This window comes from Phoenix dactylifera, chromosome 7, assembly GCF_009389715.1.
Source record: "Phoenix dactylifera cultivar Barhee BC4 chromosome 7, palm_55x_up_171113_PBpolish2nd_filt_p, whole genome shotgun sequence".
Lineage (NCBI taxonomy): Eukaryota > Viridiplantae > Streptophyta > Magnoliopsida > Arecales > Arecaceae > Phoenix > Phoenix dactylifera.
Window position 1 is genome coordinate 6,363,862 of NC_052398.1, and position 143,525 is coordinate 6,507,386.

General features: G+C 40.1%; 8 protein-coding genes and 1 long non-coding RNA gene across 14 annotated transcripts; 5 read left to right on the forward strand and 4 right to left on the reverse strand.

Annotated features, from left to right (window-relative positions):
* The first annotated feature begins 5,980 nt into the window (after window positions 1-5,980).
* LOC103710051 (probable alpha,alpha-trehalose-phosphate synthase [UDP-forming] 9) lies at window positions 5,981-13,380 on the forward strand. Of its 2 annotated transcripts, XM_008795635.4 has the most exons (4): window positions 5,981-6,240; window positions 10,111-12,193; window positions 12,290-12,563; window positions 12,673-13,380. In XM_008795635.4, the coding sequence occupies exons 2-4, from the start codon at window positions 10,203-10,205 to the stop codon at window positions 12,979-12,981; spliced, it is 2,574 nt and encodes an 857-aa protein (XP_008793857.2). In that variant the 5' UTR covers window positions 5,981-6,240; window positions 10,111-10,202; the 3' UTR covers window positions 12,982-13,380. The 2 variants fall into 2 exon arrangements, with proteins under 2 accessions (XP_008793857.2, XP_038984038.1); XM_039128110.1 differs by lacking the exon at window positions 5,981-6,240 and having other exon boundaries at window positions 9,093-12,193.
* Window positions 13,381-19,581: 6,201 nt separating this feature from the next.
* LOC103710050 lies at window positions 19,582-26,727 on the forward strand. The gene is made up of 7 exons (XM_026805793.2): window positions 19,582-19,965; window positions 20,060-20,140; window positions 20,233-20,409; window positions 21,353-21,523; window positions 24,461-24,670; window positions 24,883-24,971; window positions 25,778-26,727. Exons 1-7 carry the CDS (start codon window positions 19,875-19,877, stop codon window positions 26,462-26,464), a joined length of 1,506 nt encoding a protein of 501 aa, XP_026661594.1. The 5' UTR covers window positions 19,582-19,874; the 3' UTR covers window positions 26,465-26,727.
* Window positions 26,728-28,651: 1,924 nt separating this feature from the next.
* On the forward strand, window positions 28,652-72,665 carry LOC103710049 (AP-1 complex subunit gamma-2). 2 transcript variants are annotated; one of them, XM_039128112.1, is made up of 19 exons: window positions 28,652-28,988; window positions 32,772-33,074; window positions 33,218-33,359; window positions 35,250-35,423; window positions 42,763-42,942; window positions 44,605-44,759; window positions 46,517-46,607; window positions 48,295-48,458; window positions 52,050-52,104; window positions 54,915-55,037; window positions 55,124-55,219; window positions 63,044-63,171; window positions 64,379-64,483; window positions 64,596-64,867; window positions 65,842-65,949; window positions 66,039-66,104; window positions 66,198-66,373; window positions 70,036-70,140; window positions 70,270-70,541. In XM_039128112.1, exons 1-19 carry the CDS (start codon window positions 28,957-28,959, stop codon window positions 70,303-70,305), a joined length of 2,511 nt encoding a protein of 836 aa, XP_038984040.1. In that variant the 5' UTR covers window positions 28,652-28,956; the 3' UTR covers window positions 70,306-70,541. The 2 variants fall into 2 exon arrangements, with proteins under 2 accessions (XP_038984040.1, XP_038984039.1); XM_039128111.1 differs by lacking the exon at window positions 70,270-70,541 and adding an exon at window positions 72,217-72,665 and having other exon boundaries at window positions 28,654-28,988.
* LOC120111317 lies at window positions 36,909-37,149 on the reverse strand. Its single transcript, XR_005512499.1, has 2 exons — window positions 37,089-37,149; window positions 36,909-37,000 (listed from the first exon to the last, which is right to left on the reverse strand). It is a non-coding gene; the product is annotated as an uncharacterized LOC120111317 (long non-coding RNA).
* A 1,354-nt stretch (window positions 72,666-74,019) lies between the features above and the next one.
* Window positions 74,020-75,910, forward strand: LOC103710047. Its single transcript, XM_008795632.4, has one exon. It carries the CDS (start codon window positions 74,976-74,978, stop codon window positions 75,492-75,494), a length of 519 nt encoding a protein of 172 aa, XP_008793854.2. The 5' UTR covers window positions 74,020-74,975; the 3' UTR covers window positions 75,495-75,910.
* Window positions 75,911-82,736: 6,826 nt separating this feature from the next.
* Window positions 82,737-84,881, reverse strand: LOC103710046 (RING-H2 finger protein ATL46-like). The gene is made up of 2 exons (XM_039128114.1): window positions 84,581-84,881; window positions 82,737-84,153 (listed from the first exon to the last, which is right to left on the reverse strand). The coding sequence occupies exon 2, from the start codon at window positions 84,094-84,096 to the stop codon at window positions 82,891-82,893; it is 1,206 nt and encodes a 401-aa protein (XP_038984042.1). The 5' UTR covers window positions 84,097-84,153; window positions 84,581-84,881; the 3' UTR covers window positions 82,737-82,890.
* A 12,380-nt stretch (window positions 84,882-97,261) lies between these two features.
* LOC103710045 lies at window positions 97,262-101,130 on the reverse strand. 3 transcript variants are annotated; one of them, XM_008795629.4, is made up of 4 exons: window positions 100,920-101,130; window positions 100,759-100,792; window positions 99,988-100,486; window positions 97,262-97,835 (listed from the first exon to the last, which is right to left on the reverse strand). In XM_008795629.4, the coding sequence occupies exons 3-4, from the start codon at window positions 100,439-100,441 to the stop codon at window positions 97,786-97,788; spliced, it is 504 nt and encodes a 167-aa protein (XP_008793851.1). In that variant the 5' UTR covers window positions 100,442-100,486; window positions 100,759-100,792; window positions 100,920-101,130; the 3' UTR covers window positions 97,262-97,785. The 3 variants fall into 3 exon arrangements, with proteins under 3 accessions (XP_008793851.1, XP_008793852.1, XP_038984043.1); XM_008795630.4 differs by lacking the exon at window positions 100,759-100,792 and having other exon boundaries at window positions 100,920-101,128; XM_039128115.1 differs by having other exon boundaries at window positions 99,988-101,130.
* Window positions 101,131-106,398: 5,268 nt separating this feature from the next.
* Window positions 106,399-112,314, forward strand: LOC103700842 (kinesin-like protein KIN-4C). Of its 2 annotated transcripts, XR_005512500.1 has the most exons (6): window positions 106,399-106,511; window positions 106,713-106,902; window positions 107,770-107,900; window positions 109,344-109,441; window positions 109,948-110,556; window positions 111,670-112,314. XR_005512500.1 is itself a non-coding variant. In XM_039128116.1 (2 exons), exons 1-2 carry the CDS (start codon window positions 110,515-110,517, stop codon window positions 112,030-112,032), a joined length of 405 nt encoding a protein of 134 aa, XP_038984044.1. In that variant the 5' UTR covers window positions 109,454-110,514; the 3' UTR covers window positions 112,033-112,314. The 2 variants fall into 2 exon arrangements, 1 of the variants encoding a protein (XP_038984044.1); XM_039128116.1 differs by lacking the exons at window positions 106,399-106,511; window positions 106,713-106,902; window positions 107,770-107,900; window positions 109,344-109,441 and having other exon boundaries at window positions 109,454-110,556.
* An 18,017-nt stretch (window positions 112,315-130,331) lies between these two features.
* On the reverse strand, window positions 130,332-132,508 carry LOC103700839 (protein RICE SALT SENSITIVE 3). Its single transcript, XM_008782717.4, has 7 exons — window positions 132,300-132,508; window positions 132,137-132,190; window positions 131,873-132,031; window positions 131,610-131,715; window positions 131,431-131,472; window positions 131,295-131,351; window positions 130,332-130,967 (listed from the first exon to the last, which is right to left on the reverse strand). The coding sequence occupies exons 1-7, from the start codon at window positions 132,434-132,436 to the stop codon at window positions 130,497-130,499; spliced, it is 1,026 nt and encodes a 341-aa protein (XP_008780939.2). The 5' UTR covers window positions 132,437-132,508; the 3' UTR covers window positions 130,332-130,496.
* Window positions 132,509-143,525: the final 11,017 nt, after the last annotated feature.

A 143,525-nucleotide genomic window follows, 5' to 3' on the forward strand; every position in this document is an offset into this window, starting at 1 on the left:
CAAGATTTTGCGTCGTGCCAAAAAAAAGCTCAACAAATTAAGCATTATAGATCATTTCATAAAAAAATCTAAAAAGTTCATCAAAATAATTAAAATAATCTAGGTAAAAAAAAAAAGTTTTTCCAGAGGACTTGAGATATGTCCCATGTTCAAACCTAACAAGTGACAATTCCTGTTTTTCACAAAAATTTTTAAGAAGTTATCTGACTAATATACCATGAGGTAAAATTCTATAATAGTACATTGTTCTTAAAAAAGGCAAATATTTTAATCTAAGATTGGAAATCAATGTATAACGTTGTACACATTAGGACCAATTTATGGTATTTATAGAAAATAAACAGGGAGAGAGAGGGGCCGTTCGTGGTTGCGTGCGTTGATAAGGCTACGAGACGTGAAACGTGAATACGTGATAAGCGGAGAGCACGAAGGGTGTGGGGCCCACCAGTTCGACTTATGGATAGGAAGGAGCCCACCAACCGCTATGAACGCAACAACCGAGATGCCGGGAAACGCGGCGACTCGGACAAAGCGGGGCCCACCTCACCCTTTGGTCCCCCAAATCCACGGCCGTCCCCTGGCCCGCCGCGCAGCGTGCATCACAAGCCACCGGTGGCCGGTGACCGGTGACGTGTCTAGTCCCCTCACGTGGGTTTGGTGGGCCTCACCTGCGGAGGTAGCGGATCCGCGTCATCCTCGTCGGACAGAGCACTCGGCAATATGCTCTTCTAGTTCTATTTAATTACGGTGATGCCCTTGCTCTCGTTCTATTTCTTTTCTTGAAAGAAAATCTTATGCATCGAGGTGTGGTTGCGGCGAAGTCAAATTTTCATGGAAAACGGAATGTATGTTTCGACAGCGTCGAGAGAACGAAAGCAATAGGATATGGACAGGGTTTTTCTGAGGCTATTCAGCGACAAGCGGCAAGTCACTCCTTTCCTCATGCGTGGACTAAGAATATATTTGGTTTACGGTTGGAATTGGCAATCGAAATAGGATTTCAATAAGTCAATGACTAGAATATAATTAAAATCGGAATAGAATTTGAATAGAGAGTTGGGATTTAATTTTGAAGAATTAGAGATAGAACTCCATCCAAGCAAACATTCGAATGGGAGACTCATTTCTATTCCTATTCCAAAGTCTAACTTCTTTCAACCAAATATAATCTAGAAGTATAGTACAATTTTTGTCTTGCAACACATAAATATAAGTTTTTTCTTTTCTAGAAAGAAATATATTTTCATTATCTTCTCTTTTTTTAATGTGTATGTTGGATTTCAACATTTTGCCATCCTTTTTTTCTTCCTTCTCCAATATTAATATTAGATATAGAGCAATAATTAAAGCATGAACTATTCATGAGATCTGGATTCGGCCTTGCATTGACTCGTTCAACCTCTATACATCTAAAGATAGGCCAAGTTTGAATGTTTTCTAAATCTCAACACTTAGACAAACAAAAATTGAATATTTGAAGTTTGCATGGTGAAACAAAAGGTCTAAGATATTACAACGCATAGATATGCAATATTGAAAAGCTATCGCTTTATCTTTGTGAGACCACGAGGAGTCTGAATCCTCACAAATTCAGAATCAAGCTTGCGAGTCAAGTTCGCTCTCAAACTTAAGGAAGATCCAGACTCCACTGTAAGAGCTTAAAACCACCAAATCAAGCAAGAATAATGATTAATTTGTATTTGTTGGCACTACCAAATATGCTCATCAGCAAATTGAAGACTCTTGGGTCCACTTTGAGGGGGAATAGTGAAATATTTTATCGTTGCTCGTGGTGATGATTTGATATTGATATACCGTGATATGCCCATATTTAAAACCAAACCAATTGAATTTTGGGTGCAATATAGCTTTCACCGGCTTACATGGAATAATTAATCTCATGTAAAGAGGGCAATGTCAAGTTAAATCGAATGTGACTTTTGTTAAAGAAATTTATGATGTTTGAAGCTTTGATTTGTCTACCATCAAAACATTGGCAACACATAATCTGTGAGGAACAATATGTATGCTTAAGAGTAGGTGATTGTAGATAGTGGAGGTAAAAGAAATCATACACAATCACATTATAATTAGGGGTGCAAATAGGTCGGTCAGATCAGACCATAAATGATCCCAATCTAATCTGGTTTCTTATTCAGTTCTAATATTAGACCTAGAGCCAACCCAATGAAAGATCAGGTCGGATAGGATAGGGTCCAGGGGCTAAAATTTTTGACTCAATGGGTCATTTGGGTTGGATCCGATCCACATATAACCCGATCCCAACCCGAAAGATTCAGATCCAAATTGAGACCGGATCGCACATATGAAGTTATAAAGTAAAGGAGTTAAATTTAGATAAAAGACAAGCATGTTATGACATATTTAGCATGATATATATTTTTTTTAACAAAACTAAGAAAATAATTGAAAAGAGTTCCAAAAGTTGAGCATTCTCTATAGATTATATAAATTATTATGTTTAAAGATATCTAATAGATATAATATCAATCTACAATATATAAAAAAAAACTTTCCATCCAAGTATATGACTCACCTATCTAGTTTGCCACAAACATCCCCTAAATCATGCGAATAAAATCAAATAAAAAAACTTAGATCGGTGGAAGGATGACATCATTTATTTCAAAACCAATTAGTTAATGATAGATGCAACCATTATATGAGATTAATTTCTAATTGAAACTTCGGGAGAGCAGACCGTAGACGATAGATCAGCTTAACAGTACTCCTCATCATCTCGGGTTAACGAATATATCAGATTCAGGTCTGGTAATAGGTCTGAAGACCTAAATTAGATCCACATAACAACTGAGTTGGGTTAGGTCATAATTCAATAAACCCAAACCCAACCTAAAATGTGGAACATATTCAAATTTGAAACCCGATCCGGCCTCACAGGTCCTTAAATCGAGTTCGGATCCGATCTAAACAGATTGGCTCGGATCATGGGTCCACCCGATTGATTTACAACCTCAATTATAATATATATTTTTAAATTTATTGACTTCATATATTGATTTGTGACATATTCCTTTTTTTTTTCACTAAGTCGTTGCCTAATAGATTTAGTAATTCATAGGCTACTTAAAAATCTTGTATATCACGATCAATATACAAGTGGTCATAGCTTATAGACAAATTTTGTATGCATATCAACGTAATGCTATTAATTTCAACAAAATCTATGTTTATCTTCTTTCAATCCATGTCATTTCATAATGTTCAACCTGTGATTATTAAAACATGCTTAAAACGATCATGGCGTTGGCCATGACATTAATCATCAGGATAATTGCATGCTAGCGAATGGTTATGGTTTTCCATCTGGGTGTGACGTCCACAAGGATTTTTCCACGGTGCTCTTAAATGAGATGCGGTGGGCGGGCGACACGAATCTCCCATAGCTTAATGGTGTTGTTGGTATCAGGTTGGTAGGATGCGGAAAGGAGGCCCGACGGTCTCCCATCTCCCTTCCATTTCGACAAACAAATCGTCCTTATCTCCCCATCATTTTATGAATGACGAGTCCATGCACCCTCCTCCTCCTCCTCCTCCTCCTCCTCCTCCTTCTTCTTTAATTTCTTACATAAATACTATTTTAAATATTAAATTTTGCATGAATACTTTACAAAATTGATATTTGCATATATACTTCGTAAAACACTTGTTTTGCTATTCTGCCATTTTTTTATCCTTGTTTTTGTATGTATACGCACACGATCTGATACTGTTAAAAAATTAACGGTTTTAAATTAAAATAACTAAAATACTCTTAATGGGTAAATATAAAAAATATTGATAAGGCGATCGCGGTAGAAAACAAAAAAATAATTTTAAAATTTTTATTTTATATTTAATTAAAATAAATAAGGTTTTTATTAACTGTGTTGGAAGAACTATTATATTAGGGTTATTTGTACAAAAATAATATATTACGAGGGTACATAAATAAATATAAAATTTAAAAAGTATTCACATAAATTTGAGTTTTTTAAAAAATATTCATGCAATTTTTTTTTAATTTTAACTCATCAACTAAGATATCTTCTTTTATATATATAGGCTCCATCATTACTTTTTCTAATTTTTAATTAATACCATAAAATTACAAAATCCCGGTTATTGATCAGGAGAACGAATCGAGATCCAATAGGCGCCGTTTGTCGCCAACTAATGTCGGCTGGGGAGGGGGAAAAAAGTATGGAGGTAAGGGCATGCCGGTAAATAAAGCGAAAATAGAGGGGAAAAAGTGAGGGAAACCTTATCCGGAGCAACGCCAGCAAGGTTTCGCGAGGTCGGGCAGCGGCGTGCAGTCGCGGTCACGCTCGGCCCGGCAAAAAGAAGAAGCGTGTTCCAGCTGTCATAACGGAAGCCAAACAATATTAATATCCGGGCAAAAGGAAAGGCGGCAGGCGAACTAACGTACCACCTCCGAAAACACCATCTCCATCCACTTCCCTGCCTGCCATCTGCCCCTGGCTGCTGGACTTATTTACGGAAACGCCCTCAGAGGGGATACTGATGGCTGGCTCCATTCCTACCTATTTGGCAGCCGGCGGTTGTGCATGGACTAGACTATGCAAAGTTGAGAGTTATCTAATATTCTCATGTTTTCAAATATAATTTTTTATATATACATATGCATCCTTAAAACAGTTGCATCACTGTAGAAATCTTGTGCCTTTACAAATTTTTTGAACAAGTTATTCATAAATAGCTTGCTAACACCCACAATATCTAGTATGTGCACTCTTTCTCTTTTTAGTCCACTACCTTAAACTCTTATGTATTCTTCCTTGTCAACTTTATTCAATATTTTTTTTTGATAATACAGATGCTTTATACAAGCCTAATCTAAATATTTAATATTTCATACCTAAAAAACATCGAGATCAAAGAAGAAAGATTAGATATTCCTGCTATTGGAATACCTAATTGAGGGAAGGAATGGTTATTCTTTCTATGAAAAGCAAAAAAGTCAAATGTGTCTACAGGATCGATTACATTGATTGTTTAAAAAATATAAAAAGAAAAAAAAAAACATTGGTTTAAAAGTTCAAGTGGGTGGATATATTCCATCTTGTTCATCTTATTATAATCTACTCTCTCCATAGGACCTTTGGGATGGATGGGATACCATGTAACCTCTTTGACCAACAAAAAAGAAACTCTATTTTACATGCACATACTTTTTTCCCCAGACTAGCCTTTAATATTAGTAAGACTCACCTTATTTTTTATTTTAGTTATGTCATACAAACCCTTTCAACATAGCAAATGGGTCTATATATTAGAGTGAATCATCATCCAAGCACGAGCTTGCTGAATATTAAATTGTACGCAATCTCTAAATTATGGTAAATTGAGTAAATACAATAATAATTTTGAATTTATGGCATTAAACCATTTGTTCCAATACGAGCCATGTTTAATGAATTCAAATCCTTTTCTCCTTCTCTTGCTTCTTAGATGTTATGGTGCTCTTTCTTGTTTGTCACTTGATTGATGACAAATAGGAGACATATATCTTGGGCAGCTACTCATCTGGATTATGTGAATACAATCATGTATTGCTGGTTGATGTTTTACTAGTCTCTAATTAAACTTATCCTCTCTTTTTATAAAAAATAAGAAAATTATTTATTTTCTTGCATAACACTTTGATAAATGATAAATTAGAAAAGAAATTACGAAGCATCAGTTTTCCAGGAGATATTTGTCATCTAATTTATACTTTTATTATATTTTCCGTTTGGATTTGTAAATTTATCCTGTTCCATTTTGCATATATTTGCTCATTTCAGGAAAAAGGTAAAACCCAATCCTAGCCATGAACACATCAAATCCATAGAAGAGGGGCATTTTCGTGAATAGAAAGAATTCCGTGGGCTTTCGCGCAGCGGGGGAACCCAGATTTTAACCCAAGTAAACCGCGATGAAAGGTTAACATCCAAACCCAGCGGAGCGGAAAACTAAACGTCTTCTCGTTTATACCTTTCTCTCTCTTCTCTTTCCCACTGACGTTTCTCTCCCTCTCTCTTAAATTCAAGCATAGAACGAAAGAATTCAAAAACCCCACAACAACAGACGATTTCCCAACGAGATAGAGTGCTCGATACGTTCCTCGGTTCCTCCAGAGAACCCCTTGAAATCTCTTCCACAAGCTTTTCTTCTCCCTCCTCTGCTCTTAGTCCACGGCGATCGCCGCGCTTTCAGGTACGTGCCTCTGCTACTTCGTTTCGACTTCCGTGATCGATTCCAGGGCTCCTTTCTTCTGTTTTTGCCATCCATTTGCTCTTGAAGATACCATCTTTTCTCGATCGGATGTTGCTTCTCCCTCTGGGGAAGTTTTTTTTTTGGGAAGCCGACGATCGTTAATGGAAATCTCAGGATTGTATCCTGCTGTGATGTCGTTGTTTTTTTCTATTTCTAGGACGGTTTGAAGATTTTCCTACATTTTTTTTCCATTTTCTGATATTATATAAAAGACGAATTGGTGGAACTGTTTTCATTTGTTGAGTTTCTAATCTGGGAAATATTGGGCCTCTTTGCTTTTCTATGTATAGGAAAAGTAGGGTTGAGCCGAAGGGTTACATCGGCGTTTTTGGTACAACTCCCAATCGGAAAATGTGAATTATAAATATTTACTCTGATCTTTCTTCCTTGAAATAAAATTCCCGTGCTTCCTGTTTTCGTCATAGATTTTTCGCTTTCCTATATACTACAAAACTGACTGCAAAGGTAATGCTAGCGTAAGTCCTGAGAAAAAATAAGGGGGCTTTACTTTTAGGATTAGAGGGGAATGTGATGTGTTGATCCTATAGGCGTTTGGCTTTATAGCTGGATTTCTTCTTCAAATTTGCTGTAAATGTCCGTGGCTTGCTATATGTTGGTGATGGCTTCTATGATGTGTATCAAGAAGAGGAAGCCCTGTGATCATCACTTAAAGAGGAGGTAAACTGAACTAGAAGAGGGTACTGACCACACATGAGAGAGAATGGTTTCATATATGGCTGTGAGTTTGTCATGAATGGTGGGGCCTGGGAACTCTTGTAGCTGGTGTCATAATACAAGATAGGGGAAGCATTCTTGTGATCCCACAGGAAAAGGGTTGGGTTTGGGAGGGGGTGGGGTTGGTCGAAGGGGTAGGTTTTGTATTCACTTGAGATCGGTTGTAGTTACTTTATCCAATCGGGCCATGTGTTTGATCACCGATTCCCTTGTACAAGGTAAATATTGCCATGAGAAGAAAATGATGATCAATCACCTCAGCTCCGCATGTTGCCTGCTCAGAGATGATAGCTCTTTATTCAGAATCTCATGCCAATTAAACTCCGAAGGCTTTTGGCCAGTATATGACAGAGGTGTAAGTAGTTATTTTTTTATACTTTTATGAATATAATTGGCATACCCCATACGTTTAATGTTCTGAGATAAGATTTCTTTTTCCTTGACCATGCCAAGTTCAACCATGCCATGCGGCATAAGGTGATTAGTGTGATGTGCGGAAATAAGTGCAATACATGACGGATGGTTGAATGCTAAGTTGCCAAGCTAGCAATATGTGGGTCCATGGAACTTTTCTATGCACTAATGGGTGTCCCAAACATTTTTCTTTTGTCATATGGATGGACGCTCCCATGACATGTATCCCCATGCCAATAATTGTTAGACAATTTGGATGCATATTCAGGAGCTTCCTTTTATGCCTCTGACTTCAGTTCAGAATCTTCAGAAAAACAACCATTCTTATATTCAAAAATTTAAATCTGAACAAAAAGAATAAAAGTCAAAGATGAGGATGAAGTAAATTAGTAAAAAAATTCCCAATGCTTCTTAAAAGAGATGGAGGATGGCTATGCATGGAGGAATTGGTCATAATGGTGGTGCTAGTGCAGTAAAAATGGGAGGTAGGCTTCCTTCACTTGCATTTTACTTCTTCTGATCCCCCTCTCTTGATGAATAATGCTAGCAAAGATCATTCAACAGTTGTGGCAGTTTCCTGTTACTCCATAACTGGCACTGTACAGGGAGGTGTACATAGGACATGGGGGAGACTGCCAGATGTTGGCTGATTTTAAGGAGGAGGGTTTAGGGGATAGTTGTGTTTTTGTGTGACATGGCTGGTCGATTGTTGTATACATGAAAGAAAATGTTGTAAAATCTAATGGTGTACGTGTGAGCATGATAAGGCTGGTAGGTTTAATTGTTAGAAACTTTCTTCGTTTCCATGAAGGAGAGTGCTGGTGGGTTTGTATGTTTGTTCTTCCATTCTTTTTTCCCCCTTCCAAAAGTTAGGTTTTTTGCTAGCATATGCAGTTGTGTTCTACATGGTAGAGATCTAAATAATTCTTGTATATTATCATCGAGTCAAACTCTGTGCATGCATAGCTGGTATAGCATCTCTTATTAAGACTCCGAGGGCTCTAGAGTGATGGTAAAGGAAATTGTATTTGATTAGAATCACTGATTTTAGATGTTCTGCTCATAATTTCTTTATAACCCTAAGTAACTCTGGTTTATATTTCACACACTCTCTCCAAATACGTATAGTATATATACATGAGTGCATGCTCGTGCACATCTCTTATGCTGTTTCTTTAAATCTGTATCTGCTTGTTCTCGATCCCATAGAGCCCACTATTCTTGGTGCCCTCTTTTCTGTATGGTGCCTGTATTTTTGGATCCTGCTACCCCCTCTTACCAACATCCTGGAACAATTTCTTAACAAGTGTCAGCTCCCTCAAAATAACTTTATTTTAGGAAATTTGTTCTTATTGATTGTGATCAGCTTTTGATTTCCAAAGATAAGTACAACTAAAGAAACTATCCAGATCTTTTTAGATATTAAAGTAATTTGATTTTCTATGTCTACATGGCTTGGGGCCTTGCGTTTTAATATCTTCATGGAGTCTTCCCAAATTGATCTCTCTCTCTCTCTCTCTCTCTCAAATCGAGAACTTTCTCTCGATTCTTTTCTCGGTGGCTGACCTTCGAACTTCCAGAGTTAACACTTTTTCACTCTTAAGTCTATATTTTTACTTTGAGTCACTTTGTTCTCAATGCATCACAATCTTTTAATAGAAATTATGACATGGACCTATGTGATTTTAATTAGATTGCTTCTGGATTAAATAATGCAACATTTTATTGTAAAAAATAATAGAAAGGATGGTAATGTTACTTTTAATCCCAATCTAAATTTGCTATGCATCTAAACTACCATCTTCAACTTGAATATCAGCAGTACATATATCAGCAATTATTTTTTTTTAAATAAAATTTGCAGGTAAAATTTGTAGTCTCTAGGTAAATAGAATATTCCCCCTTCCCCACCCCCAGGGAAAAATGAACACATGAGCCAGTCCTGGCTCTGTGTACCCATTTTTTTCTGAGAAGGGTTAAACCAGGTGTTTTGTGCAATTTACAACAGTTGGGCATATTTTGGGCCAGAAGGCCTATTTTGCCCTCAGCAGTCCACCCAGAACCCAGAAGCTCCATTTGAACCGTTTTCAATTATGTTTTGGGGTACATACAGTTTTTTCCATTTAAGAATTTAACGAAACAGACACTGATAGCAATGTTGTAGGATATCTATTTATGGTACAGTATTAACCTATGCTTCCGGGGCTATCTTCTCCTAAACACATAATGGAGATCTTGGATATAGATTGGTGTGGCATAGTTAAATATTTGATGATGTATAGATTTTTGTATAATGTGTTTGCTAGATGAGAAGGCCCAGATCATTTTTACTTGTCATTCTTCGCATTCTGCCTGACTGAACCTTGTATGATTGGTTCACAACAATTACAAAAATATTAGTAAGTATATGTCAACATTTGAAAATAATTGTCATTTAAACATTCATTAATGTGCGCTATATGATATTGATGTGGATGCTACGGTATCTTATGTCATGCTGATGTAATTCTTGTATAGTTTTATAGCCTTAAAGGTTACATGTCTCATATTTTTAACTGCCCAAAAAAATGTTGATTATTAGTTTTCTCAGATATCAATTATGCCTGCTTTCCAAGGTGAGAAAATACTAGGGACGTAACTGGGTTAATTTTTCTCGTGCAGATATACGAGCTTCAGGATTTGAGATTCAAGTCTGTTTTTTCAATAAGAATCTTACTTTTATTACCTGTTATTGAGACCTCAATTTTTGGGCAATGATGGTATCTAAATCATGCGCAAACCTTTTTGATATGGGATCTGATGATGCAGTTGACTTCCATCAGACTATTAAATCACTTCCTAGGGTGATGACAGCTCCTGGTATTGTTACCGATGCAGATGGGATTACAGGCAGTGATGAGGATTCTAAAACTTCCACCTCTGTATTCCGGGATCGGAAAATAATAGTAGCAAACTTCCTTCCACTTCATTCTTCAAAGGATCAAATGAACGGAAAATGGTGCTTCATGTGGGATGAGGACTCACTTCTGCTGCAACTAAAAGATGGCTTTTCTTCTGATACCGAAGTTCTCCACGTAGGTAGTTTAAAGGTTGATGTAGATGTTAGTGAGCAAGAAGAGGTTGCTCAAAAGCTCCTCGAGGATTACAAGTGCATACCCACTTTCCTTTCTCCGGACCTCCAAAAGAAGTTCTATCATGGCTTCTGTAAGCAGCAACTGTGGCCTCTTTTCCATTACATGCTTCCCATCTGCCTTGTCAAGGGTGACCTTTTCAACCGTTCCCTTTTTCAGGCTTATGTTTCTGCCAATAAAATATTTGCAGACAAAGTTGTGGAGGTTATCAATTCAGATGATGACTGTGTATGGGTTCATGACTATCACCTCATGCTTGTCCCCACTTTCTTAAGGAGACGTCTGAATCGAGTGAGGCTTGGTTTCTTTCTCCACAGCCCATTTCCTTCCTCAGAGATCTACAGGACACTGCCAGTAAGAGATGAAATCCTTAGGGCATTGCTTAACGCTGACCTTATTGGTTTTCAGACATTTGATTATGCTCGGCATTTCCTTTCGTGTTGTAGCAGGATGTTAGGTCTGAACTATGAATCTAAGCGTGGTTATATTGGATTGGAATATTTCGGTCGTACAGTTAGCATCAGGATTCTCTCTGTGGGTGTTCACATAGGCCGTCTCCAATCTGTGTTAAATTTTCCTGATACAATTTCCAAAGTTCAAGAGATCGAGCAGAGATTCAAGGGGAAAAAATTGCTATTAGGTGTAGATGACATGGATATCTTTAAAGGCATCAGTCTGAAATTGCTAGGATTGGAGCTTTTACTGGAGAGGCATCCCAAACTAAGAGGAGAGATAGTCCTTGTACAAATTGTCAATCCTGCAAGAAGCATGGGAAAAGACGTGAAGGAAGCAAGAGAGGAAGCAATATGTATAGCTGAAAGGATCAATCTTTCCTATGGTGCTCCTGGCTATGATCCAGTTGTCCTTATTGACAACCCTTTACCTTTTTATGAAAGAATTGCCTTCTATGTGGCAGCAGAATGTTGCATTGTAAATGCTTTTAGAGATGGCATGAACTTAGTCCCCTATGAGTATATAGTCTGCAGACAGGGAACTGAGGAGATGGATAAATGTAGGGGTGTCGGTTTGGAGTTACCTCACACAAGCACACTTATTGTCTCTGAGTTTGTAGGTTGCTCTCCATCTCTTAGTGGAGCTTTCAGGGTCAACCCTTGGAGTGTTGAAGATGTGGCTGATGCTTTATATAAAGCAACTGACTTGTCAGAATCTGAGAAGCAATTGCGTCATGAAAAACATTACCGTTATGTCAGCTCCCATCATGTTGCTTATTGGGCCTGCAGCTTTGCCCAGGATCTGGAGAGAGCATGCAAGGATCACTACAATAGAAGGTGCTGGGCCATTGGATTTGGTTTAGGTTTCAGAGTTATTGCCCTTTCTCCTAGTTTTAGAAAGTTGTCCTTTAATCATATTATTTCCTCGTACAAGAAAACCCATAGGAGGGCAATATTTTTGGATTATGATGGCACCATTATGCCTGAAGCATCCATCAATAAAACTCCAAGTGCAGATATCATTTCTGTCCTGAACAACTTGTGCAGCGATCCAAACAATACTGTCTTTATCGTCAGTGGAAGGGGACGGACATCTCTTGGTGAATGGTTTGCACCTTGTGAGGCCCTTGGTATTGCTGCTGAACATGGCTATTTCATCAGGTATGTCAAGTAAACTCCTTATTTTGTCTGGCCGACCATATTATGATATCATCTTAACTGCTACATGAGCTTTTGCTTATTCTTTTCCCTTTCTAGATGGACTAAAGCCACTGAATGGGAATCTAGTTCAAATGTTGCTGACGCTTACTGGAAGAAGATCACAGAACCTGTTATGAGATTGTATACTGAGACAACGGATGGTTCCTGTGTAGAATCAAAGGAGAGTGCATTGGTATGGCATCATCAGTATGCAGATCCTGACTTTGGTTCTTGCCAAGCCAAGGAACTACTGGATCATCTTGAGAATGTGCTAGCAAATGAGCCAGTGGTTGTCAAAAGGGGTCAGCATATCGTGGAAGTTAAACCTCAGGTAGATATTTTCTGCTTTGGAACCTTTGCCACGTTGCTTTTGTTTCCTGATCTTGTCTATTGCTGTTGCCTGAAACTTGTTAGAACTAACAATAAATGATTGCATGCAGGGAGTGAGTAAAGGGCTGGTTGTGAAGAAGCTCGTGGGAACATTAGTCAATAGTGGGAAGCCACCAGATTTTGTTATGTGTGTTGGCGATGATCGATCCGATGAGGATATGTTTGAAAGCATCAATATTATGTCTTCCAGTAATCTATTTCCTGCAGTTCCTGAAGTCTTTGCATGCACAGTTGGACAAAAGCCGAGCAAGGCCAAGTATTATCTTGAAGATACTGGTGAAGTGATAAGATTACTGCAAAGCATTGCTACTGTTTCAACTCAAAAACATAAGATCACCCACAATCAAGTTTCCTTTTAAGGGCCGCATGAAGCGAATGATTAAGCCTATTTGCCCTTTGGTTACTGGTGACAACCTGTACATCTGATGGTTTACAGTTTCCCATATGCATGTCTTAGCATATTCTAGTGTTTGGAGAGTTTTATCTTTGGGGTCTTGACTCTGATCCTTTCAGCTATACCTGTCATCACATTCATATACGGGCATGCTTTTCAACAGAAGAGGTAATGACTGACTTGGATAGGATTGAAGGTGACGCCATCATTGGCAGTTTTGAAAATAGGATAAACCTTGGAGATTTTTTTTTTTTGGTGATATTTCTAGAAGTCTGAGAGGCAGGCTGACACCATTATTTTGTATAGGTATTGGCATATATAACCAATTAGACAAGCATTCAGGTTTGAATGAAATGCGTTCTAACTTTAAGAGATTTTGTTCGGTTGCTTGTATCTGTTTTAGATGCGATATATACTTTTTCTTTTTTTAATATAATCATTCTCAATATATTTTCGTCCTCTTCTGGTCAACCTTTTTAATCTGAAGATTTAAAAATCCTGCCAAATTTTGGACTGTTAAGAATGCAAGAAACTTGTGTTGCCATTCTGTGGGATACTGCAGATTGTCGGGGTCAAGGTTGTGTTGGCCTTAGTATCTCATGAGGTACAAGTGGATTAGTTACAATAAAATTGGTGCAGCTTATCATCAAGGACTCACTCAACTTCATTTGATGGTACCTGGGGTAGGAGCCAGATATGTAGTGCAAAAGATTTCATCTCTCATAGATTGATTTGGTGTTAGAGGTGTGATAACTGGGTTTTGCTGGGCAGAAAATGTATGGCTACACTCTGATGTTAATCTACAGGGCAATGTTAGCTGAAGTGGAAGGTATGTGACTCTCACCTGGCAATTGAGCAAGCCAGTCTCTTGTTTTGTACAGCAGCATTATTACTCGAATCTGTTTTGCCGGGCTGTGAATGGGTGGTGAACTACCTTTGGTTTTACAAGCAACATGTCTTCTTGTAAAAACCCTTGGGTTTTGATGCCATCAATTGCTATCTCTGAAAGCTGATAATTGTGCAGGATTTGATGCTTCAGTCCCAATGCAGGGTTGGGCAGTGCTATTTTAGATGATGTAAGCTACAATTGGAACAAATTAAGGAACATGTCTATGAGGATTGCAGCTCAGAGTGTCCAGGCTGGGCCCTCCCAATTTCCCCTTAAATGTTTTGCAGGGTCTGCTGCTTGCGATATGAATTGGCGTCCAGCGTGCTCTTTACTGTAAGATCTAGAGGTAATGCCCTTTGGACCGTTGGGCTAAAACTAAACTGATGTGATGACAAGGATTTCTAGGTTCTTTAGCATTGCTTTGTCTCCTGTTGGTTTCCTTCTTCTCTATCCCGTAGATTACGGGCATTGAAACAGTTGGTATGGAAGCCTGCTTTTAAGGGTTGGGCGAGCTAATTTATTCAGTGATAAGTTTTTTTCTAATTGGCTGGTTGACATCTGGGGAAATTGGATACGGTCGTTTTATCTCCAGACAATTGAATATCTGTGAAGTAGATTATTATCTATCTGTATATAACATAAGAGGATTTCTGTTTGGATGCTTGAAGATCTTATTGGCTCGATAGATCTCCCAACAAGGAATTTCATGACGTGTGTGGTATTGTTTAAAAGAACTTCTCTGTTTTTTTTTTTGTGAAATTGCAGAAGTATTGCCTGAAAAGATAAAGTAGTTCATAGTATTACATGAAAAATGAAAAAAATGAAACCAGCTGCTGGCTTCTTCTCCACTTTTTGTAAAGAAAACATAACATCTAGAGGAGAGTAATTATAGAATCCGCTAGAGGGATGATTTATCTTTCCTAGAAACAGAGAGATCGCAGGTCCTTAATAGGTTTGCAGTCCATAGCTCGTGGAGGAAGCAGAGAGGAAAATAACTTTCAAGAATAATTAAAAAAGAGTACCAACCAAATAATAAAACAACACGTTCCAGTTAAAAAAGACAAAACTAAAGCATCACAGCGACCGTAGTGGAAGCGAGTTGCTTGCTGTGCAACCGGAAATTTACACGGAATGTTGTATTCGGTCCAAGGAGCATCACCATTTGGTTAAAAAGGATTAGTCCTAAGAACGTTGAACTGGAAATTCTTTTCCTATCAATCTCATGTTGTATTGTCCAACCGTGCATGCCCCTGTGCACTTGGAAGCCAGAACATAATCTGAATCCCCAGAATCTGAACTCTTAGTGGACCTGGGTTTTAGATTCTGGTCTAATTACCATCATGTAGGGTAGGGGCTTATCATGGCTCCAGTCAAGAATGATCCAGGTCAAGTTGGGTTTGGGTTAGGTTGAGTTGTAGCTATCGGAAAAAAAACTCTCAACCAGAACCCAACTCGTCTATTGAATGGGTTAAAATTAAATACAACATGTGTATTAAACAGGTAATACGATCTGACACGTATAACTCATTTAGCAAACAGATGAAGTTGGGTTGGGCTTGTGATGGCTTGTTAAATTAGAGTATGTAAAATAGATTTCTAATGGATTAATGCTTGAATGTGTATTATAAAAAAAAAGGGGTATAATCATATCAATCCAATTCAATTATCAAATGAATTAGGTTAATTGGATCAGAACTCTAAACTTGAATTCAGCTCATTAGGGACCTGTTTGGATGCCAAAAAATCATGTAGGCGGGATAAGATCCTTGTTCCAAAGTGTCTCTACGTTGAAAACATGGTGGTCAATCACTATTTCTAGAGATAAAGATAAATCACATGAAAAATAAAATCTACTATTCTTGAAAAAAGCTGGGATTACATAGGATCCTCCTCCTCCTCAGATTCCTCGAGCCATCACATAGGATCCTCGCCGGATAAGATCTCCTAGCATTCAAACAGTCACTAAATGAATAAATTAATCGTGTCAGCTTGTTTACCATACAAATCCGAATATTTCAAATTTAGACTCGCTTCTTTTGATTTGGTTATTTGTTGAATTGATGGATAAGATCATGGATTACGACCCCTAGCTTTATTTACATCATACTAGGGATTAAAATAATCCAAATGACCCCAAGATTGCACCTTCTCTTTTGCAAATATCCGAATGGTTTTCTTCTCCAGCACCGAAGATGAGGATCTTTCCGTCCGTATTGGAGAGTTAATCCATTCAATATAGCTGCTTGTGCACAGGAGTACCACATGAACCCGACACAATTAATGAAAAAGAAACCCAAAACATTTTTTAAAAAGAAAAACAAAAAGTTGTGCTGGTCCAGCTTCCATCCCTTTGCTTCCTCCTTTATTTGAAAGACTATAGGCATATAAATTAGCAACTTTTTGGCAAGGGTCCACCAATTCCCAGCACACAGGTTAGCGAGGTCCAATTAGGCATACTATAACATTAAATTAATTCAAGTGAACTCACTATGATGCATTTGCAGTACAACTCAGCAATAATCCAAGCCAAGTATAGCCAATCTATAGTGAACTATGCATTGCCTCCCTTTGCCTAGCCAACATTTTTTCTGAATTTTTGTGTAAAAAAATGGGAAAAAATATCTGTTTGTGCCACTCAAGCTAACTTAGGTTCCATGCAAAAGAAAAGGAGGAAAAAAAAAGCGCACTAAATTATACTTTGAAGCAATATGGTACATAGAAGATTCGTACTAGAAGTATATCACGAATTATAGTTACATACAAAAGCAATATGTCACTACTGCTCTGCAAGGAGAAATTATATTCTACACGGCTGCACCACAGGCTACCAATCATGGCCGCTTGCTTCTATGGCAGTGCATCGAGACGAGCACTCTTTGAATAAAGCTTACGAGAACGAGCAGTGCCCAACATGACCCAGCACATGCTGTTCCTGGACCGCATTGGTACATTAATCAGATATACAAGTATTACCAAGATCCAAAAAAACTTTACTCTATTGGGTCCCAACATCTAACCTTGCTAATGTATGCCCCATTTTAATCAACCTAAAGACCACGTTTTAATCAATCTAAAGGCCTGCCTAGTTGTCCATAATTGGATCTGAACTCAGATAGCTTCCGCTTAGGAGGAGCCCAAGCCACTACCGAAGTAGGTCCTGCTCAGCCCATTTACACCACCAAATGACCCCAAAGCTAATTCCATAGGCAGCCATGGAAACGCTGGGTTAGAATGGCTCCCAGTTGAGTCACATACTCTTAGGCTCTTTTCTAAATTTTGAAAATAAATTCTAAAACTAGAATAAATATAAAACTTCTTTCGCAATGAACCAACAACCGAAAAAAACATCATTTCAAGTAAGCTAAGAAAATTCTGAACGAAAATTTCACTTGATTTTCATTTTTTATGAAAACATTTCATTTTTTTCTCCAAAAATATCTCTAGGTTTTAGAGGCCATCTCATGTTAAATTGCCTTTGGGACGCGCGCGGAGTCCCACAAGCATGCAGGACTCCACGGCTTTTCCATTGTAGATATGGTAGGATATGTGCATGGGCATGTAAATTTGCATGGATTTGAGGATGAACCATAACATTTCTATAAAATTTAAAATATTGTTTTTTGTGTGCATAAATCATACCTTTTTCTGCAAAATAAAGATTTTTTTTCTTCCACAAAATACCCGTAATCTAAATGTATTAGGTTTCCCTACCAGCAACTAAAGTTGTATATAAATTGATTATGTCTTTAATGAGAAAAACCAAGTTTTAAAATAAGAACTACTATAACAATTCAAAGCAAGGTTTAACTAACAGCTATTATAACAAATTCAAGGGGGTTCATTATAATGAAAATAACAACCATTATTTAATGTATGCAATGTTTGCTTGAATAAATTTATGCTTTTAAAATATGAATCATTAGAGAAATTAACTTTTGTTCAATAACAGGTGATTGGCACAAGACATATCATCTTTCTATTTTTTGATAAATATCATTTTATTTCTGAATTATCATGATTGAAAAATGTATAGACAAATAGCAGCCACTAAATCATCATAATGTTCAGAAATGATTTATATAACATACCATTATTAACTATGGAGACCTAAACGAATAAAAATCCTCTTGTGTGTGCATAAGAGAAAATCATATGAAGCAGACTTCCTTCTTTTTTGCTACTGTCTCCTACAAGCATGTTTGGGTTTGTTATAAACAGATCTAGGTCATAAAACGGTCAACCTATTTAAACTTGTTTATTAAATAGGTAGGATTTAGATTTAAACCTTTATTCCGTTTAACTTATTTAATAACTGGGTCGGGTTGACTTATTTAACTGTTTAAAATCTATTTAACCTATTTGAAATATGCTTAACATGTTTCCGATCTGTTTAACCCGATCCACTTAATCTGTTTAAATCCATTTAATCGATTAAAAATCCGTCTAACCCGTTTAATCTATTTTGACATATTTAATAGATGGGTTACGTGGATCGGATTGAGGTTACCGGCTTAATAAGCAGGTCGGGCTCGGATATAAAATTTTGATTAGTTTAATAAATAGATCGAATTGGGCTGATAAATTTTGGACCTTACGCACATCCGATTTAATTGGTATCCAACCTGGCTGCCACCCGGGCTCGCGAGCTGCATCAACACGGCACTGCTCGTTGGGCCCCGGGCTGATGCAGCCCAAGGGGAGAGCGCCCCAATCGCGCGCGGCCATTGGGGATCCGGACTAAGCCCAGCAGGCGGGAGATATTTCATCTCCACTCGGGCCACTCGCTGCCGGCACTTCAACCGAGGCTCCTTCCTGGCCCTCCATCTCACCTGGTGGAGAACACTCCGCTGTGGGCCACTGGTGGGCCGTAGGCCAGTTATCCCTACACCTCCTCCCACCGAGCTATTCGTTTATCATGGTGACCAGTCTTAACCCCACACCTCCAACCAAATTTTTATCTGTGGTAACTTAAATTTTACAATAATCATAATGAAGTTTGTTTAACAATAGTTCTATATAACACAGATAAAGCCGGAACGTGGTACGATACCATAATTTATAAAAGCCTATATATATATATATAAATCACTAACGGCTAACTAGCATTAAAACATTAAATTTAATTAAAGTGTCAGTTAGCCTAGAGGTCGAGCGGATTAACACACTAAAGACACTTAGCTCCGAGCATCTGGTCCTAGTGGAAGGACAGAAGCAAAGAAGCTGGACGCATGGCCATCCCTCCCTCCATTGCCGACACCAAAACAAAAACCACATGCATTGCAGCTTGTGGAGAAAGAGAAAAAGAAGGCCTTCAGGAATATATCTACAGCAACCCACAGGAAAGAACGAAGAAAGAATGGCGGATACCGAAAGAAACCAAGAGAGAGAAGCGCAAAAGCAACAGAGCCCCCACCTTGAAACTTGTGACAACAAGTAGCCAAATGGTAGATAATATCGAAGAAAAAGATAAATTAATTAAAGTATAGAAGAAATTGCACCCATTCCTCTGCACTAAGCTGCTTTAGGCTGCTAATTTTGCAACAGTCTTCTAAACTAAATCATTTGATTAAACTATATAACCCCCTCCTCAAGCTCTCTTGATGCGCTCTCTCTCTATCCCTAAAATATTACATCGAGAGAGAGAGAGAGAGAGAGAGAGAGAGAGAGAGGAGGGGAAGCAAGAACTGCGTGAGCCAAGCTCGGCTCTACTCTCTCTCTTGTCTCTTTCACTTTGCCTTTCCCCTTGGGCGGGTCCACTAAGAAGTGCCACAAGAATAAGAAGAAAAAAAGAAACTAAGGACAAAGGTGACAGATTTGATGAGCTTGCTCTTCCTCTTCTTGCTTCCCATCATCATAAGGGCCCTCTCAAAGGACTTCGCTCAGATGGCTTGCACCCTCTGAGCTCTCTCTACTCCTCTTTGATTCCCCTTTTTTGTAGTCATTAGTCCTCTGGAGAGCAGGAGGAGGGAATGGAAGAGAAGAAGAGAGGAATTGCCGTGCTCTTTCTCCTGGTGGTTTTTCTCGATGGGTCTTCCCCTGTTTCGGCTGCTTCTCCAGCAAGTGAGGATCCCTGTTTCACCCGCCATCCTTGTTCTTGCTCTGTTTTCGGCCACATTTTTTTTCTCTCTCAAATCCTCGTTTGCTTCTTTTGCAGAGATGGTGAGTGGGGTTATCTCCAATGCGGCGTCTGCTCTCTTGAAGCGGCTGTGGTCGCTTAAGTCCACCACCAGAACTGGTATGCTTCTTTGATTTCTTGGAGTTCTTTTTCGTTTTTCGCTTTCTTTGATGCAGTGTGAGGGTTGGGGTTGATTTGGTCGGATCATTCAGCGATTGCTGTCCGCCCGACGATGAAGTTCGAGAGTGGCTACACCGTCGAGACGGTGTTCGACGGGAGCAAGCTTGGGATCGAGCCCTACTCTGTGGAGGTGACCCAGACTGGGGAGCTTCTTGTTCTCGATTCTGTGAACAGTAATATCTACAGGATTTCATTGCCGCTGTCAAGATGTGAGTGGGTCTCAAATCGTCTTGAATGCTGTCCTGATCTGTGTGATTTCGGTTGGAGTGTTTGTTATATTGGGGAATTTTGGTCCTGAACGCAGTCTTTTTAGCTTAATGTAGTGATGTTGATTTGTTGGTGACGTTTGGAGTCAACATGGCGTCATTCTGTCTTCTAGTGGCATGTAATATGTTTCTGAGAAAACCCCATTGGATTTGGCTGAGATTTTCCAGTCCTTTTTTGTTATTTTTCCCCCTTTGCCGTATGCTTTTTTCCCCCCCTCTATGGATCTTAATTCCAATTTAACGCCCGAAATGACCTAATAAAATGCTTCAATCTCACTTTCTCATTGTATTCTACTTAAGTTTGTTATTAGAAATTCAAAAATTTCAGAGATAGTTGCTTTTTTTTTTCCCATTGTTCATTTTTTAAATGGTCTATCTTTTCATCTGCTGAATGGTCAAGATTGTAAGTATGTTATCTGTTGTTTATGTTTCCTTTTTCATTGAATTTTTTTTTCTCACGCACTTCTGGATGCATTTTATGGTTTTTCATCTTCTGTAGCTAATAATGTGGATTTTCCTTTTCTGATAGGCCCTCTGTTGTTTATTTTTTTTTGACTATTTCAAAGCTCAAATTGGATGACATGTAATGATACATAGTGTTGCAATGAACATTGTCTACCTACTGAGCTATGGGTTGGAACCTCGGTCAAATTAAACATCTTCAAATAAATGTTTTTATCTTAAAACTTTTCTTCGAATATGGTGCTTCTTAATGTATAGTTTTATGCTGGAAAGAAGTCCCTCTGAGTTTCACATTCTTGTTTGACTCCAATTCTTTCTCAAGTTTCTAACTTCTTGATTTTTTTTTTTTTTTTTATGATTTCTCGTTTACAAGTTTCTGTTGTGACCCTACTAATTTCCTGTTTAATAATTTGGGGAACCGCAGACAGCAGGCCAAAACTTGTTGCTGGTTCACCGGAAGGGTATGCTGGTCATGTTGATGGGAAGCCACGAGAAGCAAAGATGAACCATCCAATGGGATTTACAGTGGATTATAGAGGGAATATATATGTTGCAGACACCATGAACATGGCAATCAGGAAAATTAGTGATGCAGGTGGGTTGAAGCACTTGAAAGTTAAATTATGTATGCAAGGTACGCCATTTTAGTACCGGACTTTGTACTAGTGCCACACTATCACTATATCCGGATGGTACGGTATGAAGCTGGTTCGGCGTACCGAGTGTCGGTACATGCTCCATACCATATACCAGTATCAAACCAATATAGTACGGTACGTTCCGTACTGTCCAGTTCAGTCCAGCATGGCGAACCTTGCATGTACCATTACAATTGTTTTTAGTTTTTACAGCTTCCATTTTCTTTTTTGTTCCTAAAATCCAGCTTGTATTATGAGTTATGAATATCTGTAAGTATGCATTCATTTGCTGCTTCTATCTTCTAAAAAAAAACAATCTCAAGCTAAAAGTGTTGATTAGCTAACAGCTTTATCCATAGCTTTACCATTATAGGTTTTGGTTCAGGCATAGAGTGGGCATGAGGCTTGGAATAAGCCTTATGCTTGCCAAGCAGTATTTGGGAAGGAGGCATAACCAAGGAATCATTATGCCGGTCAAACTTGCTTATGACTCATAACTTTTCCAAGAGAGAGCTATCATAAGCTATTCATTGGCACAAAGGCACCTTTTATGCCTACTTTTTACTTTTTATGGATGCAAAATCATCATTCAAAAGTTGTTCTAGAAAGGTGCCTTTGGCTATTCAAAAGTGGAGCCAAAAAAAAAATGGCACAATTCATGTCATAACTATTCTCATAGGCATGACTTTTACTATTCCTGTTTTTCCTATTCTCCAACAAAATGCAGCCTATGTTTCTGTATCTATGGGATATTCCCCATTTATTAGGGTAAGATAGTTGCACAAGTACACCTTGCTGCATGCTAGCACTAACAGCTGTGCTAATATAAGGGAGTTTGGGTATGCGTGCACATGCATATCACCAACAGGGAACCCCTTTTGAGAAATTCTATTGATTTATCTTGTTAGCAACTCTGTGACCTGTCTAGTGATCTGTCGTAATCACATTAGGTATTCTTAACATTCTTCTCAAATGAGAGAGTTGGGGTTAATAAAAATGCTTGCCCAGCATATGGAATAGGGCATGGTATGTACACTGTAGTGCCTTACCAGCACACACGTTAGCATGGGATCGGCTGTGTGATAATGGCATGCAGCCATGCCAGTGCATGTCAAGTATGCCGAGAAATGGCAAGGTATGATGTGGTACATAGTACATACCATGGCAATGCTAGGCTGGCATGCTATAGTTATACGATATCTTGATTCTTGATGTTGAGACATAGCATTATAGAATCAAACTACACCGAACCAATTTTCTCTTCGTATGTTATGGATAGAATTGAAAAGGCTCCTCCTGAGAGGCATCCTTTGCTATAACGATAGAGGATTATGCAGATAATTCATTAAGGAGAGCTTGTTTTCACTCAACTTATCATGAAAGGACCAAAAGATTCCAAATAAGATTACCTGATTTGAAGCACTGAGGGAATCATAAACTTGTGCATAAGAACCATAATCCTTTCTAAATCAGGCTCTTTTGTGATCAACTGTCTTATAAAATTCTAAAAAAGGGTTGGGAGACTAATTTGAAAAATAAGCATGTAGCATAGATAATGAATTACGTAACATGTATGATTGGGCAAACGTAAGGCCGGTCTTATCTCATTTTTCTGTGTTTTTTTTTTCGTATTGCTTATTGTGGACTTCCTGAATTGCAAATGCTACTAACTCATATTAAAGAATAAGATTGGCTCACTATATGAGGCGAACAAGTAGATGCTTTGCCTCGATATATTCTCCTAGGATAACTAAGATTCTAGTTTGATACATTAGTTTAAGCTCAACGGATTCCACCATGGTATTAATGGACAGAGACACACTTTAGCAAGTCACCAATAGAACAAAGCATGGTGGCCATAAGGGGAAATCACCCATGCAGCATTTAGCAGCATCAAGTAAAATTAAGATGTACAGGAAGTTATAAGAGACAGAGAAGTGGCTCTGACTTTCCATCAAAATTCTTGATAATAAAGAGGGCAAATTAGCTGACCAAATTGTGATAGTGGTGACAATATTCACATGGATATGTGCTAAACGGGGGAAGTACAAAGTTTTAAGAGCAATCTTCTAAGATGACCTAGTGAAAGGGTATGGTGGATTTAGTTTGAAATTACAGTCTGTACATATATACATGTATGAATGGAGAAATTTACATTTTTGCAGATTTGGCCTCAGATAGGAAGTAATTGAAGTAGGTTCCATGAAGCTGAACTAAAACAATGGGATAAAGTTTGCATATATTTATGTTTATCATAAACACTTAAGATTTGCAATTACAGTGTGGTTGTTGAAAATGTATTGACTGGTTCCCATGGTCTGTCGTACCGTACTAAGGTCATTTGGATATTGTTGTGATGACATTTGCAAGATCTCTATCAAGAAAATTCATTTGCAAGATTTTTGTTGTTTTCCCTCGGTCTTATAAAAACCATAAGAAGTTTCACAGCTAGGATGAAGTTTAGTGCTTGTACTTTGCCATGACTGACATTTCATACGATCAACTCCTTTTGAATGTACCATTGCTTTGTTTTTATGTATACATGCATGCTCGCTCGCATGTCTATGTCTGTTTGATATGGGTACCTGAATCACATTACATGCACATAATGCATTGAAATACAGCATGCTTTTAAATCAAGGCGACCTGGTATTTCAAGTTTTTCTTTAATAGGCGTGTCCATTTTCTTGATATTCAAGTACTCATTAAGGTGCATGTATTATTCATCTAGTCCTTTTTTTTATTTTTCTATGTTATAATAATTTTGTTTGGTAAATGGTACTACGTGCTTCCATTCACTTCATTGAAACTATTTCCTAAATTGAACATCACTTGGTTTCTAGCAATCAAAAAAATCACATTCTAACTATGGGTTGTATTTTCGTTATCGTTAGGTGTTACAACCATTGCCGGGGGCAAGTGGAATAGAGGAGGGCATATTGATGGGCCAAGTGAAGATGCAAAATTTTCTACTGATTTTGAAGTGGTCTATGTTGGTAGTAGCTGCTCTCTTCTGGTCATAGACAGGGGAAACCAGGCAATTCGGGAGATACAGCTCAATTTTGATGACTGTGCCTACCAATATGAAACTGGCTTTCCTCTAGGTACATGATATGATCATATTATCGGTTTTTTTTTTATTTTTGTTCTACTTTCTTCAGAGTATAGAAAGTTCAGTAAATATAATAGCTGCCACATCCATGAGACCTTGATACATCGAGCTCTAGCATGCAGACTTCTGAGCCTTCTATTTATTTACTTATTATTTTGTTTACTAAACTGGATCTTGAATACTAGATCTGAATTTCCATTGCAGGAATTGCTGTCCTTCTCGCTGCTGGTTTCTTTGGTTACATGCTTGCCTTGCTTCAACGTCAAGTAGGAGCTATTGTCTCTTCCAAACATGTGAGTACATGATAATGATTCACCCTGTACTGGGAAAGACTATTTGATACAAAACTTAGAGTAAATCTGTGTAGTTAGTCTTTCTAATAGGAAAAACTACATAGTTATTTAAAGCCAAAGCCAGTACCTTCCTTGCAGCCAGTTTGCTTCATCTTGAAAACAGCCCAATCTTGACTAAAGCAAAGACCTACCTATTGGACCACATAACATTAATTATCGACTCTACTGCTGTTTTTTCATGATGGTTTTCAAATACTGAGCTAAACAAATGTTTGCAGTAAAAAAGAATTCTCAACATAAAACTGTTCAAATTCTCAATTTTGTTCTTTTTCTTGTTGCTTCCTTCTTGTTATTCCCCTTGTTCATATTTATTTGCAATATTCCTGTGGGCTGTTTTGCTGAAAATATCTATTATACATATTTCCATGGGAAACTTATCATGGAAAATGAAATGTAAAACATTGTTCAGAGCTATACTTGTATGTTGAAGAGTGGTTGTATGATTGACCTTTGCGTAACTGATAGAATATAATCAAAGACAGCTTGGGAGCCATCTTATATGCTTAAACCAAAGAAGGTGATTCATTTAATGTTCTCTTGGGCAAGCTAGTCCTGGAACTTTCAACAATCTTGTGGTTATTTTCTAAATGTCCATCTCAATTTCTAGTGAGGTGGCGGATCACTCATTCTGGATCAATAATACTAGGCTAAAACACCTCATTTTGGTCTCAATTTATCTATTACCAAGTCTTTTTGCTGTTCCTGCAATAGTTTTTGTCTTGCTGAAAGTATGATTTATCTTCCAGGAACCTCAAATGCCTATGAAGAAAGCAATGATGCCTCCATACCAGAAGCCATTTAAACCATCAGTCAGGTCACCACTGATCCCACCTGAGGACGAATCAGAGAAGCAAGAAGATGCGGAAGAAGGCCTCTTCACCTCAGTTGGAAAGCTCTTCTCTGGAGCCAGGTCATCTATAACATTGATCTTTGGTGCAATGTTCTCGATTTTCAGAAGAAAAAAACCAGCGAACCGATATCAAGAGCAGCAGCAGCAGCAGTGGAGGCCAAACAGTTGGCCGGTGCAGGAGAGCTTTGTGATCCGAGGTGAAGATGAGCCGCCTCCACCAGTGGAGACAAGGACACCCACCCCACGTAAGACCTATGCCTTCATGTCAAAAGAACCAGAAAAGCTCCACCACATCCGGCAGGGAAGAGCTTATTTTAGCGGCTGGGATGGGGAGCTCCAAAAACAGCAGCAGATGCAGCACCAGCAGCACCTCCAACAGCACAGGCAATACTCTTTGGGCCCACAAACTTACTATGAGCAGAGCTGTGAAACAACCAATGAAATTGTGTTTGGAGCTGTCCAGGAGTCAGATAGCAAGCGCAGGACGGTGGAGATTAAGTCTCTGAATTATGGGGATTCTATCTATGATCAGTCTGGCATGCACTGCCGGAATAATTACATGGGTTACAGCAATTACTATTAGATGTTTTAGAGACTCTTTTCCCCTTCTCTTCTTTACATGGTAAATTTTCTCTACCTGTGGGATCATTGGTCTTGCCTACCATATTTCATTTCTATAAAAGTGCATAGGACTAAGATTTGTGTAATGAATGGTCAAATGGAAGTTAGGAAGAACTTTATGCTGTGGTTGTTAAGGGAACTAAAGTCCTTAATATATCTTGTCTATATTCGTTGTTCAAGACTCCTCTCTTTCTAATCATATTAGTTGTACTTTGGGTTCTGTCTCTATGATTTGCACAAATTGTTGACAATTGTCAATATCTATGCAATCTCCGTTATTAAATTTTGATATACATGATTGTTGTGTGCAGGGTTGTTGCATTCTGTATTTGATAGTCTTTGTTCGGGGGTTTTGGGGCCGGTGGAGATGCCCTCTGGTGTTGAAAACTTTAAATGTGCATTGTGAACATCGGATGACACAAGCATAAGGTTTTCTTTACAGTTAGTGTGTATGACCCTTGCTTACTAGTATCATTACTTCATTAGTAATATATTGACTAATAAAAGAGATGCCACATAGGTTTTTGATACAGTGGCTGCCAGAGACGCATTGCCGTTCAGTACTGTACTGCCCAGTTAAGAACTGAGCCTTTTGATCTCTAACTGGTTCAGTAATGCTCCTATGTCCTGTTGATACAATGTCTGCTGGAGACTTCCTGTCTCGAGATTTCAGGCTGCAATTTTTAATGCATTGGCTGTAATTATTTAAATATAAAGAGTGACACATTGCAGGTGAAGAATGGCCGAGTTATAAACCCAAGATCTGAGCCTAAGAGTGCACACAAGCAATCACACATACAGAGGTCACTCCCAGCCCTAAAAATTAAGGATTATGGGCATTAACTGCTTCAGTTAAGAATTAAGGATTCCGAAGGATAGTCATCATTAGAGAAGCATGTAGTCATGTGCATCCTGTAATTAAGTAGCATTATCATGACATCTCACCATAGTATCACAGAAATATTAGCATGGTACATTTTCATTTGTTGAAATCAATGATGGTAAAAGAAGCATAAGAAACAATAAATCTCAGACTTCATACTTAATCAGCATAGGTTCTGTTGGTAACAGCCAAAGCTTCACTAAGGAACATTAGACAGACTGGAGCCAAAGTTTAAGAAGAATGCTCATCTGTTTGGGATTCATGTACACAATCCTCTGGTTTTAAATCCATTTATCGAACCACCCTATTTCCTTGATCAGAATCAGCTAGGCACATACTTTGGGAGCATCCACCAACTCAAGATCATTCGAAAAAGATGCATTCTGAGCAGGACCATCAGTATGCCCTGTTTTATCTTGAGTAGCCTCCAGCAATTATGGTGGTCAAGCCTAAATTGGTACCATTATGAGAAGAAGCTCTGTATCAAGAATTTAGCATAACAGAAAAAGAGACAACTATGTGAACTAGATAGACTTTCTTTCATTTCAAATAGATCTTCTGTTTTATTTACAGCAGAAGCTGCTTTTCAAATTGTCTTGATCTATCTCCGCAAGATCCATACCCCTTCAATATCACAGGGTCAACCACAAGATTTTTGGGGCATTAAAGTTCTAAATAAACCATCTACCCTGTGGGAGATAAAATCTGATTTGGCACCCATTTCAGATACCGAAAGCAATGGGCGAGTCAAGTTAAATTCAGGTCGGACCAAACCCAAGTTCAAGTCAAAGCAAAAAAAAAAAACCTTTCAACTCATACTCAATCTATTTACTCATCCCATTTATTTTATACAAACTTATACCTATCCATCAATTATTTAAATATCTGTATATAAATAAAAAATAATATTCAAATGTCAACGAGAAGATCAAATTTAACTTCAAATATATTATCACAATTCGTATATAATTTATAAACTAATTAAATATATAATTAGTTAAAATTTAACTGATAAGATACTATAAGACCCACGCCCAATACCAACACAAGCCTCCAAGTAAAGGCTTGGGCCTGGTCCAAGTTTCGACGGTCTGAGATGAACGACAGATCTGAGATCGCATATAAAACTCTATGCGATCATCTGCAAGATAGGTCTCTCCAAGGGCGCGTGCACGGCTGCATCCGGCCGTGCCAACTTTTCCAATTGGCCTACTTACTTATAACACTTACATTGGCCCCTATCTCTATTCCCAGGGATCTACCCGCGGATTTTGCCCTCGTGTCGGCGAATGGGTGCGTTTAGCTGCTTCAAGAACCGGCGTATCAAAGTATCTCTCCTCCATTCGTGGCATTCCGTTCGGAGGACCCACAAGTTCCAGCACCGCACTCTCGCTCAGATCCAATAATCGTTGCATCCCCCCTTCCTTCACTCTCTCCCCGGTCTCAGATCCCTCGACTCCGCTCGGCTTTCGATCCCTCGCCTCGCGCCCCCTCTCGAGACTTAGGTCTTCTGCCGCCCTTTCGATCGAGAACCGAGGGGACTCGCAGGAGACTTCAAGACGGACCTCGCCATGAATCCCTTCTCTTCCGGGACTCGGCTCAGGTAACCTCCGATCCTCCGCTCCGCTTCGATCGAACCTTTAGAAGTTATTCTATTCGTGCTCTTTTTCTTGATTTCTTGGTTTCTTTCTTGATTTCTTGATTTCTTGGTTTCTTGATTTCTTGATTCTGCTTCGTTTGAAAGCAATCGCTTCCAGTCGGATCACCTGTCTTTCGTTCCAGGCAGCTGAATTCTATCTGTTTATACGGAGAATCAATAAATTTGTTTGGGTATAAAATTCTGACCAGGTGATCTGGATCTTGCTGCCACATTAGTACAATCTTTGTGCTTCGCTATTGGCGACTTTGTGAAGTTGGTTTTTGACGTTAGGTTAGATTTGTTCTTTGAGTCAAGAACGAGGTAGCGGTCCAAGAACTGCTCTTAACTATGACCGAGGATCTGTTTAGTTCATATTTTAGGACCAGACTGCAAAATATCAAGAAACGTGTATGGAATCGTGACTGTTTGACCTGGTTCTTGCTGCCACATTGGTAAGATTGGTGATCTTGCGAAGTAACTTTTTAACGTTAGGTTAGTCCGGTCCTTTGAAGTAAGCACAAGGTATTAAACCAAGAATTGCTTTTGACTATAATTCAAGGACTGATTTTAGTATATTAGGAGGGAACCATAAAATACCAAGACAAGTTACTATCTGCAATTGTGACCATGTGATCTGGTTCTTGCTGCCATATTCGTACAATCTTTCTTCTTTGAAGCTGGTGACCTTTTAAAGCAGCTTTCTGTCATTAGCTTAGATTTGGTCTTCAAATCAAGAACAAGGTATTAATCCAAGAAATGCTTTTGCCTACAGTTTAAGGACTGATTCTAATGTATATATCGGGAGAGGACCACAAAATATCAAGGAAAGTCGTTGCTGCATTGAATAGTGATAGTTTGATCTACTTTTTGCTGCCACATTGTTACAACCTTTCTTTTTTGTAATTTATGATCTTGTGAAGTAGTATTTCAGGTTTAGATTGGTTTTGTTCTCTAAATCAAGAATGATATATACGTCCAAGAATTGCAGTTACATACTATTTAAGGACTGCTTTTAGCATATGTATTAGAAAGGGTCCATAAAATATCAAGAAAATTTGTCAGTGTATGGAACTCGGACTGTTTGATCTGGTTCTTGCTGCCACATCAGTACCATGTTTCTTTTTTGTGACTGGTAATCTTGTAAAGTGGCTTTTTAATCTTTGGTTAAATTTGTTCTTTGAATAAAGAACTAGGTATTAATCCATGGATTGCCCTTAACCAGTATCTAAGGACTGATTTTACGAAATATATTAGGAGGCGACTATGAAATATTAAGGAAAAGTGATTACTATCATGTACTATTCTAAAGATTTTGTCTTTTTTTTTGTTAGAACTTTTAAATATTCGGTTTGCTACCACATATTTTCTGAAGATCTCAACGGTCAACCATTTGTACATCATTTAAAGGACATCAGCTAATTTCTAAATAAAAGTATGATAGTTAGATAAAGAACATTTGATGTTAAATGTTTGCATGTTAGGTTATCTCAACTTTTTTGTTGATGAAACTAGGATTTTAGGAGGGGCTACGCATGGTTCTTTCTTTTTTTCTTCTTTTCTTTTTCAATTTACTTTTAGGGCTGTTTGTATACGAAGTCTTAGAAGAGTTAAGTAGGTTGCTTTGGGCTGAAGTGAAAACCTGCAAGCCTATCTACTTAGGAAAATTATATTGTCCTTGCCTTTTGTTTATTAAAGGATTATCCTAGCATCAGTCGATTGCAGTTAGGTTTCTCTGTTGTGAAACTAACAGATAATGATCTTAATAAAGAAAGGATATGAATCACCTTGGTTGGTTGTGGTGCCTTTCATAAAACTAAGAGATAAAGGCTATTTTTTGCTGTACTTTGAAGATTTAAATATTGAACTAAAGCTTTTAAGTTGAAGGCCATTTTTCGCCGTGATTTTAAATTTTAAGATTTTAAGTGGTTCCATGTGAATATAGTCATTGTTTTCATCGTGGACTCTGCCAGAACTTTTTCTCTCTTTTTTCTCTCCTTTGTTAAGCCCATTTTAAAAATCAGATTTGTTTTTCAAATAAATAAGTCAAGCTTCTGTAGATGTTACTAATCATCACATAGTCTTAGTTGAGTTAGTTTTGAACTTGGTAACAGGTAAGGTCTGCAATTTCGATATCGGGTACCGTATCGGTATTTTATCAGTTCAGTATAGTAGGGTACACTTCTGTGCTGAAATAGCTCTCTAACCATTTTTCTCGATTTTCATCTCGATATGCATCGGTATGGACCGGTACGCCTCGGTACGGACGGTACGAGGCTTGTACCGACTTAAAAGTATGTTTTGTACTGGTTTTCTCTCGGTACAATATGGTACGCCCCGTACCGGGCAGTACGGTAGACCTCGGTAGCAGGACTCTTCCTTTAGGGTGGCACACCCGCTTCTTGAATCTCTTTAGAAACTTGTCCCTGCGCCCTCTACGTAAATATTTTCTTACTAATTCTTTTAAGGGACCCACTTCCGTGTAACCTCATGTAACACGTTTCTGGTAACCAAGATTCTAATTGATATTCCTTGAATTTAATATGTGAAATATATTTAAGAACCAAAATGCACAAGTTGGCAGGGTAATTGATGAAGATATGATTCTAAGTTCAAACCTGACTGTTTTGACTTGTGATACATTATTGAAAGAACAATAGCTTAGACTGCTTAGTTGTAGAATATTGTTTACAAGATCACATAAAGAATGCTTTAACTATTGGATCATTGAAGATGATCAAGTCATCCTTTTGCCTTAAGGTTTGTTAAAAGAAACTGTCACTTGAAACCTTCTGGCAAATTCAAGTATCATAACTCTCTATTTAGAGATGTACAATCACTAAGGGTGAATAGAACTCTCATACTCGATTATTCATTGATAACATTTTCTGTATAACGATTTTTCTTACTACAAATTTATTATTGGCTTCTAGTACAGGTGGTCTGTACAGCCATCCTTAGTTCCCCCTTCATTTTGGTTGCCAACCTTCACAACCATTTGTTTTCTTCTTGTCTGTAGAAATTCACACACATATGCAGAGGAATGTGTGAAAAATGGGAGTATGTTTATAAATTCACATCATGGGGAAAACAATCCTAATTTAGATAACTTTATAGTTATCTATCTCTCTGATTGATACGATCATGAGTTCATGACCACTCATGTAGTTCTTCTCCTTGTTAGGTCAATCATGTGCATCACATGTGCCAATTTCTAGGACTATCATGATGTAGACTCCTTGGCATGAATGACCAACTTGGCAACTGCGCATTTTTTCACCACATTTACACTCTCCTCAAATTATAAATATTCTCATCTTCGTTTATCACATCTCTTAGTCTTCTTTCTTGCTCTCTTAGAGGGAAGAAAACAGAAGAATTGCACCAGCCAAACAATGGGGATGTAATTATTAAATTACATAATGAATAGAAACGTCTTTATTTCGGTGGGGAGTCACAGCTTACATGCTTACTCTCACGCCCATTTCCTGTGCTCTGCATAGTGCAACAAAGTGAGCCTTATTTTTTTCAGTATTCCTGAGGTTTAGTAAATATCTAAAAATTATTTTGAGTTGAATCTCTCTGATGTTTCTTGATTTCTTTACCCTTGGTGATAAATCTATGGATGAAACTTTAACGTCCTTAGTCATTTACCCCTGATTTATTTAGTATAACCAGACAAGTATATTGATTCTCAGCTGAGTTTTATCAACGTCTTCGGTTCTATTCATTCTGACCCTTACATTGCAGGGACATGATTCGAGCTATACGTGCTTGCAAAACTGCTGCAGAAGAGCGTGCTGTTGTGAGAAAAGAATGTGCTTCTATACGTGCTGCTATTAGTGAAAATGATCAAGATTATAGTCATCGTAATCTTGCAAAACTCATGTTTATTCACATGCTTGGTTATCCCACTCATTTTGGTCAAATGGAATGTCTCAAATTGATAGCTTCTTCTGGGTTTCCTGAAAAGAGAATTGGTTATCTTGGTCTAATGCTGCTTCTTGATGAAAGGCAGGAAGTTCTTATGCTTGTTACAAATTCCTTGAAACAGTATCCATTAATATGGTATCATTTAGCACACTTCATATAGCTAGTATTTCATTAAATTTTAACATATGTATTCTGAAATGGTATCATAGTTTAGACATTGGAATGGCATACTTTTTCACTCTTCATATCCTTGACGCAAGCAGAGATCTCAATCATTCAAATCAGTATATTGTGGGTCTTGCACTTTGTGCTCTGGGGAATATATGTTCTGCAGAAATGGCACGGGATCTTACACCGGAAGTAGAAAGGTTATTACAAACTAGAGACCCAAACATTAAAAAAAAGGTACAGCTTTTCTCTGTAAAAATGTATTTCTCAGCTATTATAAGGAGCTTCTTGAAATGAATTCTTTCAATAGGATTGCAAGGATGAACAGTCATTTATGTTCTTGGATTTGCACACTAAACTGCAATCTGTTATTTATGCTATTTTCTGAATTCGATATATGGAACCGTCATTTTGGTAATGGACTGTGCTGCATAGATTGTGAGTTCAAGTTGGCTGCTTTTTGTTAGTGTCTAATGTGATTTACTTGTTAAGATACATTTTGAAGAAGTAATCGTTTTTTTACAGCTAAGTATCCTCAACTTGTTACACTTGCAGAAATTTACATGCTACTTGCTTCTGGTTGGTTGTGTTAGGTGCAGGTGTTTAGCCAACAAGAAAACCGGTTCTAATAGTTCTATAAAAGATCCAAGGAAGAATAATATCAGTTAAAGCTATTCCTCCTATGGCCTCATGTGACTTTGATCAATGAGCTCCTAAAAATACCTCTTATATACATAGCGCGACCCATTTCTATCTTTTTTTCTTGCATGGCCATTTGATTTATGTTCTGATAGGCGTGATGTAAAGAGTATGCTATCTGCCCAGGATAATCCAGTCATAGAGAAATGCTATACATCCTTTCAAACTTGGAAACTTTGATGATTGTCTTTACCAATCTTTATCCTTTTGTGGATATGCATGTGCTCTGGTGCTTTACATTTGGACTTTTGTATTCTCAGTCTGTTCCATGATCCCTGTATGGAATATGCCCACATTATACTTTTGTTCCTATGTAGTTTGTGGTAAGGTTGGACACTAGAGCTGTAGAGTTCTTCATGCAATACTTGGTCAACCATGAAGCTTTATGTCCTTGTCCAAAAACTTATTGGGGGTTGGTCACGTGATATTGATAAAGGGATAGGAAAGTGGTTGCAATTGGTTACTCATAATGGGTTGAAGTTAAACTTGGAAGTCGAAAAGTAAATTGATGATATTGAAGATTGAGGTTTTGAGAAATTGTATTGTTAACTGATTCTTTGATATGTGCAATGTTCTTTTTAATTTTCATGGTTTTTTTTTAAAATTAATATCTTATTATTAATACTAAATACTTAGTGTTTGGTTGTATTTGTTTAGACGAAGAATTAGTACAACTGACTATTCTGCAGTATGTACTGGATTCTGTACTACTTGTGTTGGCCACATCACAGTACGTACTGTGCCTGTATGTTTGTGACTGGTACTCCCATACCGCTGTTCTTCAAACCTTTCTTGACGCAACACATTTTTAACATTTATTCTTTTACTGTTAGTGCACATGCATGTGTGCTTGCACGTGTAAACACTAATGCTTGGGATGGAGAAAGCAGGGGCATGTCAAACTCAATGGACAACCCAGGTTTGATAGAAGTTAATGAAGGAAGTTAAGCAGAAAATTGATGTTGTCAAAATCAAATCTCTTGAATATGCTTGCAGTTTCTAGTGTACTGACTACTGACAGAGATTCTGTCTCAAAATTAATGAAGTATGAATTTAATTGTGCTGTTATAGTCAGCAATTTGAAAGCAAATAAGTATCCTGTATAGTTATAGGGTGTTCCTGTTGTATAACTCTTTTAATTTATGATTCAATTTTTTCCTTTATTCCTCTGCTTTATTCTAGAAAATTCTTTCATGCTATGCCAGATAAAAAATGTCATTATCTCAAAATTTGTTGATCACTACATTGTTTCTTTTAGCCATGAAATATACTGTAAGTTGATAAAATTTGATGTAGCCTCGTTCACTTTTGAATGAGTTTATCCTGCACAACTGCACTTTATATTGATGCAGTATAACTTATCTAATCCTTTGTTAGATTAAACAGAGTTCATTGTTCAGTGACTGAAGGAGGTTTCTTGTTTTTCAGGCTGCTTTGTGCTCTATAAGGATAATAAGAAAAGTTCCAGACTTAGCAGAAAACTTTATGGGCCCTGCTTCTTCTTTGCTGAAGGAAAAGCATCATGGAGTTTTAATAGCTGGAGTTCAGCTCTGCATAGATCTTTGTAAAGCTAGTACCAACGCCCTAGAATATTTGAGAAAGGTACGGTGCACAGCAAGGTCCGCGGTACCGGTCCGGTCCGGCGTACCGGTCGCCGGCCGGACCGGTACGGTACCGGTCCGGACCGGTACCGTACCGGTCCGGACCGGTACGGTACCGGCCGGGCTCCACGAGTCAGACTTTTTTTTTTTTTTTAAATGTTGTCTCTGTTGGATCTTAAATTAAATGAAAATTGATGTTTTTTTATTACTTTTTTCATGATTTTTGATATTTTCATATTTAAATTTAGGGTTGAAATTTGAAACATATATGATGCATGATTGCATGTTACGTTTTCCTCCCGTTCGAAATGATAAAATCATACACATAAAATATCTTCGAATTAAGATACAATCATTTACATACATTTAAAGTACTCTAGGATATCTAAAATCGGGACGAGTGCCGATGGCTCTCGTAGATATCTGGATCATAAGTATAATCAGGAGGAGGCAAATCAACCCAATCAGAAGGAACACGCGCCAGGTTATAAGAACTGTCGGATCTCTCGCTCACGCTCTGGCTCTGAGAGGTGTCCTCTGATTGTGTAGGGGCCCATCCAAATATGGCGGAAGCAAAATCCAATGCACCATATCCGTATTCGTCAGGCTGAGGCTGTGGATAATAGAATCCGTATCCGTATGTCCTCGGATCTGCAGTCGTATCCTGTCTTCCTGAACGACCTCGAGGAGCCCGTCTTCTATATCCAATAATATCCTCACGATCTCTATCAGGTGGTCGACCGTGGTCCGTATCCTGTGTAGCACCCATAAATTGGGACTCACCGGTGAAATAAAGACCACCCTCCGGCTGTGTCTCATGAGTACCATACTGTCCTCCGCTCCCTCCATGGCTAGAAGATCCATCACCACCAGAACCTTCATCGCTACTAGTCCAAGTCTCTTCCTCGACACTCTCCATTGGGATTCTTTGTTTTTCTTTCCTGGCCCTCTCTGTCTGGCTCCCCTGTGCCTGCGGCTGATCAGCTCTGGGAGTGCGTGGAATATTGCGCTCAGCCCATTGCTCTGGATCGACCCCAGCTTCGGTGGCTATGAAGGTAGCTGGTCGTGGAGGCGATCCTGGCTCGTCAAGCTCGGGCTCCTGCTGCTGGCCTACAAGCCAGCCGAGTAGTGGATCATCGTCATCAGCGGTGAAGGACCCGTAAATCGGATCTGTATACTTGAGCTCCACTTCCTCCTGGATGCACTTTAGCCTCAACCGCAAATTGTAATGCACATAAACAAGGTCGTTGAGGCGCTTTTGCGTCAAACGGTTTCTTTGTTTGCTGTGGATAAGGGCGAAGGTGGACCAATTGCGCTCACATCCACTAGAGGAGACTGTTTGGGAGAGGATCCGGATAGCTATCCGCTTTAGATTTCTCGCGGATCCGCCAAAATGCACCCACCATTCAGCTGCAAAAATATTTATGAAGATTACATATATGATAGTTCCATAATAGTAACTAAGTAACACCAGGTGAATGTTTTGCTGATGTGTCACGTACCTGGATTCATATTGTGTTTGCTGACGACAGCCGCTCGTTGGCCAAAACTGTAGCTGCCCTCTCTAAATAATTTGCTCTGTGAAAAATAAGCATAAGAAAACCATGTTAATAATTGAAGATGCTGATATACTTACACATGCTAGTAATTACTAAATCATAATTACCTCTTCAAGACATAGGGCCGCTTTTTCTGGATCTGCCTCCATCTTGTAAATCACATTACGCAAAGCATCCAGAAGTGTTTCATCCATACCAATTCCATCTATGCTGTACTGAAACCGGGGGTTTAGGTAGTATGCTGCACATATACGAGACTATCTTAGCATAATTATATAATTATATCCATCACTATAATTGTCACTATAATTATATCTTAGTTTACCTGCTAGATGTAATTCCGTACCCATTTGCGCTCCCCACCGTTGCTCAATGATGTTGATGTATGACCGGCCATGTGCTGGATCTGCCTCCATAATCTGATCCTTTGCCTTGACCATCATGTGATACAAAAATCCCATCTGGGGGTAGATCTCGCTATCTACGGCCCGCAGCACTTCATATAATGGTTTGATAGCCTTGACTATTGTAGTAGCCCGCTGCCAGAATGGTTGTCTCGTCACCAAGTCTTCTATCTTGCTCCCTTCAGAGCCGGCATAAGAATATCTACTATCATACCACTCCGGACTGGCAAACATCTGACGTAAGGCTCCTCTCTTCTCGAGTATGCTATCAAGTGCGATGAAGTTGGTAGCAAACCGTGTGACTCCTGGTCTCAGAATCTCTCCCCCTGCATACTTTCTCATCAATGAAAGAACCCAGTTATGGTTATAAATATACCTCGTAATGCGTTGGGCTGTCTCCACCGTTTGTTGCACCCTACGGATCTTTCCAATGTCCATCAACATAAGATCGATACAATGTGCAGCACATGGGGTCCAGAAAATATGTGGCCGCCGCTCCATCAAGACTTGCCCGGCAGCCTTATATTGCGGCCCATTATCAGTGACGACCTGCACGACATTCTCCTCTCCTACCAGATCAATCACATCCTCCATAAGTTTCAGCATGTACGAGGTGTTGTGCACAGAAGCCGAAGCATCAATCGACTTGTGGAAGAAGGTCTTAGCATCACAGTATGTCAGGAAGTTGATGATGCTCCGCCTGGTCGGACCGGTCCAACCATCGCACATGATGGTTAGTCCATATATGGGCCACTTGCTCTTGTAGGAGTCAATCCAATTCTCCAGCTCCTCCTTATTGTTGTCAAGAAGCTCACCGTATATATCCTTCGGGCCTGGAGGAGCTACACCGGGACCGGCAGCTTGTATGGCGGCAATGGCAGACCTGTAGTATGTATTGTCTGCCACATTCGCTGGGATGTGGCTGAAGTGAAACCAGGATCCAATAGCTCGCCACATAGTTTTCTTCTTATCCTTCATCCACATTGTGTCTACCCTCTGCTGCCTTGAATCTCTACTGGGGAGAGCATGCGGATCTACATCATGAATTGTCGCTCCTTCTGCAACTCCTCTAGATGACTTCTTTCGGCTACCAAAACCACCCAGCATAGATGCAATCCGGCCACGTTCTTTGCCGACGCCCTCCCTTACTGAAGTTGTCCTCAAGAACTCTGGATCTTGTCTAGTGCTTCGAGAACCCCCGCCCGACTCGTATGCAGAGGGCCCAAATCGAGCTCTATGCCTGGCCACCTCCTCCTGCTGCCACTGATCATCCAGGCTTGCATGCATGGCCGCCTGAATATCTGCCTCCTCCTCATCTAGATCCTCGACCTCCTCTGGCTCCCTAGAGTGATAGGAAGGTGGCTCTGCCGCTTGGCGATCGACCTCCGCCCTCTTCTTGGAAGCCACCTCCTTCGCTTCTTTGGCCTCAGCAAGATTCTGCCTCATCAGCACACGAATCTCGTTAGGACAATTTCGGCACGTAGCAACCTCACCGGAATTTCCGGCTAAGTGTTGCTTCAACCTGGTTACCCCTCCTCCCTTGAAAATCTTGTCGCAAAACTTGCATTGAAACTGGTGTCGTTGCCCCTCACTTCCAAGTCTTCGCCCATAAGACCAGCCAATATCACGCTTTGCAGGGTTCGTTTTTCTTGATGGCTCCATTTCTATCATAAAAGGACAACTTATCAAAAAATTAAGCTAATAAAGTAAATTTTTGCATTATCTTATTATTTAAGTAATTTATAAACTATTTTTTTTAAATTAATGAAATAATATAGGATAAAAAAACCGCACCTTAAATAGTCTCCGCTGGATTTTTTGGGCAGGACCTCCTCCTCGCTATCTCTCAAATCTTTCCGTCTCCGCACCTTAAATAGAATCCATTTCTATCATAAAAGGACAACTTATCAAAAAATTAAGCTAATAAAGTAAATTTTTGCATTATCTTATTATTTAAGTAATTTATAAACTATTTTTTTAAATAAATTATTAACAAAATTAATGAAATAATATAGGATAAAAAAACCGCACCTTAAATAGTCTCCGCTGGATTTTTTGGGCAGGACCTCCTCCTCGCTATCTCTCAAATCTTTCCGTCTCCGCACCTTAAATAGAACCCATTTCTATCATAAAAGGACAACTTATCAAAAAATTAAGCTAATAAAGTAAATTTTTGCATTATCTTATTATTTAAGTAATTTATAAACTATTTTTTTTAAATAAATTATTAACAAAATTAATGAAATAATATAGGATAAAAAAACCGCACCTTAAATAGTCTCCGCTGGATTTTTTGGGCAGGACCTCCTCCTCGCTATCTCTCAAATCTTTCCGTCTCCGCACCTTAACTAGAACCTCTCAAGTCTCAACCTCAAATTGTGTGGGAAAGAAGTGAGCCTCGTTCGGTTTTTATAACCGAACGAGAGGCTTAAGTTAATCCCAGATTAACAGAAAATCCCAGCTTAGTAATGTTAAATTCGTACGGAAAGAAGTGGCCGGTCGGCTGCTTCTTGGTTTTTAATGGGAAGGAGTGGCCTCCGGCCACTCCTTTTCCTATTAAAAAAAGGGAGAAAGCTGTGGCCTGTCGGCCACAGCAATTTTTTATTTTTTATTTTTCATTGAAAGAAGTGGCCGGTTGGCCACTTCCTTCACAAAACCACGCGCGGCGCGTGGTTTTTGAAACCACGCGCCGCGGTGGTTTTGGGAACCACAGCGCCTCGCTGTGGTTCCCCGAAAAAAAAAAAAAAAAATTGAAAGAAGTGGCCCCGTGGGCCACTTCTCCCTAAAACCACGCGCGGCGCGTGGTTTTTGAAACCACGCGCGCGCGTGGTTTTTGAAACCACAGCGCGAAGCTGTGGTTTCGTAAAAAAAAAAAAAAAAACCACCCGTATACGAGTCCCGTACCGGCCGGTACGGGGTCCGTACCGGCCGGTACACAGATGAAAACCGGATATACCGGTTTTCATCGCTCTCCGGTACCGGTCAAGCACCGGACCGGTTCGTACCGGCCCGTACCGGCCGGTACGGACCGGTACGGCTTTCCTTGGTGCACAGCATTACTATATCTGTTTTCTAGATTTTTTTGCCATATTGATTATACAATTGTTATTTTTGTCTAACTTTTGACTTTGACCAAACTCTCCTGCTACATTCTTGTTTCCTGTATTAGGTGACTCTTTCAATCCTGCAACTCTTTCAGAGTTTGTAAAAGAAACTATGCAACTGGCACACAACTGATATTGCAGTTAAGGACTTTTAGAAAATTCAAGACTTTGAACAAACTCTTCTGTTACATTCTTGTTTCTTCTATTAGGCTAGATTCTTTCAGATTTTGTAAAAGAAACTATGCAACTGGCAATCAGTTAAGGAATTTTAGAAAATCCACTGTTTCCTGATGCTTGAATTTGTTTAGTTTCATTGTGTGGATGTTCTATATAGGTCCTTGTTTGATATATTTAGTAATCTATCCAACTTGAATTTGATTTTGAAGTTCTATATCTGGCTTTATATATTGGTTTCTTTTAATTCTTTTTTCTTTTGCTGTACTGCTGCTTCCTTCCATTTTTTAGATGATCACATAATTAATGCCCAAGTTGATGTTTAATTGAATTAAGTGTAACATGGTACTATTAGAAATTGTGGAAATCAAAAGTTTACTTAATTGGTGTTCATAACGAGAATGGGGTGGAAATAATGAGAGGGGAAGAACCCTGTGATCTCCATGGTGGAGCGGACTTGCATTGTATTTAGACCAATGAAATGGCAGAAAACCTACTAGAAGATCAAGGAAAGAGTCAATGCAAGGGACTGGGGTGGCTTAACATGAAATTGCTGACAAAGAGTCTTAGAAAAGGTGAGAGACTCCGAGTGGTGCTCTGTTGAATCATTCGAGATTCTTGAGTTTTTTATATGTTCTAGGTTTGGTTGGGAGGATGATTAAGGTACAAAATTTGGTAGCAGCGCTGGTCTCTGGCAAATCTTTGCCGTGCAGAAACAGAGAAAAGAGTTTTCTGCTGTAAAAGAAATGCAATAAAACATGTTTTTATTTGGTTTCACCTTGAAGCACCAAATGGAATTTCAGGACTAAAACAGGATTTGTAGGCAGCCTTGATGAGTGTTGCTAAGGCTTGGAAAAGAAATATGCTTGGTTTGGATGCTTATACTGAGATATTGGTCAGAGGCAACTTTTGCGTAATATTTACTGAACATAGATTTAGAGAAATGCTGAGGTGTAGAAGACTCTAATTTACCCAATTTTTCATTTTACAAAATTAGTATTTTCCTTTTCAATTATGGAATAATTGAACATCATATTAGTGATTTCAAGGTAGAGGGCATGACTAGAGCCATTTTGGTTGCTTATGGGCAAGGAAGGAACTGGTGAGTGGAAGTGCCGCAGAGGCTAAAGGTATGGATATGGCCTATTGCAGTGGCTTTGAGGTGCTACTGGGGTTTGTGGCTTAGTTGGAAATACGTAAGCTATTAAGATTGGGACTTCTATCACGAACTTATTAAACAACTTATGAAAAGACTTTTTACATTTTGTTTGGCATAAAGTCTCCTGGAGCCATGACTTTTTATATTTCTAACATTTTAAGATTTTATGAATCTCATTACCATGGTGAGGCTTGTCCCGCTGCCTTTGAAGTAATTTGTAATCAAATTGTTTTTCATCCATACTTATCTCTTTATCTGCTTCAGATCAGTCAGTAATTTATATGAGGTAGTAATAGAAAACTACAAACCAGGTACTTTTGTTGCAGCGCCCATTTTTCCTTTGTGGAAGACTATGGAGTATGGACACTTTTTATTACCTAATAGTTTTGTAACCTACATCAAGGGGATTATGCGTGCCACATTTAAGCTTTTAAAATTTCATTCTTTGACCTTTACCTTACCCTAGTTCTTTTTAACTATTGTTGTCTATCATGGAGCTGGATACACTACTATCATGAACAATGTGGAAGATAAGTGCCTCAGACTAGTGTTTAAGTTTGAAAATCTTGTAGATTCTCTCTCTCTCTCTCTCACTCTCTCTCTCTCTCTCACACACACACACACACACACGCATGCACACAAAATTTCAGAAGTCTTGTTGACTGCAATTCCTGCAAAACGTGCTTTTGTCAAGTAGTTGGACCATTTTTCACCAACTAATTTGTTTAGCCATCCTTTTGCCCTCAAGGCCAGGTATTTAAGTTGGTTGGACAGTATGGTGTATGTTAGGTTTTCTTATTTCTTTTTTCTTCTGCTTGAAGATTATGTGATTTCTTGTCTTGTATGTAGGTAGTCATGTTACATTTCATGTATACTTGCTGCCTTAGTGGTTGTGCTTTTTAGATTTCATGACATGGATTAGTTTTCATCCTGATCATAGAACTGCACAGAGGGACTGGTTCGAATATTGAGAGATGTCTCAAATAGTCCATATGCACCCGAGTATGACATTGCTGGGATTACAGACCCTTTTTTGCATATCCGAGTGCTTAGGCTCATGCGTATGCTGGGCCAAGGAGATGCAGATTCCAGTGAATATATGAATGACATTCTTGCTCAGGTAAATTTCCTTTCCTTATATATTTCTCCCTTTTCATGAATCTAAAACAGAATTACTTGAATAATAATTCTGATTCAAGAGATATGCAATTTATTTATTGGATATGTGTGCACATGTATGTGTACCAAAATCTTCAGATACATATTATGGCATCTGACTTGGAAAGTACAAAGCTAAGCTGATAACCCTGTCATGCCCTGTCAGGTCTGGTAGATGAGCCTGGAAAGATCCACAGCACTATAAGCTGCATGCACTATATATATACTAGGAACTTTTTCCTATCATTTCAATGACTTTCTGGTGTACATTGTACATATTTTAAATGTTTAATCATGTTTTTCAAATTTGGTTCTTTCGCTGGCCTTGCAGTGTACGGTAATCATGTTTTGAATTTCTCAGTGAAGAAATTCAGTGTCTGGCCTAGTCTAAATGTACATTTGGTAGTTTCAGTGGTTTCCATGGGAAAATGTTGTAGTTTGGTGGTTTTATCTGAAACTATTTAGAAAAGAAGTTAAAAAATGTTAATAGTAAAAAAGCTTAGAAAAGTATTAATAGTAAAAACTAAGAAAAAATAAGAAACTTCAGACAAGTTTCTGTTAAGTATATTAGACTTCGTTACAGTATGATATACTGTTTGGTGATAATTATATATAGATGGTCGTAATTTAAATAGCTGTCTGTATACTAAAATTCCATGCAAAATGAGAAAAGCGTAAAAGTAGCAAGGACCATTACTTGAATAGGAAGGAGCAAGAAGCAGCACAAAATGCGATAGCATCACACTGTGACTAAATTTATGAAAATAGAGTCTAATTCATGTGATGTCTTGCTATCATCAATATGTGTCCTGTGAATCTTGTAGTTAACTTTGTTACAGTCATTTTATCTACCACTTTGTGCTCACCATTCTCATGCATGACAAAATCCATGAATTGGAGGACTTGAAGTCCCCAATTTGTGACATATGGCTTTTTCCATACTCAAAACATTGCACCATGGGGCATAGAACCAGGAAATTGATGATATACCACTTGATTCATAGCCTAATCACCACAAGTTGGAATGTGACTCATGTCATCCCAATACCTGTTAAACGTTTCATTGCACTTATTTGTCTCCCTTGCCACAAGATCAAGATAGATTTTGCAGATCCTTATAGCTACTTGATATTCGTACAATTAAGCCCATTTCTTTAGGGGCATCACCTGTGCTGTTTTGACTTCAAAGACATTGAAAAGACTATGATTACATATAAAAAAACTTCAGCAAGCGCCGAGTGAATGAACTATACATCCTCAATTCCTTCAGTCAATCTTTAGCCTTTTGTACTTCTGCAAATATGAGTCTATTAGACAATTGTAGGTAGCAAGGAGCCTGTTGCACTACTAGACTGAAACAAAAACTTCCAGATAAGGCTTGATCACCATGCCACTGGCCATCTTATATCTTGAAGGGCATGGTAAGCCACCGCCATCTGGATCCTGTGCTTCCACCTATATCTGCACTTGGTTGAATTAAATGTTTGCTTGCTTATTCTTGATGCTATTCTAATTGCTCTATGCTCTTTGGAGCTCGTATTTGTTCTAATTAGGCCTCAAATTTTGGACCCTAATGTTTCTTTAAAAAGTCATTCTTTGATACATGCTATATATTTTTTTTTAGGTTGCGACAAAAACTGAGTCGAACAAAAATGCTGGAAATGCTATTCTGTATGAATGTGTTGAAACTATAATGGGCATTGAAGCTACTAGTGGTCTTCGTGTGCTTGCTATCAATATTTTGGGAAGATTCTTGTCAAATCGTGACAACAATATCAGGTTATTATTTTGTGTTTTCTTTTTAGTAATTTCAATGGCTCAATTGTGAGAAATGTCCATTTTATCATTATAAGCGACATTTTGCTTGCATTTTTTGCTGAAATGTAGTAATAGATGCTGCAATATGTAACAGACTGATGTATTCAGGTTGGTTAATTCTGAAATTCATGTGCAACATCTTTCTTCATTCATGCATTTTCTTTGTAAATTGAAACAAATTGAATCAGTGCTGTATGCAGTTTAGTCTAGGCTTGGTACTCTTGTATTAGATAGCAGTGGCAAAGAAATATGCTTAAAGCCAATATCAAAAAGTTGGAAATTTGAACAAGGTTCTGTACTATGTTAATATTTATTTGAATATGTAAAAAAGTTGGTTTTCAGATGGTTAATGCCGATTTTCATGGCATTGCATTCCATATTTTAGAATACGTGCTGATTATTTATTCTTTCCATTGTGCAGCACTTGCTTTGACCATTGGAATAATGTTGAGCTTTCTGCTATTTCTTTAATGTTATCTCCAAGGTCTGCTGTATTGGAATCGGTACCCATGTCGGTAGCCTGATGGTACAGTATGGTACGGTATCATTTCGTGCCGTTTTGGCACGTACCGAGAAAGGAAAACCAAAGAGGGAGGGGGAGAGGGAGAAGGAGAGAGAGGGGATGGAGGGGGGGAGAGAGATGCTGGGATAGGGGGAAAGAGGGGGCTCAGAAGCCCTCCTCTCCTCCGCTCATCCATAGGCCCCTATAGGCGGAGCCCTTATTTCGAACAAAACAGGGGCTCAACCAGAAAAGGGAGAGAGAGCGAGGGAGGCAGAGAGAGGGAGAGGGAGGGGGAGAGAGAAAGAGGCCGTGAGAGGGAGAGAGAGAGAGAGGGGGCTCGAAAGCCCTCCTCTCCTCCTTTGCTCGTCCGTAGGCCCCGTTGGGTGGAGCCTTTGTTTTGAATGAAACAAGGGTTCGGCCCTAATTGTTTCCGTTCTTTAAGTGAAGTCAGCAGACTGTGCTCTTATTTTGTTCGAAACATGGGTTCCACCTAGTGGGGCCTTGTGGACGAGCGTAGGAGGAGAGGAGGAGAGGAGAGCTTCAGAGTTCCCTCTCTCTCCCCTTCCCTCTCCCAACCTCTCCCTCCTTCCCTCTCTCTCTCTCTCTCTTACTCTGTTTCCTTCTCCCTCTCCCCTTGTCGATTTCTCGAATTGAGGGGTGGAATCGTGCCGGTTCGCCCCCGGTATGGCTCAGTATGCCTCGAATCGGCGGTTTGGAGCAGTATGGCGAACCATGGTTATCGCTCTCTCTCACACATTCTCTCCTCTCTCTCTCTCTCTTGCTCGCTCTCTCTGCGCACATGGGCATGCACATGTCCAATATCAAATAGTTAGAATAAGTCTTTTCTTTATGTTTATGCACGTTAAAATAAGGAATGATGAGTATGTGATTCTTTTGTTGTTTTTGGATTGTTAGTGTTGATTTCTATGGTATCATTGCCTATCAGATTTTGCATGTCTTGATATCTGTTATACATTGTTCTTGTTCTTGCTATTTTGATAATCTTAAACTTCCTATCAACATCTTTAATGCAATCACTCTCTCTATGCCTCTCCTTCTCTCTGCGTATACCCGATCCTCTTATGGATATGATTGTCATTCGATTTTATATCTTTACGTGGTCCTTGCACTAATGAAATGGAAAAAAAATCAGAACAGGATCTCTATTCTGAATAATTTGGTTTTCACTTTTTTATTTAGTCTTTTTTCCCTTCAGATATGTTGCCCTTAATATGCTCATGAAGGCTGTCACAGTTGATTCTCAAGCAGTGCAAAGGCACAGAACAACGATTCTAGAGTGTGTCAAGGTACCATATTTTCATGTTTTCTTACTAAGATGGTATATTTTGCAAAGTAGAGAATAATAAGTATATAGTTGGTATTCTTCACCCTGCAGAAATGTCTGCCTGACAGGCATATTGAAAATTTGAATCTGATGTCTCGCTTTCTTTGTTTTTACTACACCTTTTCCAGTTTAAATGGTAACGGTATTGAGAGATGCCTTTTTGTCCCTTTTCTTCTTTTAAAATTCATAGTGCTAGCTGAACCATTTTAGCTCTCATTTTAAACCAGACCTTCAGGAGTTTTTGTTTGTACCATGAAGACTACATGATTTGTTTACATTTTACTGTTTTTGTATATATCATATTAAAAGAGAATAAAGTAAAGATATCAATCCATCAGAGTTGGATCCTAGATCTAGTAGTTCTTAACTATATGTACTCAGTGTGTAGCAAACTCAATGCAAGGTCATGCCATAATTTTCAAATGGAGACCATAGCTTTTGAAGCTGTAGTTTTAGGCTTTCTTTCATAAGTAGTAAGTGGATAGAGGCACCAATATTGGACAAACAGGTGTCAGACCGGAAAGTTGGCTAATGTGATGTTCAGGCATTTGTCATAGTTTAATACTTAAATGATATGTCTGGGACATATTAAGTTTTTTTATTTTTAGGTTGTAATTCAGGAGTTGATTGCTGTGCTTTTTGGCCAGCACCCGCACTTGAGATGACTTTTTGATGCTTCCTTTTAAAAAAGTTCCGAACATTAATAACAATCCAAGAACCTGAGATGACATTGTAAGAGTGACTAAAAGGATGGCTTCATGACCACAGAATTTCATATGAATACTCTTAGAAGCGAACTTCAAAAATTGCTGCATAAAGTAGCTTAATATGTCTATGCTTATTAACTATTGAGCCACTTCTGGCATGCGGAGAAGAATGTGTTAACACATGTTACCGCATAGTTGATAACCTGAATAAGTAGACACATGAGAAGGTTATGCTGTGTGATAGGTGGATACATGAACAACACTATAAAAGGAACATGACGAGTGATTGATGTTAAAATGTTGGTTTCCTTGTATATGAAAGTAGGCCATGTAGTGCAACCTTGAGAAGGGTTTAAGGGGATTTGTGCAGAAGAAGCTGACTTTCTAATGTCGCAAAGATATGTGATAGATGATGTCAATGTCAACAAAGTGCTATTTTGTGATAAGGGTAGATATACAGGCTTAATGGCTTAAAGTCCCATTGAAAAATAACCACGTTATACACTTCATGGTTAAAGTGCTAAACTGCTTCTCCCAATTTTTTCCCTTACTGTAATTGTTTTATCATTCTATACATACTCCAATCTTTTTTAAATACAACCTTTTTCTATTAGTTTAATTTGCAATTTCTACGAGGGAGGGAAACAAATGAAGTACACCATGCAAAGTGGGAGTATATTATCAAGTTAAATGAAAGATGAATACTTTAATCAGGTGGGAGATGAAAGCCATCAATGTAGCATATAGTTTCCATAGTGGTTATTTGTTGTCTTCTTTTTTCCCAAAAAATATTATGCTTCCATAGGCTGCTGCTAAAGCTCTGTCTATGCTTATCGTTGATATTTGCTGGGAATGATAGACTATGTTGTTCTGCCTGTTGATGTCTATCGTCTCTGCTGTACTTGCAATGAAGGCTTACAGATATGCGTATGTAATTTTCAGGATTCTGATGCCTCAATTAGGAAAAGAGCCCTCGAACTTGTTTTTCTCTTAGTTAATGACACCAATGTGAAGTCTTTGACAAAAGAACTTATTGATTACCTAGAAGCAAGTGATCAAGAATTCAAGGGAGATCTGACTGCCAAAATTTGCTCAATTGTTGAAAAGTAAGTGAAAATTTTCACTAATTTCAACTTATGTGAAGTTAAAATATCAATCAAAATGTTTTTTTATACTACTTAAGCATGTTATGTAAATGAAGTTACTGGCTATTTCTCTTGTTATGACTGACTTAAAAAAAATTATTTTTCTGATTCATTTTATTGGCTGAATTAGTGGAAATTTTATTTATATGGTTTGGAAGAATCCCTTTTTTCGCAGATTTACCTTTCAAAAAGTCAAAAGAGCACATGTGCTTTTCCTAAATTTTAAAATTTGCATTGTACTTTCTGTACACTGTTGCATTAGCTGTCATTGTTCGAAGCTTAAACTGAATGAGTTAAAACTTAAGAGGTAAATTTGCATTTACTATTTTTCCCTTTTCATGTAAAATGTTTAAAAATTTTAAGAGGCACTTCTCATTTTTTATTGGATAAATAAACAACTAAACACCTTTTGTTGGGTTTATACGCAAAAATTCTTCAAGGGACAAAAGAGTTAGTTAATATAGTTATGGCAGGGGATTTCATTGAATCCTAGGGGCATATTTTCAAGTTTCAGATTTTTTGAGGGGCATATATGCAAACTTCAGATTCTTGGATGGGTGTATATGCAAGTTACAGATTTTTGCAGGGGATATATATGTGCATTCCACTCTTTGAGAAGAAAAAGGCACTTTTTGACAGCTATACATGTATAAATCCCATTTATTATTTACATTTTGGTACACATTTTCATAAAATGTCCTCATTCCTCATTGTAATGCAGCCATTGATTGGAAAAATCATATGCCATATGGGTTGAGATCCATGTTGGAAGAGTTCTGAACGTCAGTGTAGGGCTTGTCTATGAATGTGGATTGGGATTTATGAATTCAGCTTAGAAATTGGGTTCGGGTTTGGTGACTCCAACTTCTTGGGCCTTCATCACATTTCTTGATAAACTTACATCTTTCCTTGGTTCCATAATAAGCAAGCAAAAGGCAAGAACATTCAGTTCTTGTTATTGAGGATTTGTGACTAGCATTCTCACATCAACTGACTAAATCACAACTTTCCTCAAAACCCGTTTAGTCTATGCTGACCGGACCTAAGAGAAAATTGAGTAAAAAAAATGGAAAGTCGATTTTGCTAATACCTTTTGTTAATTTGTTCCTTTGGGGTGTGGAAGAGTCACGTAAGTGTCATAAGTAGCAACTTGTTGTTTTTTGATCATGTCTCCTTTTGTATTTCCTTTTAAGGATAAGAAATATTATGCATCAGAAGGTTTAGTTCTTTTAGCCTGTCCAACTTAGCGCCCATATGTCAGTTCAATGTTAGGGTGACTTTCTTGACTGAAGAACAGAAAGCATATGGATATCCCCAACCTTACCCACCACCTAAGAAGCCTCCAACAAAGCGAATTAGTGCAGGAAAAATAGGTGGGATTGGAAAAAAATGGAACTAGGGAAAAATGGGAAGAAAAGAAAAGGAAAGAGAAGGAAGAAAAGTAGTAGTGAGCTAGCCCATGAGCCATCCAGCCGTCCTCCCCCCTCTCAGTTGGAACGCTTCAAACTTTTCCATTCTTTTAATTGTGTTTGTTCATTGAATTAAGGGTGGATGCTGCCTTTGGGGTTCAGTTTGGAGCCTTGCAGGGTTTAAATGGAGGATAGCATAGTGTAGCAGCATACTAAGTGATAATGAAAATTCAATTGTTTTGTTCTTCTACTCTTCTATTCTTTTTTAATTTTCTATGATTTGCAGTAATATTAGCTGACTCTTCACCAAACTAGCAATTTGTTCCATTTCATTGAATTTCAACCATAAGCACAGACATATATAAATCTAGACCTTTTTTTCTTTGTGATTTGATCTGAAACATGGACTTAGATCAAAGTTTTGATGGGGATCAATGTGAAGGTTTCTGCACATCTTATCTTCTTACGATATATATTTTTTAACATATGTAACTTGCTTCTTATTCTTTTTTTTTTTTTGATTTTTTCACTTCTTCTACCAGTTGTTCTTTTATATCTACTGCCAAATAACAGCTTTTTGAAGGAATTTTTTAGAGAGTTCAATTTTGATCACTTTGGTGGGCATTCCAAGCCTCATCCTCTATATGCACTGCAAATTGTCAAAAACTTAATTGTGATCCTCAAAGAAAATGCTTGAAATATGTCATTCTCTCCTTAGAAAAGCAAGTTAGTATATGAATATGTACAATTTTATCAATAATCACAGTGGTAAGAAGGCCACATGCCGAGATTTCAGAGGAATGATATGTATATTGTATATCAATAGAATGCTGTTACAAAGGAATATAGGACATGTATGAATAGTTAGGGGTGGAAATCGGGTTGGGTTGGACCAATTATGGGTTAGGTCAGATGTAGGATAGGTCAAAAATCTGTCAACTTGAACCCGACTTTTTTTATTAAGCAGTTCAAAAATCCAAACCCGAACTTGATCATGTTATTAAACAGACACCCTAACCTAATCAACAATGGGTTGAATCAAGTTAAATGGGTTAAGCATTGCCACCCCTACAAATAATATGCACATTGGAAGGAACCTGAATATTGTAAATGCATCAATACTAATTATTTATCTATAGTGAATATTAGCAATAATGCCAAACCTTGAACTTTTGCATTCCTCTGATCTTGTGGAGTAACGGTCCAATTCTCAGTACTGGGCCTTGTCTTGGTTTGCTTTTGGGATGTACAGTGTCAGGATGGGATGGTAGGCATTGAAACATATCGAAATTGGTAATAACAACAAGGAGGAAAAAGAAAAGAAATAATAAAAAAAAATACATCCTTGTCCGTCTGGATGCATCCTGACACTCGGGATGGATTAGGATATTGAAGTTCAAGAGAATGGGTGCCCCAACTCCCAGTCTCCTCTTGGAACTGTATAGTGTGGAAGGAACCGTCCCATTTGGGACTTAAGTCCTTGATGTGGAGTATTTTGTAGTCGAATGTTCGGTGATACAATGGTTGATTGCACCACCTACGATTATTCACAAGTCATTAAAAATATGTATATTTTCAATATAATAAATTGCACGAAATTGACAATATGCAACTTATGACCCAGTCAAGTAAGTTTCAGTAGTTACAACTATTGTAAAGTAAATATCTTTTTGCAGTATAAACAAGGTTTAATATTATTCTATGCAAAAGCATCTAAAATAATGTTGCTTCCAATAAATTTCTAGAACAGTTTAGTTTTCATCTCAAACTTATATTCATTCAAGGGACCTATGTTAGATTGATATTGACATGTATTAAAGGAGGCACAGAGGCTATGTTTACGCTGTTATCACTTCTTGAGAAATTCTTCTGATTAATGACTCAACCCCACGTTCTATGTTTTATTTCATTGTAATATTATGCAATGATGACACTGCTTTTAATGAAGGTTTTATGTGGTTGCTGTTACATACTTACCATGTGGAGAAAGCTAGTGATTATGCTTACTGGATGAGACAGTTGGCATAATTGGTTAAATGCAGTACTGGCCTTCTATGTCTGTATATTTGCAAAGGGCTTATAAAGTAGAAGTGGTTGCCACAAATTAATAATACTTCGTGCTCTCTCTTTTTTTTCCCTGTAGGTTTTCTCAAGAGAAGCTATGGTATATTGATCAGATGTTCAAGGTTTTATCTCTGGTAGGTCACAAGAGTAGTTGGAGGGTGTTTCATGTTTTACAGATGCAAGATATTGGGATATCAATTATTGATTCATTTGTCTTATTGTGGCATAAAAATTGCATTTCAAATGATACATAATTTCATGGTTCTTCCTACTGCATTATTCCAAAAGAAGTACACTAATCTTTTCCACATCCTTGTATCATCTTTGCTGGTGTAGAAATTTTGAAATCAAATTTCATGTGAGATGTAGTTACATGGTTTTCATCTAAGTCGCAACCATGGTTTCTCTGAGTCTTAGGTACTTGCTGATTGATATGCACCTGTGTTGGTTTTTATTTCTTACAGCCACTATTACTTTAGTCCAAGGCTTTAGGTGCTGGATTGTTCCGGGCCAGTACTACCATTGAACAATGCACTGTACTAGGTAGCAGATGTGCCGAGTGCCGACCTTTATTGACTCATTCCTGTGATCGATACCTAGCCAAAAGTTATTTTTTTAGTTTGGGCAAGGCAAGTAACATGCCGTGCCATTTGTTAGCTGGCATACACCATGCTCATGGCTAGGGCTGAGATCGGATCGGATACTAGTATATTCGTATCTATATTTATTTTGTTTGACAAATATGGATACAGATACAGATATTAGTCGGATGCAAAAATTCATATCCATATTTGTTTTAAATGGATACGGATGCAAATCGGATACTAGAAGTATGAATATAAATACGGATATGAGTTGGATAATTAAACTTTATGATCACAGAATCAAAGATATTACTAAGTGGATAGTAAATCAAGTTAATAGCATGTTAATGTGGTCATTTATTTTTCTGAAAAGTTCATGAATGCTATATAAAATTAAATAGGGTTACAAATATAATATAATATTTGGATGTGGATCTGATTGTTGTCTATCCATATCTATATCTCCCCCCCCTTTTTTTACGGATATGGATATAGATCTGGATATTAGCCAGATGCTCAAATTGATGTCCATATCCGGATAGATTTGGAAACGAAAATGGATCTGGACGGATATTATCTGATCCACTTTCACCCCAACTAATGGCTCTTAAATTCATGTTTTCATCCTTGGCATGTTGATATGATTATTAAAGAATGGCATGGGTATAATTAAGTATGTTTGTTTTGTTCTACAAGCTTGAGTTTGGCCTCAAACAAAGCTATACAGGTAAATGCCTGTTGGTGATGACATGCTAGCCTAATCTTCATTCAATTATCTTCAAATATTTTGCTTAGAAAATCAAACCAATACACAAGCCATAGTTTTGTTGGCATATATGACTTTGACCCTGAGAAGACTGAGTCAGAAAATCTGCTTAGCTTAACAACTATTCCTTAAAAGAGCTTAAGAACTCATCATATAAGGGAGCTTCCTTTTCAGACCAGACCATATCTTTCACAAATCCCTAGATGAGCTGGTCATACTAATAAAATCTCTGAACGAGAGCAAATGTTAACCCATTCCCATTTTCTGCATGCTGTTGCCATGCAGTTCTTGGCCATTGAAAATATATTCTTAACAAGGAGGGACTCTCATTGAAACTTTGTCAGGGCTTACATGCAATAGCCTGCTTCAGATTTTGGAGCTTCATGATCTCATACTTTCATCCTTGCAAGATTGCTATATGCAGTTGTATAGATTTTTACATATGCAGTAAACTGATTGACAAAAAAGAGTAATCACAGAATATAATGTTAACACACTGTCAACTCTTTGTTGCTTTGAATTGTCAAGCAATGTCTTTGTTGCTAATTTGATTTACTATGCTATTGAACTTTAGTAATATATAATGTGTGGGGTGCAATATATATATATATATATATATATATATATATATATATATGTATATTATTTATTTACTGTATTATTTTCTTTCAACTTATATGTGTAATGGGATTGCACTCGTTTATCCTTTAATTAGTGGAGCTCACCACTTACATAACCTCGCTATTTAAAGCATACATTGTCAAATGTCTAAAGATCAAGCTATTAGATGGCACACAATTATCCATTTTCAGATGACAAAAACTTGCTTGTCAAAATAATGGTTAATAGATGGATATGTATTGTGGAGATGTTTTTGAAACTAAACACCTTTATTGCATGTTATTGTTTGTGGGAGGTTTCCCTACTTTCCTTTCTTTCCCTCTTGTTTTCGTCACATTTGAATTTACTATTCTTTATCAACAAAAATGTATTTTCTGACCCGTATGTGGTTATTGATTTTGAACATGGTTCCAGCCTTGGCTGGATAACATAGATCTCTGGAAGTACATCCTGTTCTCAATGATTTATATTCCTTGTAGATGTACGATGCTTGAGATGACCTTATGAGTCATGTTTCTTAACTCATCTCTCATGCAACTAAGTGTACCCCTGCTGGAAGTATTTGTGTATTTGCACTTAATTCATGTGTTACATTCTTCACATATTCCCCCGTATTGTTAAGGACGCTGCTGATGCATATTGAATTGCAGACACAATTTTGTGGCATTATTTTCACAACCCTATCCACCGCCATGTTTGGTATCTAATTTCCTTCATAGGTGCAACTTTTTTTGAATGTTGAAAACTTGTATCGAGGGATTTGTATTTCATTGTTGGCCACCTGGGAGTTATTTAATCTCGAATAGAATTATTCAAAAATTCTGGTGATTTAGTTGATAAATCTCCAATAATCTTAAGATCTCATTTTGTGACTAGTTCATCTAATTCTGGAGAAGATGCTAACTTTCTTCTCTTTTCCTTTTTGTATCAAAGATAATATGTCTGGTTACACTTTTTTTAATGATACTTTTAGGCAGGGAACTATGTAAAAGATGATGAGTGGCATGCGCTAATAGTCATGATAAGCAATGCACCTGATCTTCAAGGTTACTCTGTAAGGTCATTATACAAGGCATTTCAAACTTCAAATGAACAGGTAAAAATTACTTTCAGAGCTGATGCGAAGGATACTTGCTATGTTGTGTTTACATTGCTTACTAGTTGTCTAACTTCATTGTGCAGGAGAGTTTAGTGCGAGTAACAGTATGGTGCATTGGTGAATATGGCGAGATGCTGGTCAATAATGTTGGAGTGCTGGAAATGGAGGAACCAATAACAGTGAGGGCATTCTTCGTGATATTAGATTTATTTCCTATCCTAGCTTTTCTTATATTATTTGGACAATATTCTTTCTACCAAAGAAACTCAATAATGTTAAAAATAGGGTTGACAATAATGCTTTGTGATTCAAAACCGTCATTTAGGCTACGTTGGCATTACAAGTTAAATCAGCCAAGCTTGAAAGGAAAAGTTTATTATATTTATATAAATATTTTTTGATTTTAAGGTTTGCGTTGTTAATCTAGGGTGCCTTTTGAAAGTTTAATTATTATTTTTTTTGAAAAATATAAACTAAACTTTTGTTAGTTCTGACATATTTTTTCTAATGTTGCCATTTGCAACCTAACTTAATATATGAGCCATGTGTATAATTTGATGTCATCAGAATGGTGATTGTATGTAGCTATGCCAAGTTGATTATTGGAAAACATAGTTCATGTGCTGATTTATGTTCTGATGCTATGAAATCACAGAAGTGGGAAGAAGTACTTCGGTTTATTGATCTTCTCATGGAAGAGCACAAATGTAGAATTGATTTTTGAGTTCTAATATTTTACCAAATCAACTCACTCTGCCAAATGATGAAGAGAACCAAGGGTGTTCCTACGAAATACAAAGAACTACCCTTTATTTAGGATTTTGCACATAGTATTTCCCCTCTATCTCCAGATATCTAATATCAGGTAGCACTTCTGTTCAAACTGAAAAAGCTAGCCTCGTGAACAATTTTATTCAGCTTCACTTACATATAGACCTGTTTTCATTTCTTGAGTCTACCTGATTTTTAGGTTCGATAAGTTTTTCCCTTGTCCTCACTTAGTCAATTGAATTTGTTACATCATATTGCATCACTGTTGTTGCTGTTGTTGCAGTCTTAAAACGTGTGAAATCTAGATTTCTCCATAGGTTGGTTTCACAGCCAACTGTTTGACTATCTCCCTTTTAAGTTACTGTTATACTACTTGCATGGCATCATATACCACATATCATATCATGGACTAATCAGTATCATATTTTACAAGGTTTAGAGATTTTGAGATCATTGTATCAACTGGTATCAGTCTAATACCCTAGAATACACAATGTCATGAGTGAAAACAATCTGATATTGTTCATATGTATTTCCTTAAACCTTAAGGACTCGCTTAATTTGTTTGCTAGAGATTGTAATGACCCATTTTTCCATGAATTCCCATACATTAATATCACCAGCTGAGTCAAATTACCTCAATGTGGAGAATGATGAACTTTGAAGGATAAATTGTACTTTCATGCTGCAGAAAAAAATACTGGTCTGATTAATTTGTCCTGATCTTCTAGATATATGTTGGCCTAATTGCTCTGGCTGCTTATTCTCTAGCATTCCTATTGAAATATAATGTCGGTTTAGGCCCTATTCTTACCAGGACTTTTTCTTTTTTTTAGAGGAAAGGGGGGGGGGGGGGGATGTAGCTCATTTAGTTGGCTCTTTTCAGTTATGCTTGATGATGGACATTCTAAATTGGGAATCCTCACCATTGATTATGATCTACATTATAAAATCTATCAAGAAATCAAGAAGCTTGTGCTTTGGAAGCCTCCTACCTGTGCATCAAATACCACAAACATCAGTGATTCTAATATTGTTATTGAGTATATCATATGGCATCTAAATTAAAAATCCACACCATTGACCATGTGATCTACACTTCAACATGTATGTACCAAATTAAAATTGATTTGGATACCTTCAAATCATCAATCATGCTACATATCATATCAAGCATTTAAAAGTTAAAACGTATTTTTGGACTACTTGATGCATAGGTCAATGACCTCAAAAGACATGATTTTTAATTTCAAAGTAGTTTTTTTGTAAAGTAGATTATAATCAATGGTGTGGATCCTCCATATGGAATCTCCATCATTGATTTTGGATTGGTTGAATTGACGCCTCAATGAAGAAGAGTAGACCAATATATATGTATATGTATGTATATATGTACATATATCAATATATACATTTATACAATATAAATATATGCACATATATATGTATGTATGTATGTATATACATGTATGTATATACGTTGTTTATGCATATACACACACACACACACACACACACACATGCAAGGTTTGCCGAACCAGGCCGAACCATCCGGTTCGGGCAGTATCGAGCTGACCCTGATCGAGCAAGACCTGGTTGGTTTGCCTTTAATTTTCGGTTCCGACCTCGAACTGACCGGAACCGGTCCCGAACCGACCAGTGAGGGTCCATAGTGGCTGGAACTGGTGCGAACCGGCCGGTTCGCACCTAGTTGACTCGGTTCTAAACCGGGCCCCGCCTTTTGAGTTGTTTAAAGTGGTTATTTGTTATATTGTGAAGGCTCGAGAAGGCCTTCCCGACAATAGGTAAAAGTGGCGGAGAGGTTTTCGCTGCTCAAAAATTTAAAAATTTCACTGATTCAACAGTTCAGAAGAAAGATCAAAGCTTAAATAACGTATGTTTTTTTCTCTTCTATATTATTTCCTCTTTTTTTTTGGAGCTTCGAAATATAGCTCAAAAATTACAAAATAAGGAAAGATTATGCCAAAATTTTTGTTTTGGGTTTGATTTTATTATATGTTGTAGATCTATAGACGATTTACACGATGACATAAAAATTTTTAAATTTTGAATTATATATAATTTTTAAAAATTAGAAATATATTTTTGGATTAAAAATGAAAGAATTTTTTAAAATATATAAAAATTTAAAAATTTGTAAAAATAGAAACGTATTTAGGGGCATGCAAGTTGCTCTTCATAAAAATTTGGTGTCCATTCATTCAAGTTTTGATGCGATCATGCACATAGTAGCCTAAGCCTAAATTTGAAAAAAATTTAGAAATAAGTAGCCTTTGATGCATGGCCAAGGGCCTAGAAAAATATATGTAGCATTCATTGTTAGGTTCTACATGAATCTGAGCTGAAATTAATTTTTAAAATATTAATATTTAAAAATTATTTTTAAATTTTAAAAAATAATTAAAAAATATATAAATATTTTTAAAAATTATGAAAAATTAGTAGTACGTATTACATAATTTAGAAGTAATTTTTGAGCTATATATCATTTTTTTGAATTTATGTAATTTAAACATATTTTTAAATTTAAAAATTATTATATATAAATAAATAAATCTGAAAAATTAATATTATGTATTAGATAAATCAGATGTATTTTATAAGGTAAAAAAAATTATGTTCGTTGTAACAAAATTTTGATATTTTTAAATAATTGATAAAATAAAATACATGATAAACCTGTAGGAATGGAGCCATCAAGGAAAAAGAAGCCAGAGCGTGACATTGGCTAGGATCATGGGCAAAAATGGGTCGGCACTATTAGAAGTGCAACTGGTGCAATACAGAGTTCAAGAGAGGAGGTAACTAGGTTGAAGTAGCACTTAGCTGATGGTTATTCCGATGTATTTATGTGCCGGAATTACTCAGTAGGTTCGGCAGCTGATGAAGTACTTCGCTGATTTTAGAGTAGCAAAAGAGGGTTTTCAAGAAGGCAGAGGTGGACCGCCAAGCGGCAGAGTCATCTTCATATCACTCCAAAGAGTCAGAAGAGGTGGCGTCAGCTCCAGATGACGAGGAGGCATAGATTTAAGTTGCCATGCAGGCGAACCTGGATGATCAGTGGCAGCATGATGAGGCGGTGAGGCATAGAGCTCATTTTGGCCTCGTACTATGAGGGGCTTCAGTTCTACGAGCAGTAGGTCAGATTTAGAGTTCAGGAGGACCTCAGTCAGGAAGGCCGTCACCAGAGGCGGTGGCTAGATTGGATCTATGCTAGAGGCTTCTGGTAGCAAAAAGAAGTCATCCAGAGAGATTCCACCAGGAGCAGCAATCCATGATTTAGATTCACATGCCTTTTTCAGTAGAGATTGGGCTGACTCAATACTGAAAAAGAATAAGAAGGATATGTGGCGAGTTATTGGATTCTAGTTCTACTTCAGCCACATTTCACCGAATGTGGCGGACAATACATACTAGAGATCTGTCATTTTTGCCATATAGGTTGCAAGTCTCAGTGTAGGTCCTCCAGGCCCCAAGGACATCTATGATGAACTTCCTGATAGTAATAAGGAGCTAGAGAAATGGATTGCCTCCTACAAGAGTAAGTGGCCCACATATGGAGTGATAGTGATGTGTGATGGCTGGACTGGTCCTACCAGACGGAGCATCAACTTTCTGATATATTGTGATACAGAGACTTTCTTCTATAAGTCGGTTGATGCTTCTGATCGGGTGCACGATGCTGCGTACATTTTCAAACTGATGGAGGTGATTGATCAGGTAGGAGAGGAGAATGGTCGTGCAGGTCATCACTGAAATCTGCCACAATATAAGACTGCCGAAAAGATTTTGATTGAGCGGCAGCTACATTTATGGACCCCATATGCTACATATTGTATTGACCTCATGTTGAATATTGCGAAGATTCGTAAGGTGCAGTGGACAGTGGAGACAACCCAAACCATCATCAGATATATTTATAACCGTACGTGAATTCTTTTACTGATGAGAAGGTATGCAGGGGAAGAGATCTTGAGATCAAGAGTCACACGGTTTGCTACCAACTATGATGTATTTGATAGCCTTTTTGAGAAAAAAGCAATTCTACGTCCGATGTTCATCAGTCCCGAGGGGCAGAAAAGTAGATATACGCGGATTGGCACTGAAAGGAGCAGTGTCGAGGACTTAGTAACCAGATAGACATTTTGACAGCGGGCCACTGCGATAGTGAAGGCTATCAGACCATTGTATGAAATGCTTCGAGCTGTGGACAACGAGAGATACCCTAGATGGGCTTCTTGTATCACATAGAGAGGGCAAAGACTCAGATGCATGCCCATGAGTACATCGATATCATTAAGCAGCGGTGGACTATCAGATGGGTAGGAACTTATATCTAGCAGGTAGGCAAGAATATTGAAAATTAGTCTGCTCTTGTACTAGTACAATTTTACTAAGATATTAATAAACTATGTGCATCATACTATCTGAATCCTCGATTTTAGTGTAGCGTACCTGAAATCGATATAGATGACAATCTTTTGGTCACTTTGCATAATGTGATTTAAAAGATGGAGCCATATCCAAAAGTCACGACTCTATGTCTAGAAGAGGTAAGTTAACTTAAGTGACATGTGTAAGTTAACTGGTATCTTCTATTATTAACATAGTACAACATAGTTCTTTTTCACAGATCAAAATATTTAGAAAGGGCAGCGACAACTTTAGAGTCTCGACAGCTGTCGTAAGAAAAGTATGAATCCAGGTATGTTACACATCAGGAGGATATTTACCTGGCGTTAGATCGTTACTAATTTAGTACTATCTTATATGTAATTTTCTTTAATGTTTTTGCAGCTGAATAGTAGATTCATTTTGGGTTGTCCGCGAAAAATGTTAAGCAGCTAGCTATCCGGATTCTCTTCCAGACGGTCTTCTCGAATAGATGTAAGCGCAACTGGTCCACCTTCGTCCTTAACCACAGCAAGTAGAGGAACCATTTGACACAGAAGTGCCTCAACGATCTTGTATATGTTTACTACAATCTGAGGTTGAGGTTGAGGTTGAAGTGCATTCAGAATAAAGTGGAACTCAAGTACACGGATTTGATCCATAGTGCTTTCATTAATGAGGATAATGCTATGATTGGATGGCTTGTGGGCCAGCAGCAGAAGCCGGAGCTTGATGAGCGAGGATTGCCTCCACAACTGGCCAGTTTTGTAGCCAACGAGGCTAGAGTTGATGCAGGACAATGGGCTGAGAGCAATATTTCACGCATCCTTCCAACTGATCAGCCATAACTACAGGAGAGTCGGTCACCACGACTTCTTATCCGAGACATTCTCTCAGAGATATGACCGAGAGATACTTGGACGAGTCCACTATGCTACCCGGTCGACTCGGTCAGGAGAGCGACACATCCTCCTAGCATGGCCAGACAGAGGGGCACGAAGAGTAAGAAGACGGCTGCTCAGCACAAAAAAAAAACAAAAAGCACCTGCATCCCTAGTAGAGAGTATCGAGGAGTCAGTTCACTTAGATTCAGAGAACAGAAGTAGCAGTTCTGGTGGTCATGAATCTGCTGACCAGGAAGAAAGTAGAGGACATGACCATCATTTATAAGACAGTCGCAGGGTGATCTTTGATTCACTGGTGATTTTCAGTTTACGTATGCTACACAGGATAGGGATCACGGTGCATGATCTAGTAAAGTCCGCAAGAATACGATTGCATATAGGACACGAGCTTCTCAAGATCATTCAGGACACGATGCAGCTGCAGATGATCTCGCACATGAAGTAGGATACATAGACGTATCAGGTTCTGAGTTATATACTGGATCCTATTATCTGTACCCACATAGAACCTATGACCCATACAGATATGATGTGTTTGAGATATCTTCCTGTGGCTACTATTCTACGCAGTCCGGAGCATCTTATGGGTCGGATTTTGCTGCCGGGATATTCGGATGGGCTCCTCCACAGCGTATTATCAGCTAGAGGACATCTCTCAGAATCAGAGCTTCAGCGAGAGATTCGAGAGCTTATAACCCAGCGCGCATTCCTTATGGGATGAGCATACAAGACTAGAATACCGCTTGGTTAGAGGGGTAGGCTGATGTGCCTCCTAACTATACTGATGATCCAGATATCTATGAGATCCTGACTGTTGCCACTCGATCCGATTTTAGATGTCGGCATGAATGTTATACTTTGAATATAATTAATTGTATTATTTTAAATTTTCACATCACTACTTAATTTGAGGATATTTTATGTTTATCGTAGTATGCGACATTTTACTAATTATTTTATGATTTGTATCATTTTAAAACAATAAGATGCATCATTTAGGTTAAACTGGAATCATAAAAACATAAAAAAAACAAAAAACATCAAGAAAACATCAAATTAGACTTAAAATCATTGAAAAATTCAAAAAGAGTGATTACTAATTAAAAAATTTTGAAAAATTTCAAAAAAAATGGGTGTGCTGGTACGGAACCGGCACACCCTACCCGTACTGACACGATACGGTACCGAACCATACCGGACGCCAACTGGTAACAGTTCGATGAACTTTGGTCGGTACTGTACCGGTTCAGTACCATACCGACCTGTCCGCGGACCGGTACAAGTCTCGGTACCCGTTCGGCGGACCTTGCCTTTTGCATCCTTGCTATCATTTTTCTTTTCTTTTAATCATCCTTGAAAGTCTTTGATGCTATAGCTTCTTTCTTGATGGTCTCTTGGACAAGTATCTTTCCACCACCATTTTTTTTTAAAAAAAATAGTGTTACTTACCTGTAGTTTCTCCAGGAAGTCATTTAGCTAGACTCTGGAATCTGCCATTTCACATGACATTGTATTAGTTAAATTCTCGAGTTCTAATGCCCTCCCTATGATACTTTTTTTTGCTACACCCTCCCTTTGATACTTCATCTCTCAAGATTTTATGCTAATGTACTTTAAACTCAAATACACTATTCTTGGGCATGATCTCATTTCCTTCTCTTCTTGGTCCTCATCTCTGCATCCATATTTTCAAGCCTATTAATCAAAAAATTTTCCTGATGCCATCTTTCAATTTTTCCATGCTTGAGATCTCTTGCTTTTCTAAACATTCTACTTATGACATCTTGCAATCCTAAAAGCAGTTGAACGTTTACCAAAAAAATAAACAGTTGAATGTTATTATCTCTTTTTGAGATATGAATTTGTTCTGTAAAGTGCTGATACCTTTATGACAAGCAGAAATCTCTGGTGCAGGTGACAGAATCCGATGCTGTGGATGTTGTAGAGGTTGCTTTAAAATGTCATTCTTCAGATATCACAACTCGAGCAATGTCCTTGGTTGCTCTTTTGAAGCTCTCCTCACGTTTTCCTCCCACCTCGGAGTATGTTCTCAACCCATTTAATTACATAAAATTGCTTTAATGCTTATTATTATCTCCACTTTCACAAGTTTGACTCCATCTCTGAGTGCTTGATTGTCTTTAATTAGTACCACTTCACTGTATCTGATAAGTTTAACAGGGTGCATTCAGAGTTCTGCAAACCACATGTTCATTACCGTTCATAAGTTTAACAGGACTAATTCAGAGTTAGGAAAGCTACATGTACTATTCGCATCCAAATATGCATTGTCTTTGATAAAGTGTTTAGTCATAAAAACTTCAATCTAGTTATTTTTGTCTTTTTCTTTTCTTTATTTTAACCTACTAATTTGTATGTATGCATATAAATATGCATATGTATATGCTCAATCTGTAATGAGTTCTAAATGTAAGATCTGTTTTATGTTAGGCTTGCAAATCTTTTTTTGATTGAACTCAACTCAACTCATTCAAGACTTAATCCCAAACTAAATGGGGTCCGCATGAATCTTTTTCCTCCATTCCGTTTTGTCTAGGGCTACACTTTTTGAAAGATGTAGTGATATCAAGTTCTTCCTTATTACTTCATCCCATGTGATTTTCAATCCATCTCTATCCCTCTTTCCTTCTACATGTATCAAGTTACTCCTATGTATTGGTGCATTTTTTGGCCTATATTATATATATCCAAACCATCTAAGTTGCCCTGCTCTCAATTTGTCCGCAATTAGTGCTGCCTCTATCTTTCTATGAATTACTTTATTCTTATTCTATCTTTTTTTGTATTATCACACATCCATCTCAACATTTTCATTTTGGCTACACTCTATCTTATGCACATGTTATTTTCTATCTTTTCTTGTTTTAATGCTGGTTGTCAATCGAATGCAACCATTCTCCTTCATCCAGCCTTGAGACTGGGTATGTACGAAACCTACGCTGAGTTTGAATCTCCTTTTTATTGACTTATCCGAATTGTTTCCAATCTCGACATGTCTTAATGTTTTACCAAAAAATAATTTGCTACACTGTTTTCTTGGAAATAATCCACAAATCTCTATGCTGACACTAAATAGTTGGTAAAAGGATGGATTGTTATAGTTGTGGTTTATCTTCTCTATTCAACATTCATTTTTTATTTGAATTATGATACTTTCTACTTTATATGCTGTGATACATAATATCATCATTATCATCATCGCTGTCATTATTTTTATTATCTGATCAGGAGGATAAGAGAGATTGTTATGCATCATAAAGGAAACGTTGAACTGGAGTTACAGCAGAGATCAATTGAATTCAATTCTATCATCCAAAGACATCAGAACATTAAGTGGGTAACTGATTCATTAGTTGCTATCAATTTAGAAAAACTATGATTCTTTTTGAAAGTTGTTGTGCTTGGGCTTATTATATTTGATTTGAGTGTTATGGTGCATATATAGGTCTTCTTTGGTTGAAAGGATGCCTGTTCTGGATGAGTCGGCTTATATTGGAAAGAGAGCAGGCTCCTCACAAGCGACCCTTTCAGCAGATAAATCTAGCCAACCAACCTCCTCTGGAGCTTCCTCACTGAAGCTTCCGAATGGTGTAACCAAACCACCAGCATCTCCCCTGGTGGATCTACTGGATTTAAGTTCAGATGATGCACCAGTTTCTACTTCATCCACTACTGAGTTTCTGCATGACTTGTTGGGTGGTGATTTGATAAGTCCAGGTTTTATATTTTTCCTTTTTGATAATCTTTTTCCTGCCAGTTGATTTGACTGATGTATTTGGTCATTTGATTTTCCTCTCATTGTGCATTTGTTCAATTGTTCTTTTATTATACATGTCCTGCATTGTGATGCATAATAACCAATGTCTCAGCCAAAATTTTCCCTAAATTCTGGATTTATAGTTTTGAATACTAAATAGCTCGATCAATGACTTGAGAAGCTGAACTTGGGTTTGGACCTGGGTTCAATCCTCTCAGTTGAGCATAACTGCCTATAGCCCAAGCCATCCTACTCAAAGTGCACCGCGCAATGAACTTCTAGGACAGGGTACACCCTTTAAAGTTTAATCGCCTTTTTGCCAACCTTCTTTTTGTCCTTAATGTTTGTTACAGGAAGTGGTAAAGAAGCTTTCATTGTGAATTATTGTCAAGATAGTGTTGAAATGACATTTATTATCTTATGGACTGGGTGATGATTGTCAAGGATGAAGCAGATGCATGATCCTTGCTTTCTAAGTTGCTATATAGGCGTGGAAGTAACTTTTCTTCTGTTAAATATTTATTCTATGGGGAGATACAATAGAAAGGTCTTCAGAGTGAAGTTTTACAAATCCATCATCAAATGGATCCTTATAGTAGTGGCTCCAAAAAATTTCCCTAAAAATTTTTTTTCTCTGTTGGTCTTGCATGGTAACCTATGATGAATCTGGACTGTGGTTGGTTATCGCTACCTCGGTTTAGTGATACTATAGGTGAAACAATGACCTGCAGCTTAAAATTCCAAGGAACATATATATATTCCTTGGAATTTTAAACTGCAGGTCGTTGTTTCACCTATAATACAGGTTACATATAATCTAAGTGCTCTTTAATCATTATCTGCTGACTTTCGAATTTTGATTCTTGATAATTGGAATATTATCAAAATGGAGCCATATTAATTGGTTTGTTTTGTGTTGTATCTCCATGTTTAGCTCCATCAGGGGGTGGAGGTACAGATATTCTGATGGATCTTCTATCAATTGGATCACCTTCCGCATCAACTGATATACCAGTGCCTAATACTATTTCCTCCAAGCAAGGTAACAAATATTCTGTTGAGGAGATTGTTGTCACCTTTATTTACATCTTAATCCCTGGATTCTCAAGTATCAGTGCTGGATTATTGTAGGGAATGCACGAGAGCCTAAAATTGCTCCGGCTCCAGTAATGGATTTGTTGGATGGCTTACCATCAAGTACATCTTTTCCACATAAGATCTTTTGGTGCTTATGTTCTTAAGATGGCGGAGTAATGAACAGTATAATTACATTTTTTTTGCTATAAACAGGAAATGAGAATCCAGTTTATCCATCTATCATGGCTTTCGAGAGCAGCACCTTGAAGATTACATTCAGCTTCACAAAGCAGCCTGGAAATCCACAAGTTACAGTGATCCAGGCTACTTTCACAAATTTGTCATCTAGTGCTTACACAGATTTCATTTTTCAAGCAGCTGTTCCAAAGGTATTGTAATGTGTACTAGATGGACTTTTTTCTAAAGCATCATTAGTTTCTTATTTTGCAGTGTTTATTGTTTCTTCCCCCTTGAAGATATCTTGTCATGAGATAATATGTTTGTTATATTTTAAGCATATTATATACTTACTGGTTTTTTCTTTAAAAACAAGTTGTCGACTGTACTGTGGAGCTTCCATATTACTACGAGACATGATACTCCTTGGAAGGTAGCCTAAAGGGTGCAAATTGTGTTACAGTAGTACTAGTCTAGGGAAAAAAGTCTAATTAATTTAAGCTGCATAAGTGCAGCTATCTGTTATTTGAACATTCTGACATCTTGGGAAACCCCAGTGCACATGCAGGTTACTGTTTTGTACATGCTGATTTCCCTCAAGTCAAGCAGGTAATGGTTCTTCATGAACAGCTTAATGTTGTGCTTGCCATGTGAAGTGTGTCTGTGAGGCTTCTCCATTTCTTTCTTTTCTGTTTTGGGAAAAGGCAGTGAATTTTTGGAAAAGGCAGGGAAACCCACCCAAAGAATTACTGAGAATTACTGTGTCAAATACATAGGGAATGACCTTCCAAGAGTCAAACATAGAACATCCTCCATTTTGAGGAGAGTTGCAACTTGTGTCTGCCAGATTTTTCACCCATTGAAAAAATGTTGATGTGTCAAACATAATAAGTACTTGATTCCAAACATGTCATTCAAGCCCTTTGCAATTTGTGTGGTGAAAAGTGTTATCTTAGATTATCTTTCTCCTTCCGTGGCCAATCATATTAGTCATCAATATGCAAATATGGACATTTTTTCTGCTGCATATCTACTTATTAGAAGGATGCTACTTTGATGGATTAATAATTTTATTACGTTTTATTTTTGTTTAGCAAGTTATTGGCTTCATAGGAAGAGCACTGATTGAAGACTGATTAATAAATAAAGACTAATGTTGCACAACCAGAGGGTGTCTGTTTCTTTCTCCATTCTGCAGATTACCATTCCACTTTCTAAACAAGGTTAATCATTTGGATTGTGAGATGCTGAGGCAGTCTTATAACTTTGACCATATAAAGTGGCTTCCTTGATGTTGAGAAAATCATACCCTTAAGCTTTGGCTGTGATCATCCATTGCCTTGATTTAGGGAGATAAATTATGAGTGAAATTTATGTGAGCCAATTCTTCCCTACCTTTTGTTGAATTAAGATGACTATCATAAATACAATCAAAGCCTTTATCTTTATTCCACATCAACCTAGAGCAGAAACTTTCACTTTGTTCTCCTATTCCTGCCCAATGGCTGAACTTGGATAGAAGGATGGTCAATGGTATGGTCGTCACAATAATGACTACTAGATTTTGATATGTGATAAATATATGCATATTCATTCACGATCATGAACTGCACATGTTCCCAATTATCGAGTCCACGTTTCTGTCGGTGGGATGCGCGGACCAAGGGGAGGGGTGTCGTTCACTCCACTTACAGGCAAGGTCTGCCGTACCGGTATCGGTCGGCGTACTGGTGGCGGCCCGGACCTGTACCGTACTGGTCCGGTACCGGTCCCGTACTGGTTTTGGATTCAATGCTGATCTACGCTGATCCCGTACCGGTCTCGTACCGGTCTCGTACCGGTCCCGTACCGGTTCTTCCATGATAAGCTACTGGTACCGGATTCCACGCTGATCCGATACCGGTTCGAGGCCAGACCGGTACGCATAGGTACGACAGACCATGCTTACAGGTGTTATTCACCCAAATGGACTTGCTGATTTAGCATGCCTTCGAGTTATCTTATTTTCCATGCATTAGATAATTATTATGTTTATAAATTATAATGTCATTAATCCTTCCAAGTTGTAATTGGCACCCTCATCTAATCTCAATTTAACTATTTAATAACCACTGAAGGGTTCCTGGATGCGTAACCAAGGTATCTGTGAGACATCGCATATATGGAGGGTAGATGCAATTGGAATGGTTTGTTGGAGTCTTGAGTTGCGCTTATATGAGAGATATGTTGATATGCTTATAGTAGAGCTCATCAAAATCCGGGCCGGGCTCGGGCCGGGCTCTACAACAGAAATTAGGCCCGATGGCTATGTTCAGGCCCGGCCCGGCCCGACTGTCGGGCTTAAATTTTTGTTCAGGCCCGATCCGACTTTATAAATCTGGTTCTAGGCCCGTCTAGCCCGGCCCGACCCGATAGGCCCGATCCGACAGGCCCGATTTTTTCTTTGTTTGGAATATGGAAATGGGCCAGAATGGCCCGACCAGGCCCGGCCCGATTTTTTTGGTCGGGCCGTTTTTCTTGCCCAGGCCCGACCCATGGGTCTTTTCTTAATGCCCAAGCCCGAAAAATTTCGGGCCGGGTTGGGCGGGCTGGGCGGGCTAGAAGGCCCGTGATCAGCTCTAGCTTATTGGGTAGTTTCTGGTACTTAGAGAATATCTGGATGGAGAGATCAATAATTTCTTCAGTCCTTTCAATTGGAAGCATCGGTTCATGTTTCTCGCCCATGTAGGGTAGTTAGTTAGGCAGGCAAACATCTACATGAATTGGATTTACATGCATAAAAATAGCTGTTTTAAGGAGATTCTATTCATTACTATTGGCACTTGCATATCTTCTTATTCATTTTGAGTTCGAGGTCGAACATAAATAATACTAGGTTAACTTCAACTTTTTAAATCCTTGAATTTATCAATTTTTCCATTATGTTGTCTTGTTGTACGGTATCTTATGTAACCCTCGTTGGAGCCTTACTGTTTGAGGCCGAGGATGCTTTGTTGTGCTTGCTTCCTAAGTCATTGGTTCTTGCCTTTCTCATGTTCAAGTTCATGTGCAGATACTGTCATCGTACAACTGTTTCAATGCCCTTGACCTTATTATTCTTTTTTTCAAGTGTAGTAGAGGATCCTTATGAATAATGGGACCAGTATGGTTGCTTCTTGTTGCATGAGATTAAACTATGAAATGTAGATCTCTTTACTGGTCAACTAGCCATATAGGTTTCGTGGCAATTCCCCTTTCCTATGTATGCCTTCCTATGATTTCAGCACCAGTTTTAGAAGGCTAAAGTCAGATTGATATCCAATTGAAATAGCTGCTCGATCCTTCCATAGAGCCTTTTAATTTTGAGTTGTCTTCTGTAGTCAACTACATATTTGATGGGCAAAGGGTTGGGTGATTATGATGATGACTGTATTAGATTACTTTATAGCAAGTAATGCCCTTTGGGGAATATAAAAATTTTTGATACTAAAACATCTGAAACTGCAGCAATAAAATGCGTTCAGAATTACCTATTGCACAAGGCTCCTGAAATTTTAGATATATTTATAGGTTTTTGTACAAATATGGATGATCATTTGAATCTCTGATTGTCAGAACACAAATAACAACATTTGTTCATATGTTTTGTGATTGCCTGTGATGGGGTGTGATATTAATGTATATAAATTGCACTTCTTCATGGATATTAATTTAAATTCCAGTTGTACTTTCTTGTTTAAGCTTTCCAAGAGATGTGTTAATAGATTCTTGGATGTGGATTGGCTGATAGGATAAGATATTTAAGTTATCAATTTTTTTCCGTTATAGTTTACAATTTTTAGTTGGAGACTTAAAAAGCATTTCACTTATGTACTTAAATGCATGTATTCCCCAGTTCATCCAGTTGCAATTAGACCCTGCTAGCAGCAGCACTCTTCCAGCCGGTGGCAGTGGAACTATTACACAAATGCTAACTGTCACTAATAGCCAGCATGGGCAGGTACTTAAGTTTTGAATTCCATACAACTTTCATATGTTTGGTTTTACACTATTACCACCAAGATATTCCTGCTTTTTGTTTGCTTATATAAACTACGGTTTATTTATATTCTCCATCATCCTTAAGCAGTTATGTTTAGCTTCAAAGTCAACATTAGGGCCATAGTACGTGCAAGTTAATGGGGAATCAGAAGGTGTTGGCAATTGGACTTGGGGAAAAATAGGAAAGAAGAAATGTAAATGACATGTAGAAGGATTTAAGGAATAACAAACTTGAATACTTGAGTAATCTAAACTATTTCTCCATATTACTAACAGATGCCTTCTCCACAATCTATTGTAAATGGAACAAAATCCAAAGTTTGTGAATTGTTAAGTTTATTCAAATTGAACATTTAATGAGAACTATAGTCAAATGCACCTCAATTGGCATTAATGATTACTTTATATATGAAATCTGTGATCTTATAGTCAAGTTGACTTGACCAACACTACCAGATTATTGGTAATTTTGGAGAACTGGATGACGTTGCAGTGCTGCACTTATCTGCAATTGATTTTGCCATATCAAGTGCATGCTTAATCTGTGGGATTGTTCGAACCCTATGGTTATGTATTCATTTTTTATTCACTGTTGGTCAAAGTCTGATATTCACTTGTTGTGAGTTGATGAATTAAAGCATTGTCTGGCTGTTGGAAATTGCCCAAAGGCCAGTTTATCTGGTCTCTCAGAAGTGGATTCATCAAAAGATGATACTATTTTTTATTACAGATATGAACAATGCATAATTTGGTCCAACTCCCTGGCAGTTGAGTCTATGGATATTATGACAGCCAAGGAATTATGGGAATTTGAGAGCAGTGACTGCATTAGCATACTAAATGCTGATCAAAGCTTAGCTGGTTCTCAGGCATTATTCCCAACCAGAGTGTACATGGATGTGTGCATTTGTGCAAGCAGATGTTGGTGGGGTGCATCTCTTAATGTGTGCATGGGTATGGGTGCATGGGGGTGCATTTATATGTGCTCATGTCTGCTTGCATATTGTGTGTAATCTCAAGGGCATGGATAGTTATTTAAATATGTCAAGCAGTATCAGGGCTGAGTTCTTGGTTTGGTGGGGACTCCCTAAACATACAAAACCAATTCTGATAGTGGCTTTACTGGAATTTGAGTGGAGTGATGATTCGGGACCTTTTAGCCATGCTGATATTTTGAGTTCCTGTAATCTAGGTGTCATTGACAGCATGGCTGCTGAAGTTATTACTGATGAGGCTGTTAAGTAACCTGAGGAAATTAACCTTGTCAACATCTGGGTAATTGTAATGCAGCTTTTTGCACTCATATTAACTGGTACATGATTCGAGACCTTTTAGCCATGCCTTACTCAAGAAGCAGCCTTCTGCTTTTTCTGTTTTTATTAGAGGGGTGGCCAAGACCAGAAGTCTAGAACGCTAAAGATTAAAATCTGAAGAAAGAACAACCCACTCCAGCAGCAGTTACAAGTAGAGATAAGTCATTAGGTAAGTCAGTCTCAGCTTCAAACTCCTCGGTCATGGACAGAATCCTTTTGACCTGCCAATCTGCTGGCTGATTTCTTTTCCTGAAGTTGTGGCTTATCCTGGATGCCAGCATCCAATATAAAGGCATCCTACTGCTCTAGTTTCGCATTTTGGTAAAGCATCAATCAGCCCATTGGCTGGGAATTGAGGAATGGAGATCCCGCTCCTTGACCTTGTGATAAGTTGATAAAAAAATAACATTTTCAGTGTTTTACTACTGCATAATTAAAGAATGGTGGGTATTTCTGTTACATTGAAACTCCTTCTGTGTTACATTTCACCGTGGACTCTTGTATTTACATTCCAAGCCCTTGGACCTCCTCTAAATTCATTTCAACTTATGACCTTTGTTTCATCTGCTATGACAATTATTACCCAGAACAGTTAAAAGTAGCATTATGCTCTCGAAGAATACCTGTTATTATGCATCTGTTAACGTGGATGTATCCTGGTTCAGTTTTTGCCTTCGTAATGTTACTTCACAGAGTTAATGGTGCATATTTTGCTGTTTCAGAAAGCCCTTGCCATGCGTGTAAGGATGGCTTACAAAGTGAATAACCAAGAAAAGTTGGAACAAGGACAGATCGACAATTTTCCTCCTGGTTTATGAGCCTGCTGTTTGGTGCCCAATCGTGTGCTAGAGTTTTTCCTTTAATTATTTATTTCATGGAGGGTTGCCCCCTTTTTTCCTTTTTTGCTTCAGAGGAGCCTTGGACGATCTAGGCATTTTTTCGATTGTTCCCATATAATGTATAGAAATTGGCATTAATACAGCATTCTCAAGTTCTGGTAGGTATGAAGTACACTTACTGTTAATATACACCATGCATTTCCTTTATAGGGATGCAGAACTGATTCATTTTCCTGGGCAGGGAAGAGTTTGTTGTACGGATGTAATGTTCAATTTATACTTTGTGAAAGTAATTCATCATTCATCAATGCTAGCGTTTTTTCCCCCTGAAATTATGTGTCTACTCTTCTCTCCCTCTATATATATATATACACCTGAAATTGAACTTTGCCGGAGAGTTTTGGGCGGCATGAGTCAAATTATCTGCAGTGAAATGTATCATGGCCTCTTTCCACTGCGTTCAATCTCACTCTATGTGACACGTACTCTAGTTCTCCATGTTCCTGCTAATTGTATGACCGTACCGGCCCGTCTCTTTTAATGCGTGCGCGCACCAACCAACCTACCTGCGTGTGTGTGACCGGCCATCGAAGTGCTTTCTCGGAAAACATGTTCCATGCTCCACGAAGTCCCAGCGGAGAAGGGTTCCTTCTTGTTGGGTTCCAAACAAAAAACTCGGTTTATGTTTCTATCGTCTCTGTCTGGGGAGGCTAATTAAGGACGTGAATACGGGCACTAGGGGTCCTATTCCTACTTTGCCGATAAATATTTGGAAAAGAGTGTTTTGCGTTCTGTTCATTAATCACCTCAATCGATTTGTCGAATCGCACGGACTTGTTTACGAGATTCATCAGTCAGAATATATAAACAATTGAACTAACTAAAATGCGCAAGAGACGGTGCCTATTTGGCCATTCAATGGATGCACATGCATGGACAGAATTTTGCGTGTTTGACATGATTCGTGCTTTTGATGAGAAAGGGAGAAGAGGGAAATAATGCAGGTCTTGCCGAGTAAAGAAGTGCAAAAATATCAAATATAGGGGACATATCATGTCTTTTTCTTTAAAATTATAAATACAAGGCATATCGTGGAATGGATTTTTAAGATAATGGGAACTTGTGGAGAAGGATCACCGGATAATTCTAGCGGTAATGCTGAAGGGTGCTTGTCCAGTCACCGAATCATTGGATGTGAGGATTGATGTTATTCATACAAATCGATGTAATACATGAGAGTTGGTTTGAATGGCGAGTTAACGTGCTATCATCATGTTAGCCCAGGATTTTCTTTGCAACCTTCTGGCACGCCAAACTACTCTCCTTTCTACCATGTATCCACCATCTATCTAGACTTTCTTGTTTCTTGTGGGGATACCCCGCTTCACGGTGAAGGTATTTGGGAACTTGTGGAATCAAGAAAGAAGCAACAGAATCATCACCTGTGCAACATTAGGAGGAAACTTTTCCTCTTATCAGTTGCTTGGAAGGAGCCGCAGAAAGCAGCCCAAAAGGAAAAAAGGTCTCTGACCAGTAATGAAACATTTGACGCAGATAGTATACAAATTGTGCACCAAAGCTGACCAAGGCTAATCTCACAGAAGGATCCGATCATCAACTTGAATGCCTACCAAGACCGATTTATAAGCAAACCCAGTGGATCCTGAAATTTCCAACCTGCTTAGATTATGAGAATCTCTATTACACCACCACCCTCCTAAAAAAAAAGTCATTCACTATGACAACAAGGAGCATATAATTGCATATCTATATAAAAAAAATACCTCCATTATTCTGCTCCATCAACTGCTTAGTTCTTTGCAGCAATCAAAAGATTAGTACGATATACATAAAGTAGAACAAGTCTAGTTGCAGCGCAGCCATCTCCCAAGCCCTTTATCAACGCTCCACTTGGGAGTAAAGAATAAAGCAGAACCAATAGCATTGAGTGATGCTAGGGGCCAAATCATAAAAAGAATTCGTTTTTCTTCACACAAAATCACAACAAGATCATCCACCACACGCAAATCTCAAATCACTCTAAATTTTTTAGTCATTCATCCGCATAAATTTCAAAGTGACCCTCCAGATGATCCAACAGCTTCATGCAAATTGCACCCTGTGAATTGAGAACGGATTCAGTATGCGTATCATCTAAGGTATAAAGAGCACGATAATTTGACGTCATCGTCAGTTAACTTCAGTTCCAAATTCAACGGTGGAAATCAAAAGCTACGGTTGTGCTCGTTGCACTTAACCCAACACCTTCTTCCTCGGAATATTCCATTGTCCTCCTCTGGACCTAAAAAAGTAGTGATGGCTGATTTGATTTGATGCGGGACGGTCAGATGGGTCCCATCTCCGACGCTCCCTCTTCCCAGTTCCCACCCAGGCGTGCCAAGCGCCACATCAGCACAGTCTCCCCGATTTGACCGGTCCACTCCAAGATATCAAACCCATCCCGTTCCTCTTCCCCATTTCTTCAGGCTCTCCAATTGGTTCTCTCTCTCGGGAGAGGGAGGACGGCGACGACGACCTAAGGGAGAACAATTAGCGCCGGAATTAGGATCAGGGTTAGGGTTTCGGTTTCATCTTCTGGACTTCTCTTGCTCCGTCTTCTTCTCCCAATTCCAATTGGAGCGATGGAGGCGGAGACCCACTCAGCGCCGCTTGAATTTGATGGGACGTCGACGGCCGATGCGGTATTCGCGCGAAGATGCTGCTGCTTCTGGATCCCCTGGTCCGGCGGGCGCTCTTCGTCGGGGCCGTCTTCCGTCGAGTGGTGGCAGCAGGTGCGGGTGTCGGAGAGGGGCGATGAGCGAGGCGGGTGGTGGAGAAGGGGGCGGAGCGCCGTTATGAAGGTTCGTGAGTGGTCGGAGCTCGTGGCCGGGCCCCGGTGGAAGACCTTCATCCGGCGGTTCAAGCGTAACCCTCGGCATGGTGGCGGCGTCGTGCGGATGGGGTCGTCGAGGTTCCAGTACGACCCCTTGAGCTACACCCTCAACTTCGACGAGGGCCACGGCGGCAGCCCCGAGGGGGACTACACCGGCTTCCGCGACTTCTCCGCCCGCTTCGCCGTCCCGCCGGCTCCCGCCACGTCGTCCGCGAACCTTGCCGTCCGGGACGCCCCGCCGGTCTTCTCCACGGCCGGCGGTCGTTGAGGTCGGAGATGGCGTGCGCCGGAGGGGTTTCTAGAAGCGACAGGAGGGGAGAGTTTTACGGCCGCACGTTGCTGGATTTTTTTTATTGTTTGTTTTGTTCTATTTTGCTCCTTTAATTTATATATATATATATATATATATATAGTAAAAATGCAGTCGTTTTTTTTTCTTAGCTTTGGTTGCGTTTGCTGGTTGGAGAAATTATTAGTGGTACTTTGAAAATTTGTTGTAAAAGTGTAATAAGTGGGAATTATTCGTGGCTTTTGTTTTTCTCCCCTCTCTCCCTGTTTGTCATGTTATGCTGACTTCTTGAAATTGGCATCAATTTACAGCTAATGTAATGATTGGATATCACTGTCATCCTTAATGAATACAAAATCCTTAGAGGAGCCTGCTGGGACACCTCTATTACAACTAATCTGTCTGCTGTTGGGTTCAATGTCTTGCTTTCTTTTTGTAAATAAATGTTGAGCAAACGGCTAATAAGGAATTTTGTTGACCCAAATGCCCAAAGGATTTTTCGAATTTTCAATGAATGGGTATAATTACCATCTTAACTCGTATTATTTTGTTTTGTTATTGCCCACAACGCTTTGCTTTGAGCTGGCACTCCCTGTTATTGTTCCCGTGAATTACACACTCAAAAGCATGTTCGAGCCTGATAATCCGTCCAATCTGTCTTATACAAACCCATTGAAGCCCCAACTTTGATTTGTAGGAACAAAAAAATGACTCATAAAGATTGGGTTTTTTTTTTTTTGGGTTAACACAAGATTCGAGCTAGAAGGTGTTGGGTTAATATATACCGTGCTCAAATGGATTTTCGAGCCTACAAATTCAGTAAAAAATTCAGTCCAAATCTTACTGAATTACCAGAATAAGCCCTATAATACTTCAAATCTAAAGGCATGAGATATTTTAAGTTTTTGCATAAGCAGCTCCAGTTAATTCCCATAAAAATTTGGACGCGGTCCTGACACCCAGTTCCTTTAACCCCGAAAGTCGTCCTGTAGATAGGTTTTTTGCAGAAAATATTTCATCCCCAAACTCGTCCTCGCGCCAAACTGGATCTGGAAAAAAGCCCGATCTATATAACTTGCATGGGACTGAAAGCAGTCCACGTTGCCTCTTATATTGCACGTCATGCTGGAGAGTTTCTATGGACGTCCACAGTAGAGCTCCCGCCTCTATTATACTTTTTACTTTTTTCTGACTTGGCAGAATGTACTCACGTTAGAGCTATATTCATCGTCATTTTAACCAAAAAAATAAAAAACAGACTATGTTGTCGTTCACCGAGAAAAAATGTTAATATGGTATTATTAAATAGAGACTATAGAAAGCTAGAGAGGATGAGTTCCATCCCTAAAGACAGCGCTGTGCACATTCTCAAAATAATATGACCAATGCATGGCATTTTACTCCATTAAGGTTCAATTCACAACCCAAGCTAGAAATTTTTTTTTTCCGTATTAAACACTAGGAAATGCGGAAAATTCATGATGTAAAACAGTTCCATAAATACGAACAAGGACTAAAGAAGGAACACATATTAACCAATTTTTGCATACAAATATACATATATTAACTTGAAACTCCTAACCAGAATCAAAGTCATATATGAATATAGCTAATTGGGCATTAAATGGAAGCATTCACCTGCAACAGAGTAGCATCCGATCCCCGAACGTGACCTCCAGCTTGTAGAGTTGTATCTCTCCCTGCCATCCTCCAGAAAAAAAACTCAAATTTTTCCCTCTCGGGCACGATCACGGCCCTCACGCGATCCCACAAGCCGAACGCCTCCATGAACCGCTCCGCAACCAGAACCCTGCGTCGAGCACAGCCCTCCCGACGCGGTTCCGGGTCTCGGCGGTCCCGACGATGATGTCGTCGTCATTGGAGCGGAGGACGGCGCGCTAGAACTCCGGGGAAGGCCGTACGTATTCGCTGAGGAGGCAGGCCCTGTCGGCGGCGACAAGGAAGTCGAGCTGGAGGCGGCCAAACCCCCGGCACTTTCGGTTGCGGCGGGTGGTGGCGATCTCGCCGGCCAAGACGAAGCCCCACGGCGCCCGTGAAGAACTCGAAGAACTCCCGCGCAACGGCCGTCGGCGGGGTGTTGGGTTCAATTGGTTTACGTGACATGAGCCTTGCTAAGTTCATCCCACCACAACCCTGATGGCCGAAAGAGGTGTAAAACCAGTTTTTGATGCAATTCATTAGGGGTTGAGGGATTAGTGTGTAAATCTGGGGTCCAAATATTTTGTCCGGCAATTATCGGAAAACCAGAGCTTATAGCCTCTTTTTTTTCCCCCTAGATCTTTCGCTAAATACCCAGTATTTTCCTAGCCATAATCATTCAACCTATTTAAAACCAATAGGTTTCTCATGCAATGTAAGTATCTCAAGATTTTTTCTAATCTTCGAAAAAAAAAAATACAGAGTCTTTACAATGCAACTGCACTTTGAGATCACGAAGTTTAGGTTCCAATAGCATGTCATTTAAAAAAAAGAAACACCAATTTTAGCTTGCTTATTGTGTAGCATACCGATCACAAGAAAAGGGAAGAAAGGAAATATTTCCATTTAATGATTCAGCCACTGGTTCAGCTAGACTTGATATCCTAATAGAACTGACAACAAATGATGGAGAATAGAATCCTCTCAAAAAAAGATGGAGGATAGATTTCAAATTCGAGACAACTTACTCGTGCATGCCTCATCAATGAATAATAACTAATTAATACATGATAATACATGATGTCCCAATCTCAAGGCTACTAGTGGAATCAAAACAGACAAATTAGTGATCCAATTCAATCTCTTCTTAGAACCCTAAAGATAATGCAAGTATTCAGATTCTGTACTCCCATCTTTTCTTCTGTTTCTTAGTGAAAGCTTACAAGATTGGCACTTATTCTGCAGCTATTCCAATAAAGAGCTCGCCAATACGAGTCTCATCTCGTTCCTTGTAGGTCCTCACCCTTGGATCCACGAGCAATGAAGCTCCTATCATCAAAGGATATAACAACGGTGAAGATTTTTACAAAAGCTTTAAGTCATTTTGGAAATTCCTAATTGAATTTATTAAATGCTGCTTATAGTTAACAATAATATTATAGGACATGGGTAGGTCCTTACCCTTCAATATTCGAAAGTTTACTTCAAGTGATTAATTTCTGAAGATTATCATACTTGTCATGGTAAGTTTTAGCAGTAGCGACGCAATATTGATGAATAGGTGAACATAATCTTGAAAGAAGAGCACTTCGGCTTCCTATAAGCATGATGCAAAAAGTACTAACAAGTGATTTTAGTTGGTATTTACAGCAGAATTGGAGGAGAATCCAGTCGATTTGTTTTAGTCTAAGTTCATCCTTTATTTCCTGAGAAACTAAAACTAGATGTCGATTAGGCTGCTGGCATGCCAAATTGATTAGATCAATCAATAGAATTAGGTCGCTAGGAGACTAGGTTCGACTTTGCATTAATAACAGAATTTAAATTTTTTAATATGATGAGAATATGCAAAGAAATAAAACAAATAAGGTTGTAGTAACTTACATGTAGAGAAACAGATAAATAAAGGTTGATTACATTAAAAAAAAAAGCAATTGAGTACAAGACATCCAAGGTGGAATGGTCATCATGTTGGAGAATTTGATGTGCCGGCAAGGGCCAAGGATGCATAACCTTCTCGATGCTCTATCGATCTTGTCCAAGATGGGATGAGATTTTATATTAAATGTTAAATCAAAGTTCTTGATGCAAAATTCTCTCAAGGTTCTCAAATGGAGCCTTCTTCATGTAAATTGGTAGTTATTTCCCATTTTCTAGGTGGATTCTTATCTTGGTAACTCCCTTCCTGTTGATTCCTAGTGGTTGCCAGCACCAATAACTTTTTGTTATCCCAATAACTCCCTCTTTGTCAGTTGATTCCATAAATCACCTATCCAAATGTAACCTTTTGTACAAGTGAGAAGAAGCCACCCATGATCTCTCCAAGCATCAAGACTTAAGTTATTAATTAAAATTTGTCCGATAAAATTATGTAATTTTATCGACCACTTTGTTATAGCTGGTAGATCAACAATTAATTTTTGTATGCACAGTAGTTCATCATGGAAAATTATCATTGGGTTTTTGATTGTCCACTATTCTTTTCCTTTAAATCATGCGAAAGAAAAACTGAAGATTCTACAAACAAACTTAAGAAAGATGAAAAAAGAGAAAAGAATATCAGATTGAAAAGATTTGTCCTCAAAGCACAAACTTTCGGGAAAAGGTGGAAGATGAAAGAAGCAAAGACATAAAAAAGAATCCAGTAGAAATTGAATGCAAACAACGTTAGTACTTGGCATTGGAAGGAACGGTTACTATTTCTTTTGTTTCTGTCTGAACTAAGGTTTCTGTCGTAAGAATTTGTCCAACAATTCGGTTAGCATTGGACTCCAGAATCTTTTTTTTCCTGTCTGTCTTAGAGTGGAGCCATGGCTTTAAGAACGGAATATGGAGCAAGCGTCAGTGAACCAAAGTGCCATTATTAGTCAGGCACCTAGAAGAAGATAATGGACAGAAAAGGACTTGGCACCCAAGCCGGATGGATTCTTTATTGAGTGCAAGAACGAGTCCCACAGAGTACCCTTTCCCCAAAACCACGTTGGGTTGTCCTCCAAATTGCCTTGAACTTTCTTTGGACAGAAGTCCGCAAGAAACCCAAAGGCCTTGCGTTGAATGAGGTTGTTGACACAAGGGGGTGGGGCTACCTTGCCACTGTGGTTTCCCAAACCATGAAAGTGAAACCTAAAGATGCACATAAAACTACTGAGCTGCCTCACTATGATAATTGTGATGGAAAAAGATACATTTAAGTGGTATGTTGGATAGGCTCTTCATGTAGTGACTGATCAGGATCTGGAGTAATTGCATATATATTTTTTGTCCAACTACATCCATAATATGCATGCATTATCACACATAAAATGTCCACCGGTTATCAAAGAAACCAACTATCCACAAAACTATCTAATCCAAACTATTCCGTGGCTTCCAAATTTCCTTACCGGCCTAAGGGTAAAATGTATCGAGCAATCATGGCCAAATGACATCATTTGAGCTTCGAAATAGGCCAATCAATATAAAATTTTCTTTTTGAAAAAGATTTTGACTAGACATATTTTCTAATATGAAAAGAATAGATAAAGCGGTTGAAGATAAAATTGATGTAAAAATCGAGATCTACTTCTCGTAGGATTTTAACTTTTCATGATTATTCCTATTAGTTATATTAATTTTAGAAAAGTTGTATACTCTTTTAACTAGAAAAAGTATCTGTCTCGAATTTTAGAGGTTTTATAACTTGGTTTTGTTATCCATGATCCTACTTTTATTCATTTTTCCATTTTCTGAATTTTTTCTTAAAAAAATTGAGCTGGATGAGTGGAAAAGATTAATTACTTCTTTCTTCCTGAGCGGTTCAACAAAGCAACAAATAGTATAGTGATATTTGAAGTTGCTTTAAAGCTAATAGTTGTTATAACTCCTACCAGCTGACATTAGTTCTGATGAGATCTAGTGCATTAGTTCTGCCAAGACATTAATTCTCGTCAAGATACATCCCCTGTTCCTACTCATAGCATTTGCATACTATCGTTTCACCACAAACGTTATACTTCTAAATCGAACTTTAAAATGAGATTTAATGGTATTTCTTGTCACCTAACACCATGGAATCTCTTGCCCTGTCCTCCCACCCAAAGGTAAAGCTGTAACTTGGAACATCTAGAACAACATATCCATGATAAAGTGATCTTTCAGTGGCCAATGCACTATCTTCGATTGGCAAGATCATCAATAGAATCTGTAGGGCTCGGAGTCTGCCTGAACCAATTATACCAACGAAAGGGACGTTGTTAATAGTTGATCCACCATAAGCTGCGCTCACTGCTTCCTGCCTAAAGTCAGAGAAAACTCTTGTATTCTTTACAATTGTTTATCTGATATTTGCCATAACATATATTCTATTCCCACAAAACTTCTCTTACGTGCAACGCTTCCATGCTGACGTGGCCTGCTAATCTGTCATGCCGTGTCATCAACCTTTTAAGGGGAAATAGTGGCAACCGGATCCTACCTGCCCTCTCATCTTCTATTCCTATTTATCTCTCTCTATCTATCCATGCTATGTTCTATCTACTCACCATTATCAAACAAAGCAGGGATTAAAGGATAGGTTCAGAGAAAAGAGATCGATGATTATAACTAACACAGGTTTTGAATATCTGAAATCGTCGATTTATAGGATTAAATTCTTGCATTTATGCAAATTTCCGAAACCCTCCAGATAATATGGAGCATAAATCTGTAACTCTTATACCTCCATGATCCAGAAGTGTAGATCAAAAGGAGTAAATCTCAAAATAATTTATATAAACAAGGGATGAAATCTATCTAAGAACCGATTTCTTCTCAAGATATATAGGAGCCTTATGTACATGTGGAGAATCTAAAGGTGGGGTTAAGAACTAGGTAATGGGAAGGAATAAGCAAGAAAATTTAGCGGCTTTAGGTAGCCGGCAGCAAGATATGGTTTTGCTCAACCTAAGAAAGCATGAACTGGTAATCCTATCTTTACAAAAATTACTGAAGGCTGGTTCTGGACCTTCTGGTGCTTTCACTGTTTTTCTGGGGTAAGGGGGAGGGAATTGATGCCACTCAAATGGATGTTCAAGAATTGGCAATAGCAATGAGAAGGAAAAGAACTCTTATATCAGACATCATATCAAGGGCTTTCATCACAAGATTGCACCGTAAATTTTTCACATATTTCCATTATCTCATGGAAGAAAGAGAAACAACAAACACAAGGGGAAATAAAAAAAATAACAAAAAAAAAAAGCTGATATAGCGAGGCGCATTGACAGATGTTTTAAATCTTCAATCAGTGATGGAGCTGCAGCTCTGAGATCAGAACAAGGAGAAGGCTACAAACATCAGGGCAGTCTGAGCTCTGCATCACCGGTCTCTGAGTACCCAGAAGCAAAAGGGAACTAATAAACGCCAAAGGTGGTCTGGATTCTAGAAGGTAGATATATATCCGTGGATGGCTTGTAATTAAACTTAAGGATCACCACAAAATAATTAAGCCCTGGGTAATCCAAATTATCAGACTGCAGAACCATCTTCTGGTCACCAACTAGCTGTTCTCTGAAAAATCCATCTAACAATACTACAACTGTAACATGCAAAGAAATATAAATAAATCAAAGCAAAGAGAAGGGATAAATATGAATTTTGATGCTGAGGTTGAATAACCACAACTGAGACTTCAAAAAAAAAAAAAAGGAAAAGAGAAGAGAAGAGAAGACAACAACAATAATCACAGTACATGCATGTTTCATGTATCGCCAACACCTCTCCTAGCCAATGGCAATCCCCCGTTCACAGAGGAAGCAAATGAAGAGATTGGGAGCTTCCCCTCCTTCTTGTTAGACCACTGCCAGATCTTTGACACTGAAAAGCTTTCACCTTTGCTAGCTATCCCTAGCCTCTTCCCCTCCCAAACCTCATGGCTTGTTGAATTTCCACAAGCTCCCCTTCCCCGGACCCCTTTACCATTTCCAATCCTAGAAGAGCCAGTGCAGAGAGACACTTGGAGATTTGCCTCCCCGAGAACATACTGATAAGAGCACATGGAGTAGCATCTCCTTGCATCCAAACTACTGCTGCTGCTCTCTCCTTCCTCTCTTCTCACATTACCTCTAACATTGCCATTACCATCGACATCATCACCACCAGCACCACCATCTCTATCGCCCGGGTTCTTAAATTTCCCAAGCCTCACTGGGAACACTCTCATCTCAGCAGCAATCTCCTCCACCTCCGCCGGCTTCTGACCTCCAGGCACCGAGAAGCCATCCTCCCGGTCCCCTACAAAGCCGCCCTCCTCTCTTGACTCCTCAAAATCGAAAATTGGGTTCTCCATCGACAGGCCCTGCACGAAGAGCGCCCCCCGGCAGAGAGGGCAGGTGGAATTGGAGAGCAGCCAGGTGTCAATGCAGATGATGTGGAAGGCGTGGCCGCAGAAGGGGAGGAGGCGGAGCTTATCATTGGCCGCAAACTCGGAGAGGCAGACGGCGCAGTCGAAAGGCTCCTTGGCGCCGACGATCTCCTTGTAGAGGAAGACGGGCAGCGCGTCGATGTAGGCCTGGTCGAGGCCGGAGTCGTGAAGGTGGAAGAGCTGCTGGAGCTGCCGCTGGAGGGCCTCCGAGCCCGAGAGCTCCGCCGCCGCCTGGTGCCCATTAGAGTGGCTGGAAGAGGAAGCAGATGGGTGCTTCTTGATGAGGAATCTCACCAGAAGGTGGAGGAGGCCAGAGATGAAGAAGATCACCGCCAGGATTACTATGATTAGGAGGACTGCAGGGCTTATTTTACCGCTGGGGGATGGTGGGGATGGTGGGGGCTGGGAGGAGGACAATGGGAGTGAGTCCCTCAGAAAGCTATGGAGTTGGGGAGATGGGAAAGGAGGTAAAAATCCAATTTTTCTCTTGGTTTGGGGCAGTACCGAAGCGGTTCTGGGGGATGCGGAGGATAGAACAACCATCTCCTTCCGTAGTTTGGGACCAGGCCCAAGTCATCCGAGAACAGGAGCTGGAGAAGGCTAAAAATTCAAACTTTTCAAGGTTAGAGAACTAATCCATCTCATTTGAGGTGAAAGCAGACCAAAAGAATGATCTTTCTTTCAAAAAATTTAGATCAAATCCAGATCACAGATGGAGAAGAAGGAAGAAGAAAAAAGCTCAGTCTTTCTCAAAAAACAGAGAGGTCCTTTTCCAGCATTTAGTTGAAATCCGAATCATACAAGCAAGAGGCATGCCAATACAGAAGAGGAAAGGCTAAAAGTTCAAATTTTTTTGAGCTAAAAATACAATCCCAAGCACATGTGTAATAAACTGCTACGGCTTTAGAGGAAAAAAAGCTGCTTCTTTTTTTTTTTCCTCCCACCCTCACATCAGTTGGACAGCAAGAGAGTCGAATGAGGGGGAAAGAGAGGGCTTATTTGTTTAAGAGTGGAATTGGTGGCCTACCTCTGGTTTGGATAGTCCTCCATTAGAGAGTAGTTGGGACCTTCTTTAAGTTTTTGCTGGGGTCTCTCACTTTCTGGTTCCTATGGTTAGCTGCCTTTGTTTCTGGCTGCAGAAAGAAACCAAACCCTCAAGGGGACAATGGAAATCTTATTCTTTTCCTTCCAAAATAGTAGAGTTTATTGCCATATATTATTTTTTCAGAGTAAAAAAAAACAAAAGAAAAAAAACTGGGAGGAGGAAAGGAGCAAGGAGAGCGTTTTGGGGGCGGGGTGGTGGGAGCTCTTCCGAAGCCCAAGGTGGTTTTCCGCTTGAGGTTGGACAGGAAGAAGAGTGGTTTTGTCCTCACCATAAAAATAAAAAGATTTTTAGACATAACCCCCTGACAAAGTTTCAATTATTAACTAGCTGCAGATTTCAACTGTTTGTCTTTAACTAGTACATTCAAATTTCATTCTGACATAAACTAACGGCCTTGTTTCCCAGTTTAGTCCATAACCTCATCCGGAGGAAAATAAAAAATTTGCTAACGACTATTAAGTCCGAGGAGCTTATTAAAGAAACCATGTTTGTTGAGGGCTTTTTGCAGAAAAGCGCTTAATAAATAGAAGGCACCAAGGGTGTCTTTTGGACATCGTTGTAGAACTATAGAACGTGAGTCTGCTACATGCGACTTTGTTTGTATAAACTGTCAAGGCACGGAAGGATGACGCAACCTTGACCTGTGGTGACATCAGCATACGGATCAGGGTTTAGAAAAAATGGACGGCTCAGATTCATCAAATCAGTCCATATGGTCAGGATGATCTACAGTTAATGAAAAGGACTTCTTTTGGAGGGAAAAAATGAAAAGGACTTGGTGGCGAAAAATAGGAGAAGTGGAGGTCTTGCGTGTCGAAGGGTTGCTTGAACACCCTCAAGTTAAGCTGCCTTCCTCATTGAAACTTGGATGCTTTGCTTGAAAGATGTACCTCGTAGCTTTTGGCTTAGTCAATGTTGATAACAAAATTTTATAAGTTATGATTGTTAAACTCTCCAACATAATTATTGGCTTGAGAGGCACATGCAACTGCACAAATCCATGGCACGAATAAAGGAGAATAGATTTTGATGGTTTTCACTAAAACCTTCAACATTTCATTGTGTTTTTTTGTTATTCTAAATGATGTACTGGCAAAATTAAACAAAAGTTAAGTCACTATTTAACGTTATTTATACCTTAGCTAAGGTTTATCAGCACAGGATAGCAGCATCTTGCATGCGTTGCATCTAGTTGTTTTTGTATTGACTCCAATTTTGGGACTAATATCTTTTGGAATTTAGAAAACAAATTCAAACAAGGGCGCATATAGACTAATAGAGGGACATTCGGCTGCAATTTATGAAGAGATAGCCAGTCTCATGGTTGGTGCTATCTAAGTAGATCCCAATGAAGAGGCTTGAGATAGTCGAGGCCTGGCCCTTCGACCAACCCTAGTATTGCTGTGGCCCGGTCCATTGACCATACCAATTCAACCAAAATAGGAAATTATTATATCAGCCTCAATTATACTAATTTTTCATGATAACAAGAGAATATACACACCAATGAATACATATAGATATACATACATATATTTATATATATATATATATATATATATATAAATATATATATATATAAATATATGTATGTATATATATATATATGAGATGTCTGCCATTATCTCAGCTGAGATGTCTGCCGAGATGATAACCATATGCTTGTGCGATGTTGGCTCCAATGCATTGCTGCGAGACAAATCCAACTCCTGATAGCTTCGGCCTAAACTGGCATAGTTTGCTTTCCGTTAATTTTTGTTGGAAACTGTGTCAAGTCTTGACTCTATAATTTTTGAAAATGCTGCCTGCTGAAAAAAAAAATGTTAACCCATGACCACCTTTTGGAACTTATTTGCAAGGGCGCTACCCCTTGATTGGTTCCCTTTTCCCTTGAACCAGCCACCCTAGGGTAATGGTTGGCACTGAATCCTGGGCTGGATCTTTATTAAAAAAGATACTGCATCAAACATCCAACCATAAGCAACCTGAAACTTGTCAATTGGCCCATTCAAACTGGTGGCTTTGATTTTTGAGTTTCTAACAATCCACGCCATCCCATCCTTTTATTAATAATTATTAAAAAAATAATAGTCCCACATCCGATAGATTAAAAAATTTTGTAATGCTTATATACTCTTAAACCTATCCATCTAAACATTTAGGTTTTTGTGGATAAGATCGATATCAAAGCTCATTAATTCGTACATCTCACCTATCAAGTACATAGTAGAGTGAGGCTTAATCTTCTGGCTCTCTGCATGTGCACAATTTTAACACATTCAATGCAAATATACACACACACACACACCCTTAAAACAAGGTAAACAAGGGACCTGGTTTGCAAAGTTGACATTCTTTTAAGAGCATGCATCATCTTAAAGAAATTAACTTGCACATGCACACAACTGTTATACTGAAAATTACATGATCAAAATATTTATGAGGCCTTTCAACATTTCCCATTAGGCCTATCTGGTCTTTAGATCATTGATCATTTGTTTTATTACTCAATTAATCCTTGTGACAAATTTTATGTATATTAATTCCAATAAAAGGGCATCATCCTCTCACCGATCTAAATTCTCAAATACCGAACACACAAGAAGCATGACTATGTCATATTCTTTACTGGAGATTGTAACGCAAGATGAAAGTCAGCAGTGAGCAATTGAAATCGCTCTTCTGATTACTGTTTGTCTAGTTCACTTTCCTTATTGCAAATTTGAAGTTCATCATATATAGTACATTAAACTATAATGAGAACAATACTGATATGATAAAATTTTGTTCAAATTGACACTACTTCCTGGAGGACTCTGAAATCTGGCTTCTATGACAAAGTGCTCGAAAAATGCCCTTCATCGCAGTTATTTTGTGAAAGGTCTAATGGAGACTGCTCTCAGTTTTTGCACCCTCGACAGCTTAGCTCATGCTACTGTATTTGTATCATACCCCCAATAATGGGAAAGAGATCTTCATGAATGGTTTTGTTTAAGCTTAATATATCCTCCAAGTCCATGGGCTATATATTTACCTAAAATTCCTCATGTCATATCCCCACTCTCCTTGATGTCAAGAGACAGTCATATGCTAGTAATAAGTCTTTTCCTATACCTTTTCTCGAGCAGCATTTCCTGAAGAGTTCTATGCAGGATCTTAAACATTAGCTAGTGACAAGGATTTCCTCTTGGCGTGCCTCCTTCCCAAAACTATATATATACATACATATATAAATCAAACCATTAACCAAAAAAAAAGAGAAAAAACTACCTGATTTTGCACGGAATTTGCTATGTCTTCAACAACTTAATGCCTGATTCATCCAGCCCAATAGGCTTCTCTAACTAAAGAAGATTCAAAAACGACCTTTGTTTGGCCCCTACTTCATACAACATATACTTCTTATGCAACAAAAAGATAATACCTTTCTTCTTAGCCACCCAATTGGTATAACAATTTTTTTCATTTGGAGAGTTATACCTATAACCATCCTTTGGTTGTCAATTCTGCATCCAGTTTATTCTTGCATCAATGTCCTTCTACATGATAGCTCCAACATGCACGTGGAGCTGCCCTCGTGCATGGTTTCATGCACCGGAGCAAGCAGGGAGCAGTGCAACTTGGTCCAAAGCAATAGCGAAACATACTCCATCGGGATCGGGAGTCTGAAAAGGGCACCAAGGTACTCATCTAGATCCACCATTGTATGTCCAAACCCAGTCAAAATTAGTGCCTGAAGCGAGCTTGAACCACCCCGAACTAGGTCCAACATTAGGACTTGAACCAGCTCTGGTTAGGGACTCCTCTCTCTCTCTCTCTCACGCGCACACACATTGGCGGACATCATTTTATTGGCACATATTGAAATTCTAGTAGATACTTTTGGCAATGGGTTTAGATTCTAACTTGTACCCTGAGATAGAGATCACTGCACGCAGCAGCATGCATCCCTCGACTAATTTAGGCCAGATTGCTCGCGCAATCTGTAATTGATTTCTGCAAATAAAGGAACCAATTTAGGTGCACGTAGATAATTACCGGCACAAATGATTGACAATATATCATCAGATGAACTAAAGTAATAACAGTTGCATACTGCTTGGCCTAGATTTGCTATAAGTCTGCTTCATTCAATGCAAAAGTGCACCAATTTGCCTAATTGACACTAATAAGTGTCGTGCATCTGAGCCATATTACTAATAGCTATCGTGGACACCCCCTAGGATGCCAGTGTGCATCTAACCTGCTTCTGCACTAATGTCAAGCCACATGACCTTCTCTCGAGCCATGAATAATTAAATTCAGATCCATATGTGAAGCATCGGGGCATCATCCTGCGATGCTTTTAAGCATCGGCAGATCGATAAATTAAAAAGCACCGGCAATGCCAAGGTTTCATGCATGTGGTGTCTTCACCCATGTGCCATTTCAATTTCTGCTCCAACTTTTCAGGGAAGCAAACCTTCAACCATGTTGATGCCATTGTAGGTGCCATGGGCACCAAGTGCTCGATCATGTGTGATACTTTGGTGCAAGTCTTTCATGATATGGAAGAAGCTACGAGCACATGCAAGCACGGATGTGCACATGAGGCCAAATGCCATCGCATGTGGCCTGGCTGGTCGTGACAGCAAAGAAGGGTTTGTATCCCGACGCACGCGCGTCGCATGTGCTTGAGCACCGAAGTTTTGAAGGCAGGAGGAACACTCTTGCATGGCCATGGAGAAAATAATGAGTGGCACGCTGTCTTTTCTATTCTTTTCTCTCTCGCTCTCTCTTTTTTTTCTTTTCCATTTTTTTCCCTTTGGTAAGGGCTAGGAAAGTTGAGAGATATGCGATAATACTGGTGAGAGATATGATGGCAGGCATGGCAAGAGTCCTATGAGGTAGGGAAAAGATGCAGGGCCACACAAGGCCAAGCACAAGATATTCCCTACCAAGCTTGTCACCCAGCTGTGTTTCCATCTGTAGGCAAGGCATGATTAGAGAACATGGCATTAGTTGGTGTTGGGCATGCACAGCGCTCTCTCTATCTCTCTCTCTCTCTCTCTCTCACACACACACACACACACACACGCACACATTCATGCTAAAGACACTATTGACACCAGCATTCCTGCAGCGGGAGCCATAGATCGTTGAAGATATTTAAGTCTTGAGGATGTCTCTTCTGCACCCTTCCCCACCATTGGCTAAAATCAAGTGAAGATAGTTCTTCCAAGCTAGTATAACTAAACAATATCTGCATTGACATCAGATTCATGTAATGCTCAAGGCTAGTTATGTACAAATCCATGATTTCTGATATGCATGAGATTAATCCTAACTGCGCTGAACGGAAAGACAGGCCATCAGGTCAATAAGTGTTGGACCTAATAACCTCTTTGGCTAAATATTTCATTTCTTATGAACCTTGACAATTCTAAATCCTTTGCTGCACAATGAAAAATAAAGAGCAATATTCCTGACCTTAATAGAGAATGGTAATCTTCTCCACTTTGAAACAAGGAAAAAAAATAACATGACCATCACTAACAGATTGCATTATCTGAAATAATATGGTGGGGTTATTGGCCAACACCACCCATACCCGGGACTTCTCTCATCTAAAGTTGGATGCCAACTAGCTGACCCTACAGCTACCGGCTATCTTTCCATTTATCTCTAATAGAAGCTTTTTCATAGAAAATTGATTTGCACTTACTCTTCTAATAAGAATGGGTACCATATATTTAAGCCGTTCTTTGTTTAGTTCCTTAAATATAATATCCCTCGAAGGCTGGCCCTCAATGATACCAGAGTTCTTAAATTCCTGGGTTATATTGGTACACTCCTAGCCGTGACTAGGATCGAGCGGCCACCTTGCCGTCAGAAAAGCAAATGCGAGGATGAGAGCTAAGAGGAAAGGGTGGTGAGTCCTGTGAGCTGCGATCATATGACGTGGGCTGAGGGAGGGGGCCATGTCATGTGCTTTCATGTGCTCCGTCCCCTTCCAATTACAAGAGCTAAGGGCCAGGGCCAGGGCCAGGGCCATATATGACTCCTCCCATCCTCGTGGGGTGCATCAGTGCATGCCTTCCACAGCAAAAACGCCTTTTATTTACTTTTCCATGCACACTCGTCCTCCCTCCCGGAGCTGGCCATGTTCCACTCCTTATGGTCCCCTCCACCCTACCATCTCTACATAATTCTGCACCAAATTGGAGCAATGAATGTCCATGATCTTGCTGCAGTATGACGGTTACCTGCTATCATTGCAGCCACATGAAGAGGAGTGATATTGGTCGCTTATTCTGATAGAAGGTGCACGGATGAGTTACCCCCCGGGCGGTGTTACTGGGATGATGAAGTGTAGTTTGTTTGGATTTTTGTGAAATTAATGGTGGATCGTGAAGGACCACACGGTTGCAGTTGGTATCGTAGAGTCCCCATCAAGGCCATGGAGGCAAACAGTATTCATTGGCTCGCTCGCCATTAGAGCCACGAGGCTTGGATGCCAGTTTTTGAAACGCTGCATATGTATGTTTGGTCATCGATTAAATACTGCCATCCTCAAGTGGGCGTCCGGATGCATGCTTTCTCATACTATATATATAGAAGGATGTAAAGGATGGTGCTAAGAGATTGAACAGATTGACGATTCACAAGCTCGATCTCTAAAGTTTGAATAAAATTGACAGGTTGGGATTAGGCAATCCGGCTTAGCTTAGGCACAACTTAGAAAAGTCGGTTCCTTATGGGATACATTTATATATCATGGTGCATGTTATGTCTATATGTAGTTTCCTATGCCATACAAAAAATGCAAGCCATTTAAGATTTTTAAATCTCTGATATCATGGTACTCTTGTAGGTCAAACTACTACTTCATGCTATTTTAAACTAATGGAAAATTTTTGCGCTCACTCCTATCGGTCAAAATTAAAGGAAAAATATACTTTTCAGGACCTTGGAAAAATCAGTTCGACCTAACATATGGAGCTTGAATTTCGATCCAGTTTGAACTAACTTTGATGTCCTAACTTACCATCGATCCTTAACCAAATTATATTCGGCAAAATGATATATAGTCTTATTGTATGGATCATAACTGAAAACTATATGTAATATGTATACAAGTGTAAAACCAGCTCTATGTCAATTAAATAATCAACATGGAATTATATTTGCTGCAATAAAGAAAGCAATATTGAATATTGTTACTTGATTTGCAGATTTAATGCTTCATGGTATGTAACTATATTATGTTGCTTAAAAAAGAAAAACTGAAAAAGCTAAATTGCTGAAAAAATTATAATCACCTCCCCTCTAAAAAAATAAGTGACTGGTTTATTATTTAGATTTCTTCTCTTTTTTTTACTTCAATAAGGAAAGAAATTTGAGAACGTAGCACTATATTGTTATCTTTAATGAATTGGACAGCATCAAATTTGAAACGCTTACTAATGGTGAAGTATGTTACTCAATTACAAGTAATTATCATATAAGGGGTGCCTATTAGCGCAGTTGTTGAAGTTTTTGGATGTTGATGCCAATAACTTAAGTTCGAGTTTCGCACTGATTTGATTTCTACCAAGTTTTCTTCCATCCCAATTTTTGGAACTACAAGCAATGCAACAATTTGTACTCATATCATGTTTTAGTGCCATCAAATAATGTATTTAGTTAGGTCAACTAACTAGCTTTCCTGTATAAATTCATATGTGAATTCAGCATGCTCCATAGAAAAACAAGAAGTTTAAATGTTAAGTTGACAGCTAATTAATAATCATCGTGGTGATGCATCCAAAAGAGTGATATACATGAATGTTAGATGTAGGAATCACTTTTCTATCCGGAAATCTCACTACACAAGAGCCTTGTTAACAAATATATGCCTCAAAGTTATTCATTAATCATAAATTTCTTTTTAAGTCTTGACTTTGCAGCACATTTGGCCATTAATGAATTAGATTCAAAAATTCCAAGTTTCATGTATTTGATTAACAGATAGATAAATAGATAGATAATAGATAGACAGAGAGCGAGAGAGCAATTACGAACAATCTATTTGGCATTCTTTTATTTTTTATTTTTTAAAAATAAAATATAGAAATCAAGGCTAAGAACATGTTGGTGCTATATTTTTGTTTTCTATTTTTTCAAAATTTTCTTATTTCTAATAAAAACAATATAAAAAACTTATACTTGCAAAATTTTTAAAACAAAAATTTTATATTTTTTTCCATATTACCGTATCATCTCCACACTATAGTTAATTCTTACCACCCTCATGGCCTCCCATGGCAGCCAAGGTTGACAACCAGGTCGTACACATACCACCTGCTGCCACGTGGAACGACCTGCAGGCCTTCCAGGACTAGACCCCCAACGAACTCCGCGTCTGAGAGCTGTCAGACACGTGCACCGGATATGACGTGGCACTACGACGTGGGTCCCCTCGTCCAGCAAAACGACAAAAGGCCGTCAGGGCCAGGCCAAAGCCGGGGTGGCGCACATGGCCAAGCCCTCTCCTTCCCCTCTTTATATCTCTGCTTCTCCTCGCATCTTATTTATTAACTCCTCCCATATTCTTCTCCTTCCTTCACACCCAACCCCCCTTCCCCTCCCTCCCCCCTCCAAATTGCTCTCCACCACCTTCTTCGAATGAAGAGGCCACGGCGAGAGGAGGCCGGGCTAAGAAAGGTGGCGCGGCGCGGGATCGCCGCTGCAAGCCGCCGACGGAAAGGGAGGCAGGCCTTTCACGGGTCAGTGCGGAGGAAGGTGACGGAGCTCCAGAGGCTCGTGCCGGGCGGGAGGGAGTTGCAGGCCGAGCAGCTTCTCGTGCGCACCGCCGAGTACATCTTCCTACTGAGGCTGCAAGTGCATGTGTTGAGAGCCCTTTCCAAGTTGCACATGCCATGATCTATGGATAGGTGCCGCTAGTTGATCACTAGTGTTCTTATATAATTAGTTGTTCTTATATAATTAGTTGTTGTCATTGTTGCTATATAAATGGTGTATAGATATATTTATTTGAGCTTGCTGTCGCAGATTATTTGACGTTCGTTTGTTGATCTGAATTGATTTAGTTGGGTTGAGTTTACCACGTTTATTCATTGTGGCGATTATTTGAGTTGATTGAGGTCTTGCACTTTGAAGGATGATTATTTTTCCTCTTTTACCCTTCAAATGTATGATGCTTTTCATATATTGAGAGCCTTGTTTGATGTTAGGTGTTTGGTGGAGAGTTTTTACATTGTTGAAGAGATCTGTTCTCTCTTTTTGGTACCGTTTTCTTTGGTTTCATAAAGACCCTCGGTTTTAGGGTACGTTAAATCTTCTCTCGATTGTAAAGGCTAATAATTATGTAGTACAGAGGTGATCAAGAGTTTGATCCACGATGCAGTTGTTGTTCTGCTTCTTTTTTTTCCTTGGACATATCCAGCTAGTTGAAAGGCTTTAATTTGGTAGCGATTAATTCTTCACACATCTTTGTGTGCATGGAAGGAGAGATATCAGAATTTATAACTATGTATAAAATATCGACCAATCAACATATCATGTGCACAGTTCATTTTAAATAATCTCAGTAGCTTGGTGAATTCTATAATTCATGTTTATCAAGGTCTGATCTCAAGCTAAATTATAGATTTATATCCAGTCCTCGCTGATAATTATCTTCACCTATATATGTACTGTTGGTTGAAGCAATTAGTTAAACCTATTATAAAATCTTTCAAAATGTGGTAATCACGGCCACAGCAGCAGCAGCAATAACAACGACAAAAAAAAAAAAAAAAATCATCAGTTCATTCTAGCAACAGTCAGTATTCATCATTATCCGCAGTGTTTGCTTCCTGCCAGAAGCTAAAATTTTGCCTGATCGATACACTCTACACAGTTAGCTAGTGTTTTTGGCATCCATTTTGTTCCTTAAATGGCGTGAAAAATAGTATATGTTCCCATCTGCCCTCTATCGTTTTTACTTTGAAAATATTGAATCCATTTATGGCTCTTGGGGAGAGAGAGATGGAGACGTGCTATCCGTTGATTATTACGTAGTCCAGAAGAAAGCTTCAGGTTTTTTCAGCCGCTCCGTTAAAAGAGTACAGTGAATTAACCATGTTTGGTAGGGTAGTTCGCATGTCGCATGGGCAGCCATCCACTTCGTATGTGACACAAAACCAAGTTCCCTTGCACATCTTCCAAAGAATAGCATCAGGCAAGCCTCCCAAAAAGAGCCCAGTACTCGTTTATAGCTTTGTTGCACAAAGATTAAAGCTACCTTTACAAAAAAAAATTTAAAAAAAAAGGTTTTACTACCTTCCGTATGTTCATATGCAACCACATGCTTCTCTGGCAAATAGATATTGATACCTGTCTTTTTTAAGAATAAAAGTGTCAGTTACCAGTATGAACAATTGGCTGGTAATACATGTTTCTGTTTCCTGTGTTTCAAGGGAAAATTTGAAAGAAAAAAAAAAGATTGATATAAGAAACTTGAATGTTTGCAGAATACTAACCTTGGCTTTTAATTTCCAATGGATATAACAATGATGGAGAAGATAATACCGTCTGCTTCTCTTGGTTTAAATGTAAACGTTGCCCAATAGTTAATCTTACATTTCCTTATCTGAAGATATTGCACGCTGAAAGCTTGATTTAATTCAGAAATGTGGCTTGCAATGTACTTGCCAACTAATATATTTGCTCAGAATCTCAGGCAGTAGGCTCAGTTGCCTAGGTGCATCATCTTCCAACTGAGCCGGAGGTGAGGAGGTAGGAAGCAACATGGAGAGCAACAGTTGCTTGGTGACTTTTAACTCCCTGTCCCTGCTATCTTACAGAACTCAGAGAGTGTTTAGATCCAAATTTGAAGGCTCCAAAGTGTAAACAATTTGTTGCTATTGTTGACTAAGTTCATATCATGGAGTCCTCCAAGAGGTACTAAGCAGTCTCTACAATGCGACTAAACTTTTTCTTTTTTCTTGTTGAGCTCATCTAAGAATACACGCATTATCTTCAAATAGATGTGCACTCCAGCCGAACTCCTCACCTACAATGTCTTCTATTTGAGCTGGCCTGATGGTATCAGGCCTTGGAGCCAACTTGTTGCTGCTTTGCGACAATAGCATGAATTGCCTCCTGAAGCTGGCACATAGAAGAGTCGTAGAAAATTGAAACTGACCCTGCGATGCTTCTCAATTTGCTTATAAAAGACTAAACTTGAAGAAACAATGAAACAGAAAAACTACTAGATGATCTTAATTGAATGGAAAGAATTCTCCGGAAAAAAAAAAAAAAAAACTTTCAAAAGATAAAGATACGAAAAGAGCTAAAATATGATTTAAAATCTTTGGAAAAGCCTCCCTCCCTCTCTCTTCCATAAAAGTTGAAAATTTAGAAGCTCTTCCTGTCATTTGTAGGAGTCTGTAAATATAGTTCAAGCTTGCGATGGAGCTGAGCTCGAGCTCGATCAGGTTGGAACTAATTATTGAACTGAGCTCCGTTTGAGCATGGCCTGTCCTGCTCAAACTTGTGTATGACCGCCCTGATGATTAATAACAGCTTGTTAGAATTATGACAGAAAAGGTTGTTGCCGTGAAGCAATAAGCACCATGGCAGCTAACAACATAATTAGTTTACTCAAATTAAGGAATCACAGCCTTACATACATCCTCTTATGTGCATCATACTTGCCAAACTCTAATAAACCTCATTAAAATTTGAAAACAAATAATAATCTGCTTTAACAGGACAGTAGTCCACAAAATTGACACCAAATTTCTGACCAAAACCTTCTATAAAGAAAAAGAACGATAACTTTATGTAAATAAGTCACATTCGGATGACGGAATCCTCTTTTTCCATTTTCGTACGACCTCCAAACTTGCTCATGCCTATCAGAAATTTGGATATGATTATCTCACTGAAAAAGGTGCTTGCTACGAAGCTTCAGAGTTCCTGGCTGTTAGAAAAAAGATAGTCGTCTTCCTGGTGACTCGGTAAAAATCCTCAGATTACCAATGACTTGGTAAGGTAGTTTAATGTATCTATCAAGTATTCTTTTGTTCAAAGCACTTAAAGCCAGAGGACAAATTCAGGATTTCAAGGAGGCTTCCTTTTTAGAAAAGCAGACATGGATAATAACATAGACAAAATTGACCGAATTGAAGGATTGATTCGGTCAGAAAGGTAGGGCAGATATTGAGGTTAGAACTTAAACTAGGCAACAAAATCCTCAGATTACCAATGACTTGGTAAGGTAGTTTAAATTATCTATCAAGTATTCTTTTGTTCAAAGCACTTAAAGCCGAGAGGACAAATTCAACCGCAATCTGATCCTATATGATTTCTGGGAGGCTTCCTTTTTAGCAAAGTATACATGGATAATAGCATAGACAAAATTGACCAAATTGAAGGATTGATTCGGTCAGAAAGGCAGGGCAGATAATGAGCTTAGCACTATCGAATACTTTACATATAAAATTAAACTGCATGCTTTCTTTTGAAAGCAAGGGCATCATTTTCAGATACAAAGATGTCCACAGAAAAACAACCATCAATGAGAAAAAGCCTTGCAAACCATCCTTTCAACATATCAAGCCACTAAACAACCCATTCAACAAGAATATTAGTAGAGTTTATAAAATTATATAGTATTAAACAGAGAAACCTGCCTTGCAGGCTGCTAGAAGCTTGGCCTTTCTAAAACAGAGACTATTTAGAGCATAGTTGGTCAAGGATGGTTCCATATTTACAGCAATATTTACAGAAGAACTACATATGCCCATATGTACAAACCCACAATGCAACAAATCCCTAATGGGGGGCAGAAAGCAAGGAGGTTAAACAATGTAAGCAATTAGTGACTTCAATCATCCCCATTAAAAAAAAATGTGTAGAACTTTCAATTGGATCAGTTAACCTCAGCTGCTTCTCTCTCTTTAGTTGCTTCACAACAAGTAGTTTGCTTCAGAATCTTCACAGCCTAATAATCCAGCTGGAATTTCAACACCCCATTGCTCTCTATGTTCTTCTCTCTCTTATACATTTTTTTTTTCCTTTTTATAATGTTTTAAGATCTTTGAAAGATAAAGAACGCATCTTATAAGGCCAAGCTGACAAATAGGTCGTTTGTGAGATCAGGTGTTCTGAAGAGAAGAGAGCCATTCTTCTATGTAATTCTTGCCATCTGCAAAATAAAATTTGACAGAACATTAGAGAACAACTTTTTCCTCGTAATAAAATTGTGCCAATCCTATACTGTTCAAGCATTTGTTATCTTTCCTTGCTACAAGATACGTTGGAGCTGCACCAAAGAAACGAATTAAAAACTCCTATACCAAAGTAACAAAATCATGATTTGTGGCTAGCAGCAAAGCTATCAAAATCTTCAGTAGTAACCACTAAAATACAGAAACAACTAAAAACTGATTACTCTATGACCAAATGCCAACAATTTTCAGCCCAATTTCATGCACCAAGAAGAATTTTTTAAAAAAACCAATGACAAGAAAAACTAAATCATTAGAAAGAGAACATTACATGCAGCAGTTCAGAGCAAGAAAGGCGGTAACTGAAAAACAAAACTAATGGTTGAACAATTCTATTCCAAAACCAGTCTCATGTTGTATAAAAATTATTATATGTCTAATATGAAATAGATAAAAGTTCCATAGAATTACAGTCACGAAGAAACAAACAGGGCAGGCAAAGGAAACTCCATGTGACAGGGTAAAGACAGGCTATAAATTACCTTCTTCAATTACCTTGATTTTGCAATTCGCACTCCGAATGCACCGGAAAAAATGGAATGCAGAACTCTCACGAAAAACACAAGCTTTGCGACCCCGGAGAACATTTATCAGACTCTGAAGTTTTTCAAAAAAATATTTTTAAATATCAGAAGGCTCACAAACGCCCAATGCTCCTCTACTAACATCTATCCAATTCTATGATGCTATTAGTTTTATCTAGCAGATATATGATGACCACATAACCATGCCTATCAACACAAGATACTCAGAGATGTATATGTGGATGTATGCATGCACATGCATAAAGGTTGGCTATAGAGCACAGCTCAAAACTTGAGAAGGCCCCATGGAAGGATTGAGTGAATTTTACAACTGGCTATCAACCTACATTAAATCCTCTACAATTTCACTACAAATTCCAAGCTATGGCAGATTTAATCAAGAAAGGAGCTTGTCGTGAAAACTATAAAAATGTGGCAGAGTGCTACCATATATGTAACAGTTTAAGCTCATGCAACCTATAAGTAACCCTCCCAATATACTACATTCCGAAGATTCAAGACAAGATAACTGGGCAAACTGCCATCAAGCATTCTTTCATAATCAACAAGCCTTAACCCATTTTTGTACAGTCTGCTTCATGCATCAATTTGAGGATTCTTTACATAAGCAAATTGAAAAGGCAGATATTTTGCATTAGACTAGCTCAACAGCTCAACAGCAATTATCTTGATTAATGATGTGCATGGAGTTGATTAAGGTTTTTCCTTTTCCATTTTTTTTCTTTTCGGCAGACAGCACAAAGCAAGTTATTAGCAGGAAGGGGAGGAAACTCAAATTTAACAAACACATAAGGAAATTTTGCCAGGAGAAACCCATAAACAATAGGTAGACATAAAGAAGGTTCCTTCTTGTTGCTGGCCCCTGGATGCACATTATATTCACTGCACAATGGAAATAAGAGTTTCAAATGGAGCGTGATACCATTCAAGACAGACCTCGAGACTAGCGCATGGCAGATGATGCAAGCAATGCTGTGGCAATTCTAAGCGGAAGCCATCATCAGCTATGAATGAATTTCAAGGTCTTCCCTGAACAGCATCCAGCTCAAGTGCATTTTTTTTTTGTTTCTGCTGCACAGCAGACCTAAACCCTGGCCTTCAATTTAAGTAATCAATGGAAAAAATTTGAAGCTCAGCCAAGTAGAACAGAAGAAACTGGAACAAATATCCAAAGGCCTGCTGCATTTACAAGAGGAAGGGCAAAGGCATATATTCCTGTGGAGAAGTGGCACATAAAACATATATAGCGGCGCTCATACCATGCAAATTAGGTTGTAACAGAAGCTCTCAAATAGCACCAACACAATATTAGTATGCATTCTTTAAAGAAACCAGATAAAGTCAATTCACGTATTGCCAATAGCCATGAGTTCGGGTATTCTTTTAGGTAAACCAGATAAAGGCATCAGGAACTAAATGTGACCTATGAAATAAGAAGCTCAAACTTTACTTCTACGCAACAGGTACAATAAAATAAAATTAAAAAAAGCTGAATTTTAACAAGAAGTCATGGTTTGTCTCTCACCAGAAAGATTATCATCCATGAGGTCACCAACACCCAGGACATGAGTCTTCAACCTCTCAGGCTGCTCACAGCGACCACGCCCATAGCATGGGACCAGGACAGCGAAGCTGCTCTCCGCTTCACTTTGGAAGTCAGGGGCATGAGGCTCCAACCACCCAATCGACCAATCCGAATCATCGGATTCAGAACCCGACATGCATCCTCCATCCGAGGGGACAAGGACGATATCGTACTCCCTGTCGATCCTCCGCTCTTCCCGGCTATGCCACTTCCTCTTAATTCTTCTCGACGGCGACCGCATCTTAGGCCCATCAACAGGTCGGAATTTCAAGGAATCCGGCTCCCCAAATCCCGAAAGGAAATCCGGAGAAGAACTCTGAGAAGAATTGTTCCGGGCTTCGAGATCTTTCCCGCCCCAAAGCCAGTAAGAAACACGGGCAAAAGCCAAGGCCATTTTCCCTCAGAAAAACCCTCGCCTTGGCCCAACCACGCCACAAATCTGAAAACCTCCTTTATGATCAATTTCGCTCCAAATAAAATAATGGAAGGAAAGCAATGTGACTAAAGATGAAAAGAATCACCCAATCGAATAAAATCCCGCAATAAAAAAACAAACTTTCCTCCCCAAACCAATCAAACCAACCCCTTTTCTATCAAAACGACCCCTCGAATAACATAAAACATGACAAAATCAGCATAATTATCAAAAATCCCTCCATAAGCGAAACCAAAACATTCAATAATCCCCTGAAAGAAACCAAAAAATCATACCAGGCAAGACAAGACCTTGCTTTTTCCCCTCTTCCTGTACAGAACAAAACGAAATAAAACAAAATTCAAGACAAATATAAAACCCTAACCGTTTAAGAATTTTATTTTGGGAAAACACCGTAAAATCACGAAAACTTATCCAGGCGAAACCCGATGCTTGCCTGGCTCTTCGAATTGGAACCAAATACAGCAACCGAAGCCTCTCCTCCGCCCAAGACGCGGCGGCCCTCAGCCCATCGACGCCCTCCCCCGAGGTCCCCGTTGGCGATCCCCGGCTCCCCCCTTCCCCCAAGTTGCCGAGGTTAGAGAAAAATAAAGAGAGAGAGAGAGAGAGAGAGAGAGAGAGGAGAGAGGAGGAGACGTGAGCCGGTGAGGAAGCAAATTTCGCTCGTGGACTCCTCCGTGTGTCGGCCTCATTGCCCCCATTTATAGCCATCTGATCAGCTGTGTATCTTTGGATTCCGCGAAATCATCGACTGCCCAGATTTCGCGGCCAGATATCCAGGAAGATCGGGTCCGTCGATGGCGGGCCCCACGCACCCACAATCATAAGACTCGGATGGAATCCCCCTCCTTCGAGTGTCCCATAGAAATGTTTTCGACCCAATCATCCCATAGATATTTATATGCGACAACAGTAATCGGCCGTCCGTATACCCCAGCAATCCGATCAACGGGTGCCAGGTGCATTTAGTAATTAATTAGGGAAGCATGGAAGCTACCGCGTGCAATGATTGCGTGCACTTGCGGTGCAAGGAACTGCCACGTCAGTGCATGGAACGGCTGTAGCCTGTTGCCGCTGAATTTTTAATGACTAAATTGACCTTCGTCGGGGGTTGATTTTACGGGAAAGCCCCCCGTTCGTATTTTCCCCGATCCGAGTCGGAACTGGTCCGAACCGTCCCCTGTTTTTTTGGTTGGCCAGATTCCCACTGGAACCGGTTTGGGGAGAGCCGAAAGAATTGGTTGTGTACTGGATTTAGTTGCGGCGTTAAATGCAGCAATTCTTGTGCAATGGCAAATTACGGGTTAATTAAAAGCCAAATCATAACCATACATTGGCTTAAATTTGGTGCCATGTTTGATCCTTATATGCATCCTAAAAATCTTAAATAACCTTAAAACTCTCCCCTTAATTCCAATAATATTCACATTAACATTTCATTTCTTCCTCTCCTATAATATCCTAAATATTCATCCAACTTTTATATCACCTATCTCTGTGAGAAGGGAAAGATCTAATAAAATCACCCTTAAATCAGGCTCTTTCCTTTAATCCTAATCCTTCCATCTCTTCTCTAATCCAACTTTCCAAAAGATATATAATCAAGCAAATTGGTCCGTCTTAAATTTTCACCATCCACCTTTTCAATTCTCTTTTTATATCTTTTTGTGAATAGCTTCACCACTAACTTGTAGAATGAATTTTAGCAAAGATGTAGGAGTCTTTTCATAGCCATGGGTTTGCCCATATGCATTGAACTTGTTTGTCCACGTGCATTAAATTTGCTACCAATATGTTCAAGTTCCTTCCCTTGAAATGAAAGTTAATCTTATATAATATATATTGGTATAGGTTATTTCCCTTGGATAAAAACTTACCTAATAATATAATATGTAGGGGATCCTAGCCTTTCTGCTAGCAAAAGGGCGAAAAAAAAAAAACCTTATACAGTGAACTTGTATAAGTGCGTAGGTTTGCCCATATGTATTAACTTGTTTGTTCTTGTGTGTTAAACTTATCATTGTCCTAAAACAAGTGCATGAACCCATGGAGTTCCTTTCCTCATAATAAAAGTTACTCCTACATAATTACACCGATGTAGGTTATTTTTGTTGAGTAAAAACTTACCTCGCAATATAATATGCAGCGGACCGGCTGTTCACCTAGTAAAATTAAACATTTGTTATGATGTAGTGTTGAACATTGGCACTTCACCAGCTTAACAATAAATGTGTGATCATGGGATGGTTTTCTGGATATAAGTCCCACAATGACATTGAACCCAATGCGGTAGAATCTTAAAGTGCTGATCTTGTGTGGTTAGAAATGACAATTTATTCCACCCCATCAGATTTCCAACCTAGCCCGATCATAATAGGATGCTATTTATCCAACCCACAGGGGATTCGAGATGGATATGGATAATAGTAAAATATGCTCCAAACCCCACCAAGATATATATAACTCTTCACAATTCTCTTCTCAAAAATTGATTTGTATACCAAATAATAATAATATATTTTTTACAGCTTTATCCGATCCGATCCATCCAATCTATTCTGTCTAATTCTATCCGCTCTATCATATCTCAAAGCAAGTATGGAGTGGCCAATCTGATCCATTTTTGACTTTTTGCCATCTCTGCATATCATCGGCTCCAAATGAAGCAATCTAGTCCGTTGTTAGCCTCTGTAAAAAATGTACCATCCTAAATGATCATAATGTGAAGATTAGTTTCTTCAAATCTGCTAAAACAATATGCCAATCACCATGGAGAGTTGCGACCTCCCATATCCATGACATATCTCGCCAACTTTAGTCTTGTATTGTCAGGTATAATTACTAATTTTGTTGTGTAACATAAAAATAAGAATATGGCAATGCTTAGTAATAATTTGCACCTAACCTAACCTTGGTGAAGGTTTATAAAGAGACAACACAGATCCTGTGGCCCCAAAACAGGAAGACGACTCAACAACAATAACATATGTGGAAAAAAAAAAGGTCAAGAGCCGAAGATTGGAGCCGCTGTCATATGAGACAATCACCATCTCCGCTACCGCATCCTTCAGCACTGGAAGAGCATCTTAGTTTCTTCCAGCCCGTTCCTAATTTTCCATATAACCAAACATCTCAATCTTTTTATTACAAGTAGCCATAATTTCTCAAATGTTCTCCTGGCATATAACAACATAACATCTTCCAAATAAATATGAATAAGTGGAGGCAATTTCTTTCCACCGCTGTGGAATTCAGACTTGATCTAAAGCAATCAATCATTAAACCATTGCTTATAATGGCCAAAGGGTGCATGTCAATGACCAGATGGGCGCATGAGATGACAACCTTGCAATCCTCTGAAGATCCTTTCAACGGCTATAATCTTGGAGTGACGAAGTGGCACTTCTTTCGCAGTTTCTATGTCTTTCAGAATAATTTATTTCTCTTGAGAGCCACCATCTCCTGTTTCATCAAGATCAATTTTGATGGTGGCCTCAATTGGTGTTACAGTTTTTGATACTACGGTTAGAGGGCTGAGTTGAGAGCAGCATGAGAGGGTCTCAATTATAATGTACATATGTTACAGGCTTTATAGATTTGTTTAGAATGTGACTTTATAATAGTTATCTGATGAATTTCTGATCGACTCATTCAGAGTGTAAGTGTCATTCTACTTTATATGGAAATTATTATAATCTTTACGATTTTTTGAGATTTTGCATATTTATAGAGAGATGAATAGCGCTGCTGATTGAATGGCAACGTATGTGGCGAATTATATAAGATCTACTTTATGGACGTCTATAGCTGATCTTGCTTTCTAGTTTTGTAATATTTGATTTTCGTCTAGCATTGGTAGTATTTTGACATGTCTCCTTCAAGAGAAAATACTAGAGAAAATTCTTCTTGGAAGCTTCTTCGTTTTTTCTCGTCAAGATCTGAGTTTGTGGTTATACAAGGGTAGGATCTGGGCTTACGAAAGATAGTGGGAGGCTATATTTATACTATTTGCACTTCATGGATATCGATTGTATTTTATGCTGAGAGCCTAACATAGAAGGGAGCAAGGGGCTTTAAAGACCAAAAACATAAAGAAGCAAAAGATACTAGAATTTTCTCAAAATCGGAGGATTTAGGCAAAGTTTAAATGTCATATGTCGAAAATCACTTAATCTTAAAAAAAAAATCGCCTAGTCTTCATATGGATTATGACTGGTGGATGGAAATAGTTGGCTTTCAAGAAGCAGAAAATAATTCATTATTTCTTAATGATGTAATAATGAGTTGATATCAGGGTCCCAACAGTGAATGTGACATTGGCAATCAAAAAGCTTATCAGGCATGACTCTAGAGCTCAAACGCATTACACAGTAACCTATTGCCACCTATTAAGGGATGGAGAGTTTTAAGGCCAGAAGAGATTGATGTATCTGGTCCAAACCTAAAAATCTTAAGTCATTATATTTTGAAGTTAATTATTCATATCACAGTGATCCTAGCAAATAGATAAGATTCTTGCTTTACCTCTTGAGCTACGTACTATTGAGGGCTTTTCTGATACTTGGAATTGAATGACACTTTATCTCTTCTTTTGTCTAAGGCTATTATAACATTTAGAACTTTGAAATAAAATAGGTTTTCTTATGCTTCGAGCCGAGGAGAAGGGTCAGCGTGGAGGTTCATTTATCGACAAAATTGGAGTATATCATAAATTAGTAAGGTGTTGTCATAAGAATAAATCAAAAAAGATGATTTATGAATCCAAAAGAATAAAATTTTCTTATAGAATTGTATAATAAATGTCTAGGAGCTTTTTAGAGACATTTAAGTTGGTAAGGTGGAGCTAGGTTTGGCAAGAATAAAGGATTTTTTTTTTTTGTTAACGAGGAGTAAAGTGATGGGTTGATTTTTCATATCAAATATGAAGAAAATGCAAAAATCTGCATTGATATTTTATTTTTATCAAACTTATCATGGCAATTTCTAAATTCTAGATTTTATGAATTTACATATAACTTGTTTTACTAGTTTTCATCCAAATCTCATAGCTAGTTCCATCCGTTTTAACTCAACTCGTCCAATTTACCTAATCCATCTGGATTTCATGGAGCTCTAAATTTATGTAAAAGCAAACAACAAAGCCCCCAACCTAACTATTAATATTCAGGATTACCAACATATTTCACAACTCTAAAATTGCAGTGAATTTATCATAAAAGAAAATCTAATTCAGACAAGAAATTTAAAAATGAGCGATGAACTGATTGTAAAATTTTGGCTGGACTCCACATAACCTGAATTCAACCCATTTAAAACTTGAGTCAAATAATCTAAATCAAACCCCAACAGTGAAAATAGAGGAAGAAAGTTGATCTAGAAAAGGTTGGGTTTGTGCTTTATTCACATAGTAATATCACATCAATAACAGAATGACCTGATATAGCCTTAGGTCAGAATTGATGATCCGTGACTCTACAATTTGAACTCAAAATCTTACCTCCCATAGTTATCTCACTCCTAATTTGGATTAATATCCTAGAGATTAAATATGGTGTCACATACTGCATTTGATTAAAGTGTAAGTGAAGTTTACTAGACCATTTTTTGCATTTGATTAATGGACATATACACATATATATATATATATATAAGGGTATATGAGTCATTTCACTTATTTAAATTCGAATCCGCAACGGCGGAGAACCCCGGCTTCGAAGGAAATAGAATCCCTGGAAAGGGTATTATAGTCATTTACTATTATCTGAAATAAGTACAGCCAAGGATCTCACGTGCAAGCCTCTTAGATTCGCGACCCAAGGCCTCCCTGGTCACGTGACCCCCACCCCACCATTTTCAAATCGTTAGCGGGCTCTCACCCGTTCGCCTGTGCTGTTCTCTGGCTTCTCTCTCTTTCGCCACCTCCGATCTCCACGTCCGCCGAAAAGAGACGGGCGAAAAGAGACGGCGAGGAACGAAAGAAAGAAAACCCTAGCCTTAGTTTTTCTCTTTCTCCCCAGATTTCTCGAAGGTAACATCTTCCACTCGCCCCTCTTCGATCGTTTCCGGTCCGATGTCGCCGTTACCCGATCTTTCCTTCCGTTCGCTGTTTCTTTTCTTGATTGTCCGTCACAATTTGAGGTTTTGGTGTCCCTTGTTGGAAAATTCTTGGTTCTTGGCGGTTTCGGATCTGATTTCAAGAAATCCTAAGCTTTTGTGTTTGGATTTTTAGGGTTTCGAAGCTTCTTGAGGTTTCTTGCCCTGTGATCTTGCGTTGAGAGCTACTGATGGAGAGCTCGGATGAGGCGAAGGCATCAGAGAAGGAATGCGTCAAGGTTGCCGTTAACATCCGGCCTTTGATCACCACGGAGCTCCTCATGGGGTGCACTGATTGTGTCACCGTTGTTCCTGGGGAGCCTCAGGTTTGTATTGCTCTTGTGTAACGTTTATCTTTTTTCTTTTCCCCTCTTCTTTTATGTTTGGCTACCTGAATCATTTTGGTATAATACATGAGAAGTTCTTTGTTTTGTAAGACTTATTTTAATCTCAGACGTTTCTTGAAGTTTCACTGATTGGTTTTTCAAGCCTTTTTTTTTCTAGTTTCCTTTTTGGACCCTTTATGGAATTTTTGCTCTAAGCAATGCTATTTCTTTTGTTTCTGATGGCTCTTGGTTATGTTCTGCCTCAAAAAAAAGAATTTTTTTTGAGAAGTTGAGGTCTTGGCCATTGCCAGTGGGACCTCAACCTGAAAAACTGCAATGTGCTCCTGAGAAGGATTTTGGAATTGTAGGTTTTCCTGAACATGGGATTAACTCGTTTATATTAATTTAGAAACCTTGTTAATTAGGTGGAGTTCAATGATTTGCTTATTCTGACCTTTATGAAATTTTTTCTCTAGTTTATGGTAGTTATCTTGTTTGATAAAGTTCTCTTTGTGGTACTGACAGTGCCAAAAATCTATATATGAAAGTTTATCTATTTTCAATGGTCTATTTTGTAGTTTTCTGTAACATTTTCTGCATTTTGAGGCATGTGTTAAGTTTACATATCCTTTCTTTTCCAAATTGGTTCTCGCATTGCAGTTGACTGTGTTTTCCTTGACTTAATAAACAAGTGGAATGGAAATATGGATTTCTATATGTTGATCTATCATCTATGTAAACAGATTTTATATATACTAATGAAAACAAATACTTATAGCATCTTTAAGTGACAAAGAACCACCACAACGCTTGTATATCTGGCAAGTTGCTGCAACTTAACAGCTCTTTCACTTTATTCCTTTTTAGGTGCCAATTTTGGGATAAAGGGGTGAATAGCAGAGAGAAGGAGTAAGCTAAGGGAAAAGGTGGTTAGACTTAATAACCTGGAAAAACAGTTGGAAGCACAAATTGTGGAACTGCATAAGCAAAACCAGCAGGTTAACTCACGCACCCCCCCCCCCCCCCCCCCCCCCCCCCAAAAAAAAAAAAATTTGGTGATTTAGCTTATCGGAAAATCAATATGTTTCAACTGTCTCCAAGTTGGCATTTCCTTATGTTACTACTAAAATTTCTAATGCAGTCCATGAATATGGAAACTACTTTCTCTTTGTAAGTTCATTCTAGATTTTATGACCGATGGCATCATAATTGTGGTCTCAAATTTCTGAGATTTGTTTTGATTTCTTCATTTCTATTTCATATTCACTACAGGTGTCTCACTTGTTGAACTAGAATACGTTGTTTCACCTTTGACTGGATCAATGATTTAATAAACTCTTTCTAGCATTAGAGTTGCTTGCGGTCACATGAAACGACTGAGAAAATCCCTTGCAGAAATCGAGATTCTATAGTCAGTCATCTGTTGGCATGAATGAACTGCTTACAATCAGATGAGAGATGACTGCTTTCACAGTTTAATTTTCAAAAGAGGTCTTTCCTTAACTCAAGACTTTAGAAGGAATTAACTCCATTCAAGCCATAATCATAATACTTTCACGTCAATCGCCATCCCATATTAATGAGCCTTAAATCGATCATCAGGTTGGCATTATGAATTATCTCACATAGTCTAGAAGTAAAATGAAATACATTGCCCTCAGTAAATAATGTGAGATCAAATGAATGGAGGTATCTGGTCAACTTTTTGCATATCATGTGCGTCCTGTAAATAATGTCATTTGTACTCATCTCCAAGGTTATGACTGTAATTGCATGGTGCAAGATATAAGATATGTTGTGTAAGGCAACACATACAATATGAAAAAATTAGTTCGAGCTTTTATAGCTTTATGCTACCATTTGGTCGTGTCTTGGCAGGGGTTAAGGATGCAATTAAAGTGAGTCTATGCTTCTGATTTGTGTGAGGGGTGTCTTGACTCTTGAATTAGAACTCTCCTTTTTACCTTTGGCTAAATTGAAAAATTGAATGTAAATCTTCATCACTAGAATAGCTTTTAGTCAGACCAAATAATTACTGTTTGTTAATCCCTCATGGCACATGTCAAAGCCATATCAGTTGCTATTCCTCACTTTTTCTTCTGTCGTGGCTTCTGCTAGTCTCTCTTATTTGTTTATTTTACTCATATGCTTGTGGTCTTACCTTCCATCTGCTTCAAAATTTTCATTCATGCAATATGGTAATGGCCCTGATATTGTGCAATATTCTGATTCATAGAGTTTCTTCCTTTGTTGTTTTTATCATAACCTGTCTTCAGGTATGTGTCAGTTTTCTCGCTTATGCTACGCTATCTTCTTTTTTTATCTTAGCTTTTGATTGACTTTCATTTTTTTGTTGACATTGCCGTGACTCTGTTTCATTACCGTATCTTTTATCAATTCTTTTCCTTGTCTGATTATGTAATTTATTTTAATTTAAATAGAAATCTTCTTCGAATAGAAATTCTAAGGGATCTGCTGGAAGTTTTTGGGGCCCATATCTGGCTCTGGAGAAGATGGGCATGCCTATGCTCTGTGCAAGGTATCTGGCTTATGCATATTGCCTTTCATCATGTGCACCTTGTGGGGTGGTATTATTTAATCTCTGTTCACTTTTTGCTTAATTTTGTAATCTACCTGCTACCATCAACTTGTTTATATTTTCTTGGAATGTATATTCCTCTATTCAGCAGTTGTGGTTTCATGATTCTACTTTTAATTAAAGTTTTTGGTCATAAATGTTATATTGTTTCTGGTTCTATATGCACTCGTGATGGAAAAAAAACTTAGGATCTATTTATATGCACTGTTTTAGAGATCCTGCTGTCTAGATTTATTTCGTGACAATGTGTCTCGAATGCCTGGTCATAACATGATATATACTGTTGTATGAGGCTTATTTACATGTGATCCGTTCTCACTTAGAGGATCTCTTGTGATCATGCAGTTGCAATTTTTTTTTATAAGTAAGCTAAAATTGCAAATTTTCACTCATAGTTGTTTTCTGAACAATATCATTCATGTCTAATAAGTATCAATTTGGTATAGGGTCCACAAACTTCCCAGTTGTTCAACCGAGCTAGTAATACTCTAGATTTGTTGGACGACATGGACATATCTGATACTGAGGAGTCAGATGAATTTGAATCTGACTTGGGTGATGAAGATTGGGTAGAATCTGGAAAGAAGATGGTGAAAAAGTGTTCTAAAGCAGCTCGAAAAAAGAAGTTCCACTTGAAAGATGCTCATTCTCTGGAAAATTCGAAATCAGATATATCTAGAGAGGATGGAAAACCTAAAGTTTAAAAGAATAGGTTGGATCAGTGTTGCTCTTGTTCACAGATCTCATTCTGTAAAACTAAGAAATGCGAATGCCGAGCTGCTGGTAGTCCATGCACCACTTCTTGTGGGTGCATACCTTCAAGATGCAGTAACAGAGAAGGTGGTGTCGTTAAGAATGAGTTGGAAGAAGCATACCTTGCAGACGGAACAGAGAATGATGGAAGTCATTCTTCATTAAATCATCTTGATAAGAAGAGCAGAGGACTGGTTTCTAATGGAGCCATGCTGCTTCAGAGTGCTCTGAGCGAGTGGTTAGCCAAATAAAATCAAGATATGCAGCCAAGAAAGCCCCCGTCTGATATTGCGAATACCGTGGTATGTCTTATTTTGTTTCCAGGATCCAGTATTCAATACTCATCTTTATTCCTGCATTGAGAACATCAAAACAGCAGCACTGCCTGATTGATTGTACTGAAGTATATTCTATTATCAGCCTGCAAATAATTAGGCCGCTGTAATATTCTTGCTCTCTTAGTTTAAAGCAACACTTTGCATCTTCTTTGTAGGCTTTTCCATAAATACTTTTGCTTAACTACTGAACTAATATATTTCAACATGAATTTTTATGGGGTTTGATGTTTGCTTTTCAGAGTACCAAGTCATTACTTTCCAAACAACATTATTATTTATTATATAAAATTTTTGAAAAAATCTGCATGTATGACTGGAAATTTAATTATTTTATAAAGTTTTCTTTTTTATCAAGAGTGTATGAGTGTATATAAACATATGTACCTATCAGAAAGATGCAAGCACTAGTACAAGGGTGTGTGAACATTCAATGGCCTAGAATTTGAATTTTTCTCTGGTATATCTGAATTGTTTCTGTAGTAGTAGTCAAGAGTCAAACCCCTTCACAAAACCCTGCAATAAATTTTTACTGTATAAAAACCCTGGTACTTTATTAACTCTTTAATGGGCGTTCAAGCAATCATAGTTTTCCATTTTCAATGTAAACATCTCAGTTATGTGCAAACATCAGGATAGTAATTTAGGATACTATTTCAATCAACAAAATGCAGAAGCCTATGTTTTTCGTCAGAGATGATAATAGATCATCTTGCCATTGCTATTAGTCATGAAAATATAAAATTCTTGGGATAAATTGATTCCCAAAACCTGGGCTTAGTTTGAAGTGTTGATAATGAAGATTTATTTGCTTCGGTGATATGTAGCATTTGATCTTTAGCTGATGAAAATGACTATTGTTGATGAAGTATTGGCTTAGATGCAAAATTTGTGATTTAATACTAGAAGTTTTATTGATTATGTTGTATCCTCAAATTGCTGAAGTTGATTTATTTCATGCAAGTCATGCAGCCTTCTATTATGCATAAACATTGTTACATGTGCTGAATGCTATCAATGTCAGATACCCTTTTTTAGATAGTAAGCACGGACATGCTAACTCAAACTGCTATTGTTTAGGTTCATAAAAATGTGTCTCAGCAAAGCCGGAGGAAGAAATGGCGCAAGTCAACAATTCAGCTCATTCCATCCGAACCTTTTCCATCCCCCATGCCAGAAAGCAATGAAGCTCCTAGGACTAGGGTTGATGTTCCCCTTAGACTACCACGAGCAATGGATTCTGTGCTCTTGGTTGACAACCCTCCCCTTACAGATCCGGATTCTGTGAATGATGATGGGTCTGTGGGTAGCAACAAGGATGGTAGGGGCAACATTCCTTCAAGATCGCTGGTCCGGTTGCAGAAGGCAGCAGATGAGAGAGATCCATATGATCTAATTATCCTATCATTTCTTCCCCCTAACCGTCTGGTTAGTTTCTGCTGAGTTATCCGCTGTTGCAAATGATATTGTTGTGTGCTGTACCCATGCTCAGTGGCAATGGATGCATCGGATGAACTCTCCTTGGAGAATGCATGAGGGAGAAAGCTGGCCTTTTTCATTGGAAGCCATAGTGAGGATTAATCTGGGATCTGGAACTGCTTCGCAAGTATTCTCCGGTGAAGCCTTGTAATCAAAATATCTTTGATGGGAGTAGAAAAGGTTGGATCCTTATGCGATGTATTCATCCAGAAAATCGGTTGTTTCTTTTGACAATTATTTTGATTATTGGCTGCCGAAAAATGGAAAAAATCATTTCAATTTACATTTATCCCGTTCTCTTATTGTTTCAGGCTTCAATCACGAACTATTTACTGCAGTCTGGTACGTGCCACAGATGGCTGCTGCCACCCACTTACCTTTCTTTGCTCATCCGGCGCTTGTTAGGTGACACAGCCACCTAGGACTGAAATTGGATTGGATAAAGATTGAGCACTAGTATATCTATATCCATTTCTATATTTATTTTATTTGATGAATATAAATATAAATATGTATGTTAATCGGTTGCAAAAATTTATATTTATATGTATTTTAAATGAATACGGATGTAAATTTGATACAAAAAATGTAGATATAAATATAAAAATGATTAAATTTTATGACTACTGAATTAAAGATATTATTAGGTAAATAGTAAATCAAATTAATAGCATATTAATATGATTATTTATTTTTATTAAAGTTTACGAGTGTTATATAAAATTAAATAAAATTATAAATAGAACCGGATATTTGAATACGGATAAGATAGTTATCTATCTATATTTATATTCATTTTTTTTTTATGGATATAGATACAGATATTAGTCGGATGCTTAAATGTTTATCTATATTCGGATAGTTTTGGATACCAAAACGAATTTGAACAGAAATTATCTAATCCATTTTCACTCCTACTTTAGTAGAGCTCCCTTCTCTTGTCGCTTGTCTTGATAGAGGCCTGATTTTGGCCGTGCGTCCTTCAAAATGGATTGTAGTAGTTTGGGCGATGTGGAGGTTGGGAGACGTTTTGGATGGCAATAGACTTGCAACTGCAATTTTATCTCAAGCAGGGTATGACCGTGTTCATGCCCTTTGATGTTTTTCACCCTCTCCTGCCTGAGATTCAGAGATTAATGTGATGCACGGAGTGTTGAATTTTATTCGGTAATCCCTATTCGCCATGGAATTGGAATAGCGATTGCAATATTGCGACCGAAATAGATACTGTAGAGAGGTAACGGCACAAATAAAAAATTGAGTACTCTGAGTTCGTAGTTGGGGGTAAGGATTAAGCTTAACAAGTGCACAAATATTGAGTTTGTTTTGAAAATTATCCTTCAATTTATTCTTGGTTCAAATGACAAATATATAGCAAGTATGATTTTTTTATTTTAATGCGATGGTTTTGCAAGAAAAAAATATTTTATTTTCATGTTTAGAAATGCATTTTTCAGACTTGTTGCTGTTATGATTCGAGTTGAGTTCAATCACCATTCGAGGTACACTAAGGAGTAGCATTAGGATGCCGATAACTTAATACTGTCGCTTTAGAACGCTAGCATGATTTGCAAAAAAGTTCACTTGCTGGAAAGTTTCAGACATGAGACCCTTCAATGCTTAAGTTAACAGAGATCTAAAGCAACAACGGGAGAGAGAGAGAGAGAGAGAGAGCAGAAGAGTTCTAGAGAAAGATAGAGCTTGAGAATGCTTATGTCAGAGTCCTCCGGTCACCTCTATATATAGGATGGGGTGAGTGTTTGTTACTTTATTCATCGGAAAGCGTAATAATTGCATAGCGATAGCTAGCTTTATTTGCTTAATGAATGGTAACAACTCTCTACGATGTTGATTATGTGTTTATGGCCAAGTTCGATCGATCATTGCCAATACCATAATTGCAACTCTCTCAATGATCTCTAGCGTTACTCCAAGGTCGGACTAACTAAAATAGTTCGTCGGCCAATATTGAGTTCATTCACCTCGGTCAAGACTGAGGTCAAGGAGATCAGAACAACCCGAGGTCAGGATGACCAATATTCTCTTCATCAAATCTAAAATAGAGACTTACACTATAATTATCTAGGGTTAAATACTTAGATACGTCGTTCAAGAACCAACCTCGGAAGCTCTAGTTATTAGGTAGAGAGGTATGAATGTTGAAATAAACCCCAATTCATAAAATGCAACTCTTTTTGAGCCTTATCAAATTTTTATTTTTTCGTCCTCATGACTATTATAAAGATGATTTCCATGTGTATCAAGTTGCGCTCACGTTCAATACAAGCATATTAACCATCATGTTTCCCTAGCATGTGCAGTGCACCTGCATTTTAAGAGAAAGAAACAAAGAAATGAAAGAAACGAGAAGAGGATTCGGGATTCAGGACTACACTGGAGGCTCATATATATATATATATATATATATATATATATATATATATATATATATATATATATATATATATATATATATATATATATATATATATACACTTTCATTGATGTAATACAATAAAGTCGAAGTTTCATTGATGTAATACAATAAAGTCGAAGTGTAGTGTCGTGTCACGTTCAGAAAGGAATAAGTTCAAAATCATGATATATTGAAGTCAACTTCCAGGATGGAGTCCTAATACGGGAGTTTGTTTTATGATAACAGAGATTTTTGCAGAGATTTTCGTGCACTGATTTGAGGGTTGAGAGTATAATGCTCCAGAAAAGTTCAAAAAGATAATTTCTAACATAGGAAAAAGATGTGATATATTTTAGTAAAATGAAATTAAAATAGACACCTATGTGAAAAATCCTCTCTTTAAATCAACAAAATGCAGAAAGAGATACAGGTCGCTTAAATTCCGTCGCGGAGATTACAAATAAAAACAATTCAAACTATTTCATATTGTCTAAGTTATTTACTTGAGAATAACAATTAACAACGACAACGCCATTGCTCTACAATTTTTGGACCGTACTCATAGGAATCCTGCGTTTATCTGCTGGAACAACTGCACCAATGAAGAAAGAAACTGCAGCAGTGAAACATGGGCTGACCAAGTTCCTTGCAACTTCCCATGAAGTTCTAAGTGCATCATGTTTGTGTTCAGATTATGATGGATGAGTTAATTAGGCCTTATGGGATAGCTGATCAATCTGCAGAGCAGCAAATTGCTAAATCGATATATAGAGAAGGATATGAAGAAAGAATCTGGTCAGAAAAATCAAAGGGGTTAAAAAGATTTGTTGCGGTAAGCAAGGAGTTATAATTCTAGCAAATATTACTGGTCTACAAGCATTTCATTTTTAGGTTTATGAACAAATAAATAACAGGTATATCTTGAAAGCCCTCTGCAGCATGGGCAATGATAAGCTATAATGTTTTAATTTAGATTCCATAGTTGATCTCTCTGTCCATAGTCAATAGGCCTTCATGATGCAAATCTGTAAACCTCGGGAATTTTAATGGTATCCACTATACGACGTTCTGCTAAAAGCTTCTCTCTTTGAGAAAGGATGTTCTATTAAAAGATGTGAATGATCATCATTGTTGCTGGAAATTGGACCCGGGGGCCGCCGCGAGCCAAGAGGGGAGGAGCTCCGCCGCAGGGACGGTGGTCGGCGGTGTGCCGGCTGGTGGCGTCCTCCTTGGAGAGAGAGAGTCCTGCAAAAAAGCCGGTGGCCGGGCTTTCCGGCGCCGGCCCTCCGATGCTTAAGTCAGAGGGGGCTAATATGTGGGAGGAGTAAAGGAGAGGAACTGTTTTTCCTCTATTGTGTCTGTGCTGTTTATTTGTGTCCGTGTTGGTCCCCTTCTTCCTTCCCCCCAGGTTCCCTTTTATAGAAGGGTATTTTGTTACCTGGGAGGTGACAGGGGATTTGTCCTCTTTCGTGATAATTGAGCACGATTTGGCTCATTAATGGCGTAGTGGAGAATAAGGCCGAATCAGACCGGAGTCAGGGAGTTGTCGCGGTTGATCAGACCCGTTGGAGTGGTTGAACCGTCGGCCGTGGTGGGCCTGGGGTTCGTAGATGGTAAGTGCATTAATTACCGAGTGAACCGGCGGTCAGGGAGAGCCATACGCTTTGATGGTTCAGTGATCCGGAGATCATCTTGAGCCGTGTTCATTTAATGACTGAGTGCATCGGAGACCTGAGGGGGTCTCATGCATTAATGACAGGTCGTGCCGAATACCTGCGGAGATCTTGCGCCTTGATGGCTTAGAGATGGTGGCAAGTTGTAGTGGAGTTGTCAGGTCCCTCAGAGGGTTAGGCGGGGACTGAGAGTTTGGCTAAGGCAAGGGCCCGGCCCGGGTTCCGAGCCGAGCTGGTTACCTAAGGGAATGTCCTGTGGCGGGGTTGCTTCTGGTCGGCGCTTTCTGGTCGGCTCCTTCTAGTCGAGCGCCTCTATTCGACGCTCTTTGGTTGAGTCTCTCTGGTCGGCGCTCTTTAGTTGAGCGCTCTCTAGTTGAGCGCTGCTGGTCGGCGCCCTTTTGATCGGCGCTCTCTAGTTGAGCGCTGCTGGTCGGCGCCCTTCTAGTCGAGCGCCTCCGAGGCGGCATGACTTGGGTTTTTCCCCCAACACTACCCTCCGACTTCCGAGTTCCAGCTGGCTACCAGCTTGAGCGCGGGAAGTAGTTTTAGTGGGGTCATTACAGATTCCGGAAATTTTAAATTATTGCGCTCTTCGAATTATCGGGCGCTTCGAGGTGCCTTTAATAGGCGGCGTCTCCTCCTTTCCGAAATATCTCATTATTGGGACGCCTTCTCCGAAGCGTCCTCGCGTCGTGGGCTCATGATGGGGCCGCACGATCCGATGGGGCGCTTCGGTGTTCGAAGCGTCATCTTGAATTAAATGCGGCGCTCTGTCTTTTGGGCCGACGCGTGTCGTAATCTAAACGGGATACAGCGTTTTTCTCGCTGATCCGGGCCGTTGGGGAGGTCTATATAAACTCTCCCCTGGCCTTCCGTCCTCTTCTTATTGCCTTCTTCCTCTCAGTTCTTTTCAGCCCGAAGTTCTTTTTCTCCGGCATCTCCCACAGGTTCCATTTTTCCTCCTAATCTTTCTCTTCCTCATAATGGGGTCTATCCCGAGTGAAGTCGAGTCCACTATGAGCGTCTTGGAGGTCGAAATGACCGAAGAGTGGTTTTTCCCTCTTCACGGGTTCCGTTTGGAACCCGCCAGGCGGGGGGATCGGGTAACTGATCCTCCGGTAGGCCGAATTGGAGTGTATCTAGAATCACTCTGGGCCGGCCTACGATTTCCTCTTCACGGCTTCGTGAATGAGTTGTTGACGGTATACCAACTGGTTCCGGCACAACTTGCTCCGAACGCCTGGAGGACAGTGATCGGTTTCCTGTCCTTGTGCTTATTGCAAGGGATTCGGACCTCTGTCAACGTCTTCCGGCGACTTTTTGTGTTAAAGTCGAATCCGGGAGACGGAGAGTGGCTCTACATCGCCCTTCGGGCGGGTCGGCCACTCTTTCAGGGCGCTCCCTTGTCCATTCATGACTGGAAGAAGAAATTCTTCTTCCTAGGTTCTGAACGGACCTGGGGGTTTGACCCTAGGTGGGGGCCGACCCAGCTCAGGTCTATCAACAAACCCCCCAAGCTTTCTCCACGTGAGCAGGGTATCATCGACACCATCCGGAGCCTCGGGGGCGGTATTTTACTGAGAGGCCTCATAAGTGAGGACGCTCTAGTAAATGTTGGCTTGAGCTCGGCGCGTCCCCATGGTAAGAATAGTAGCAAGGTGTCTTTTCCGTTTTATCACTGTTCTAATGTTCTAATCCTGCTCGTCCTTGCAGATATCGCAAAGATGGTGACTAAGAGCGAGGTCCTCTACGCCCGCTTTCAGAAGAGGGCAGCCGAGCTCTCAGGCGAGCCTACCGAGCCGAGGAAGAAAGCAAAAACCTCGGCGACCTCGGCGACCCCGGCAACAGCAACATCAGTGGCCGAGGCGGGCGCTTCTCGCCCCGCGCACTCCGATGCTGGTCGGAGGGAGGGCGCGGATTCCAAGGGCACGGGCTCTCGGGGAGCTTCGGTGGTGCTCCCGTGCCCGGTGCCTTTGGCGCAAGTTCCTGGTCGGCAGGATGCCCCAGTTGCCGACCAGGGGAGGAGTTCCGCGGGTCTAGCGCTTGCGCGCCCCGCTCCAGTTTTGCGGCAGTCGGATCGGCCGCCTACTCGACCTCAGCCCTCCAGCTCCGAGCCGGGGAGCAGTCAGGGAGCCTCGGGGTCGGCTTCGCCCAGGCCAGCCGAAGCTGGCCTTCCGGGCCCATCAGGCTCGGGGGAGCGGGTGCCTATCGCACCCGTCTGGTCGGTATTCGAGGGCGATTCAGCCCTCGATAACCCTCAAGTGGCGCGCGAAGTATTTCGGGTCGCGCTGCTTCCGGCCGACCAGGTGAAAATACGGTCCATGAGCTACAGCGCTTTCATGGACGCCACTCTTTGTAATGCCGTCCGGGTAAGTTAGTTTTCCTATCTGTATAATTATGAAAAGTTTTTACTTGTAGTTCCTCACGTTTTTCACGCCTCTTTTACAGCACTTGCACGAGACGGAGACGCTGATGCACGTTGTACAAGACTACCGGGAGCGGGCCCGGAAGTATCAGCGTGGGTACGAGGAGGCCGAGGCGAGATGCCAGGCCTCCGAGGCCGAGTGCCAGGTGCTCCAAGCACGGGTGGGAGCGGCCGAAGACGAGATTCGAGCTCTGACCGCCGAGCTCGACGAGGAGAAAGGCGCGCACACCCTGGCGAGGTCTGAAGTGCGCGCCGTAGAAGCTCGTCTGGCCGAGGCCGAGCTGGCGCTGGCCTCCCGCGAGCAGGAGGTGGGGAATGCCCGCCTCAGACACTTAGAGCTCGAGCGGGAAATAAGAAATCTCGAGCGGAAGGCTGCGTACCACGAGGCTCGGGAGCTCGAGGCTCGGGAGCAAGCTCAGAGCGCGGTGACGCTCTTCCGGGAGTCGGATGAGTTCCGTGACCTTCTAGAAGAGGAAGGTGTAAACGGGCTGGTCCAAGGCTTCAGGGACTTCCGCAACCAATTGCGGCGGCTCCTTCCGGATTTTGACGTAGACCTGCTCAAACCGGGAGCAGGGGTCGAAAGGTCGGAGGCTTTGGAGGCCGACCAGGGAGGTCTGCCCGAGGCGGTCCCTGAAGTCACCGAGGTTGCCTCGGAGGCTGCTCCTATTACTGTCGAGGCCGCCGAAGAGGAAGCCCCGATTGCAGAGCCGGCCGCTCCCGAAGCTGCCGAAGCCGAGCCTTAGTGTAGTAGTTTTTTTTTTTTTTTTTTAAGTCGGGATGGTCCCCACATTTGTAAGGGCCGAGCCCGAGTCTTTGTACTTAGCCTACGGGCTTTTTTGAAATGAATATACACGTATATTCCTTATACTTGCGATGCTTTGTCTTTGGTATACTTTGGTTCCTCTGCTTGGATTCTCTTTAGGCTCCAAGGGTATGGGCTCCATGGCCCCAACTTCGTCCGCCACAGGACTTGTGTTTAGGCTCGGTTTGCCGAGCTTCATTGCTCGGTCCTTCGACCAGCGGTATAGCAATGTTTACGTCTAAGGGGTTTGGGCTCAGGGAGTCTTTCCGAGCCTAGCCCAGAATTCGGCCGGGCCCTAGGACGGTCACTAGGACCTAAAACTTTTTAGCAAAGTTAGTGAACTTTGGGTCCGAGCCTCGAGTTGCCGGGGCGGACCGGATTCCTTTCCAACGAATGGGTTGAATGCTCGTCAGCTCGTGACGGGGATTCACCGGGCTTAGTATAAACTAAGCTTGCTGGTACCGTGAGCATTCTTATGCCGAGGCGACTGAAGACGCTCCTCTGCTCGGAGTCCGTTCTTTGAGGACATCGGCAGAGAGAAATCCAAGAATAGATAAGATAATGTAAAAACATTAAATAAATGGGTACCTGGTACCGTGAGCGTTCTTACGCCGAGGCGACTGAAGACGCTCCTCTGCTCGGAGTCCGTTCTTTGAGGGCGTTGGCAGAGAGAAATCCAAGAATAGATAAGATAATGTAAAAACATTAAATAAATGGGTACCTGGTACCGTGAGCGTTCTTACGCCGAGGCGACTGAAGACGCTCCTCTGCTCGGAGTCCGTTCTTTGAGGACGTTGGCAGAGAGAAATCTAAGAATAGATAAGATAATGTAAAAACATTAAATAAATGGGTATCTGGTACCGTGAGCGTTCTTACGCCGAGGCGACTGAAGACGCTCCTCTGCTCGGAGTCCGTTCTTTGAGGACGTTGGCAGAGAGAAATCCAAGAATAGATAAGATAATGTAAAAACATTAAATAAATGGGTACCTGGTACCGTGAGCGTTCTTACGCCGAGGCGACTGAAGACGCTCCTCTGCTCGGAGTCCGTTCTTTGAGGACGTTGGCAGAGAGAAAGCCAAGAATAGATAAGATAATGTAAAAACATTAAATAAATGGGTACCTGGTACCATGAGCGTTCTTACGCCGAGGCGACTGAAGACGCTCCTCTGCTCGGAGTCCGTTCTTTGAGGACGTTGGCAGAGAGAAATCCGAGAATAGATAAGATAATGTAAAAACATTAAATAAATGGGTACCTGGTACCGTGAGCGTTCTTACGCCGAGGCGACTGAAGACGCTCCTCTGCTCGGAGTCCGTTCTTTGAGGACATCGGCAGAGAGAAATCCAAGAATAGATAAGATAATGTAAAAATATTAAATAAATGGGTACCTGGTACCGTGAGCGTTCTTACGCCGAGGCGACTGAAGACGCTCCTCTGCTCGGAGTCCGTTCTTTGAGGACGTTGGCAGAGAGAAAAATCCAGCTTATTGCCAACCACGGACTTCTCGCTGATCATGAACAGGAGAATGAGCCGAGCTCGCTGGTCGACGAAGACCGTATCCCGAAGCATCGGGGCGTCCCGACCGTGGTCGGGGCATCCCGGCTGTGGTCGGGGTAGGAGAACGAGCCGAGCTCGTTGGCTGAAGTCGGTGGAGAACGAGCCGAGCTCGTCGGTTGAAGTCGATGGAGAACGAGCCGAGCTCGTTGGCCGATGAAGACCGCATCCCGACATATCAGGGCATCCCGACGTATCGGGGCATCCCGACGTATCGGGGCATCTCGACGTCTCGAGGCATCCCGGCCGAGGTCGGGGTAGGAGAACGAGCCGAGCTCGTTGGCCGATGGAGAACGAGCCGAGCTCGTCGGTTGAAGTCGATGGAGAACGAGCCGAGCTCGTTGGTCGGTGAAGACCGCATCCCAACGTATCGGGGCATCCCGACGTCTCGGGGCATCTCGACGTCTCGAGGCATCCCGACCGTGGTCGGGGTAGGAGAACGAGCCGAGCTCGTTGGCCGATGGAGAACGAGCCGAGCTCGTCGGTTGAAGTCGATGGAGAACGAGCCGAGCTCGTTGGTCGGTGAAGACCGCATCCCAACGTATCGGGGCATCCCGACGTCTCAGGGCATCCCGACGTATCGGGGCATCTCGACGTCTCGAGGCATCCCGGCCGTGGTCGGGGTAGGAGAACGAGCCGAGCTCGTCGGTTGAAGTCGATGGAGAACGAGCCGAGCTCGTTGGTCGGTGAAGACCGCATCCCAACGTATCGGGGCATCCCGACGTCTCGGGGCATCCCGACGTATCGGGGCATCTCGACGTCTCGAGGCATCCCGGCCGTGGTCGGGGTAGGAGAACGAGCCGAGCTCGTTGGCCGATGGAGAACGAGCCGAGCTCGTCGGTTGAAGTCGATGGAGAACGAGCCGAACTCGTTGGTCGGTGAAGACCGCATCTCGACGTCTCGAGGCATCCGAACGTATCGGGGCATCCCGACGTCTCGGGGCATCCCGAAGTATCGGGGCATCCCGACGTCTCGGGGCATCCCGACCGTGGTCAGGGTAGGAGAACGAGCCGAGCTCGTTGGCCGATGGAGAACGAGCCGAGCTCGTTGGTTGAAGTCGATGGAGAACGAGCCGAGCTCGTCGGTTGAAGTCGATGGAGAACGAGCCAAGCTCGTTGGTCGGTGAAGACCGCATCCCGACGTCTCGGGGCATCCCGACGTATCGGGGCATCCCAAAATATCGGGGCATCCCGACGTCTCGGGGTAGGAGAACGAGCCGAGCTCGTTGGCCGATGGAGAACGAGCCGAGCTCGTCGAAGAACGCATCACGAGCTCACGAACATCTTCAGGGAGTCCATGCAGGTACTCTATCATCCCGAGATATCGGGGCATCCCAACCGTGGTCGGGGGAGGAGAACAAGCCTGGTACCATGAGACATTTAGAAGAATTGGTGAGCTCGAATAAATACGCAAACCATCACAAGTTTATCATAAAATGAAATTCATGGTTGAATAGTGGGGGACCCCTTGGGGTTCTACTAGTAGTACACGCGGAGATTTTCGGAACTCCAGCTTCGAGGAATGGGAGCCCCATCTAGGGACTCTAGCTTGTAAGTTCCGGGTCGGCGGAGCGCTTTATTCGGCGAGCCTCTCGTTCATCACTGGGGAGGACTTCGTCTTGCAGATAGCTGATGAGCTCGTCCATCCAGCTTGGCTCGAACTCAATGCAGAGGGCCTGCTCGGGCTCCTCCGTACTGGGTTTTTGAAGATACTCCAGTGCTGCCGCTTTGGGAAGCTCGCTCATGCGGGAGGACGCCAGCTTTGATAGCTGGTCGGCCCTGAGATTCTCTGACCTGGCAACATGTTGAATGTGAAAAGATTCCAAGGTCGAGGTGAGATTCCGTACCTTCTGAAGATACTTCTGCATGGTCGGGTCTCTGGCTTCGAAGTCACCCATGATTTGGTTGACGACGAGTTGAGAATCACTGAAGGCCTTCAAGTCCTTCACTCCTAGCTCTTTGGCTAGCTTGAGCCCGGCGACAAGCGCTTCGTACTCCGCCATATTATTGGAAGCGGAAAACTCGAGGTGCAAGGCTTGCTCAGCGACCACCCCCTCCGGGCTGGTGAGGATGAGACCTGCCCCGCTACCCCCCGAGTTTGAAGAGCCATCGACATGCAGAGTCCATGTCAAACTCGGGGTCTGCTCTGTTGGTGGCTCAGGCTCGGGCTCGACCTCATCCGGTATGGACGTATGGTGCACTCGACTATAAAGTCTGCGAGCGCTTGTGCTTTGATCGCCGGTCTGGGTCGGTACTCGAGGTCAAATTCTCCGAGCTCGATGGCACATTTAGTGATCCGGCCTGCACGGTCCGATCTTTGCAGGATCTGCTTCACTGGCTGGTCGGTCAGCACAGCCATTGTGTGGGCTTGGAAGTAGGGCCGGAGTCTCCGAGCTGAGGTGACCAGAGCATAGACAGTCTTCTCCAGCTTCGAGTATCGGGTCTCAGCATCCCTCAAGACCCGGCTGGTGTAGTATACTGGCTTTTGAAGTTTGCCCTCCTCTCGGACCAGGACCGAGCTCACTGCTACGGGGGAAACGGCTAAATATAAGTAAAGGAGTTCACCCTATTGAGGCTTTGTGAGCAGGGGAGGGGAAGCCAGAAGGTGCTTGAGCTCTTCAAAAGACCGTTGGCACTCGTCCGACCATAGGAAGTCTTTTGGCTTCTTGAGAGCTGCAAAGAATGGGAGGCAGCGCTCGGCCGAGCGGGAGATGAATCTCCCGAGGGCTGCAACTCGGCCCGTGAGTCGTTGTACCTCCTTGACCGTCCTGGGAGGCGTCATTTCTTGGAGGGCTCGGATCTTTTCAGGATTCGCCTCGATTCCCTGCTGTGTGATGATGAAGCCGAGGAATTTGCCAGAGGTGACTCCGAATGCACATTTGGCTGGATTGAGTTTCATTTGGTATCTTCGGAGTGTGGAGAATGCCTCATCAAGGTCGGCCACATGATCTTGCGCCACCTTGCTTTTCACCAGCATGTCATCAACATAGACCTCCATGTTCCGGCCTATTTGATCTTTGAAGATCCGGCTGACCAGCCTCTGATAAGTTGCCCCGGCATTCTTTAAGCCGAATGGCATCACTTTGTAGCAGTAGGTTCCCCCGTCGGTGATGAAGGCCGTTTTTTCTTCATCTTCTGGCGCCATGCGGATCTGGTTGTATCCGAAAAAGGCATCCATGAAGGCTAGGAGCTCGTGACCCGAGGTGGAGTCCACGAGCTGGTCGATGCTGGGGAGTGGGAAGCTGTCCTTCGGGCAGGCTTTGTTCAGGTCGGTGTAGTCCACGCACATGCGCCATTTTCCGCTGGCCTTTTTGACGAGGACCACATTGGCGAGCCACTCCGGGTAGGATATCTCCCGGATGAAACCAGCTTCAAGGAGCTTGCTGACCTCCTCGGCTGCTGCTCGCTGTCGTTCAGGGGCGGTGCCTCGCTTCTTTTGTCGCACGGGCTTACAAGTTGGCTTTACTTGGAGCCGGTGGACCATGATCTCTGGATCTATCCCCGGCATGTCCGCAGGCGTCCATGCGAAGACGTCCATGTTATCCCGTAGGAAGTTGACGAGGCGACCCCTCTCATGCTCGTCGAGGCCAGAGCCGACCTGCACGGTTAGCTCGGGAAAGTTTTCGCGTAGTGGAACTTGGATTAATAACTCACCAGGCTCTACCCGCTTTTTCTGAGGATTGACCCGTGCCTCCAAAGTCTTAGTTGGGGGCTGGTCGGTTGCTGGAACAGGCACCTCGGCTGGTCGTTTTGCCTCGTGGGTCGCCAGGTAGCATCGCCTTGCTACCATTTGGTCCCCTCGAACTTCGCCGACTCCCTGGCTGGTGGGGAATCGCATGAGCAGGTGGCGGGTCGAGACCACTGCTCGGAGGGCATTGAGACCTGGCCTTCCAAGGATGGCATTGTAGACTGAGGGCAGGCGTATCACGAGGAAGCTCATCCCCACAGTACTTTCACGGGGGGCGAGCCCGGCTGTGACCAGGAGGTCGATTTCGCCTTCTACTGGGACTGAATCCCCAGTAAATCCAACTAACGGAGCGTTCATCCTCCGTAGCTGCTCTTTTGTCATCTCCATTTTACAATAGGCACCAAAATACAAAACATTCGCCGAGCTTCCATTATCGATCAAGATGCGTTTTACATCAAATCTATTTATGATCATGGAGATGACCACAGCATCATCATGGGGAGTTTCGACTCCCTCTAGATCATCATCTGAGAAGGAGATGGCTTCAGAGGCGCGCAGGCGCTTCGAGGAGGTTCCTTCCCCCGAAGCTTCTCCAGCCGAGGCCCCGCCTCGGATGGTGTTGATGATGCCGGCGATGGGCCTGTTGGCATCTGAACCTTCAGGCTGCGCAGCTCCTTCGGCTGGCTTCTTTTCTTCACGCCGACCTCGCACGAATCGATCAAGCACCCCTCGGCGGATGAGTGCTTCGATCTCGTTCCGGAGTTGATAGCAGTCCTCGGTATCATGGCCGTGATCCCGATGATAACGACAATACTTCCGGGGATCACGCCGAGTTCTGAAATCTTGTTTCGGAGGTGGGAGCCAGATGCAGTCCCGACCCTCAATTTCCATGAGGATTTCGGCCCGAGGAGCATTGAGGGGAGTATAGTTTTCATACCTCCCTTCGGATGCACGGGCCCGTGGCGGGAACCTCGGGCGAAGTGGTGACCTCTGCTGAGGCGGTCCCCGTAGTCGGGGTGGACTCTTCAGGCGGGGCGGATTCTTGGCTCGGCGTGGGGACGGGCTTCTGGGCTGGCCACGCTCCTCGCGGCGTCTCTTCTGTTTCCTGGGGTTCTGCTCGGTCCCACTCCGCCTAACAGCCACGGCTTCTTCAGCCTTGGCGTACTTCCGTGCCCGAACAAGCATCTCAGTGAGGTCCGCAGGGAAATTCTTCTCGATAGAGAAGAGGAACCTGTAAGACCGTGCTCCAGTCTTTAGTGCTGACATGGCAATTGACTGGTCAAGCTCCCGGACTTCCCATGTTGCAGCAGTGAAACGGTCCAAATACTCCTTGAAGGATTCTCCCTCCTTTTGTTTGATATCAAGGAGGGAGTCCGATGTCCGCCGCTGGGGCTGGCTGGCAGCAAAATTGCCAGCGAATTGTCTGTCGAGCTGCTCAAAAGAGGAAACAGTACTCGGCTTCAGCCCGGTAAACCAAAGCCGGGCCGGTCCTCGGAGTGTCGCTGGGAAAGCCTTGCACATCATGGCCTCCGAGGCTCCTTGTAGGGCCATTAAGACCCGGTAACTTTCCAGGTGGTCAAGGGGATCAGCCTTGCCGTTGTAAGGCTCCACCTGGGGCATCTTGAATCGTAGTGGAACCGGTTCATCTTCAATCTCCGGGGAGAAGGGCGACTTCGTGGTGAACTCGAAGTCGCCATCACGTCCCGATTTCCTTCCATGGAGTGCCTGGATCTGGCGCTCTAGTTTCTCGACCTTCTTGTCGAGTTCATCATTCTGGAGGATTGCTGCAGCGGTTCGTTCGGGTGCAAGTTGCCCTGGAACCGACTCAGCTTCTGAAGGTTGTGGCCAGCCTCCATGGCCTCTGACTGGGTGTTCTCTCCAGAGGGAGGCCTGGACTTGAGAGTCCTGACCTCGAAGGGGAAGTCCGCTTGTAGGGGGCTCCGGTTGAACTGGAGCCGGAGGAAGCGGTGCCGTCGGGATGCCCTTGGGTTGCAAGCCTTGGACAGCGGTAGCCAAGGCTTGCACCTGTTGCACCAGGGCATTAAACTGCTCCGGCCGAACTTGAGGAGTTGACTCGGCCGGAGGCGGCGAGTTTTGGACAGAATGTTCAGGACTAGGTGGAGGACGTCGAGAGGCATTGGAAGCCCCTTTACTCTTTAGCTTCATGGCAGCAACTCGGGCCCTTCCTCTAGCGCCAACTGTTGCTGGAAATTGGACCCGGGGGCCGCCGCGAGCCAAGAGGGGAGGAGCTCCGCCGCAGGGACGGTGGTCGGCGGTGTGCCGGCTGGTGGCGTCCTCCTTGGAGAGAGAGAGTCCTGCAAAAAAGCCGGTGGCCGGGCTTTCCGGCGCCGGCCCTCCGATGCTTAAGTCAGAGGAGGCTAATATGTGGGAGGAGTAAAGGAGAGGAACTGTTTTTCCTCTATTGTGTCTGTGCTGTTTATTTGTGTCCGTGTTGGTCCCCTTCCTCCTTCCCCCCAGGTTCCCTTTTATAGAAGGATATTTTGTTACCTGGGAGGTGACAGGGGATTTGTCCTCTTTCGTGATAATTGAGCACGATTTGGCTCATTAATGGCGTAGTGGAGAATAAGGCCGAATCAGACCGGAGTCAGGGAGTTGTCGCGGTTGATCAGACCCGTTGGAGTGGTTGAACCGTCGGCCGTGGTGGGCCTGGGGTTCGTAGATGGTAAGTGCATTAATTACCGAGTGAACCGGCGGTCAGGGAGAGCCATACGCTTTGATGGTTCAGTGATCCGGAGATCATCTTGAGCCGTGTTCATTTAATGACTGAGTGCATCGGAGACCTGAGGGGGTCTCATGCATTAATGACAGGTCGTGCCGAATACCTGCGGAGATCTTGCGCCTTGATGGCTTAGAGATGGTGGCAGGTTGTAGTGGAGTTGTCAGGTCCCTCAGAGGGTTAGGCGGGGACTGAGAGTTTGGCTAAGGCAAGGGCCCGGCCCGGGTTCCGAGCCGAGCTGGTTACCTAAGGGAATGTCCTGTGGCGGGGTTGCTTCTGGTCGGCGCTTTCTGGTCGGCTCCTTCTAGTCGAGCGCCTCTATTCGGCGCTCTTTGGTTGAGTCTCTCTGGTCGGCGCTCTTTAGTTGAGCGCTCTCTAGTTGAGCGCTCTCTAGTTGAGCGCTGCTGGTCGGCGCCCTTTTGATCGGCGGCGCCCTCTAGTTGAGCGCTGCTGGTCGGCGCTCTTCTGGTCGAGCGCCTCCGAGGCGGCATGACTTGGGTTTTTCCCCCAACAATCATAATCATGAGTTAGCCACAGCAGGAAAGAAAACTGGATTTAAAAGAAGAAAAAAAAACAATTTGTTGAAAAGGATAAAAATCGTACGAACCAAAGTAATCAAAGCCAAGGCTTGTTTCATCATCTATATGCTGGTATGTGGTAGCAGTCGTAGTGTGAGCTGAATGCATGACATTGTTAGATAACCAGCCGAGTTTGGGATAACTATTTCTATGGCAGCTGATTCAAGGACTCGTTCGCAGCCTTTGAACTGAAAAGCTAGTCCTCCGAATGCCATTATTCCTTAGAGAATATATTGAGCAGCACCAGAATCCCCAAAAAGATGGTAAAGAAAGATGAAATCACTAAAAGAGATTTATCTTTAGGGAGTTATCTTTCCCTGTAACAAAGGATAAAGGCAGCGATTCTTTAATGAGCCTTCCTCGTCTAGCTTTGCGGGCGCACATTAATGCCACTTTCAAAGTGCTTCCTGACTTGCAGGATTCTTATCTCATCAAGAGACCGGATCGTGCGATATTATTTAGATTTTTTAGTCTTATATAAATACCTAAGTTATTGTTTTAGATACATGTTAGCAAGTAAAAATCAAATGGTCATTAAAATCAAGGGCTGAGAACAACATGCCTAGTTGACAAGGCCTAAATGTTGAAAAGCGTTTTCAGGCAAACCATGAGGTGGAAACTAAGTTTGCATTATGGAAATTATCTTGCAACATGCAGTGCATCTTTTTTTTGTTCTTTTTTCCTTTGTTGAGAAATCAATATGCAGTGGATTTTGAGATGCATGTTTGCTATATTGCACTCAGCACTGACAAACAGGATGCTGCCCTAGTTGTTGGCAGGGTCAAGAACTATAAGTTGTAGATTGGGCCGTAAACATTCATGGTGGAACTTTAGTGGAATCCAGTCATGAGTCCAATTTGGCTGCCAGGGAAGCAAGGTCTAATTAGTGCAGCATAGAAAGTTCCACAAACATCAGTAATGAAATGTTCTAGTCTTGGATTGGCTCTCTTAGTTTTTGCGGCCTAGCTGATTTAGCCTATAGTTCTAGGCTGCAAAAGCTTCTCTTAGCTGATAGTTGCTCAAGAGGAAGATGTTCTGGATTAGTTACTCTGATTTAGTCCCCAGCAGTCTGCTGGCTTGAGTGAAATCAAGTAGTTGCTGGCCCATTAGATGGTGCATTAGATCATTAGGCTTTTACATAAATACACATACATGTATGCATTTATACAGAAAGAGATCGGATCGTCTCAAGGTCAGTGATCAAACTTTATGGTCCGGCTTGTAATCACAATCACCCATGTATTATGGGATGACCATGAAGCATTGGATCACATGTATTGGCAGAAGCTGCCATCTCACTGCAATATGGGTCTTGATGCATCAAGATGGTGCAGTAGACTCTCTCTCTCTCTCTCTCTCTCTCTCTCTCTCTCTCTCTCTCTCTCTCTCTCTCTCTCTCTCTCTCTCTCTCTCTCTCGCGTGCGCGCGCGCGCAAGTCTAACCACAGAACCAGTTGCCAAAATTTACTTGACTAGATGCTATCACTCATCTATATGTATTTTCTGAACTCCCTACTTCTCTTAGTCGTCACTCATTATCCAAACTCTTTTTCTGTTAAATTTGAGTTGGCTATGGAGTATTTTGCGACGGTCAAGTTAGGGCCAGCCCAACTCTTAGGCGACTTAAGCGGTTGCCTAAGGCCCTAGGCCAAAAAAAGCCCACCGCAGAAAAGGCCTCGATGACAAAATGAAAAGAAAAAAAGCCCCCTGTGAGTTCGCCTTAGGCTGGTCCACTGCAGGAAATGCCTCAAAGACAAAATGGCCTTATTAGCCCCAAAATACATTGGGCCACTCCTGGGTCAAGTAGCAACCTAATATTAACCATTTAATAGTGTATCAAATTATTTGGCAAGGTAAGTTTAAACAAGAGAGGGTCTGCTATGAGATTTTAAAGACTAGTTCAAGCTTATGAGACCAGAGATCAAATCTTTGAAGTACTCCAAACCTTTTTAGAGTTTAGATATTGTAAGAAGATGGCAATTCACGATATAAGTTTTTTTTAAAAAAAAAAATTACGAACGGCAGGAGACAGGCTCCACCCGGATTTATGATCTAGGAAATTATATCTCACTCTGTTGCATACTTTCAGGAAATCAAATTCAAGTTGCGAGCCTTTATCTGATCTAGACCAAATTATAGCAAATTATTATCCAATTCAGAAGATTTGTTGGCCCGTCATGCTATTCTTGTCAGCGTAACGATAATGCGGCACTTCGCACATCTCATCATCGAGAGAATACTGAAGAAATGATTCCTAGGTAGATGCATCTCTTCTGGAATGCCATGGATACGAATCCGTGAATAATGCTTATGCATTTTGGTACGGTTTTTTATGACCATATATGTTATTCCCCTTAGCACACACCATGTCCTTAATTTCTTGGGAGCTGAGAAGAGAAGTGCAAAAACCCACTGGATCAAACTGACATGGCCTCGTAGATACCAAAGCCTACAAAAGATGAAAGAAGTTGCATAGCATAAGAACAGTTCTCAGTACTTGGAGTCTTGGAAGAACACCTACTCTCAGTCAGTTTCTCTATTTGCTCAAGGTGTTCCTCCTCAAAACTGGCCCTCCTTTGGTTTAGTCGGCGTCGCATTGAGATAATAGGACACGGAGCTGCTGCTCTCCCCACGAAAGTCCATGCCTCTCTCATTCCCATACTCCTCCATCTTTTCCTTGGCCATCCCCATCAACCCCATTGGAGGCCTCGGAGCTGGCACGAGCCCAGGCGGCATCTCGTAGTACCCCGTCGAGGACCCGGACGGTGCAGGCCCCACCGAGGGGAGCCTGGAGAGGAGTGCTTCCAGGCTGCTCATTGACGGGGTGATCCTTACCTGCGGGCTGAAGTAGTGGTCGTAGAACTCCATGGGCGGTGCCATCGCCGGCCAATTCTCAGATGCATTGCACCCATATTCCATCCTCATAGGGAAGGCCGCCGCCGAAGGGTGCGGCAGGAGGACGCCTGGGATGCTCTCGAGCAAGCTGAACTTCTTGCGCAGTAGAACCACAGAGCTTATGTCCTCCATCACCTTCATTACCATAGAAGAGAGAGATGATGATGAAGGATTTGAGCCAGGACAAGTTCACAGCATTATGCTGCTCTAGTGGAGAAACTATTACTATTCCAGCATTATAATTTGGCATTGTGGTTGGAACAAAGGTGTTCTACGCGTCCATGCACGGCACCGACATGCACGTCCGCGTACACAAATGTGATGCTTGTCATGCATGGGGATGTAGATGTGTGTGGTGGGAGGTGGGGGAGGTGAATTTTCTTCATTTCATGAAAGAGACCTCAACACCGCAATGTTTACCCTACTGAGAGAGAGAGAGAGAGAGAGAGAGATCAGAGAGACCTTGTTAACAGCTCCTAATTGTACAACACCTTCTCTGACTGCAATCAGAGCAATTGTCTGCATGAATTAGAAGCAAATTAGTATAGAACTTTGATGTAAGGGAAATGGTGACATTAAGGATGGTGCTGAGCTGGACCTTGATACCAGACTGGAACTGAGCCTCCCAAGTCCTTGGGTGCTGAAAGAAAGATCACAAAAGGATGAAATAATTTTTTGGCAATCTATCAGCTAGTCCCAAAATAAGCTGTGTTGAAACCTAAACAATCGGCTCATGTGGGCAAGTGATAAGTGGTGCGGAAGAGAAGGCCTACTTACAGAATCAGCAGGGTCGTTCCATGGGGAGAGGAAATTGATTTCATGATCCCGGGGTTCCTGGAACACCCATTTATGGCTGTGATCTGCAGCCACCTTTCCAATCAAACTGCGAGCAGGATGAACAAAATACTGGACCAATATTAAATTGCATCACATGAAGAAGTAGAAGAAGGGCTTGAAAATATTTGATGGAACCATTAACCAAAAAAGAAATATATGAAATAAAAGATTAGATGGAGCACACTAATTTCGTTCCTACGGACCCTTCTCCAAAGTTGTAGATCTCATGTGACATCTTGAAGAAGAGTTCAGGTTTTAGGCCCTTCATCTGCTGAGGCTCGTAGGCTGAGGAGCCCCCGGGGCAACTCTGCTCGCATGAGGAAGCAGCAAAATTGCAGAACCCATCCTCCCACACCAGTATCCTGGAACACATTATAAGCCATGAGCGAGCGAGCGAGCGAGCGAGAGAGAGAGAGAGAGAGAGAGAGAGAGAAAGCTTCTGTATAAACAAGAAATCAAATTTATACCAATTCCTTCTGTTTGCTCTAGTTCTGTCATAAGGCCCTCCCTGGAGATCCCATCTGCAAAAAGTGAAAGAGAAACATTGAGAAACATGGTGCATCAAGCTATGAACTAAATTGTGGCCTTGAATAGAAGGAATGCACTCTTTCGCTCTAGTTTTCTTCTTACTTAGGTGGGGGATAATTCCTAGGCAAGATCCTCCAGAACACAGCATAGACCCACTGGGAGTTGTCATGGATGCACAAGCTTCTCAGTGTGTGCTGGAGGAGATGAGTAGCAGCTAAGGGGTTGAGTTGCTCCTCCATTAAAAGGTTTTACAGATAGGACTCCCCTTTCTCTATTCCTTGGAGGAGAAAGAAAATTCTCACCCTCTATCCTCCTATTAGCAAGGCCACCCTCAAAAGGAGCAATACCCAAATATATATATATACCCAAATCTATTCTCCTACGGCTACAAGTTTAAACATGAGTTAAATCTTTTACCAATGTGATCTAGACTCTTAGAGCCTCACTTTTTTCCTCCCGGTTTCCACCGGTCACGTTCTCCCACCCCCACCTTTCAAGGTTGTTCATCATTGGACTTCTTCGGTCCTTGCCCTCCGAAATATTATTGGGTCAGAGCACGGCCAAGCCTAATATTCCGTAGACCGCAAAATGAGGTCCTGCCAAACACGTAGGGTGGACTTCATTTTATTGCATTCTAAAATTCGGTCACCGACGAATTTGTATTCAACCACTTTACAGTAAGATGTTGACCATTTTGTGAAGCTAGAAAAGGCGGACAATATAAGGAATTTTTACATCACAACGATGAGACAAACTGGAAACAAAGGAACTTACTCTAATAAGTCGAGGAAGTTGTTTAGAACAAATAAGTTTTGGCTATATATGAATCTTTGGGCACACGAATATGAAATTGAATTCCTTATGGACAAGCAAAATACTAAGGGTACGTTTGGTTTGCGGAAAAAGAAGGAAAAAAGTAAGGTCAACGGAAAAGTAATGAGATGCCTCTTATTTGGTTGAAATTTTCAAAAGAGAGAGACGGAAAAGTTGTAAAGTTACTTTTACATGAGACAGGAATCACTCCATTTTTACTTTTTTCCAAAAAGACCCTTCAACATTAAAAAAGCATTAAAAAGGTATTAAAGACTTAATCTCCTATATCTACAAAAAATATCAACCCACTTTGAAGTACCCCAATCTCCTCCTACCATGTTGGACAGAAAATATTACTTGGATATGCTAGCATAGTATTACGGGCAAATGGTTACTCACCTAGGGTTTGGGTTGCATCTTTCGCACAAAAATGATTTTTTTTTTTTTGCGACATCGACCATCGTATCACATTCTGCATAGATTTCAAAGCACTTCGAACTTCTTTATTCAGCCGACTACATCGATTATTGTGCAATCCAACAGTGGGAAGGTGAACTTTTTCTTTGCACAAAAGATATAATCCTTTTTCTTACCTATGTTAAGGTTTATGTCTCAAAGATACATATGCAGCAATCTGCTGCTGGGTATTTGTCTATGTTAACAGCCACGTGCTGATAGTGCTGTAGGTCATGAAAGCATATATTAAAACACTTTATACTAGCAAAATGTTGATGTTATTGGCGTACTATATTTAGATCATATTATTTAATTATTTTTAAAAAATTAATATAAAATTTTATGAACAATGATAGAAGGCCAAATGGCTGTTAATGTGCCCACGGTACAATGCTATTGTGATGGTCGTAACTATCGAACTCTCGTTGTCTGTGTTGATCGCATTACGTACATTAAAAAAGAAAAGAAAAAAGACCATGCGCACGTAGACAATGTGCATATGTCTCTCTTCAATGCTTCCACCTAGAAAGCAATCCATTTGGATCATGGCATGGGAAACTGTGACTGCGTATATACCAAGCCCAGTCCTTCCTCAATGTACTTGGCTTAACCGGGGGACGAAGAAAAAAAACGAAGAAAAGATACCCCTACGCCACTCGAAATGGAGCAGTGTACCCTGTCCTCCGAGATCGCATGATGACGAGGAAATGACTTCAGAGATATCATGACACAGCTTTCAAATCTCTCCCCCTGCTGACATGAACAGCAAAACTTGGACCCACACTATCATCACTCAAAACTCCTAAGTCTAATCCACATCATTCCATCGCCTTGACCCTTCATGAAACTTGATAAAGAGGCCTTGTACAGCCCAAAGTGCTCATGAATGAGTGCCCATGTAGCCAAAGTCACCATTCATCCAAAAGCACAGCCAGCTTTGGTCATGACAAGGACATGCACCCACGCTTATTCTAATAATTTTTTCCGTCCTCTTTTGTGAGTGCACAGAGACTTTCAGAAGGGCAAATTAATATGCCCACCATCTTAATCTACGTAAGGGTTATATATGTGCATGGCTACCTCGGCGCGAGTGACAAACAAAAGGGGAGCATGTTGGGTAGCATGGGTATGGATTTGTTCTGGGGTATTTAGCGTTGAAGGGATCATATCTTTCTTTTTTTCTTTTTATTTTTTTGTTATCTATCTCATATGAGTGTTGGAAAACAGTAGGATGAAACGGTGAGGTGGGTATTGGAGGGAGGGGATACCGATAGAGCATCCTTTTGTTTCTAATAGCACAGCTGGACTCTTTGATCATCCTATTCTCCTCCAACTCCAAACCTCCATAAATGGTAAAATATATCAAATTGAGATCACATTTCATGGCTTCATAAGTTCATGTGTCGGTTCCTGAAACAAATTTCCAGACACAGAAAACACCAGCCAATAATCCACTCTCCACACTCCTTAATTTTTCCATGTAAGAATTAATCCACAACTGTGCTTATTTCGTAGCTCTGTAGAAAGTTTTAGCAGATTGCCCTTATATCTCAAGGAGCATTTATTCAGATGGATAGACTTGTTTCCAAATATATTCCCACCTGAATAAATGCTCGTGTCAAGCAACCTTAACATTAATGTTGCGTGCGTCCAGATGAAGTATACGAAAGGCAATAATTGTAACAACCTATAATCTCACCTAAAATGGTTAGGTAGAAAATATTATTTGAGTTTCTTGATCCTGTATAAATACTTAAAATTTATCAAGTGAATAACCAATGTAAGACTAAACATACGTCTGCACGGATCCTTCTAGTAATTATTAGAATTGTTACGCCTACAATGCATGCAAGTGTCAATGCTGATCCAAACAAATTTTGGCCATGTTTAGAACCTGAGTTCAGATGTGGAAAAATGGTGCACTGGTTTATATTGCATCATCTATCTTCCTCGTTCCAAGTAGTTACTTGAGTGGAGGGCGAGAGTCCTGGCTAAGCTGTATGCCATGAGCCACCCACTTGCTAATGTTGTCAAAGGATGAAGATAGGAAGTAAATGGAGTGTATGAGGATTGAAGCCACCGTCTCTACTCAACAGCACATTCTACAAGATTAGACTGATATTTAAAAGATTACAGTGTGAAAGAGGGCAAAAATAAGGAAGGGATGGGTTTTTTCCTTTTCTTATTATTTTTTATCTGTCACAGGGGAAGTTGGTCTGGTCAATGCTCCTTCAAAGCAGTGCTGCCAATGCCTACTTCTCCACCGAGAAAGACTCCAAACTCATCACGTGAAGCCTTTTGCTAGCCACAATCTTGGTCTCTAAAAGCTTTAAGTACTCCCCCGATGACAAAAAGATGGTGCCACCCTTACCCTGCCTTTCTGCAGCAAAACAGGGCTTCAATTAGGAGCTTCATGACTCTCCTCACCCCCCACAACTTTTCTCCTCTCTACCTTTCTTTTCTCCAATCAACATATAAATCAAAGTCCTGATAATATTTAGTTTCTTTTCTAGTTGAAACAACCAGCAAAAAAATATTTATAGAAAGAAAAAGAAGCATCGCCCAAACTTATTTTGGTAGTTGATAGGGGATAAAATGGATCGTCCTGCTCAGGACAGGGGATCATTCCATTCCGACCGAGCAGACTTCAGCACCGACCAGGACCGGCCAACCTCGCCCCTACTACGACCTGCAGCAACCTTCTCCAACAACGCACCCCAACCTGAGCTTGGGGTGCCAAGCATATCCAACGACGCGCCCCGACTTGAGCTCGGGGCACTAAGCATCTCCAACGACATGCCTCAGCCCTAGCTCGGGGCACCATCGAACAAACCTCATAGTCGGAAAGGCCAAGCCGACCTTGGAGTTCGCCGAGCCGACCTTATCAAACATATGTGGCGGTCTTTCCAACTTTTTTTTGATAATAACCGGTCTTCCCAACTTTGCAGCTTGTTGTTCAAGTGGGCAATGCACTATCAGATTGATGCATGTTGAATCATTGAATTCGATGTTGAAATCAGTTTTTCAAAAAAAAAAATCTTTGCTGCCGGCTTATTATGTAATCATTGAACTACACTGCTGCAGATTCTTCTTTGATGCATGCAGCCCCTGTTTGGATTTGTTGTTAAGCATTGCTGTTAAGATAGGATTTTGCTTTGACGAAAAAGAGATTTGTCGAAGCAAGTTTCTATCTTACATTCTACGCATCTTTATCAACAGATAATCTCATGTTCTACACTGAATTATTGTTGGAATATTTCAAAATTCCGAGTCTGCCCTTCTTTGTCTTTTGTCTTTTTGTCTAGTGTACTTTCTTTAGTCCCACATTGGAAAGGAATAAAACTCAAAAGATCTTTATGTAGTATTCAACCTTTTAACTTGATGAAGCAAAGAAAGTAAGTAGCCCACGCGCGCATGAGCCCAATGGAGGTCCAAGCCAAAATTGACGAATCCGATCCGGAAACGTTTAACCGGGCGCGTCGCGCTCGATCATCACGCGCAAGGGGGGTGAATTATTTTGTTTGATAAAATGTCGCGTCTTTTGTTTTGTTTTATCTCTTGATAAAACGTCGCGTCTTTTAAAAAAATGCCCGTATCTTTTCAAAATGCCTCTTCCTTTCTTTTTAAACCCTATCAGATCCGAGGATTAAGATAAGAAAAATCTTATCTTCCTCTCTCTCTATTTTCCTGCGATCCCGAGAGACTCTTAATCCTCTCTCTGATTCCCGAGAGCCTCTCTCTCTGTTTTCTCGAAAGGATACTCTCCTCTGTTTTATTTTCCTGAGCGCTTCTGGGCTGTTCGACAAGATCACTGCATCTGCGAGTGTGCGCTTGGAGTGATCCAGTTGTTGTATCCTGGAGGATAGGCCGCCATTACCTGCTACACCGAGATTCATTCTCCGAGGGGCGCGATCTATTCTTAAGGACAGTGAAATCACGCCTCAACTGATAAATTCTTCCTTCTCTCCATCTATTATTTTACAACAATCAACAATCTTAAGAATAGATAGACATGGATTCTGCTATGATTACTGCTAGATCAATTCCTGATACTTCTAAAATTGAGAGTTCCAATGGTATGTATTTTAAGAGATGGCAAGAACGTGTTTATTCTGCATTGGATATGCTTAATTTTGCTCGGTATTTAAATCAGTCAAAACCGATAGAAGGGTCTGAAGATTTTGATACTAAATTCAAAGAGTAGGAACATGAAAATAAAATCTGTAGGCACACAATTCTGAGTACACTGTCCAATGAACTTTTTGATGTCTACTGTTCATACAAAGAAGCTGCAGAAATTTGGAAAAATCTGAATAAAAAATATGTGTTAGAAGATGCTGGAGTACAGAAATATGCTATAGGAAATTTTCTGCACTTTCAAATGTCTGAGGATAGGGATGTGTCATCACAAATCCATGATTTTCATAGACTGGTCACTGATCTTAAAAATGAAGACATAATACTTCAAGAAGTTTTCCTAGCCGGCTGTCTGATTGAAAAATTACCTGAGTCTTAGAAAAATTATAAAAATAGCATGAAGCACAAAAGGAAACATATGAGTCTTGAAGATGTTATTGTTCATATTAGAATTGAAGAATAAAATCGAGTTAGAGACCGAGAACAATTGGCCAAGGAAATGACTTCCAAAGCCAATGTAATAGTCAGCAAACCAGGTGGGTCTCATTCAAAGTCCAAGAAGCCTTATCTCAAAAATGATAAGAAACCTAAGTTCCAAGGTTCTGGTTTTAAAAAAAAAGGAACTTGTTTTGTTTGTGGAAAACCTGGACATTATGCTAATCAATGCAGGTTTAGAAAAAGGAATGATATATCTGCTAAACCAAATGCTAACTTGGTGGAGACAGATATTATTGCAGCAGTTGTGTCTGAAACCAACATGATTATGGCAGCAAAGGACTGGGTGGTAGACTCTGGGGCTACCAGACATATTTGTGGCAATACGAGTGCATTTACTTCCTACACTCCATTAAATGAAGGCGAAGAACAAGTGTTCATGGGTGATTCGAGACCCTCGCCAGTGGTTGGCAAAGAAAAAGTACTCCTCAAGCTAACATCAGGAAAAGTCCTTTCCCTGAATGATGTGCTGCATGTTTCTAATATCCGTTGGAACTTAGTATCTGTATCTTTATTAGGAAAGGCTGGAATTAAAGTGTATTTTGAGTCTGATAAAATTGTAATGACTAAGAACAATGTTTTCATTGGGAAGGGTTATTGTAACCATGGTTTATTTGTCTTGAATGTAACCGAAACTATGAATGAAAATGCATCATCTTTTGCTTATTTGATTGATTCTGTTGATGTATGGCATGGTAGATTAGGACATGTTAATTTTTCTTATATCAAGAAAATGAAAGACCTAGGCTTGTTAAATAATATTACCTTTGGAAATGTGAATGATAAATGTGAAGTGTGTGTAGAATCTAAATCTACTAAAAAGAGTCATAAGTCAATAGAAAGAAAAACTGAATTACTTGGATTAATACATTCTGATTTAGGAGATTTGAAAAACACTCCAACTAGAGGAGGAAAAAGATTTTACATAACTTTTATTGATGATTATTCTAAATACACTAAGGTATATCTACTTAGGACTAAAGATGAAACTTTTGAAAAATTTCAGCAATATGTTACTGAAGTAGAAAATAAATTTAATAAAAAAATTAAAAGAATAAGGACTGATAGAGGAGGAGAATATGAGTATAATCTCTTCAATAAATTTTGTGAAGATAAAGGTATAATCCATGAGATTACCCCACCATATTCTCCTGAATCTAATGGAGTTGCTGAACGTAAAAATAGAACTCTAAAAGAAATGATGAATGCTATGTTAATAAGCTCAGGAGTACCTCTTTATTTGTGGGGGAAAGCTATTCTCTCTGCTTGTCACATTCAAAATAGAATACCTTATAAGAAAATTGGTAAGACACCCTATGAGTTATGGGAAGGTCATGTACCTAACCTTACATATCTTAAAGTGTGGGGGTGTTTGGCCAAAGTTCTATTACCTGAACCAAAGAAAAGAAAGTTGGGACCTAAAACTTTTGATTGCTTATTTATTGGTTATGCATTAAATAGTGCTGCTTATAGATTCTTGGTATTAAAATGTGAATCTAATATTATGGAACCCAACACTATAGTAGAATCTAAAAATGCTGATTTCTTTGAACATATCTTTCCTATGAAACTAGGTAAAGAAAAAATTGACTCTCTGCCTCATAATAAACAAAAAAAGGAGGCACATGAAAATTATGAAGTTGATTTAAGAAGAAGTAAAAGAACTAGAAAAGAGAAAAATTTTGAAAATGATTTTTACACTTTTCTTGTTGATAATGAACCTCAAAGTTATAAAAAAGCAATAACTTCAGCTGATGCACCTTTTTGGAAGGAGGCTATTAATAATGAAATAGAATCTATTATGTCTAATCATACATGGACATTAGTTAATTTGCCTCCAGGTGCTAAATCAATTGGTTGTAAGTGGATTTTTAAAAGAAAGTTAAAACCAGATAATTCAATTGATAAGTTTAAAGCAAGATTAGTAGCGAAAGGATACTCACAAAGGAAAGATATTGATTATTTTGACACCTTTGCACCAGTTTCTAGAATTTCATCTATTAGAGTACTCATTGCATTAGCATCCATTCATAATTTAGTAATTCACCAAATGGATGTAAAAACTGCATTCTTGAATGGAGAATTAGATGAAGAAATTTACATGGAACAACCAGAAGGTTGTGTTGTTCCTGGTAATGAGCACAAAGTTTGTAAATTAGTAAAATCCTTATATGGATTAAAACAAGCACCTAAACAATGGCATGAAAAATTTGATAAAGTATTGGTATCTAATGGCTTTCTAATTAATGAAGCTGATAAGTGTGTTTATAGTAAGGTTGTTAATAATGTTGTTGTGATCATATGTTTGTATGTTGATGATATGCTTATAATGGGAACTGTTTGAATATAGTTATAGATACTAAGAAATTTTTGGCTTCAAATTTTGATATGAAAGATATGGGTGAAGCTGATGTAATTCTTGGGATTAAAATAACAAGAAGTTCTAATGGACTTATGCTATCACAAGAACACTATATTGAGAAAATTTTAAGAAAATTTGAGCATTATGATAGTAAACCCGTATCTACTCTATATGATGCTAGTATACATTTAAGGAAAAATAAAGAAAATGGTATTTTACAAATAGGATATGCTCGCATCATTGGTAGTTTAATGTTTTTAGTTAACTGTACTCGTCCTGATATTGCTTATGCAGTAGGAAGATTAAGTAGGTATACTCATAATCCTAGTAAGGATCATTGGAGTGCTGTTCATAGAGTACTAAGGTACTTGAAAGGAACCATTAATTATGGTTTGTTATATCGTGGATTTCCAGCTGTACTAGAAGGGTATAGTGATGCAAATTGGATCTCTGATTCAGATGAGATGAAATCCACGAGTGGATATATCTTTACTCTTGGTGGGGGTACAGTATCTTGGAAATCATCCAAGCAAACATGTATCGCTCGGTCTACAATGGAGTCCGAGTTTATTGCCTTAGAAAAGGCAGGTTATGAAGCTGAATGGCTTAGAAATCTTGTGGGGAATATTCCATTATGGAATAAATCAACACCTTCTGTGTCTATTCTTTGTGATAACCAAGCTGCTATATATCGAGCTAAGAATAAAGTTTATAATGGGAAGAATAGACACATAAGGTTGAGACATAATATTGTAAGGCAGCTGCTTGATGATGGGATTATATCTCTTGAGTTTGTAAAGTCAGAGTTGAATTTGGCCGATCCTTTGACAAAACCACTAGGTAGAAAACTAGTGAGTGAAACATCGAGGAGGATGGGACTAATGCCTATATCAAAGTCAATAACGACAGAAACCCAACATGTGTGATTGGAGATCCCATGAAGCATGTTCATATGGGTAATAACAAGTCGCTAGTTGACTGTGAGTACACTATCATATTTAATTTTTAAAAATCCATCCCTATGGTGTAGATAGTGCAAACTGCAGTAGATAAGGATGAGGTAAAGCTCTTAATGGATACCATAGTCCTTTAAAATGGTGTGTCTACCTGCAGTACACACTTGATGGATCCACCTATATGGGTGTGGGAGTGGGGCCGCTTCCTATGAGAATTAGTCAGTTCTCTAAAGCACTCATGAATATCCAGGTAAGGTGCATGGCCTATTTGCACCAACCCGTTTAGAACAAGCCCAAAACTTGAGAGGTCAATGTAGGCTATGAGTCACTGATTTATGTAAAGGACTTTTGGTTCATAGAAATTTTATGTTTCACCAAAAGTTCTGTAAGTCATACTTACTAGTCCTAAAAATGGTTCATAGTCTCAAAGACACTATTTTGATGCATTGAACTCTCGCGCTCGTTAACTTATTATTGAATTTTAAAATATGTGGGGGATTGTTGGAATATTTCAAAATTTCGAGTCTGCCCTTCTTTGTCTTTTGTCTTTTTGTCTAGTGTACTTTCTTTAGTCCCACATTGGAAAGGGATAAAACTCAAAAGATCTTTATGTAGTATTCAACCTTTTAACTTGGTGAAGCAAAGAAAGTAAGTAGCCCACGCGCGCATGAGCCCAATGGAGGTCCAAGCCAAAATTGACGAATCCGATCCGGAAACGTTTAACCGGGCGCGTCGCGCTCGATCATCACACGCAGGGGGGGTGAATTATTTTGTTTGATAAAATGTCGCGTCTTTTGTTTTGTTTTATCTCTTGATAAACGTCGCATCTTTTAAAAAAAACGCCCGTATCTTTTCAAAACGCCTCTTCCTTTCTTTTTAAACCCTATCAGATCCGAGGATTAAGATAAGAAAAATCTTATCTTCCTCTCTCTCTGTTTTCCTACGATCCCGAGAGACTCTTAATCCTCTCTCTGATTCCCGAGAGCCTCTCTCTCTCTGTTTTCTCGAGAGGATACTCTCCTCTGTTTTATTTTCCTGAGCGCTTCTGGGCTGTTCGACAAGATCACTGCATCTGTGAGTGTGCGCTTGGAGTGATCCAGTTGTTGTATCCTGGAGGATAGGCCGCCATTACCTGCTACACCGAGATTCATTCTCCGAGGAGCGCGATCTATTCTTAAGGACAGTAAAATCACGCCTCAACTGATAAGTTCTTCCTTCTCTCTATCTATTATTTTACAACAATCAACAATTATGTCAACGAAGCAATTTAGTTTATGACTATATTGTTGGATACTGAAGTTGGTGTTCTCGCCTTTATATGAACGGTGGAGTTGATTGGAAGAAAACTGATGTTATCTATAAATAAGAAAGCACTTTGGACCAACCTAGCTGCTATTATGACATTAATGATGTGATTGTACTGGCAAGTATCTCCATTACAGGCAAGTATCTCCATTGTCGAGTCTTTTCAGGCAGATTAATTCAACTCAAAGTAAGAAAATGTTCGAGAAAGCCCGAAAAGAAGAGAGTGGAAAGTAATTAAATAAGACAATATTTACAACCACCTTATCATTATTTAAAAAGAATATGTTGTGGTTGAAGGCCTGAAGGTGACCACGCCGGAAGAGGACGAGAAGTCGCCGGCTGGGACGGGGAAGGGGAGCTACCTTCTGCGCTCCTGGAGACCTGCACAAAGTCTTCGCCGAGATCACCCTCCAAAGGCTAAGTTAGTGGAGTTTTTTTGGAGAGACTATTTTTTGTAGGAAAGAAGAAAAGTTCCTGAGTGTTGTTGGTATGGTCTATTTATAGTCCTCACAAGGACGACCAGGTGGCTGCCATATAGATCATCCTCATCATATGAGAAATAGTTTTAGCTAGGTGTGGCAGGGTATGGTTTTTGGCAGGTATGGCAGAGTATGGCCCTTGGCAGATGTGACAGGGTATAACCCTTGGCATGTACTTGGTGAGGTCAGCTCGACCTTCAGCAGGGTCCGAGGTCAGGCGGACCTCTAGCCAAGATCGCCTCTGACTAAGATCAGCTCAGTCTTCGATAGAACCCGAGGTCGGCTTTGGCTCTTGGCGGGGTTGAGGTTAGCCTGGCTCTTGTCG

Bases quoted from the DNA above. Each gene is read 5' to 3' on its own strand.
- LOC103710051 (XM_008795635.4), top strand. From the start codon at position 10,203: ATGATGGTATCTAAATCATGCGCAAACCTTTTTGATATGGGATCTGAT. The intron at 12,194-12,289 runs GTATGTCAAGTA...TTCCCTTTCTAG, and splicing joins GAACATGGCTATTTCATCAG to ATGGACTAAAGCCACTGAAT. The intron at 12,564-12,672 runs GTAGATATTTTC...GATTGCATGCAG, and splicing joins TCGTGGAAGTTAAACCTCAG to GGAGTGAGTAAAGGGCTGGT.
- LOC103710050 (XM_026805793.2), top strand. From the start codon at position 19,875: ATGGAAGAGAAGAAGAGAGGAATTGCCGTGCTCTTTCTCCTGGTGGTT. The intron at 24,671-24,882 runs GTACATGATATG...TTTCCATTGCAG, and splicing joins TGAAACTGGCTTTCCTCTAG to GAATTGCTGTCCTTCTCGCT. The intron at 24,972-25,777 runs GTGAGTACATGA...TTTATCTTCCAG, and splicing joins CTATTGTCTCTTCCAAACAT to GAACCTCAAATGCCTATGAA.
- LOC103710049 (XM_039128111.1), top strand. From the start codon at position 28,957: ATGAATCCCTTCTCTTCCGGGACTCGGCTCAG. The intron at 44,760-46,516 runs GTTATTATTTTG...TTTTCCCTTCAG, and splicing joins AATCGTGACAACAATATCAG to ATATGTTGCCCTTAATATGC. The intron at 63,172-64,378 runs GTATGTTCTCAA...TTATCTGATCAG, and splicing joins CGTTTTCCTCCCACCTCGGA to GAGGATAAGAGAGATTGTTA.
- LOC103710047 (XM_008795632.4), top strand. From the start codon at position 74,976: ATGGAGGCGGAGACCCACTCAGCGCCGCTTGAATTTGATGGGACGTCG.
- LOC103710046 (XM_039128114.1), bottom strand. From the start codon at position 84,096: ATGGTTGTTCTATCCTCCGCATCCCCCAGAACCGCTTCGGTACTGCCC.
- LOC103710045 (XM_008795629.4), bottom strand. From the start codon at position 100,441: ATGGCCTTGGCTTTTGCCCGTGTTTCTTACTGGCTTTGGGGCGGGAAA. The intron at 97,836-99,987 runs GTGAGAGACAAA...TTTATTTTGCAG, and splicing joins CATGGATGATAATCTTTCTG to ATGGCAAGAATTACATAGAA.
- LOC103700842 (XM_039128116.1), top strand. From the start codon at position 110,515: ATGCAGCCAAGAAAGCCCCCGTCTGATATTGCGAATACCGTG. The intron at 110,557-111,669 runs GTATGTCTTATT...GCTATTGTTTAG, and splicing joins CTGATATTGCGAATACCGTG to GTTCATAAAAATGTGTCTCA.
- LOC103700839 (XM_008782717.4), bottom strand. From the start codon at position 132,436: ATGGAGGAGCAACTCAACCCCTTAGCTGCTACTCATCTCCTCCAGCAC. The intron at 131,716-131,872 runs GTCCGTAGGAAC...TCCTGCTCGCAG, and splicing joins ATCTACAACTTTGGAGAAGG to TTTGATTGGAAAGGTGGCTG. The intron at 131,352-131,430 runs GTCCAGCTCAGC...TAATTCATGCAG, and splicing joins AGTTCCAGTCTGGTATCAAG to ACAATTGCTCTGATTGCAGT.